The sequence below is a fragment of the Haemaphysalis longicornis genome, unplaced genomic scaffold, assembly GCF_048455015.1.
Source record: "Haemaphysalis longicornis isolate Haplotype H1 unplaced genomic scaffold, Haemaphysalis longicornis Haplotype H1 scaffold_1, whole genome shotgun sequence".
In the NCBI taxonomy this organism is placed as follows: Eukaryota; Metazoa; Arthropoda; class Arachnida; order Ixodida; family Ixodidae; genus Haemaphysalis; species Haemaphysalis longicornis.
The window spans coordinates 234,377,853-234,520,900 of NW_027526203.1; the positions used below are offsets into that span (position 1 = coordinate 234,377,853).

Genomic DNA, 143,048 nt, shown 5'->3' on the forward strand with positions numbered 1-143,048 from the left:
TGTCAGTGCTCCTTTAAATTTGGCAGAAGTGTGCTCCGGAAGAAATAGGCTCAGCGTGCCTATCCAGCATTCGCGTTTTTCATAAACTATACAGAGCGATTAGAAAAAACTGGTTGATTCCTCTGTCATAGGAACCGGCAAAACACGAAAGTGAAATGTGCAGCGAAATCTGCAGCTGAGCATGATTTGTGGGTCGGCGGCTGTCTTGTGGGTGTGCTTGGCGAGCGACGTCCTGCTGGTGGATCGCTTTGGCAAAGGGGTACTGGCGTCATTTCCGTGACGGATATGGCGTCAGTGAAATCTTGGTGTATCACGGCATAAAACACTTTCGTGTTAAAATATAAAACCCGAAAACGAACAACCCTAAGTAAAACGTACTTTGTAGCACTAAAGATTGCTTCCCCACATGTGTGCACGGGTGCACCCTTTACAGGCCGCTAGCTTCGTTGTGCTGGTGTCATTTCCGTGACGGATATGACGCAAGTGAAACCTTTGTAAACCCCAGAATAAAACACGCGCACGTGAGCGTGTCTCACGTGAGGAGAGCCTGGCGTCGGCCAGCTCGACCTGGCCAGTTCGACCTGGCGTCGGCCAGCCAGAACACTCTGCCCAGCGTTCGTGGCGTGATCTCTGGCGTGCTGGTCCTTGCTAGTTCGCGTGCGTTCGCGCCTGAAGTGGGGAGCACAGAGTTCGCGCTACAGACTCCGACTTCGTGGAGCCGGTTGCCGCGGGTTGGAGCACGTGCTAGCGCGGTCCACTTTGGGAGAAATGTGAAAGCCTGCGGACTTCTTAAAACGATCAGGGCCTGCCAGTCATGGGGTGCTTTCAGCGGCATTAACCGGGTCTCCGACGAAGGGAGAGAAAGTGCATGGTGCGCCATTTTTTGTGTGTGTTGCACTTTCTCAGTTGTCGGGTATTAGCAGCTCGCTTGTTTGCCTGATTCAGAAGCCGACGCCGTGTAAATTCGAAGCAAATGGAAGCGATGGAAGCAGTCTCGCTCCTCGCGTTTCGCGCGGCACCTTGCGAAGCAGACGCTGCTTTCCCCGGAGTGGTAACAACAAAACAACCGAACTGTAAAGCAAGCGCTGAGCGTGTTTATCCTATTTGAAGCCTTATATTGCGATAAACACTTACGCACACGCAAAACAGGCGTGGGCAATAATGAAACGTCAGCCGAAAGCTATCAGTGAGAACAAAGCCGAGTGAAGCAGAGGCTATGAGCAGACAGGAGCAGACGACAAATGTTAGAGGAGTCGACGTCACGTAAACGTAAGGTCTCTTCGATTTGGCCTGCACTTTCTGCATCAGTTCAGGATGAGTTCAGCCAGTTCAGCGCAGGCGCCGCCACTGCAGAACCGGTCCTGCACTTTTGTCGTCTGCTTCTGCACCTCCTCCCTGGGAGGTGCAGGGAAAGCGTGAACTCATCCTGCACTCTCTGCACCGTCGGTAAATCGAAGAGAAAAGTGCAGGCGCCGCGCGCTGCACTCGAAAATCGAAGAGACGAGTGCTGCACTACCTGAATGAGTGCAGCGAGTTCAGCAAAATCGAAGACACCTGTAATTCACATACGCAGTGCCTATTCTGTGGACCAGTCCACAGGATAGTGTTCAGCTTTATTCTGTGGACCAGTCCACAGGATAGTGTTCAGCTTTATTCTGTGGACCAGACCACAGAATAATGTTCAGCTTTATCCTGTGGACCATTTGAGGCGGCGCTTGGCGGTGCTGTTCGGCGCGGTCGTGTCGTCGTGTCGTGCAACATTTTTTTTTTTTTTAGATACTTATTTCAGTTTCGTAACTGCGCCGACTGTGCCTTCCCGGGTGGGCGCTCTGGTCGCGAGTTGGAGGGACTTTAGGCGGCTGCGTTGACGGCGTGCGCCGGTCCGCTGAGCTCTAAGTTGCGGTGTGTAGTTGCGTGTCTGCTCTACAAGTTTCTTCTTTTCGCTTGCGTTTGTCTTTACCCTTGTGCGAGAACTTTGCCTCTTCAGTGCATTCGGTTGTACGACCGCGGACGAAAACGTTTCGTGACTCCGTAAACACGCTGTTTTCTTTCATGTGCTGTCTTGGCGCCCCGACCTACCTCACAGCCGGCTGTACGAGCGGATAATAATAATAGGAATCTTTATTTACAGGAACTGTACATATAATTTCCCAGCCCACTTAAGCAGCTGACGCTTGTGAGATGGCTGAGCACATGCATAGTGCATGGGGCACATGCTTATGTCTTTTACAAAATGAACGAGGAGGAAATCGCTTGCTAAAAAGCTTTTAATAAAACCAAGCAGCCTAATGAAGAAAAACCGAAAAAGTCTTAATGCTATCACCGTCGGCAGGCGCGCATGCGTGTTCTGCCCCTTTCGTTTACCGCCGGTGCAACTACACGGTGCTCCTATGCGGTTCGGCCACAGCTCCCATGCTCCAGTTACTTCTGTCGGCACCTACTTCTTTTTTAGGGGCCGAGCCGCTTAGGGGCTGGGGCTGGCATCTCCCGTCGTCGTAATCGTCCTCTCATGTCACGGTGCTACAACACCCGGACACTCGTTTACGCCTCGCGCTAGAGCGCTTCGTAACGCGTAATTAATATGCAGTTCCCGGAGCTTACGTGGTTACCAATTTTAGAAGAATTGTCTTCTTTCGATGTGTATGATAGTTTTTGACCACCAAAGTTCGGTGAGCGGGTTTTAAACCGACACTGATGTGTTTTAAACCAGCGTCGTAGTCATTCACGTGCCTGTTTGTTCTATATGCAATAAAGAAAAAAAAAGCATAGTAGAAAAAAGAAAAACACAGAGACTCTCCCTTACGCCTCGAGCTAGAACGCTTCGTGCTTCGAAGACAAGAGACTTTTACAGCAAAGCTGTATACCTCTATCCCCCCCTCCCCGACGGTTTCAACTCCGTTAATCAGAACAGCATTCCCCTTTACGCACAGCAAGCGATGCAGGTAGCGTAATGTCGTCGTCAGGCATTTAGTACACAGCATAACAGAACACACGAAATCAACAAAGACTTCCGAAGCGGCGAGCCCTACGTTCCACACCACGACGACCACGATGCGGCGAAATGCGGCCGAGTTCACGTTCACAAAAATTAGGCGGGCAAAGAAACGTCTTCAACTCCCGATGACATGATGCCGACCGTTTTAACGCCACAGGACGCTCAGTTTGTGCCGTATTTGTCTCACGCGAACTTTGTAATATGTAGTCGCAATGTTTATTATAGAACAACAAGCTTGGCGTGGCTTCAGTTGACTTCGGGGCAGGCTTGCTAAAAAAATGTTGCAGTACGTTCAAAATCGGCATCAAAAATATGTGTTACTAGGTTCATAGCCTAGGTTTTTTGTAAACCAGATCACAAACCTGTGGACAAACCACGCAGAAAACGCTAAGTTAAGTTGGCCGCACAACCGCGCGCTGAAGAAGCAAGGTTCTCGCACTCGAAAAGAAGAAACTTGTAGAGCAGACACGCATGCACTACACACCGCAACTTAGAGCTCAGCGGACCGGCGCACACCGTCAACGCTGCCGCCGACACCGCGCTACACGCGACCGGAGCGCCCGCCCTGGAAGGCGCAGTTACGAAACTGAAATAAGTATCTAAAAAAAAAAAAAAATGTTGCACGACACGGCCGCGCCTAACAGCACCGCCAAGCGCCGCCTCAAATGGTCCACAGGATAAAGCTGAACATTATTCTGTGGTCTGGTCCACAGAATAAAGCTGAACACTATCCTGTGGACTGGTCCACACAATAAAGCTGAACACTATCCTGTGGACTGGTCCACAGAATAGGCACTGCGGAAAGACATACGTCCATGTGCAAGCGCGTTTCGCATCGCCGCCTGTGGTTGTACCCATGTTGTACCAGTAGTCGCGCCCAGGTCGCGCCTGTTCTGTGGTCGCGCTCCCCGCCAATTGGTCTGTGCTGACTATTTTTCTTCCCGCCTCAGCATTTAGCGCACGTTTTCCTACTGTTTTGGTTTATTTTGGTTAATACTTTGCATTGGTCGCCCGCGACTCGAGACGCTCCACGTGACTCACGCAGTGCTGCTATTGGCGCTATGTCCAGCGTCTCACAACGACTTATCTCGTCGGGTGTTGACATAGGTGTGTAGGTGAGTAAGCCGATGTGTTTTCGTGCTGTTTGCACCGGCGCAACGTATACTAGGTAATTACAGAATTGTGTGTTGCTCGAGTTAGTGATGTAGCTTCTTTCGCCGCGCTGCTTTCGTAATGTCACGCATCTTTTGTCATGTTGAGATTGTGTTCTTCGCAAGTTCTGGATGCACGGGTACTGCACTTAGCTCTGCCGGCTATCTTGAGGACATCAAGCTGTTGGCAGTCTTCAAACAATAGATAGGCTGCGGCAAAAAATAGCCAACAATTGTTACGCATTGCCATCGGAGCCCGTCACTCCGCGCTTCACTTAGCCTAGAACTGCCGCAAGTTTTCTTCGGGTCGCTCCAAGTTGGTGTAATCCTTCTGTCATCTATATCTTTAGGGGACTTCGCGGATGCCGACGACTTGTTGGACAGCGAAAAAGGAATTATGGAAGAGGAGAACTGCGTCATTGGTTGTTGGAGGCGAGGCAAAGTACTGGATCGGGGTACCTTTGGCTGCATAACGCTATGGCACAACACGGTAAATTCCCATTTTGAACACAATGCACCTGGTGATCAGTCTGGTGCTGTGTTTTTTTCGGACGTTGTCGCGCCAGCAACTTTCCAATCTTGCAAGCTTCCAGAAGAAACCTCAGTAATGCATAAGTTGAGTATTGTTTGCTTTTTAAAGCAATAATTGCAATCGCTGTGTCGTCACCGCTTAAAAGCGTCAGAACATTATACACCTTTTTGCATGCATGAATTGTAATTTAGTGTGAAGGAAAATTTGACATCCACCTCAATGCAGCCATACGGCTGCAAAGGAAAGCTGTACAGCTTCCTGAGAAACTTCGCAGTTGAAGAAAAGTTAATCCGGGCCCCCTAAATCTGGTCAATTGTAATTAGTTCAGCAAGGCTTGGGAGTGGGCTAGTTGGTGTTTTAACATCTTGTCTGCTGCCTCACCTTGTCTGTTTTTGTGTAATTCACCCTGTTCTATGTTTTCGTGTCAGGCAGCGCACCTCTACACTTCAAGGTAGAGTTTGCTTAACATAGTGAATTTTTTACCAAGTGACAGGACGACTGCTGGTAAATGGCCGGTAAACGCTGTGGCAGGGCAAATTCGTATCAGCATTTGTGGCAACATAGGCACACTGACTCGCATTTAATTCTAGACTCTGCTCCTATTTATCACTAACAGAGTTTTTTAGGTGAAAGTACTGCGCCACCCACCTGCGATTCTGTCTCTGTGTGTGCAGTGTTGCCCAATGTCTCCTTCACTCTGCATATATATATTTGCGTGTGTGTCCCATCCTTCCCGATGTGAACCTTTTGCGATCATAACTTTGCCAACTATGCAACCGTAGTGCTAAACAGGGGCTATTTTGCTAACGAAGAAAACAATATGAAAACAACCTAAGAAGGGAGCAATACAACACAAACACTGATGCACAACTGAGCACAGCTTATAGTGGCAGTAAAATATGCGGGAAAATGTGAATATAGAATAGGAATAACATTTTATCACCAAAAATATAAAACCGGAGCTTCAGAATCATGTCAAATGCTGTGTGTCAGTACAGTGAAATTAACACGTTGTCACAATCTTTTACCTAATAAGCAGCCTTGATGGTTTACTAGTGCAAGCATTTCCCTTCTTGTTAATTGCAAAAGCGTCATACACCTACTCCAATATGGGTACCACGTGAGGAGTGCGCATTGTCGAAGAGTGGAGTGCCGCTTCAGGAAGAGCAGTGGGCTGGCAACACGCTACCTGTAATTTTTTTCAGCGTGGTATTCTGTCAGTTCTGTGTGCCGCAAAAGAAAGTAACACCTGTGCATGGTCAACTGATGGGATGTCTATTTTCAGTCTTCCCACATGCCCTAGTCTTCAGGTGATGCTATGGCGATGTGTGGTATTGTTCGAAGCGTTCCCCAGGGTGTATAGCCTTGGCTTTGGAACAAACCACTTTGCCTCTCATGAAGTGTCCTGTCTTGGATAAGACTGGTAGCACTGCCATTTCATAGTGGCCAATTTTCTGTAATGGCGGCCACTATTTAGGTGGAAAACATTTTGATTCGATTTATAAATAACCAGGGTAGCTATGTCTTGGTGTTAAACAAAATAGACCATAAAATTGGACTTTTAGGCTAAGTTTGAGTGTAAACAAAGGAGCGGTTTGTCCCCCAGAAAATTTTAGACGCTCAATTATTGTTGCAACACCCTATAGCTGTATGGCTATTGCAAGCCACCACGTTCAGCTGACTTGAATTGTCTAGCGAAATTCACTGCCAATACATTGGTCATTTACCACCATGCTTTGCTTCCAATTTCCAAATGCCACTGGACATGTTTGGAAGCGGAACTGGGTTCATTGTGTGAAAGCGTATAACGAAATGCTGCCATCACTGAACACCTAGGCTCGTGCTCTTTGCCTGAAGAGCAGCTTGGACTAGCAGGTATTGTGGCACTTGCAGTGTGCCGCTTGGTCTGCAAGCCAAGTATGTGGAGGCATAGTTCCCAGCTTCTCCTCCGCTTTCCAAAGAGTGGGCAGCGGCCTGGTGTGAGGGGCTAGCCAGGCTGGTTCTGAATGATGGTTACTCCAAACTACCATTAGTCGGTTTCATTTTTGTTTTTGTTGTTGTTGTTGAGGCAGAGCAAAGGAAGTTGCACCCTATGGGATTAGCCATTTCTCTTGCCAGCCCAGCAAAGGAGACTATGCTGTCCACTGCCATCACATTTTTCAGTGTTTTCGTTATTTTGGTTTGGCAGTATAGCTTGTAGTAACTGCTACGTGCGCCTCCAGCTCAAGCTTCACTTTCTTGTTTTCGTGTTCCTTTGTGAGGTTTTCTTCATTCATCGTTGGTTTTTTTTAAGCGTTTGTTTTTGGGGAGTCTAGGCTGACAGTGAGCGAGACAACAGGTGAGCATGGCAACAGCATGTGCCTGTTACATGAGAAATAGCAGCCTGTGAGAGCAGCGAGTGAGGCACAACTTGCTTTATGCATAGCCTAGCAGTTTCAGTGGCGACTGTTTCTTTTTAGGTGACACAGGAGACGATAGCACTGAAAAACTGCCTGCGGGGCATGGCAGAGATGACAGACAAGCTCCAGGAGCGCTGGGTTCAAGAAGTCGAGATCCTCAAGAAATTGGACCACCCTAATGTTGTCAAAGGGCTTCCCGTACCTGAACCACTGCTGATGCTTGCCTCTGGTCTGCCCTTTCTCGCTATGGAGTACTGCAATGGTGGGAACCTTCGCAAGGCAAGTACCACAAGGAGGGGTGGCTAGGAGGTTGTGTTCTGAGGCCATGGGGCTGTTTTTCTTTTTTTATATATATATATATATATACAGAAGTGAAAAACAAATACCCTTGTGTGTGAGATTTCAGTGCATGGGAAAGAGTTCTAGGTTGCTAAATGGATCATTAGCCCTCCAGTATGGATTGCCTCAATTTAGCCCGGGTGTAGCCTTTGGTACGTAAAGTCTCGATTCGAACCTTTTGCAACCAACTTTCCATTAACTAGAGAAGTGAGATGCCTCACTTGCGTCACTCCCTTAGAATTGCAAGATCTTTTACCTGGATTTGTAACAGACCCAATGTGTTGTTCCTTACTGCAACACCGGTGAGATGTTAGGAGCTAGCGATCGCTTGCCACTGAATCTGGAACGTAATTTTTAATGGATGTATCATATGGGATGTAATTTATTAATAAAGACTTATAGCAGAGCGGAGAACCGGTCCTGGCGCGGTACCCGGTACACCTGCACATGCGCACAACCAGTTTGTCCGCCTCTGCACATGCGCAGTAGCACCGGTCGCCTAACGGGTACCGTACAAAGCCGGTTCTCCGCTCTGCTATAACTCTCTAATGCAGGGCTGCGCTTTTTTCCCCATCACATTCCACTGCAAGCACTCAGCAGAAATTGCACAATTTCTTATTGCAAAAACCATGTAGATGTATTTTGTTCTGTACCACAACCATTTCATACCACAACCATTTCTGTGCCATAACCATTTCATATTCGCAGGTGCTGCAGCGGCCTGAGAACTCGTGTGGCCTTGCCGAGAAAGACGTGCGGCGTGTGCTGAGTGACGTTGCAGCAGGGCTGCAGTACCTGCATCAGAACCACATTATTCACAGGGACCTGAAGCCTGAAAACATAGTCCTCAAAGATGTCGATGGAAAGGTGAGTGGGCAGGATATGTTGAATAGCCACTTTTTAATTGGCATGGCCCGACATCTTTGCTTCAGAAGAAAGTGTTGCATAACACTCTCCCCATTTTACATATTTTGTGCTCATATTCTGCAAATATGGCCGGAGCAGTTTTTTTTTTCTCTCCAGGTGCATGGCTTCATTGTCCCTTAATGACATTTTTAACCACTGTTTTCTTGTCTTCATGCTGGAGCAAGCATGTTGTTTTGGTGTGTTTTTCTAGTAGCGCATGGAAAGGCATCAGTGTTACCTTTGGAGATCAAAAGCACCAATTAATAATTTTGTTGTTTTATCACTCAGTGCCTGTTAGCTGCACATACATTTGTTTATGCAGCATAGATGCCAGACATATTTATCCAATTTCCTAATCCCTCACACCATTTGTGGAAATAGGTATAAGAATAATAACACCAGCTTAGCTCTGCAACATTATTGGCCAGCTTACTATTGCCTTGTTAAAGGAGCCATGAAGAGAAAATACAACTTCGTTTAATTTGAAAGAACGAGGATTCAGTATCTCACTCAGCTTCATTACAGGCACAAAAGTTGTTTTTTTAACGAAAAAAACGCAAGAAGTATTTAAAAACTTTCAAATTTTGCGCCACAGTGACGTGTTATGAGCAAGAATGACGTCATACGGGCCAACAATAAAATATAATTTTCAGTGCGTTAACTGCACGTTAGCATTCAAGTGATGCGGTCAAATGGAACTAGAGGCCCCATTACAGACGTCCAGTCTTGTGTGGTCGCGATAGGTCAGTTAGGAGGCCGCCAATCGCACAAACAAGGTTCCGTGACGTCATAGAAAAGTTGCGGGAAATTGGCTAGGGGGTCGCGACTGCTTCAAACGTTTTCTTTAATATCTCCGTTATTTGTTCGAAGATTGCGATGATATTGGTATCATTGTTATCGGGACTAAGCACTCTTTCTAATAACCCCAACTTGTATTTTGTCTTCATGGCTCCTTTAAGCCTGTGTGTTCTGATGTTCTATTTTCTTGACGTAAAGTTTTGCTATGTTGAGTGACTTTTGAAAGAACGTGGCTATTTAAATTAGAAGAACATGTACCAAATGGCCAATTTCATTTTGGTTCCTAAAACAGATCATCTACAAGATCATCGACCTTGGCTATGCAAAAGAATTTGACCAGAGCAGTTTGTGCAACTCATTTGTTGGGACTCTACAGTACCTTGTGAGTGTTTCTCTCAACACTTTGGTGGCTCTTTATGCCACACCTTTATCGAATGACTGTTCGAAGCCACAATATCCACTGTGGAGTTGCTCCGTTTTCTTGCATTAAAAAATTTACAACGCACTGCCAGATGAGCTCCTGTGCATTTTTGAAGAATGGTTCTGAACTGGGCTGTTTGAGCCGAGTGGTGCAACCATAGAGGGTCGAATTTTTTCGCCAAATGCGACCCCCCAGATTCGATTTTTGTTATTTCTGATTTACATTATTCGGATGAATCTATTTCGAGAAAAAATTATCGTAATTTTTTTAGGGTGACCATAAACTGGCAAAAAAATTGTTCCTGTTGTTGCATACATGTGGTTTATTCATGAGTAACACAAGAAAAATTCTAAATAAAAACGAGAGAGTAACAAGCCGGCATTTTTTGAGTGAATCGAAATCAGATAGACATCAGTTTCACGGGCAAAAAAAGCGGGAAGCACCCGGAGGACGATACCGAAACCAGCCGCTGCACGCGGGTGCGCGGCCGGATGCGCGAGCAATAGACGGCGCACCGCTCCTAAAAAAAAAAAAAAAAAAAATCGAGAAAAGAGCCTCGTCAGTTTCGCAGGCGCCCTTGTTCTGTGGCAGCGAGAGGAACCGGGGTGCCCGGTGGGCGATACCCAGCGCTCCCCTCGTTACCAGATGCACAAGCAATAGCCGGCGCGCCGCTGAAGTAAATCATAAAAAAAAAATAAAAAAGAGCCATCGGTGCTAGAAAATAATTTGACGTATTTCCGCAGTGTGGCAGCACATGCCAAGCAAGACAAGTTGGTGAAAAGGCACGCTTTTTAAACATACAAGCGGTGACGTACATATATGTTATTGACCATTTTGAAGGTGTTTTGAGAGGACGTATATGTATGTCCATGACCCTGAAAGGGTTACAAAGAACAAAATTAAAGCAGTTACACTCGACATGAAAGCTGTCTACTTGCTGAGCAGTGATTTGCCAGAAGGGTTGTGGTACCCTCTCTTGACTAGTCTCAGTATCAGCCTGGCACTGATACTCAAAGTAGTCAAAAGAGGGCGCCACGGCCCCTGAAAAGGCCTATAAAGAGACGCTGGATTGAATTTTTATTAATTTTGGGTAATTAATGCAATAATTAGGGATGTTTTCTTTATTTTATGTTATTGTGTACTTACTTCCGGCCTAGCAACGGCAGCCTCTGTGCAACGGCGCAGTGCAAAGATCACCCCCAACACTTCTCATATGAGTAACGTGTGCCTCTGTGGTGCACTGGGATAGACATCGACTTCGTAATGGGAGGGACCCAGGTTCGATCCTGACGAGGAAGCCTTTGTCGGGATTGAAGCCTCTGTTTGGGTGCGTGATGCCGTGACTGCGGTGGCTAGATACTGTGACCCTGGATGAGCTACAAGCCCGGGCCCCTAAAGAGCTCCGCACTTAAAAGAAATACCTTTTAGGCGAGGTCCAGTGCAGGTAACTGACGGGCTACTCTTACTAGGGCGGGGCTTTTGCAAGCATGGCATTGAGGAACCGGTTGAAAGGAACTTTTTCTGAATGTGAATTGATCCGTGTGACACAGGCGCTCTCTCTTGCTAGGCACCCGAGCTATTTGAGAAGAAGCCCTACACGAGGGCTGTGGACCTCTGGAGCCTGGGCATCCTTGCCTATGAAGTCATCACGGGGCAAAGACCATTTTCCCCAACAGCGTCTCCTGCCCAGTGGTAGGTTGCCTCCGACTGACGGGAAACTTACGAGGAGCATGCAGTGCATGTGTGCACGTGCTTGTTGGGCAGGTTGCACAATTCGTCGCAACAAGTGAAAAGGAATCTGCGTTGTTTCTGTCCTTTTTCTTTGCTGAAGTTAGTGTCAGTGGTAATTACAGCTGTGTGTGGTGTTGTCAGATTACTGGGTCGAATTGTGGCTCAGCTGGAAACAAAAACTTTGCAGTTAGTTTTTTACTGGGCCTGCAGTGGAACCAGTCCAAGACGAAAGTGTTCTGAACTGGTTCTGAACATTTTCTGTTTGGTCATTCTCATCCTTGGTGACGGTTTTTTTAAACCACCCGTTCACTTGCACCTGGCAGTGCAGCTGGAGCTGTTACTCGCAGCGGTGGCTTAGTTGATAAGGTACTGCGCTATTAGGTTCAATTTGCGACCGCACCACCTGTTTTTCCGAATGTGTGTAACAGCACAAAGATCCCTAGGTGGTCCAGATCCATGCCTCATGGTGTACGCAGGATTTCATTTTGAACGGGAAGGGGGGGGGGGGAGAGAGAGAGAGGGGGGAGATACCCTTAAATCCAGAAGCCCTAGGATTTAAGGGTATCACAGAGGAAGTTAACTTCAAGGCTGTCGAGGGGACGAAAAGATTAGAATGCTGGTGGACGAAAAGCAGAGAGGGGAATATTGCCTAGGACAGTTACCACCTGTAATAGAAAAAAAAAAGTATTTTGTGCCTAATAAGTTTTTTGTGCCTGCCCTAAGCAGCGCTAGTATTGAACCAAATGTGTAAAACATAGGTATATTAGTCCTTTTTGGTAAGATGACATGTCATCACCCCGATACAAAGGGGAAACCAATAGAAATCATCATCATCATCAGAGAGAGAGACTCCAAAAGAAAAGGAGGGAAAGGAAAAAAGTAAAAAGCAACAAGAGGGAAAAGAAGCCTAAACAAGGAATCAACCAAAACTTCAGAAAGTAACGTCAAGACACCGTGAGCATGCCTTACATGATCTTCCAGTTTGGTCCATTTTTGTTTTTAACAGATGGGGAAAGTTTATTCTTTCTCTTTCTGCTTTGGGGGGTATTGCAAAATGGTGGATTGTCATGGTGAGGAAAGACCTCAAAGCCATGTAAACTTGGTGCATAGCCTGCGACAGAAAAATTATCATTGGCAGTTGTTATTTAATGAGGGGCTGAGCTTGTGGCCTTGTCCGCCACCTCCCCCCACCCTCCCTCATGAGCTGAAATTTTCTTTCGAGTAGGGGGCGTTGCTTTGGTGCTTAATTGTTCTTTTTGTTTTTGTTTTTTCTCACATCCTGGGCTCTTTTTTGTTGTGGACCCTGCCCCTCAACACCACCCTTCCACATCTTTGAGACCTAAAAGCCACCATGGTATTTTTAATTTTAATGATTACAGACATTTTACTTATTCGCTCAGAACCTGTTCGGACAGAAAAATACTTTAGGCTGTGCGCAGAAATTTTCTATATACTTCCAGTGCTGGATTTGCAAGCATATAGGGCTTGCACAGCATTGAGCTGAGTACTTCTGCATTGCTGTAAGTTTGATATAGAGAGAGTAGGCATATACATGTGTGCTTAACGTTTCACAAGAAATTTGTACAGGCTGGCCCAGGGGTGTGCGCTGTTGTGCCCTCCCTCTTAATGGCTCGTGTGCGAAATGAAAGAAGCACTATCGCAGAATGCGTTGTGGGGCTGTTTGCTGCTCGCTGTTACACTGAACTTATTGGCGGTGAGATGTTTGAGTGGCGCCCCCTGGCTCTGACGTCGGCTTAGGGACTCGCGCCGCTGTCATCTGCTACACTCCGCTTGTGAGGGGAAGCAGTGCCTGTGCTGAAAATAGCCCGCTTTAATGCTTTAGTGCATTAAAAAGCGTGTTGCTAGTAGTTCAGTTATTTTTGCCAGCTTCCGACACATCTGAATAATTTCAAGCTGCATCCGCCACAAGTTTGCAACACACGAGGAGAGAGAGAGAGAGAACAACTCTCGTTAGAGCATCGGTCAGAAGATCATGTGTAACACGTCCTTACTGGCTTATTCGCGAGGTTCAGCGCTCAGAGCTCCTCGATAAGTATTCAGAATGCGTAGGCTTCCCTGTAGTATTTTTGAGATGCTCTTATGAAGACTCCAATGCTACGTACCAAGCTACGTCCAAGCAGCGGGCCCCTACACGCGGATCGCACAGCAGAAAATAAAGCAGCTGTCTTCTATTTCTTTCATTGCCGTTCACTTGTATCAAACGAATGGTTTTTTTTTTTTTGTGCCCAATGCAATAATTTTTCTGAGCCATTACAAATGTCTTATTAGTAGGTTTGGTTATGTTTGGGAGGCTCACAAAGATCGTGTGGATATTTTCTTCAGGCTGTATTTTGACTGGTGTTCGTGTAGGGCAGTAATGTGGCGGTCTTTTGAGTTTGTTGAGGTTAGGAGGGGGTGCAGGTGGCACTGAGGTGGTTTTTTGAGGAGGGATAATGCCTGTCGTGAACGGTAGATCAAAAAAGGAATCGTAGACCTGGAAACTAATCGCGTCTCCAAGGGTGTACCATATTTACTCGCGTAATGATCGCACTTTTTTTTCCCAAAAATATGATGCAAATTTATGGGTGCGTTCTTACGCGAGGTAAATTTTTCGCCAAAAAGTTTCAGCGCAGAAAACGCAAGCAAGGTGCAGTCCAGAATTTTTACGATAGGTCTTATGAACATAATAAATAAAAACATAGTAAAAACTCCACAGGCCACCGCCAGCCGCGTTGCAAAGGGACGCAAAATGCGGTGTTTTTATGAATTGCGGAACGCGCGGGAACGAGTTTGCCACGAGGTGAGAAAAGGTCGTAGCGGCTGCTGCTGTCACAGTGCGGGACATCAAAACAAGACACGGCTGCTGATGCAGCAAGCTGAGCGCATTTTTTTCTTTGTCTTGTGAGTACATTATGTGCATTTAGTGAGAGTTTCTTCCACACCAATGATGAACTCATGCTTGCCGATATCGCTATATCGGCAAGTCTGCGGCAGTAGCATAACATAGCCATGTCCGCGTTGAAAGAGGAGGAACCGTAGGTAAGCACGACCACCGTCAGATTGAATTGGCATGTGCGATCATTGCGCGGGAAATAAAAAAAAGTCGTATTTTGACGACGAACTTCAGGGGTGCGATCATTACCCGAGTGCGATCATTATGCGAGTAAAATCGGTTTGTAGCCAATGCTCTGCAGGACATACCTAAATTAGTGCGAGCTTCTGCTTCTACTGCCTTGGGTGACTGCAAGGACAGCCATCTGCAGCCACTTCTTCTTAGCCTAACAATGTTTTCGTTGTTGTGGCAGGAAGAATGAGTAGTGAGTTCGTTTTTGCTCCATTTACACATTGCACATTCTGAGCGGTCACTGTTTCCAACTTAATAGCGGTTAGAAAAACAGACCCCCCCCCCTTTTTTTTTGTAGGCGACCAAGACTCAAAACCTTGATAAAAAATGAGCTACTTTTGTACAAATTTTCTAAAAGTTCTTCTTGAAACGCACTTAAAATTACTACATATATTTTCTTCAAGTTTCAAATTTGGCTTAAAAGGGCACCGAGGTGAGGTGTACTGAAAGTGGTCTTGCCTGCCCGAAAGCACTACCTAATTATTTTCATTGCCAGCTCAGCAAGGTAGGTACTTTGTGATTGGCTTCCCTCAGCTGACACTTTGTGCAGGTTTTTTTTTAGACTCCTGCTCTGCTCTTGTCAGTTATGAAATAATCCTTTTTGCTGCAATTGACAGGAAGCTTCTCATCAGTAGGAGCAATAGGCAATGCAGAATGCCTGAAAGAGATATGGAAACTGAAAAAAACATAGGACTGTACCGCAAGATGCATCTGCTGAGCTGATTACTTGCTGATAGCCGTTGCAGCAAGCTCCCCGCTTTGTGCCAGGGGCAGTGCCTGTTTGAGGCTGCAAGCACGTTCGCTCTAAATCACAGTTCAAGACTGAACAATAAAACTTTATTTTTGACAGTGAGCCAGCGATAATGGAGCGGGAGAAAGGTGGCGGTTCGCATGCCTTGTGGTGAGGCTGCGTTTTGGGGAAAAATTCGCGTATTACCTACTCGCCAACTTCACTCTTCAGATTTGTCAGTTATTAGTGCAGGTTATATGCACGGACATATGTGCATATTATTCCTCAGATATTTTGTGTACAAATTTTGCAAATGTACTTGCAAGAGGGTGCAACACCATTTGTTTCTGACTCGCGAGTTGAATCTATAGTATTCCTCGAATATTTGGTGCATTCTGCAAACATACTTGCAAAAGTGTAAAACAAAATTCATTTTTAAGCTTATGCATTAATATTTTATGCACTATAAAAATTATCGAGTTCCACTGGCAGAGGTTAGCTTCAATTTTAATGCTAGCTTAGCACAACCAAACCGCAGATGGCATCCGAATCCTTCTTGCTCTGCCATAGCATATAATCCTCTGCCACGAGCAATTTCATTCACAACCAAAATATTGTCGTCTTAAGTTGAAGCATTGATTTGAAGCACAGTTCACCGAAACCACGAGCATGAGAACACTGAACGGAAGTACCGTCTGCCACTTGGAAAACGCCCACTGTGCAATCGGCTATTATGCGCAACACCCCCCACTCAGCAAGGAGATCGTATAATGATGCCCACAGCTGGTTGGCCAGACACGCAAACCAATTGATGGGTATTTTTAGCTGTGAACTATAGGACCTGACCTCGGGCTCTGACAACACTACAGCTACCTCTGAGGTTTGCACAAACTATCGTGAGACCGAGTCCCAGCATGTAAAAGGCGTGGCACAAAATTGGTGTAGCAGAAAAAAAAAGAAAACTTAAGCACTTAGCTTCTGTAATAGCCACAATGCTATGGTGGATCTAGTGTTGCTAATCCAAGTAGTTTTGTCTGACCCCTTCCCCACAATCCCTTTACACCCAAAGTAAAATGTAAATTCTGGAGACTACACGCTTCCCTCTCTCTCCCTCTTTTTCTGGATACCTCTAAAAAAGCACTGACAACACCAATTCTGTGGTTTTCTTTTTTTTTTTTTTTAATTTTGTGGGCCCCTGCTAGCTCATTAACTCTTTTGTTACCGTGCCTATTCAAAATCGTTCAATTTGTTTGATACCGTGGGAACCCCTTTTCATAGTTTTCTAGGCATTTCTGGAACAAGTAAAGCTATTTGGGGTTAACTCAGAAAATGCCCTTTAAAAATCAGTTCTGTTTTCAATTTTACAACAAAAATGTGATTTTCGACACGCGTTTGCACCACCTGAGTGTGTAAAAAGAGCGTGGTCATCGCACGTCTGCTACCAAAGAAGAAGGTGTGCTGTTCGTAATTACTGAGCATCACCGTTTGTTTTTTGTTATCAGGGCACGAATTGTGAATCGGAAGATTATTTTCAATCATCAGGTTTGCACTCTGACAGTAATAATCCCTAAAATCGGCTGAAAATATCAAGCAGTGCCTGTTTGCAAAGTCACTTTATGATTTTAGGCAGTTTTATTGCCTTTAAGCGAGTTGTTCTACTTACCACAGGATCATTTGTAAACAGTTTACAACAGTTGTGGTTTCGTTTCTGCATCGCGAAATTCATATATGGCGCTACTACGCAGTTACCCAACTTCAAGTCTATCTGCCATGGCACCTTCAGCACCAACTACTGATCCTCGAAAAAAGCGTGCCGCTCTTGATTTCATCCCACCCTAACCCAATTTCTGTGATAAGAACTTCCGATGCAAGTCAAAAGATAACACCCAGGGGCCAGATATCAGTTCCGATAAAGAGAGCGCTTCAAACCGGCCTTGAACACCGCCAGCTGTTCGTCAGCCAGTGTTCCTTCTATATGAAGGTATATCCGGAGGTCTAGTGTTACTCCTTAGTAGAACTGTGTATTTGGACGTAGTCTCCAACAGGTTTGGTATTGTTTCTTTTCGAAAATGTTAGGCGGCGCTGCAATGCAAGAGGCTCGTTATGCTAAACTCTTTCATTGCACAACAGCTACTCGGTGAAAGCTTGCAGAGCACGATTCTAGCGCATTGCACCTCATTCCTGCAAGCAGGGCTACAATAGTGAGTGAGACAAGGATAATAAAACGCAAGCGCATGTTTTGAGCTATAACCGACAGTGAACGTCAACACGCATCAACCACAGAGTTTCGTTTTCAACTCCATGCAGATTTTTCTATATTGTGTGCTTGTCTTGAATACTGTGCTGTCCGTAAATGCAAATTCAGTCATTGACAAGATGTTCTAACATCAGGTGGGGACAAATTGGTGCCTTTGATGATGCCAAACTGCCATATTTCTTCCAGGTAACCACCCAAAATTGCGCATTTTGAAATGGAGGTTGGGCTTCACCGCATGGCACTGGCACCACACGTGCTAATTTTTTTTTATATCTGACAAACTGTTCTGCGCAAGTCAACTATTTTTCTAGGACCTGTTTTTGAAATGTTTCCCTACAAAATGCATATTCGAATTTTTTTTTTGCTATCGGTTGTTTGTTATACACAATTCCTTTTTTATCATTTTCAATGAAAACTTGACAAAAAAAATTGATTTTGTTTTTGATTTTTTTTTTTTGCTACTGTAATGTATGAAAACATTTTCAAAACTGATGTTGTTGGAAAGGTCTTTAAATCATCTGCATTTTACATTGCTGCAATTAGTGCCTAACCAAATGTTTAGCAGAAAAAAAATGTTTTCTTAGACCCCTAAAAATGGTTTAATTTCCTGGGGTAATGAAAGAGCTAACTAGTAGTTCATGAATTAAGACTGCTCAGCACATAAGATAATGAATTACAGCACCTTTCATGATATCAGTCAGGGTTTCGGCTGCTGAGATCCCGCGAGCTGGTAAGGGGGGTTTGAGGGCCTACTGTGCAACACTTTTTCCTGCCCAAGCAAGAAGCCACCCTCGTCGTTGAATTCAAAAGCATCCAAGGCCACCTTTAATGTCCACTAATACCCCTCTTCCCACCTTGCCCGATCAACGGTTAGTCCCACCGCATTCAGCAGGTCTGAAACTGACCCAGGGGTTTCGGAGGTGCGAAAGGGACCAAGAGACGCTACAAGCCCCGTTAAAGGATTACTTTGTTTACTTTGCAATAGTTTACTTTACAAAAGTTTACTTTGAAACCAAACGCCGTGCATAGGCTTTTAGTTTCGTTCCCAATGGATATGCAGGTCGCCGAGGGAAGGGGCAGACTCGAGTTTGGCTGGCTGGAGGCTTCTCTGTCACATTCCTCCTGAGACCAGTTTTACATCGCAGAGCGGCTGAGCCGGCTTTCCTTGGCGCTTCAAAACTGTGGCAATAATATCAATTTAAAATTGGTTCGAAGTGACGTTTGAAGCATATAATTACAAGGAGGCATCTCGGCATCTTCATGAGGCTAACCATATCAATTTTTAGAAATTGAACTTTGGTGTCTTTTTTTTATTAAGAAAGCTAGAAGGGGCTAGCCCATTTGGGTTGGCTTTTGCACTTGATGCCAAAGTTGTGCAAAAAAGCCTGATGTGTAAATCGTGCGAAACAAGTGCATGCCAACTGGTGTATGTTGGCTGAAATGGAACGCTACTTGTGTCAAAAATGTATAAGCCAGAAAGAAATTTCCTGTCAATGTAGTGGCATGAGTGAGGAACTCAGTTGTCACTTGTTGGCTTGCAGTAAGGTCATACCCCCCACTAGCGTGCCTGGCCTCTTTTCGGTGTCTGGATGGACAAGTAAAATGTACTGCCTGTATTTACAGAATTTTGAGGAACCAACATTTCTTCATGGCAATGTGTGCCAAATTTTTCCTTGTATTGTGGGACACTAGTTGCACAGATCACTGCGTTTGTACTAGGCTGCAGTGTGTGGCACACAAATAAAATAAAAACTTACCTGAAGGCACACATTTTAAGGAGAAAGCTATGCCCTCTTGCCCACGAATGTTTAATTTTGTTCCAGGATTCCTCTGGTGCACAACAAGAAGAGTGGCGATATCCGGGGGGATATACTTCCCTCTGGGGAGCGCTGTTACTGGCAGACTCTACCTCCCGAAAACTGCTTGACCAGGTGAGGAGCTGTCGGTGGCTACACTGTAGCGCTACAGCTTAAAAGAAGAAAGAAATGAGGCAACACTGCCATTAAGTTGTTTGAACTTGTGATGAAAGAAGCCCGTTACCGAGGGCAGGGGTGAGACAGCTGCGCATATTGCGCAGATTTGATACAAATTTGTTTTCCTGCGCCAGGCTGCTCCAAAAGCTTGAAAATTGGTAAAATTGCGCCAAACTACTCCAAAACAGTCTGAGAGCGAACGATTTTAACGCTCCCATCAGTTTCAGTGGGGAAAAATGATTACTGATCGCATAATTTTCCATTACCCCCAAGGTGATGCTGTTTGTAAAAATTAATTGATTGATCATTCAATAAAAACCCCGCATAAAATGGTCCCCGAAAAAGTTTTTTCGGAAGTCTTAATGTCGGGTTGCACATGTTATATTCTGTACGTTTTTAAAGCTTTCCCATCGAAAGTCATTGCAAAGTCCTGTATAAAAATACTACTGTTTATTGAGGCGACAAAACTTGTTCAAGTTAATGACAAAACGGCAATTTTCTGAGTGCCGTATCTCCGGAACGACATTACGTACGTATGCGGGGAGCCGCCATCTTGGTATGGTGAAGTTCGGAAAACATGGCCAGCAAGCGAAGCAGTTGCTTGTAGTTCAGGCTAGTTCACTCTAGTTCAGGCAGACCGCTCTTTGCAGATTTCTACTGTGCTTTTGGTTATGGGGGTGGCTAGGTTTACATTTAGTTGTTTGATCTGTTACGCGAAGTTGCGCCACTCAAAAGGGAGAGTTCATAAAAAACAACGCGGTGCCCGCGAATTCGCCGCGTTTCGTGTGAGGCGCGGTGCGCGCTTGAAGTGAAATTTCGGACTATTGCGTTGTTATAAAACGACGAGTTATTGCTGCCTTGGACAGCGAGCTTGCGAGCGGCGGGAATGGGACGTTCGACACTTCAAAAGGGGCGGCGCAGGCTACATCGCCGCAAAATGTTCAAACAGTGTCCGATAGCGGGACGGGCTATTATTGCACGCTAGTAATCATGGTTCATCTATCTGAAGTTAAATTTAATGCCAAAAGGGAGATGGCTAAACATATGAATGTTACTCAAATTACGATCGATCGTAGTGAACGTGCACCTTAGTGTATGAAATGGGAAAGCTGGTGGGGTGCGACGACTGTCACCTCGCTTTGCGCAACTTTTGCCGTGACTCTACACTTGTCCTTAAAGCCGAGTCTGGGATTGCAAAAATAATAATTTCGGCATTCCCATGATAATAAAAATGCCTTACGATTGCTTAGTTTTTCAATTCGATATTTTCAACGGAACTCCATGCTATCTATACATAGAGCCTAAGAATTTAAAAATGGTTTGGAAAAAGATAGTGCATTTGGTACTTCATGATACTCTGGTAGAAAAACTTTATTAAGAGGCTGTTTCAGTGTTATATACGTTCAAAACCGATTAAAAAGTGCTTTCCCCCCCCCGAGTTGCCAAAAATTTGATTTTTTGGGCACCTAATGTGACATAATAAATGTCGTTAACTGCTCCAAACCAAGGATCTTCTGCTCCAAAATTGAGATTTCGCTGCTCCAAAAGCCGCTCCCAAACTTGATTCAGCTGTCTCACCCCTGCGAGGGCCGTACTATAAAATGTAGATGGTTGCACATAAACTTTCATCTGGAGTGGCCATTCTTGATTCAGAAGTTGAGCGTCGGTAAATGGGCCCCTTGGTGCATGCTGGGGGGTTGCTACTGTGAAATGTAATACCTGTTTGTAGGGGGCCGGGTCAAGTGTCATTATGGCTTAAAGATTGTTCTGTGTGAATTTCTTACAGTATGTGGGCAACACAGGGCTTAAGTTAAGACTCTTCGTCGTCGATTGATGCCGTTGTTCACTATTTCTCACTAAAGGTCATGAAGTACCATATTTGCACGATTATAGCCTTCGCTGCTTTGTCTAAAAATGGGTGGTCCAATTTACCTACATGTGGGTTGCAGTTATACTCAAAACTATGGTATTGATGGCAGCACTGCCATCGACACCATCCACACATACTGCCATCGAGCCTAGCATAGGTCGGCAAACTCACTCACGAGTGCACTCACACCCCCCCACTCACCACTCATGAGTGAGTGGTGAGTGAGCCTCGCCATCGTTGTGGGCTGGTGAGTGCGAGTGCCACTCGTGGCAAGCCCCACTCGCCACTCGTGAGTGCGAGCACTACTCGTGGCGAGCCCCACTCAACACTCGCGAGTGCGAGTTCCACTCGCGGTCAGCCCCACTCACCACTCGCGAGTGCGAGTTCCACTCGCGGTGAGCCCGCTCGCCACTCGCGAGTGTGAGTTCCACTCGCGGCGAGCCCCACTCACCACTCGCGAGTGCGAGTTCCACTCGCGGTGAGCCCCACTCACCACTCGTGAGTGCGAGTGCACTCACCACTCACGAGTGCGAGTGCACTCACTACTCGCAAGTAGTGAGCCCAGCTCGCCACTCGCGAGCGGCGGGTGCACTCGTGCGATGTGCGGTGCTTACCGCTGTGAGCGCCGACTCTTGAGCTTCTACTCGTGTTGGGTATTCTTCGCAGGAGCCGCTCACTGTGGTGGTCCACCACAGCGAGCGGCTCTTGCGAAGAATAGCTCGAGGGTCGGCGCTCACAGCGGTAAGCACCGCACATCGCGCGAGTGCAACCGCCGCTCGTGAGTGGCGAGCGGGGCTCACTACTTGCGAGTGGTGAGTGCACTCGCACTCGTGAGTGGTGAGAGCATTCGCACTCGTGAGTGGTGAGTGGGGCTCACCGCGAGTGGAACTCGCAATCGCGAGTGGTGAGCGTGAGCGCAAGCGAGTGCGAGTGGTGGCGACGAGTGGTGAGCGTGGGCGCGAGTGAGTGCGAGTGGTGAGGACGGAGTGGTGAGCGTGAGCGCGAGTGAGTGCGAGCAGTCAGAGCGGAGTGGCGAGCGTGAGAGCAAGTGAGTGCGAGTGGTGACGACGAGTTGTGAGCGTGAGCACGAGTGAGAGCGGAGTGGCGAGCGTGAGTGTGAGTGAGAGTGAGTGGTGAGGGCGGAGTGGCGAGCGTGAGTGCGAGTGAGTGCTTTAGTATAAATAATTTTTTTGAGTGAGCGTGAGTGAGTGGCATCCAGTTTTGCCGAGCTATGGAGCCTAGGTAGGGCACACCTAAAAATATCGTCAGCCACTGCACTCTGTATTGGTGTATGACCAGTAAAGCTGAGGGGACAGTATTTTGAATGGTACGAAGTCATTTATTGTCTTGATCGGTGGTCGTCGTGATGAAGGAAAGACACACAACTTTATTATCTTGATTGGTGGGTCTTCTTTTTCTTTTTTGTCGTGATGGTGGTGACAATGGCCTTCCGGTCGCTATGGTACACACTGATTGGCGCGGGTATAGCCTTGGAAACATTCATAGCCAGGTTCAAACCTGCTTGCTGCCTGCCAGCAATGATTCCATTCTCGTCTCTGTTCCTGCCGTCACTCTTTATGGGCACGTTGCTGCTACCACCTGCACCATATTTATTCTTCCGTCTACCCCTCCCCCAACTGCCCAGCCTGCGGAGCAGTGGAAACACTGGACCATCTCCTTTGGAACTGTCCCCACGACCCCTATCCCCCCTTACCAGACGGTGGGCACTGGGCTGAGGCGCTGGGCAGCTCCGACCTGTCTACCCAACGGGTGGTCACGGCGAGGGCTGTTGCGGTCACCGGTACGCCGGTCACCACGCCCCCCAAAGGGGCCTTAAAGGCTCAATAAAATGTTTGTCCTCCTCCTCCTCAGACTGTACGCAGCCTCCCCGTTAAGACGGGAGAGAAATGGAATTCAAAATAGAAAATGGCAACTTGTCGAGTTCAAGCAAGCACAGAGCCAGATAAAAGCAAGCACGCATGCAAACGAACAAACACACACACACAAACACCTCGTCCTTCAAAGACCTTGTGGAGCATCGGGTGTTTTTGTTTGTGTTCATGCAAAATCCACTGAACCCTAACAATAAACAGCTTTGCTGTAATACATTCGATCCATGTTTGGCCAGTTTTTGCGTTTCACATTTTTTTTCCCATTCTTCCCGTTGGAGCTGTCGTCTGTGCTGTCAGAATAGACAGGAAACCATGACTTCCTTACAAGACATCATTTAACTGGCAGGTGCTCCTCCCAGAGGAAAATGAAAAGAACTTGGTTGTGTACCTGCATGCATGGCATCTGCACAGTGCTGGATGTGACTGAGGATGGCTTCCAGTGGTCCATGTGCTCAGTGAGCATTCACCAAACTCGGACTGCGAGTATCCTAAAATTGTCACGTCGTGTTCACATGGGGTCATGTGCGTGCTGATTTGCATTCTACAAGATGCTTTTTTAAAACTTATTTATATCACAAAAACCCTAAAGCCTCCTGGGAAGGGTATTACATAGGGTAAGGGGGTTGCTTCGGTGTCACAAAAAATACAAACATAACAAAACATAAAACATAAAATGACAAAAATAAATTACATAGTGTTAGTGTAAACTAGGGATCAAAACATGTGTTCACCTTTTGTTGAAACGTGTGTGTGGTAGATTGGCATCAAGTAATTTCTCCGATTTCCGGGTGCTGAAATAGCTGCGCGTTAGAATTGTGCAAGTACGGTATTACATTGAATGCACTTTTTTTTTTTTTTAACTGGGGCAGATACTGTCACAAACAGAAAATATAATGCTGCACAAATTTGGCAATTTTTTTTTCGTGTGCTTAAAATGGCTGTATATCATATAATAATAGAAAAGTGCGACCAGCACACTTCATACATCTATGCTAGCCACGCTGTAATTTTACTCTGTGTGCACATTTATGTTCGCATTTTCCTGTTTGCGCTTTATTTGTTGCTGACTGTACTTGGAACGCTACCTGTACAGTGCCGCTGCAGCTCGCATTTTATTATTTTTTTAGAAGGTCCGCACTGGTTTTTGCTAAAGGGACAGCCATTGTGCCCGCCCATCATCATAGTAGTTCTTGGGAAATAAATTACAGTTGCTGCTGTTACTGCTGTCCACTGTAGTATTACAGGAGAACAAAGCCGTTGTCGTCCTCTTGTTCGGCAGAGATAGCAGGCTTCGAGAAATGTGTACTTGTTTCCTTGGCGCAGTGTTCTCCGAGGGGATCTGGAGAAGTGGCTCCAGGTGCTGCTGGAGACGGTGCCGAAGCAGAGGAGTGGTGCGGACGGCCTCACTGTGTTTGACATCCTGGAGAAGGTGTTGGCACGGCCGGTGCGTTCTGTTTTTTAGTGTGGGAAATTTTAATGAGAGAACACTGTCTGCTCGATGGCGCAGCTGTTGAAGACTTAAGTGTACGCTGAAGCTTGAATTGAATTAGCCTTAATGGGGTGAACGTGTGCTTTTGAAACCAGTGTTCAGAATGCCACTGGGCCCGTGCAGAATGTTGCAACTAATCCATGTTTCACTTTCTTGCACCTCTCATAACTACGCGTGTGCGAATGGTGGTTTTTGCCTTCGAAGAGACTTCAAAGTGAGTAATGGTTTTGTTTGAATGATTTCAAAGGGAATAATTTAAATAGTTGCAAAAACAAAAAAGTAACCAGCAGCCTCAACAAGCATTGCAACGAGAACTGAATGGGCCATTTATTTTAATGCAACCAACGTGACAGTTGAACCACGACACACGCAGAGCAATTCTCAGAACCACAGAGGATTGCTTTGCATTTGGTACACCAAGCAGGATTTTTTAGCTGTATTGGGTTCCAATATACACAACACCGTTAATATCGTCAGCTGGAGCTGCTGCCACATAGAGATGTGACCATGCTCAGGCAAGCCAGAAAAGAAGCTATCAGTTTCGAGTTTCTTTAGTTTTTCAATGCACCAACCACAATTCAGGTTACTTTTATGTTGCGCTCACATGGGTGTCGAGATAAACTGTTCCACACCTGGCACGCCGAAACCAAAACTCTGGCATTCAGCCTTCCTCTATTAGCCATGTGCAATTTTATTATTATTATTATTATTATTATTATTATTTGCTTCTGTGTGATTCATTCCAAGGGTGTCAAAGATGTAAAGCTAAGGAATCTGTGTGTTAGCTCTTATAATATTTGCTTGTATGCATGTTTGCATAATACAGAAAAATGCTGCTGAAATATCTTTATGTCATCTGCCAGTCAGCAGGCATGCCACATGCCGCCTATTATCGCCTACCATGCTTCCCTCTTCCCTTTACTGAATCTGACTTTTAAACTTTTAAGGGGGGAGCTAGCAAAGAAGATAAAATAGAGCTGCCTGAGTGAAACTTCAACCATAAAAAAAGATCACGGCAGTGCCCTGAAAAGATGGTTTCTGTTTCTGGATAATGCATGGCTGCGGTAGCCAAGCATCTGTCGTGGCATGCCTGTATGATTTGGTTTATGTTACAGTTACGGACTGAGACCCTGAGTGGGTAAAATAGTAAGAAACTGGCTTAGACTTACTTTGCACAGGGAATGCACTCTATACATGCGTCGTTTTGCATAGGGTAAAATCAACCCAATTTTCACTGTTCTTCACTGCCTAGCAGAAATTTTCGACTACAGAGACCTCCAGTCGAAGCAAGTATCGAATGACGTACAGTAATCCCTCGTTAACTTGAACTCGGATATTTTGAAATATTGGTTGTCGTAACTTTTTTCCGCCGTGTCTCCCGTAGGCGCCATGTATTTGCCGCCCTTTAACTCGAAACTCCTCTTATCTCGAAATTTTCAACAGATTTTAGCACTTTGAGTTAACGGGGGATTACTGTATTATTATTCAATCAAATATTTGAAGAAAAAAAAGTGAATGTTCACACATTTCTATTCACAATCGAATTGTACGTGCCGTGGAAATGAGTGCAGCATACTTTTCGCAGCGAGCTTTTCACTTCCAGTGCATGTGCGGCCTGTGTAGTGCGTGCACTGGCTACATTGGTGCCTGTTAGCTTCAAAGTATATGCTGTGCTTTGACAGCTGTTACTTTCATTTGGTAGCAGGCAGCGAGTTAGTTTAGTGCACTTTCAGAAGTAGCGGATAACGGCCCGCGCATTTTGTGTGAATGGTCAAATTTTGCTTGGACTCCCCAGAACAAGGTGCTTCAGCTCACTTTTTTTCTTTATTCTTTATTCAAAAAAACCTTACAGGCCCCAGGACAGGGCATTGAGTAAGGGGGGAAATCGGGAAAGTACAGGACAGATAACATACAGTTTATTATAACATACTCAGTCAAGCTTCACCTCAGGGGGTTGGGTACGTTTGAGCGAAATTTCTCCTCTGTGCATTGCTAGTTCAAGCCTATAACAGTGGAATAGCTACGGGGCGTGATTAAATTTATGGAGTTTAAAAATATCTAGAGAAGTGTTTGTTGTGGTGCTTATTGTTTTTCTATTTCCTCTGTCAAAATCTGGCAGTGAAATCCAGCTTTTGGGGTGTGCTCAGTGATTTCACTCCTGCGCCAAATTGCACCAAACAAGAATTCTTGCTCCGTTCTGATAAAAATCTAAATTGCATCAGATTGCTACCAATTTACTGTTGTGGTTCTAGAGGGCATCATTTTGCGCTGCCTAGAATGGGGTCTGGAGGCAGTGAGGAAGAGGGGGATGCTAATGGAGGACATCTAGTGGCACCGTGGGTCGGTCGGAGAGATAGTAGAGATAGTGTGTAGTGGCATGTGGGGCCACTAGATAGCTTATTTACTGGCTCTAGTGGCATGCAAATAGCGTCAATCCGGGACGCTGTCACTGATAGCCACCAGAAGACTCGTATTTTGTCTGCATGCCGACTGTAATGAAGGCAATTTTCATTTATTTACATTTCCCCCTTGAGTTGTGCTTCAGTGTGCGCGTATTTCAAAGGTGGAATTCGTTGGGGCGAGACCGCAGCGCACCGTAAGCACCGTCGATTTGCACGCTAATACTGGAAAGGACTTCTTGTGGTTGGGATCTTGTTCGTGAAAGTACATGTAATTGTGGCACAGAAAAGTCAAACCACCGCTAACATTTACATTGCCCTAACTGTGCCCAAGGTGTGCGCAATATGTCCGTGCGCAATCGCAGACTGGCGCTGATTTTCGTCGATCAAACTCGGGTCTTCCTGTTAGTTTTTTTTTTTTTTTATGTAGCTTTATTGTGAAAAAGCTGTTTTCATCTGAGATGCTGCCACGTTCGAACTGTATACAAAAGCGCTGAGCGGCAATGCGTTATGCTCAATCAGCTTTGCCGTTGCCTTTGATGCTTGTGTTACGCGACTGATTTTAAGCAACCTGCTCTGCATATGAAGATCACCGAATGTTTTGTTTTGACGTACGTGGCAAACTTTTTGCAGTCGTGTCTTATTGCGGCACAGGTGCAGAAAGTGCACGCACAAAGTGTTCGTGATGCTGTCAGCTTTGCGTGCACAAGAGGCGGGCTACCTTCCTTTTCGCCACTCCCCCGGCTTCGCGCCATGATAAAGCGCTGACATGTAGGTTGGCCGGTGCTTGTGGGGTACTGTTGGGTATTGGCAGGCTGTGCAGCCGCCGAATGTTTTAGTAATATCACGGGAGCGCCGACAGGTGGGTGCATCAGCGCCTTATCACAGCGGGGAGCGGCGAAATGAGCGAGAGTAGTCCACAAGCGCAGAACAATCCCGCCAGTGCACCTGTCGTCTGCTAGGCTGCTCCCGCCAGCATGACACAGTTCCTTTCCACCGGTAATGAGCCGACTGTATGCATTGCCGTGAACAAGGCGCACTTGCTGTCGCCACCTGGAAAGGGATTGTGTCGTGCTTGTGGTAATAACCTAGCGGACAACAGTTGCACTGGTGGGATCGCTCTGCGCTTGTGGACTACTCTCGCTCATTTCACCGCTTCCCTCCATGATGTGCTGCTGATCCACCGACCTGTCAACGCTCCCGGGATTATTAAAAAATTCACCGGCTGTACTTAGGTTATAATGCATTTGTAGCCGTACGGCTGCATTTCAGGGGTATGTAAAAATTTCCCTCACAGGTTATAATGTAGCAGACACATCCCACAGAACCTTTTTTTTATTAAACAGCTGCTCGATTGGAGTTCTTGTTTGTAGGATGGTTAGTGTCTGTTTCGTTCCCTTACTTTTTAATTTTCAGTATGTGTATAATGCATTTCCCCCTTACTTCTTCTTTTAAGCAATGTAAGCCTATAATTTTTCACCCATATATAACTTCCAAAATAGTGTTATGTTCCTGTTTGCTACGTATATACAAATAAAATAAAATAAATGTATCTAACAATATTAAAAGGGCCTCAGAATGGCTCTAAGGCGCCACATAATGAAAATAAGGCGCCACATAATGAAAAAAGTTCCAAACAAAATTTATCAGGACTTATTATGGGGAGGTGTTTGGGTTTCCATTTCTTGCGGTACTTAAACAACCTCAAAAACTGATATTAGTTGCTCCAAATTGCTCCAAAATTGACTTTTCAGTCCTCCAAAGAGCTCCAAAATAATTTTTTCGAGCTCTGAAAATTGCTCCACATTGTGCATGAGTAGCAGCACTGTGTGCTGGAACTTCACTCATTGGGTATTGAGGGCCCTAGTATCGCGGCCCAACTGATATCTCAGCACTTGAGCCACAAAGTTGCTCTGCTGACTGGCACTAGAGGCATTTTTTTTACCCCTTGCACTGGCTGCACTAGCGGAGGCAGTGCAGCGTATGTTCATTTTTTTAGTAACTTGGAGCTACAGTAGCACTCTGCACTGGTCTGCACAACACTGCACTCATCTGTTCCAAAAAAAAAAAAACTTATATTATTTGCAGACAGTGCACATCTTCTGCACAGCAAGCCTGTCGGTGGTGTCGGTCGCTCCGGACGGTGGTGGTGAGGCTGTCATGGAGGGCATCACGCGGGCCCTGCAGTGCGCCACCGGTGTGGAGCCTGCCGACCAGCTGGTGCTCACAGAAGGCGGACGCTTGGCCAACGTCAAGTACATCGAGGACCACTATGCACAGTTTCAGGTGGGGGGTCGAGCTTGCTCACAGTGCTAGCAGAAGCCACCAGCCTAACACTAGCGGCGCTGTCTGGGCAGCGCACTTTTACGCGTTTCACTGGGAAACGCTGCTCGTCTTATTCGTCGCACGGTGGGCGTGCTCGGTGTACTGTTTTTACGCAAATGTAGGCCTCGAATGTAATCCTAGAATCTAAGTTGACCCACGACTTGTATCCCGCCTTAAAAAAAAAATGGGGAAAGAGAGAAACAAGGGTACTGGCTTAGAATTGAGCAAATAGAGTATGCATTCGAATAGTGGTTCTAGCTGCAAATTCTTTTTTGTGTAGTGGCTATTTCTTTACTTTTATGCTATTCCGTTGAAATGGGTTGAGATGGTGCTTTATGGTAGAGCAACCATTCTTCTTTTTTGTCTAGTTTTATAGTGTTGCCGTAGCCATACCTGCCAGGTTTCCCGAATTTTCCGGGAGACTCCCGAATTTTCATGGTTTGTACGATTGTACGACCGAAACAAAAATCTCCCGAAAATGCACCCGTCTTTGGCCAAATCTTTTTCCCAGTCTTGCCACAATGTGCCGGAGGTATACCTGAACCCGACACCAATCGGCATCGTTATCAGTGAAGTGCTGAAAAAGTGTAGTTGGCCATGCACAGACGGTGAACTTGTTCGTCCCATTGTTAGTTTACTGTTGATAGAAGCGCAGCGCCATCGCCGCTTTCATTTACGCACGAGCACGGCCGTTCTGGACGGCAGTTCTGAAGATTTAGCAAGTCTCCAGTGGTGTAGCTTGTTGTTAGTTGAGACGAAAGAACAAAACAGTTCAGTTCCTTGTGCTTTGTATTGCGCTTGCAGTACTATTTCCAGGACTTTCTGAAAGGGGCAGCGGCAGCCACGTCGAACACTTAAGTGGTGTAGCTTGTTGGTAGTTTGGACAAAGAAGCAGTTCATTTCCTGTTATGTTGTAAGTAAATAAAAAAAAGTCTGTAAGGTTACCCATTCTGTTGTTGCTGCAACCCCCCCCCCCCCCCCCCCCCCCCCCCCCCCCCCCCGGTCAGATCTTCCTAATGCCATCCCGGCAAACCTGGCAGGTATGCGTAGCAAAATTTACTCAATTGAAACATTACCTATTGCATGCGTCAGAAAAGCTCACATTATTTTCCACACAGATTACTTACTTCTGCTAGCACTTCAGATTGCATCTGAGAAAACTCTCCTGCATGTCTGGATAATAAATGAAAGTTCGATTTATGTTTTGGAGTGTGGAGTAATGCTACACTTTTAGAACTTTGAATCCCGTGCTTGTTTGATGCAGTTAAAGGAGCCATGAAGAGAAAACACAAGTTTGGTTCATTCAAAAGATTGTCTCGTTAGAATCATACTGACACCACTTTTAACGTAAACTTCGCTCAAATAAGCTACATAATTAGGAAAAATGGGAATGGTCATGCGACCCACCAGCTTATTTCCCGCAACAGAACCTATGATGTCACATGAGCTAAGCTCTGCGATTGGCGGAGGCTGGCAGAAGCAGACGCAAATTAGGTAGAGCTTACAAACTAGACGAACGAGCGATTTGCGCTTAAATTTAGGGCACATTCTTTACAAAGCAATAAGAATGATGGGACAAACAGTGGAAGTTACGAAAGCACATGTAAACATAGAAGTACTGATGCGTTCTGCTGTTCGTACTGCGCACAGCATGCTTGGTTTAGCTGCACAGCACTACGGGGCTTGGGGTTGTCTCAGACGACACTGGCCGATTGACGCAAGCAACGGTGTCTTACGTGACCCCATTTGTCGAGCGAGCACTGTTTCAGGGAACGAATATTTCCCCCAGAACAAAAACAAGCCAGGTTTAAATGCGGGCAAAAACAAACCAAACGCTTGCCACGGTATGGTGGCGCCATCTAGGTTACGGAACGTAAAGAAACGCGGGAACAAACCAACACCGCTGTACAGGGTGGAGACAACCTTTGAACGGTCCCGTGCCGCCGCAATTGGGCCAACGGGCTCAACGCGTTATTCTTTTCGTTTCCCACGAGACCTAGCAACGCGAAACAGACAATATGATTCAAACTTCTTCAGTAAACCGCGTTGCGGCGATAATTTTAGCGCGGTTTTGACACAGTGACTTGCTTCGACGGCGAGCGAGGAACCGAAAATGGCGGTGCCAGCGTATACGTGTCTCTACCCTGTACGGCGGATGCGTGAATGAAGGTACTGTAGGCTGCAGAGCGGTCGGTTCCTGTGATGTCATTTGGGACCACGAAAACGCACGATTGAGCGGGAAAATCAAAATTTTAACCTAAATTGTTTAATTTCTCAGTGAATAAAGCACCGTTTGTATCCGGACAAGCGCTGGGGGCACTATAAAACACGAAATCTTTCGAATAAAACCAACTTGCATTTTCTCTTCATGGCTCCTTTAAGGATGAACTTGGAATACGAGGCAAAAATAGCTGAAGGTGCTGAGGTACTGACCATTGTAACATGCTTATTAAAGTGATACAGTTAAACCTCGTTATAACGAAATTGAAGGGGCGCCGCGATTTGCTCGTTATAGCCAATATTTCGTTATAGCCGTAGCCGACATTTACTGCAAATATTATGCATTGTAGTTACCTAAAACCATCCTAAAACAAAAAGCGGGCGAAATAGCATCTTGCCGCACGGCGGTAGTCAGTAAAATAAACACATTCCGGAGGTAAAAAGGAAAAGTCACGAACCCACTTTATTGGAGTTCAAAACTCGTATTTCAAACAGACTTGGCTACGAAGAAGTCCGTAATTGGACGTTGATGCACCTTCCTGATGCGAGCGATGGCTCGCTCAGCAGCGGCCGCTATGTTCACGCCATCTTCGCCGCCCTTGTGCGCGCCGAAGTAGCGGCGCAGCACATCCACCGCATCTATATAGTGCCTCCGACAAAGTCCTTAGCGCTTCCTTTCACGCCACGTGCAACAGCGCTGACGATGGACTCTCGGTTGCTCCCGATGGTGGACAGCGTACTCGTCCACACGTCAAAGTCTCTCGCCACCTTACCACAGAGTGCACCTTACCTTCCTTCGCGCCCGATGCGACGGCTTTTATCATAGCCGTCTTCTGTTCAAGCGTGATAGTCTTTCGCTTTCGCTTCCCGCCTGTCGCACTCGCGTTGTTGGAATCACGCGGGCAGTACGACGATAAAGACTGCCAAAACCCACGCACACACAACTACGCAGCGACGTCGGCGATACGAACAGGGGAGGAGGGGGGAGGAGAAGGCGACGCAACTGCGCGCGCCGTGTGCATTGGGGCTCTTCTCGGACTCACCGCGGATAGTCCGCAGGTAGTCCGAGGATTCCCCGAAGCCATAGGGATAGATGGGAAAATCGAACGTCGGACTGCTTCTCAGGGAGCCCGCGGTGAGTCCAAGACTGTAAATCGAAGGGCCCCATTGCCTGCATGCCGTGCGCAGCGAGAGGAGGGTGGGAATGGCTTCGCGGGCGCAGCATCCGCACGGCGCGCCAGCCAGCTTCGCGCGCGTGGCGGGAGTTTTGAACTGCTAATACAGTTGTCGCGTCGCGCACTGTCTCAAATCCGCGTTGCGCACTGTTGTAAAATTAGCTCAAAATTTGATTTCTCGACGAAATTTGTTCGTTGTATCCCGTAACGGGCAAATTTTACCTCGTTAAAAAGAGGTTTTAAATACATTGGCTTCTATGGGGACTTTCAAGGGGAATTACGATTTGCTCGTTATATCCATTATTTCGTTATAGCCCGTCTCGTTATAACGAGGTTTAACTGTAGTTGCAATAATTTAGGTATCGAGATTTCAGCACAAATTAAAAATCCCCAGGAGGTTAATATTATTCTGCAGTCCTCGACTATGGTGCACCTTATAGCCTAGGTGTAGCTGCAAAGTATAACACATAACCCCCCCCCAATTTTTTTTCTTGAAAGTTGCAATAATGCTTACCAGAAAACTTATCCTCTTGTCTTCAGCATTGAGTGCATCGTATAAAGAAATTTGCTTCATTTTCACCTGGTGTTGGTGCCTTTTCAGAGGCCTAAATTGTGGAACATGCCTGTAATGACCCAAAATGTTAAAACATTTGATAATGAACACATGCGTCATGGCAGTTGTAAATGTAAAATATTGCTTTTTTAGTACATCACACATGAGCATTTCCCACAACCCATGCTTTGACTTCTCAAGCAACAAGAACATGGCACATATTTATGGCATTAAAATAGCTCCGCCTCGCACATGCAATTGAAGGCATCATTGACAACGTAAAGGTTTGAAAGATGTGCATTGATGCGATGTGAAATAATAGGTGTGTCCTTGGCTATCCACGAGGAACATACATTCGTTCAGAGGGGTCTGGCAGTTATAGCTAGCACCGTAAAGACGGACTAAATACGCATTAGACTTCAAAAGAACGAAAAGACAACATACAGGTTTGCTTAATTTGAAGGCTGCCGTGGTAGACTAACAAGTTGGAATGCAAACTGTAATCAGTTAAGCTAAATAGTAAAAAAAGTTTGCAGCTGATTAATCGATTTGATAATGCAAAAATTCAGTACAGCTGCATCATCATCCCATTACCTTGCGATGACATAGATACTACATGTTGAAGTTTTGATGACATTACGTCAATATTTTGAGGATCTTGCGTTATTATTGCAGTGATATCACTACAGTTAAACCTCGATATAACGAAGTTGTGCTTGCGGGCGAAACTTTCGTTAAATCGAGAATTTCGTAAAATCGAGGTTTTGATTTTACAGTTAATTTAACCAGTTATTGAGGTTTCAAAACCTTGCCCGTCACTCAGAAACAACTGCTATGTAGTTACCTCTCCACTTAAACCGAAATTTGTACTAAAACTGGCCGCGAAAATTGTGTGAATTAAGAGCTTCAACACTTACTTAGGCAATGGAATTCGGATAGCCGACAGAAGTTCGTGTCGTCGTAAAACCTGTGCTTTTTCCGCAACGCCTCATTAAATATGATAGCAGACTAGGTTTCCACTTTGTCTTTTTTTCTTTCGGTCACTACTAAACGCCGCTGTTAGTCAATTGAACCCGCGTCCATGCCCCGTGAACTTCACCCCGGCGAGGTGCTGGTTCGAAGTTACGCCTCTTTTCGTCCGTTCAGTGGTAGGCTTAGGCGCGGCGTTGAGGGGTGCGGCGGGCCAACAGCGGAAGGGTGCTATAAAGCTTTCGAAAGACTTTTTTCATGCACAAAGGCTCTGCAGTATGGGCGCGTGATGCAACCACGACACTCGAGATAAAGCCATGATTGAGAGTTGAGCGGAGTACACATGGACCGCTTCACTTTGTGGAGCAGCGCTTACGTGCTCCCACTAAAGCGGAAAGCTTACATTAAATATCTTCTGGCCAAATTTGATTAAGCAATTACTTTTATGCCCGCTGAGCCCTAAAGAAACCGATTTCTCCGCATCGCAGCTGTCTAATGAACACGTTTTGACCTTGTTCGGAGAGCAATTTATTGCTACCAGCACTCGATGTTCAAGCCGTAGTGAAAAAGTCCGTGAGCAGTGCTTGGTGTTTCTTGACCAGGGTGGGCTTTACGTGACGCTCGTATGCTGACAGTGCTAACAAGGCTTGCTCTTCAACATTCGTGTGCGCCTGCGTGCCTCCGCAGAATGTCGATGGCATCCATCACTTCAATGGCCTTCGGTTTCACCGACACTTCCTCAGGCTCTTGTTCGGAACACTTTTCTTTCCCTTGGAGTTCTCATGCTGCTTATAAGACTCATCTAATGATGGACGAACAAAATATTAATGTGGTTATCAGCGAGCACAACCTAGAGCAGCAGCACCGTGAGCAAGGATGCGTAGAAAAAGACTTGAAGTAGGCTTCGGCCTTCGGCAGCCTAAGCATAGAGGGCGCTGGCGTAGGCAACGATGGAGACGTCAAAATGGTGGCCGCACTATTAAACCGTCCATGACCGCTAGCGGTTTTTGAGCAGCTTCTTTCATTGCGTTTAATTGTTGTCAACCGCATAATTCACCGCTTTTCTTTCATTTTAGCCTTTTAAGAGTTAATGTGAGTACTGAATGTTTTCAATGTAGGCTCTGAGAGGCAAAATAAAACGTGCCTCGACCGGAATTTCGTTCTTCCTTTCTCGCCATGACTTCGTTAAATCGAAAGTGCCGCACGAAATTACTTGGTAAAATCGAGATAAACATACATGGATTTAGCAAAATTTTGATAGAAAACTTGAAAAAATTCGTTATATCGCGAATTTCGTTAAATCGAGGTTCGTTATATCAAGGTTCAACTGTATTTGCAATGATATATGGCACCAAATTTAATCACAAACTGAACTTGAATCGGTTGTTGAAGACCTGCTTCAAAAAAGCGCTACTTGAGCCGTCATATTCCAGTGCCTAGTGGGCAACGTGATTCCGTGGTGCTCACGCGCCAGCCTATCCGTAACACTCATTGCGGCGGGCGCACCTGCGGTGGTGCCACAACTGAGCAGTCGGTCAATGTTTCTGTAACTGCGGTGTTCCCACCATCTTGCTCAAGCTGTGCATGCCCTCCCCATAGCCATAGTGACGGCACCGGTCACATGGTCGCCTCTGCGATTCAGCCACAACAGTCGCAGTCAGGTGGGAGTCCACCGTCAACAGCAGAGCTGACAATAGGGATTGAAGTGCTGCGCCAAACTGCGCCAAGACAGATACGCTGTAACATGCTGCGCCAAATGGCACTTTGTTGGGAAATCTGCACCACAGCTGCGCCGAAATCGCTTTTGAGAATGCCAAGAAAAAACTAGTGCCCATGGAGACATGCATGCTGGGCGAGCCCTAAAAGCATGGAACTCAATTGGTATTTTGTGCATTCACAGTGCATTAACAGTGTGAGTGCATATAGTTGCCATATTCTGTAAGTGTCACCACGGACTACTGCAAAGTTCTGCAGAGTGCAAGATTGGGAGAGTTGGTAATTTACGACGATGACTACGGCATAGTGAAAACAAGGATGAAAGAAAAGGCACACAAAACGAAGGCTGACGTTTAATTGCGTTTTATTGCAGAAACATGCCATATTTATACACTCGCAGAATCATTCACCTTGGTAACTAAGCACTCGAAAAAGTCTAAACATGAACGAAGTGATTTCCCCTGCTGTCACTCCAAACTTGCCAAGATTTTGCAAGATTGCTAATTTTCGTCAGCCACGTTTCGCCCGTTCAAGTATTCATGTTTCTACGTGGGCAAGGCTTACCGTTGCACCGCTTTAGTATTTTCATGGCCTCAGCGGTTTCTCTCGTCTCCATGGCACTTTGCATTGGTCAAAGTTCATTTGCAACCGCGAATGTGCATGTCCAAATGCCCTCTTGCGCTGCAGCGCACTTGTAACTATGCTCCCAGAGCTTTGTGTTCAGACATCTGCCGCCTGGTAAACACACTTCCTGCCACATCACAAGAGAATCTCGTAGGTTACAGAGGTTGTGCATGCCACAAGTTTTGTTCTGTGCTCAACGACACACTTGCAGATTTCAATTTTCAAACGATACGTCTTTTTGCAAAGCGTTGCCAGTTTCTGTGGGCTGAAAAACAACTTATGTTGGCGGAATCAATATTTTCTTTAGCTGGTAGGGTAAAGGATTGAGGTATAGACCATTTAGCAGGGCAACATGTGCTCGTAAATTTAGTGAAACCCAATTAATACGTTTTTCACCGCACCGCGAAAAAAAAAAAAAAAACATAACAGCCGGGAAAAGCGTAAGAGTGAGGAAAGCCACAAAAATGGGCCGCCGTCTAACTGGCGTGTTTAAAGAACCCCCTATCTGATTGATTGTAGGGTTTAACGCGCTGACACAACGCAGGCGATGAGGTGCGCCGTAGTGGAGGGCTCCAGATTAATTTTGACCATCTGGGGATCCTTAACGTGCGCTGAAATCTCGTACACACGGGTGTTTTTGCTTTTCGCCTCCATCAGAAAAGTGGCCGCCGCGGCCGGGAATTGAACCCGCGTCCTCGTGCTCAGCAGTGCAACGCCTTAGCCACTGAGCCACCACGGCGGGTAAATCACACCCTATCTAGAGCTTCAATGTTGCAAACTTGGTTTCTGCCCGTTCCACCAAATGTAGCGGTCTTTTTTTGCATTTTATGTGCACATTTAGTGTTTCCAAGAGCAATTAAGACGTGCGTCAAGTCAAGTTAGTTGTCTTAAAATCACTGTACTACTCACTCGCCGTCACCCTACACGTAAATGTCGACAGCAAAATTGGGCGTCGTGAAATCACCGTACCACTTGCTCGCCGTTCTGACCGTCTCGCTGCGCGAACACGGGCGTCGTGATATGCAAAATGAACGAAAGCAGTGCCCCTTTGACAAAAACGATTTAGTTCTGCAATGGGAGCCTAACGCTTCAAAAAATCAAGTATAGAAGCTTACCGTTTCTTTCACCCGCTCGTAAGCACCACTCGCTTCTCAATAACCTGAAAGGCCGCATTGCTTTCAGCGTCACCTTGAGGTGCGACGTATCTGCGAAGGAGGTCCATAGCCGCGACGGCTTCTCCAAAGCTTGTAGTGTCTGGCAAATCCCTAGACACTACAAGCTTTGGAGAAACTGGCGCAAGTGATGGTATGGGTGGTGTAGAAAGTGATGAGAGTAGCAAGGAAGGAACAGCAGACGATGCGCAGAGACCGACCTTAACGCTACCGCAGTGCCACCGCCTGGTCAGCGGCAGCACTAGCCTGCGCTGCGGTACTGGAAGGCCGCGCTCTTTGCCAACAGACCTAATCTAAAAATGCTGCACAGCACCATTGCAACAGTGCGGCGGCGCAAACATCACGCTTTTCCGGTGTTCTGATGGTGATAGCAGTTTCTACGGATGGCCATCTAGTGACGGCGTCTCCAACTCTCTTGTGGCTTCTTGTAGCCAGTTCGGTTACAAAGCCTGGCCAAGACTGATCAAAAGCCAAAATGGCTGTGCCCAAGCGGCTTCGGAGTGTCAGGTTGCGACGCATCATACGGGAACGGGCCCACAGTTGCGCCGTTACAGCGGGGTTCGCAATACATTATATCCTACGGGAGCTATGCCGGGACCGATGATAAACAACGCAACAGCCAGGGAAACGCAACAGTGAGGAATGTAACAGCGGGGTTCTACCGTACTGTGCTTAGAGTTATTGTTTGTGTAGTATGTTCTATAGTATTTGCTGGTAACCTCCTCTGCGCAAATGATGTTTGCAACTCAAAGTAACATACAGTTTACGCCCGTTACAACGGACCCTCTTAATCCGGAAAAAAACGTCCGCTGTAGCCGAAGTATGCAGTATCTGGAAAAGGCCTAGCGCATGCAGTCAAGTGTGTAAAGACGCATGATAAGCTGAGCAAATAAAGCAAGAATATAACTAGAAGCAATTATTAACCAGCTACAAAAATCAGTGGTCGCCATCAGAATTAGTTTTAAATCCCTTCGTGACGAGGCAGAATTCCCCGAAACTGTTCATCAAACAAATCGCATCACTGCCTGACTGACGTTCCCCCAAGGCAGCTGCCACTTAATTTTTTTATTTTAGTCTGGTCATTGAAACAGCCGATACGAGAAAATCTGATGGACAGCTGTGAAATCGAAATTTGGACCAATCGGACTGCACACGGCCACCGGCAGATTGCACACAATGGATGGGAACCAACTTGAGGAATTTCTTACCTTTTCCACCGAATGGAACGGGAACAATGCATGCGTGGGGATAATAAATTAATAAAACTTGTTGTTGGGCTAGTTGGTTCATGTTTTCAAGTGGAAATTTGAGCGCAAAAATTTGACAAAGACACAGAAAGACCAGACGTGACTAGCGCTAGGATAATAAAGACCGAAATTCACCGAACCCGAGTTCTTTATTACATAAAAGAACTATCACGGGGGCAGACTTGACTCCGGGTTCATCACTTCGCGTATTCGATAGCGCTATTGTTCAGTCTCGCCGTAGTCTCGTTTATCGGCAGCGGCCTTGTACTTGACGGTCTCACGGATCGGCTGCTTCGGCAGGCCTGTACTTGTGGCGATGTCGGCCTTTTCCGCCTGTTCAACAGCGTTAGTTATGCTTAATTTATCCGCCAGTGAAATCAGTTACCCTGCCACTCATGCTGCTGGTTGCATATACAAAAACCACTGGCACGGGCTTGGCTTGGCTGCGCCAATGACCCGGCTGCCAACAATGTTGCCAGACGTAACAGTTTTCTTGCCCAACTTGCCAAGCATATCGGGTGCCGGCCTCGCGGAAGTCCGCTCTAAACATTCAGTCGAAACAATTTTCGCCTAAAATTTAGTCTGTTGTAGCCGATAGTCTGCTCTAGCCGGGTCCGTTATGAGCGGAGTGGACTCCATTTAACTCTTTCGCTACCGCCGGAAAATTGACTAATTTTAGGGGTCCAAGAAAACATTTTTTTCCTGCTAAAAAATTGGTTAGGCACTAATTGCAGGAATACAAAATGCAGATTATTTAACGGGCTTTCCAGTAACACCAGTTTTTCAAAGGTTTTTATATATCATAGTTGTAAAAAAAATATCAAAATCAAAATTTTTGTCAAGTTGTCGAAAAAAGTGATAAAAAAGGAGTTGTGTTTATCAAACCACGGGTAGTAGAAAAAAATTAGAGTATACATTTTGTAGGGAAACATTTCAAAAACACACCCTAGAAAAAATGTCAACTTGCGCGGAACAGTTTGTCAGATATAAAAAAAAAATGTTAGCATGCACGGTGCTCGTGTCATGCGGTGAAGCCCAACCTCCAATTCAAAATGTGCAATTTCGGGTGGTTTCCTGGAATAAACCTGGCGGTTTGTCATTATCAGAGGCACCAATTTGTCCCCACATAACGTAAAAATATCATGTCAATGGCTGACTTTTCATTTACAGCGAGCACAATAGTTTGGGACTAGCATGCGATGCGGAAAAAAACATGCATGAAGTTAAAAACAGAACGCCGTGGCTGATGCTTGTTGTCGTTCACGTTCAGTTATCTCTCAAAACATAAAGCTGAGCTTTATTATCATCTTCTTACTCGCAATGGTAGCCTTGCTCGCAAAAATGAGGTACGATGAGCTAGAATCGTGCCCTGCGATCTTTGGCCGAGTAGCAGTTGCGCAATGAAAAAGATCAGCACAACGAGCCTCCTCTATTGCAACGCCACCTAACATTTTGCAAATGAAACAGTACAAAAACTTCTCGGAGACTCCGTCCGAATAGACAGTTCAACTATGCAGCAACATTAGACACCCGGATATACCCTCGCATGGAAACGAAACTGGAAGGCGAACAGCTGGCAGTGTAAGGCCGGTTTGAAGCGCTGTCCTCGGCGGAACAGATATCTGGCGACTGGGTGTGATCTTTTGACTTGCATCTGAAGTTCTTATCGCGTTAGGGTGGGGGAAATCAGTAGCGCCGTGCTTTGTTCGAGGATCAGTCGCGGACGCTCCAGGCGCCATGGCAGGTAGCCTTGAAGTTGGGTAACTGCGTAGTAGCGCTAAATATGAATTTCGCGATGCAGAAACGAAACCGAAACTGTTGTAAACTGTTTGCGAATGGTCCTGGGGTAAGTAGAACTACCACAGTACTTAGAACAATGTGCGCAAAGGCAATAAAACTGCCTAAAATCATAAAGTAGCTTTGCAACCAGGCACTGCTTGACATTTTCAGATGACTTCTGGGATTATTACTGTCAGAGCGCGAACCGGACGATTGAAAATCGTTTGCGAGTTCCCCATTCACGCCCTGATAGCAAAAAACAAACGCTGGTGCAGAGTAATTACGAGTTGCACGCATTCTTCGTTGGTAGCAGTGACGCGCGATGACCACGCCCCTTTTCCACACCCAGGTGATTCAAAAGCGTGTCAAAAATCCCGTTTCCGTAGCAAAAATGAAAACAAAACTGATTTTGAAAGGCCATTTTCTGATCTAACTCCGAACAGCTTTACTTGTTCGAGAAACGCGTGGAACGCTATGAAAAGGCGCTCCCAAAAGTATCGATCAAATTGATCGATTTTGATAGGCACGGTAGCGAAAGAGTTAAACTGCATGGGGACCAAACAAACCAACAGAAATGGTCTGTTGTAACCGAAAGTCTGTTGTTGCTGGATCCGCTGTAACGAGCGTAGACTGTATTAAGATGTTTTTTTATCTGCTCACAGACCTGCTCCGAAATGGGAAGTGCCACTTCCATCATTGCGCTGTAAAACTCGAATAAAGGAACCTTCAACTTTGTCGCACTTTTCCCAGTAATGTCATCGTTGCCAACCTACTATTGGCGATCGCTGGTAAACTCAGTCGCAGAAAAACAAACAAAAAAAAGATTGTGGGCTTGTAAAGCACTGTAATTGAGTTTGGAATTCAGAATAGGGCTTTATTTGTTCGTGACAAGACAGTGAATGCCTGGAGCATAAAAATGTATTCAAAGGCAAGAATAATTGCTCCGTAATGAGTTGCCCCAGGCCCCTGCAGCTGCGGCTTTTGCTCGTGTGGCTTTGGGCGACGCTTGTGTAGCTGATTGCCTGAGCAGGGCGAAAGGGGGGAACTGTCTTCGCTGTTCCCCTCGAGTTTGGCTTGGTGGCTGACCTCCCCTGGGGCCGTCGTCCTTGCAGCAGGCGGGAGCAGTGATGCTCTACCTGATCGACAAGTCGGACCACGCGGACCGGGAGCAGGAGTCGCTGTGGCTGGCGCAGCTGCAGGGCTGCGCGGGCCGACTGTCGGACAGCCGCACCTACCTGAAGAGCCTGGAGATCAGGCGGGAGTGGGCAGTGGCCGGCTACGTTGCGCGCCAATCGGTGTCCACCTTCCAGAATGTCCCACGGGCCTTCCGCAGCTTCCAGTGAGCGTGCTCCCCCTTTGTCACCGGGACTGTGGAAAACTGGGGGGGGGGGGGGGAGAAATGCGCTGCCAGTCAGTGAGCAGCATTGGGAACTGGTGTATCAGGCTTTCAGATATGTAGGTAGACCCATCCAGTACTTCCAGCTCAATCACCATGGAAGCGTAACCTGGTTTTTTCAGGGAGGTGGGTTACCTTACTGTACTCGAGTTAGGTTTTTTTTTGCCGTAGCACAAAGAATCTACCTTTTATGGTGTTCTTTGTGCTTGTTTAGTGGTGAAGGGTTCATTTTTTTTTTCTTGCTGAGAAATTGAAATATAAAGCAGGAGGTTTTCTTCTCGTTGCACTTGCGTTTGTGGGTGGTACAGCAAGATGTCACAAATTGTGAGCCTGACTTTGTTGCTTTACAACTTTAGTCATAAAAGCTATGGACCAGAGGTTTATTTATCTATTGCAATGTCTGCACCAGAGGAACTGAAGTTGGGATTCGGTCCATAAACAAGGAACGGGGAGGGAGGAAAAGTAATGCAAGATTCAATTCCTTCGGGTAAAGCTATTTTAGCTGATAACAGTGTTAGAACACACATAAGCAATAAAAACGGTAAAGTGCATACTCAGAAGTAGCCTTAGTATACAATGTTGGCTAGTACAGAGCAAAAAGTTGATGATTGACGGTAGATGCAGGCAGGCCGGGTAGTTCATTCCATTCTTTGCTAGTGCGAGGAATGAAAGACTTAGGATGTGTTCTAGTTTGGCTTGTTCATATTCCAACATTATCAATTCCAGATGACATAGTATTCAAAATTCAAGCCGTGCAGGTTGTCTTACAAGTTGTAATAATATGAGCCATGCAAGTTACCTCTTGCATGTCTCACACATTTGCAAAGAGCGTATTGATATTTCTTTATTGGAGCTTTCTCCGCAAACCTGCTATCCCGATTTGGCACGTCACCAACTGTAGAGTGGAAAATGGTCTGTGGTGGCGATTCCTGGCTCTGTCATTTTTGAATTTATGAAAGAGCTGGTGCCACTTAGAGTGGCAGTAGTAGTGATGTAAACAATACTGCTCTTCGTTTTTGGTGTCAGCTGGCTTTCCCATACTCCAGTGGGCATACAGGCCTGCTGGTAGCAAACACCTGCCCAATGTAATAAGTGGCACTACTTGTCTGAGAGTCGAGCGGATACGGCAATAAACGATGACTTCTTTCACTTTGGAGGACAGAGCAAAAAAGCCAATTGAGGAAGAAAGAAAGAAAAAGGAACGAAACTGTGTACGCTGTATTTAGTTTGAAGGGGCTTGGCTGTTACATATGCCTGCCAAAGGAATAGTGTCGGCCAAACAAGCCGCCTCATCATTTTGGGTCAGGCTTAAGTGCACTGGGCGAGTGTAGGTAGGGCAATGGGAAAAAGCAGTGCAAAATTTGGTACAGCTATGTTCAGAAGCACATTAAAGCAATTATATTTGTATATTTAAAAATATTCTGTTTGAGTTGTCGTCAGTTTTAATCACTCGTATGCCCTCTTCACATGAGCCCTTTCAATTGCAGTTGAGTCTTTCGCAATCGGACTCAATGTGGATCGGGTACTGCTTCACGGCCAGCTGTAGTTGCGATCGAACGTAGTCCAGCTTGACTCCAACCTGGTTCCCCAGATGCGATTTAGGTCTTAAAGCGCTATTGGAAAGGAGTGGTGATAATCTCGCCTCTTCTGAGCAAAGCTATAGAAGGTGACAACTCCAAATAATTCCACAAATTTCCTCACTATTTGGCCAAAGTGGGTGTGTAATATATTAGATGGCTAAATATGCAGTGTAGACTGCTTATAACATATGTCATGGGAGCTGCGAAAATCCGCACTATAACTGGTACTGCACTCATCCAACCACATTGCAACCTACCTTTCAATCATTCCTTGTTTATCATCGCTCAAACTTGTGCCACTTAAAAACAAAGGCATGGCCTTTATCTCGTCTTTTTTTTTTTTTTTTTTTTTCCCACATCAGATGCTGCTGCACGGTCTTACAAACAGCGAGCGTGGCTGTAACGTACTTTGTGTTTGTGTTTTGAGGGAGCAGGTTTGCGTTTCTTAATGCCTAGAAGAAGGGATGTTGCAGGGAGGAAAAAAACCCCCTTATGTGTGCACTCGTGATGCCGAAGGCGGTATCTTACCAGCACAAGGAACAGGTAGTAGAAACCTCCGGCGTCATGGCTCACTATTTCCAGGTGTTCGAAAAGGGAAAGAGTGATTGCTTCTCTGCACAACTTTCTAAGTTCTAATCGAATAACTTACCGTGCTCGCGGGGACTCGCTATCTTCAGAGGTGTGCCAAGAGCAAGGGTAGTTGGGGTTATCACGTATTTTTAGATTGAGAGCAGGGAGTGCATGATGCGGGAGGATGGCCGTTTTTCTTTTTCGACCCTAAAACGATGCCCCAGCGGCAATAGTCAATCAGCGGACCTGCCGAAAAACCGCACTATAAACAGTATTGTGCTTTGGGCGACCGTGTTTTAAGCGGTATGCTTATGCATTGAGTTCTATATGAGGCAAACCGATGGTCACAGAAACCCACGTTATATCCGGCCCCGTACTATAAGCGGTTATGTTATAAAGGGTCTATGCTGTACCTGTTTTTACAGAATTGTATTTGTACACTCTCGGTGGCCACGGTCAACCACCCTTGTGAGCAAAAATGCCGTCGCCATGCCTGCCAGAGGCTGCATAGAGTACAGCAGTTGGTGCCAGTGCATAATGCAGTACTATCACTGTAGTGGTGAATAACAAGGAGAAATACAGTGGAAGCCAGCTGACCCCGCTACAATGCATGGCCTTGGCACGTCTGCGAATTTGGCTGATACCGGTTGCAGCTGCACTCGGTTGCCCGACGCTGGCTGCCAAAATATGTTTTTGCCACCATCTAGCTTTTTAAAGTGCAATTTCTCAATCCGGATTAAAACTGGCTGTGTAGGAGCAGCGGCATGTCAAGCACGTTCTGGAAGTCAATACCATCTTGCTTCAATTTGGATTGAAAGTGCCCATGGGCAGGTGTTATTATTCGATTCACAGTCAAGTATTCCCATACTTCTAAAATGAAAATCCATCAGGGTAAGCACGCAAAACTAGAATAAAAAAAGTTCACTGTGCCGTTTTGTAAGCTGAAGTCTTCATCATGAGTGCACTCTAAACATTTGAGTTACAGGTGTAGCCCCTCCAAAACAGGAAGTGCGTTTCTTACATGTGAAAATATGGTGTAGTTATGCAGGTAATATAGGGGAGTTTTTATTCATTTATTTTTTTTCTGTCAGCAAAAAACATTAAAGAAGGCTAACATGACCAGAAATGTGGTAACCACCAAAGTGGGTCACTGGTATGGACTTCGTTGTCGTTCAACAGGGCATACTTGAGCTCGGAGATTCCTGCACTGCAGAAGGCTTTGTCGGCTGTTCACGTGGACGTCAACAAGCTCACAGCTAAAATGAAAGTTGTCCACGAAAGGCAAGTTTGTTTTTCATTGTAACTTCATTGCCATGCAGCAAAGTTTGCTTGCACCTCAAAGTTAACCGAACATGTTAGGGGTCACAGTTTCATTGCGGTAATTTCTTTAAAAACTTGTCTCACACGAATAACTGTCGTGGTCACCTCAAGTTCACCTAATCAGGTCTGCTGTACATATGATGAGTCCTAGCAAGATGTGGCATTGGCTTGGTAGATTGAATGTGCTTGTAATAGTAAAGCAGGGCAGGCGAGGACAAGGGGTACAACAGTAGATTGGAGTCTTCGTCGCTGTGTGCATGGTCTTTAGCGCTGCTTTGCTCTCCTGATTCTAGCTAGTGTAGTTGGGTCTCGTCAATGTGGCTGATCCCTGAGTGGTCTGAATCAAACTATACCTCTGCACTACAGTGCACCTGGTAGCCCAGGCGTAGCTTCAGTGCATGAACTTTGTTGTAAACTAAGTCCAACACTACACTGCTCCCATCAGCGGTTGCATAAATAAGTGCACTTACAGTTTTTCAGCAAAACTGACACTGTTGCCACTGGTGCACAAATTCATCCTCAATATGGTTTCACAAAAAGCATCGAAAGGATCAGCTTACGGTGGCGACCATTGATGCTACAGGAAATATGGGTCACTTGGCATGGGAAAACAATACCTTCTCAAATCCACTTCCAACTTCAGCCCTAGGATTGTTAGGCTGAAGCAAAATTGGAACACCAAGCTTGGTACACAGCAGTAACTGACATCAGATTGTAGGCGAAAAGCAAAAATGCCCGTGTGTTTGATATTTCGGCGCACTTTAAAGATCCCCAGGGGGTCAGAATTAATCCGGAGCCCTCCACTACGATGTGCCTCGTCGTCAGCATTGCGTCGGCGCATTAAACCTCATAATCAATCAATCAATCGACATCAGATTGTAGAACAAGTGAAGTTTTTAGCAATCTTAGCACTGCGCAAGCTTTCTCAGAAATCCACTGTCCTAAATTGGTTGTCTGTGCTTGACTGAATAATTCAGTAAGCCTGTTGTACTCGGCAGTGATTAATTGAAATTATGATTGGCTCCTTCTACACTTTAATAGTATTCACTGTAACCTGCATCATTTGCTGCAGTGGTTTTTCATATTGCTATTTTTATCTGCAGAACAAATGAAAATTTAGCCATGATCATTGCCTTCTGCTTCTGATGCTAGAGTTTTACTGTGAACTGTGAATGGAGGCATTCAGTGGGAGGCCTTACTGTAGGGCTTTCTTAGCTTTGTACAGTGTTTCCTTAATTACAGCATAACGTGGATTTTAGTAAACAGGGGCTTTGTGCAATACAGAACATCATTTTCTCATATATTAGGGCTTTTGATTACCATCACTTCCTTTGCCATGTCCAGTGAAGGGACACTAAAAGGAACATGTGTTATTTACTTTAGTCAAAAGACTGACCATCCTGTAGCTTTTCCTGTGTCTACTCAGCAGTGAGTTTCCTTAATTAGTCTAGAAAACTGGCCCATTAAAAGAGATGTTTCCCTCTTATCATTTCATGGCATTTTTCCGATGAAAATGGCCAAACGAGAAGTTATTCAAGCAGCTGTGTAGTATAGCAGTACATAACTGAATATCTGATGAACAGAAACTGCAATAATTTTAGGCACATTTGCCGAGCTAGTCGTATCTGTCTGCACTTGCACGTCAGTGGGCCAGTAATATCGTTGTTGCTTGTGACAGTAGAGCTTCTTTATGAAAATTGTACTGAGGTTTTGTGACCTTGGTGAAGCTGAGTAGAGCATGAAATTATTTTGAGAGCTTGTGCTGCCTAATTGTTCCCAGTGTCAAGTCAGGCTAGTTTGTAGGAATTCATCAAAATGCACACACATACGCATGCTACAGAATGTCTTCATTAAGTTTGAAAAAATGAAATAATGTCGTTGCAAGGTTTTCTTTTTTTGTTTGTTTGGAGTTTGATACCATGTCCTGGGGGTTTGTTTACCGGTTGTACATGTCGCTTTCAAGGTAATTTTTGTTGTGTTTCCTTTAGCTACACTCAAGATGTGGTGTGCCTCCAGGAGTGGGACAGCTACTTGCAGTCTAGCAGAGGTATGTACTATATCAGTCACATTGGTGCTGGCTTTGCGGCAGAATGAGTGTTTGTGTTGTTTAAAGAGACGATCTCTGACCAATCTTTTTTTTTTTTACGCAGGTGTGAAACAGCTGTGCATATTGCGCAGATTTGATACAAATTTGTTTTCCTGCACCAGGCTGCTCCGAAAGCTTGAAAATTGCAAAAATTGCGCCAAACTGCTCCAAAACAGTCTGGGAGCCAATGATTTTAACACTCCCGTCAGTTTCAGTGGGGAAAAATGCTTACTGACGGCATAATTTTCCAGCACCCCCAAGGTGATGCTGTTTGTGAAGGTTTAATTGATTGATCTGATTCAATAAAAAAAACCTGCATAAAATTGTCCCCAAGATAGCTTTTTCGAAAGTCACAATGTCGGGTTGCAAATGTTATATTCTGTGCGTTTTTAAAGTTTTCCAAATACTTATGTGTACTGAGGCGTCAAACTACTACTTGTGCAAGTTGATGAAAAAACGGCAATTTTCGGAGCGCCGTATCTCCGTAACGACATTACTGGGCGCCGCCATCTTGTTGTGGTGAAGATTGGAAAACATGGCCACCGGGCGAAACAGTTGCTTGTGGTTCAGGCAGAGCGCTCACGCCTCGCCGATTTCTACCTTGGTTTTGGTTGTGGGGGTGGCTGGGTTTACATTTAGTCGTTTGATCTGTTGCGGGAAGTTGTGCGACTCGAAAGACGGGAGTTCATCAAAAACAACGTGGTGCCCACGAATTCGCCGTGTTTCTGCCTCAAGTGTGGGGCGCGGTGCACACTTGAATTGAAATTTCGGACTCATTGCGGTGTCATAAAATGCTGAGTTATTGCTGCCTTTTCACCGCGACCTTGCGAGCAGCAGGAATGGGACGATCGACACCACAGAAGTGGTGGCGCAGGCTACATCGCAGCAAAATGTTCAAGCAGTGTCCGATAGCGGGACGGGCTATTATAAAGCCATGATTGCGCTATGCGCTATGCTTGGAGGTTTGAAGTTCTCTCAGCCTCCAAAAGCTGTGGTGTAGCAGCACCACTTGGTGGGCGCCATTGTACCGCGAACAGCGGCGCTTCTCGAGGGTACACAGCGACGTAAGCAAGCAAGCATGGAATGATGAGAGCTGTATTCACAGCGTTCGAACAAGCAAAATGGAGCCTGCAAGCTTGTGGCCACGAGATGGCATTGAAGGGACATAAGGCAAATAGCAAGTTGGGCTCAGACAAAAGTTCAACTGCCCCGAAGCCCCCTCACTGTTTATTCGGCGGCGAAAGATGCTTTAAAGGAGCCATGAAGAGAAAACACAAGTTTGGTTCATTCAAAAGATTGCCTCGTTAGAATCATACTGATACCACTGGTAACGTAAACTCCGCTCAAATAAGCTACATAATTAGGAAAAAAAGGAATGGCCATGCGACCCACTAGCTCATTTTCCGCAACAGAACCTATGATGTCACATGTGACAGCTCTGGGATTGGCGGAGGCCGGCAAAAGCAAACGCAAATTAGGCAGAGCTTATAAGCTTGCCGAACGAGCTATTTGCGCCTAAATGTAATGCATATCCATTTTACAGCAGCAAGAATTGTGCGGAAACATCAAAAGTTACGAAAATACACGTAAACATAGAAGTACCGATGAGCACTGCTGTTGGTACTGGGCGCACTATGCTTGTTTTAGCTGCACAGCAGTCCGGCGCTTCGGAGTTGTCTTACACGACACTGGCCGATTGCCGTAAGCGACGTTGCCTTACGTGACTCTGTTTGTCAAGCATTCCCAGGTTTCACGAAGCGATTACTCTCTACCGTAACAAAAACAAGCCAGGTGTAAATACGGTCAAAAACAAAGCAACGGCGCAGGGCTGCGTATGCTAGCGCCATCTGGGAGGCTTCACGGAAGCAAGGCTGCAGAGCCGAATGGCGCAGTGGAAGTATGTTTGTATACGCGCCGTTATGACTTCATTGCAGACGTCACCAAAACACACGATTTGGCGGGAGAATCAATATTTTAACCTAAATTTATTAATTTCTCAGTGAATACGGCATCATTTGCCGCCGCGCAAGCGCTGGGGACGCTGTAAAACACGAAATCTTTCGAATAAAACAAACTTGTATTTTGTCTTCATGGCTCCTTTAATTGCTGAGAAATTACCTTTTGAAAAACACATCTAATTCCTCGCGCCATTTCATGATGTTTCGCGTGACATCAGCAGTTGCCAGAAGCGAGTGAGACAGTGGTGTGGTGTAGCAGGAAAACTGAAACCTACCGAGCAAACCACCGTGGCCGCAGGAGCCACTGGTCGTGCACTCGGCGCATACGACAAAACAACTTTCCCGCCCCACACTTCGGTTACGTGCCACTCTTTGTGCGTCAGTCTTGGTGCCACACGGGACGCAAGATGGTGGTTAAACAATGTGAATGTGCCACACGGCCTTTTACTTTACCTACAAACTGTCTAGCGGACCGCGCAACCGCAGTGAGAACGACAACAGGGCGCTCTGTTGATTTGCATTCTTATTATGGATAATTGGGTTGTAGTCGCTTCAGTGCACTCAGCTTGACAACGTAGCGCCATCGGTTAGTTTAACTTGTAACAGCACCCAATGCCTAGTGTGAAAACGGGCCTAGGTACTTCAGTGTATGAGCATCTGAATGGCGGTACGTGTGCATTTGCGCTCTATCACTATGCAGGCGTGCGTGTGCACTTTCATCCGAAAACGTTTGCTGCGCTTGCGTGTGTGCAACGCTAAGTTTTTGCGACCCACTATGTCGGCACCGCGACGCGAGTTTTGGTAGAATGTTTCGTCGATTTTCCATAGTGATATGGTTACGGTTATTGCGCCATCTGTTGAATGATTTGTGAGGCGAGTTGCTTATTATCCCATCTGCTAGAAATGTGCCTAGAGCTTTACTTCCAAACCACCAAACACCTTGGGGCGCAGCGTAGTGGAAGGAAGCATAGCAGCACACAACACCCTGAACCAAAAGACCCGGTTTGACGCAAATGTTTTATTCAACTTCAAGACAATCAACAAATGGTTTCTAAAAATCGCATCGTTATGGAAGGCACTTTGAGGCCGAAGCGCAAAATTAGCAGGCGATCGATTGCCTCCTGCCCGTCGTAAGGGTAACACTCGCATCTTGCAATTTATGGGGGCGAACTAATCACTTCACTCTGGCGCAAACCGAGAAGGTTTTTTAATAAAACTCGCGCGCACTCTACACACCCGGTGCGGGGTTGAATCGTCGCTAGTGATAATTCCAACATAGTAAGCACAGTACACCCGCTGGAGCACGCCGTTGTATTTTATCGTGAAGTGATCACGACCACAACTTGCGCAAGCTTCGGCTGCTGCCGGCCTGGCTGCAAAACTTCGTTCGGGCAGACAGCACTACATGAGGGAGCAAAAAACTTTCTCCGTCGAAGCCAATTACTGTACACAGAATAGAGGAACCATAGAAGGCCGATGCGTTACTTGCCACCATGATGTAAACAAGGACGTTCATCATAAGCGCGCAAAAGAACACGGACACAGAAGACAAGGACAAGCGCTACTTCTAACTGAACTTTTTTGAACCAGGGTGAAAAATATACCAGTAAAAAGATAAGAGATACAGAAAAGGGTACAATTATACAATCCTGCGGCATTCACTGCAGTGAATGCCGCAGGTGTGATCCGTACTTCCAAATTCAGTCGCATTGTTTCATGATTCTGATCAATGCACGCGTGAGATAGTGGTGGCAGCGGAAGTGTAACTAAGCGATTTCAAATGTGTCAGTACGGCGTCGATAGCTTTGTCGGAAAAGGAGGCAGCGTTCTTGAAAAAGTACTGGTCATGGTAGTAACTGACACGTGTGCGACAGCACCAAGTGTTTCGGCCCTCTAATCTAATCTTTTATATATACAGTCTACACCCGTTACAACGGACCCTCTGAATCCGGAAAAAAACGTCCACTGTAGCCGAAGTATGCAGTATCCGACGAGGGGGTGGGGTATGAGCCCTAAAGTGGGTACTTTGATCGACATTGCATATGCATAGTGCAGACGCTTTGGTCTTTCTAAACGCCTGCAACACCTCTGCACAGTGTTCGCGCGAGGGCAAAGAATCGCGTAAACACCGTTTCCAAAGCTTAGCCCCGGCACTTGCAGAAGGCCTAGCACATGCGGTCAAGAGTGTAAAGACGCATGATAAGCTGAGCAAATAAAGCAAGAATATAACTAGGCGCAATTATTAACCAGCTATAAAACATCAGTCGTGGCCATCGACATTAGCTAGGCTCTTTTAAATCCCCTCACGACGAGGCAGGTTTTCCCGAAACCGTTCGTCAAACAAATCGGATTGCTGCCTGACGTTCCCTCAAGGCAGCTTCCACATTTTTAGCGATTTTAGTCTGGTCATTGAAACAGCTGTAATGAAATATTCTGATAACGGTCAGCTGTAAAATCGAAAGTTAGACCAGTTGGACTGCGCACGGTTACCAGCAGATTGCACACAATGGATGGGAAACAACCCGCCTACTTGAGGCATTTCTTTCCTTTTTCACCGAACGGAATGGGAACGATGCATGCGTGGGAATAATAAAAGCCGAACTTCACTGAACCCGAGTTTTTTATTACATAAAAAAACTGACGAGGGCAGACTCTCCTCCGAGTGCACCACTTCAAGTGTTCGATAGCCCTGTTTTCAATCTCACCGGAGTCGCGTTTATCGGCAGCAGCCTTGTTCTTGACGGTAGAGCGGACTGTCTGCTTAGACAGGCCTGTACTTCTGGCGATGTTGGCCTGTTTTTTCCCATGTTCAACAGCGTTAATTACGCTTAATTTATCCGACAGTGAAATCAGCTACCCTGCCGCTCATACCGCTGGTCGCACAAAAAAAAAAAGCCACTGGCACTGGCTTGGCTGGGCTGCGCCAATGACTCGGCTGCCAGCAATGTTGCCAGACATAATAGTTTTCTTGCAAAAATAAACAAAGAAAATGCACATCAGGTGCCAGCTTCGCGGAAGTCCACTATAAACTTTCAGTCGAAACAATTTTCGCCTAAAATTTAGTCTGTTGTGCCCGATAGTCTGCTCTAGCCGGGTCCGGTGTGAGCGGAGCGGACTCCATTTAAAATGCATGGGGACCAGACAAACCAACAGAAATGGTTTGTTGTAACCGAAAGTCTGTTGTTGCCGGATCCGCTGTAACAAGCGTAGATGGTAATTATAACCTTTTCTGTATCTCATGTTTTTACTGGTACATATTTCACCCTGGTTCAATAAAATTCGGTTGGAAGTAGCGCTTGTCCTTGTATTCTGTGTCCGTTTTTTTTTTTTTTTTTTTTTTGCGTGCGTTTATGATGAAAGTTATAAAATACCAACTAGCCCAAATACAAGCCCTTCTTCAAGTATACAAGGAGATGTGCAAGCCCCCTAGCGTAAGTGCGAACAATGCAAATAGCGTACGCTAACTCATTGTGTACGGCTGCGTATGCTAAAGCTCAAATTTACAGCTCGACTGATGGGCTTTACGCAGCGCAGCCTTGGCGTTCATAGAGTTTGAGGTAACGGGCATATGACTACACCGAACTTGCAATAACCATCGCCACCAAAGCCATGGCTTGGCAGCTTGCGAATGTCGGCACGGCTTGAAGTACACCTGTACATTTGTAATTGTTTATGACTTATAAAAGTTAACATGCAAAGAAAGATTTTGTGTTTCTTTGACAGGGTTCGTGCGGGTCCTTGAAATCCTTGAAAACCCTTGAATTCAGAAGTAGCATTTTCAAGGGCCTTGAAAGTCCTTGAATTTTTACAGGTCCTTGAAAACCCTTGATTTTGGAGCGAAATTAAGATGACCACACTGCGTACGAAGAAATGTATTCCTTCTCCACAAATTTTTGCCACGTTTTTACGAGGAAACCTTTGCGTTTCAATTCTTGAACAGAATACACTTATCAGATAATTTTAAACGCCTGGCCGCGCTGAAATCAGTTTCGGTTTTTAAGGGCCTGGCTGTGCTGAGATGAGTTTCGGTTTTAAAGGATCTAGCCGGATGCATATTCAATCCATCCCTTCGTGTTTCTTTTGGGAGTTGCATTGTTCTCTCTCGTAGCTCGAACGTTCGGTGTGGTTTGTGTGGCGTGTAATGTGTGCTGTTGAAATTACTGCACGCAGTAACTGAGTTAGAATAATGCCTGGTAAATCCAAGTTTCAATGCTCGTGGCTGAACGACAGTTATAGCCATTAGCTTGCATTGGACCGGCGAGTCCACATCGGGCGCAATGCTAGCCTTGCGCAAAAACGTTTGACATCGCTGCTATGGGAGAGTCGGCGCTGAAAAGTTATGCGAAAAGCTCCAATCATGACGTGAGGCAGCAGTCAGTAGCACCATGAAGAACTTTTTGGTGCCCTCGCAAAGCGAGCACTCTGTGGACCCAACGCCTTCACAGAGAAGCGGGCGAAATGGCACTGCGGTGCACCGGCAGCAGGGTGCAAAGTGCCAAGCAAAGCGACGGGGAGCAGCGCGTGTCGCTTTGCGCCCTGCTGTCGGTGCACTGCAGTGCCATTTCGCCCGCTTTCTCGCCCCTCAAAGTGACAGCCCCAAACCCTGGAACACATGCACTTGCATGGTGCTGCCCCGTCATTTCAAAGCGACGGCCCGTCGTTTTAGAGAATTGGGCCTGCTAATGTACTTTTACTGTGCGAAGTGAGAAACCTCTTATGCAATAAATAATACATCTTGATGCATTGAAACTTGTGTTTTGTGGAAGTAAGGCCCTCAACATGGTCCTTGAAAATAGGCTGGCTGGGCCTTGAAAGTCCTTGAAAACCCTTGAATTTTTTTCTTTGATACCAGCATGAACCCTGTTTGAGAGCTTGTGTGCGCGCTTCTCGTTCTGTTCGTCACGTGACTCTTGAATGCATGCTCGGTGCGTGATTATCACCACTTCTTGTTGGCCACCTTTCAAGCAGACAGAAGGAAGGAATTTCTCCATTGGTCTTGCTTGTCTGTACACAGCCTCATCTTATGCCGTGAAATCTGGCATTTGTCATCTCTTCACCAGGTCGACCTCCAGCTGACATTGACACTGGCAGTTTGCTCAAAAGGTGGTGTGTTTGTGACGACCTGCTCAGCGAGGTTGACAAGCAGGTGAGTTGCTGCGCCGTTCCAAAAACAAACGGTACCTTTGGCCGTGTGACATAAAGGAAGGTCTTAATTTTAAGTTGAATAACGCCAAGAATCCAAGCTTGTATAGCTTTGAGTATGAAGTGGCCGTTAGCAGCACAGCTAAAGCTTGTTATGCTTCATGTTTGGCATCACTCACTGCATTCTTTGAATGCCTTTTGTTGAATCATTTCTCTTGAGGATGCACGCACACAGTTGCTGCATAAAGCTGTTTATACTTTTTTTATCTCAAATGTGTACAGTGGAACCCCGCTGGTACGTCCCCCGGACTTACGACGACCCGCTTCTTATGCCGGATCACTGTGGTCCCAGCAAACGCCCCATAGAAACAATGCATTAAAAACCCTGATGATATGACGCTCAGGTGCACGCGGTCCGCTTCATACGAGGGACCCGGGCTGGGATAAACCGGCGTTTTCCCCATATTTTACACCGCTTCGCTGCCTCGTCCCGACCTTTATTCTTAACCCCCGTTTGACGCTGCTTCATGTGCAAAGGTCCGCATGCAGGCGAGACCACTTGCTGAACAGACGCGTGCAAGCAGGCGGGTACTCGTGAGCGGGAGTTGACCATCGATGGCCTCACGCGGCCGTAGTACGCCAATGCGCCAACCACGAGAAGTCGTAGTTCAGGGTTCAGGTGGCTGGCGGTCCGTGAATTTGAAGCTCCCATTGAGCCGCTAACGAATGCGAAAACACTACGACGCAAAGCCACTTCGATGACTCAAGACCCGCTTTCCTCGCCGCTCGATCCAAGTTTCTTCCTTTCACGATGCTCTTTCCCCCTCTCTGCTCCCTGCTTATCAGTGATTTTCAAAGTGACGTTGTCACTCCGCTGGTTTCTTTGCTAGGGTGCCTACATTCACGTGCGTCCGCTGCAATGGCAAATACACGTTGTGGTACCGGGGTTCTTGCACCCGGCCGCGGTTCCCCAGAAAGACACTGAGCCCCCTCGATCACACCTTTACTGGGAGTCCCGCTCCGCCAAGGTCCACTGCTCAGCCGATCCGGCTGCACACACGTAGCCCAGCCGAGTCCGCCATGTTCCATCCTATCTCATCTCGCGCCACATCTTCATACTCCGCCGGAACATGTCCATCGCGCGGGATTGTCCACCGCCACTATTGCCGGATTACCACACTCTCCCCCCCCTCCGAAGAAAAGGCCGACGCGCAGTCCTCGAGCCAACCGACAGTTAAAGAGTAACTCGAAGCATCCGCATCGGAGCCCCAAGATGACGTCACAGTCCACGAAAGAGATGTCTACAGCAATCTTGGAACTCGGGACATCCTCCGGGACAGCAGCCACAGGATCAAATCAGCCCAGGAACAGCCATGGACGCCGCTGGATCGCTGGCGCCACTGGAGGAATCCCATGAACCGATGACGGTCTGTTCAACAGTACCAGAGGTAGCAGATAGGGCCCCCCGGCGAGAGGTACGCAGCGCCGGAGTGGAACCGAGAGCACCACCGAAACGTCCGGTTCAAGACCCACAGCACACACGCCAAGGTAGCACAGTGGAGAGTAGAGAGCAGGCACGGCCCGGAGCAAGAGCCGTGGAGCCAAGAAGGTAGCCCCAAGGCCAGGGAGTCAGGAACTCAGAATGCCACCGGGTCATGCACCACGCACATGTGGATGTGGCAGTGGGGAAAGTCCTCCACACGGGTCGGCGGTGAATGCGGGCACAGCCGGAGCGAATGCCAAAATGGATTCTGGACGCGAAAGAAGCAAAAATTAACGCCCGGAAAGAACACAATTCCAGCAGGGGGAAAAATAAAAAAAATAAAGAAGCGCATCACGTGGTACTGATCAATCATCAAATTAAGGGCCAAGAATAGGTAATCCGAAACAAAAAAAAAAAGCCTAAAAAGGATACTCTAGATACATCCCATAGAAAGTTAACATGACGGGTGCGCAGACGCCATTGAGAAACAAGAGGCGTTGCGGCCAAAAGCAGATCAGTCCACGTGGTACTGTTTAAGGTCTGCTATATTAACCGGGCCTGCATGTTCACCTGTACTGCTGTGGCGTAAAAGATACGTTATGGAAGACAGCTTCTCGCTTACGGTAAAAGGGCCCTCCCATTTAGGGGCTAGTGACGCGGCAAACTTGCGTGAGGCATCGCTCAGTGGATGAGTGCGCCGGAGAACCATGTCGCCAACCGCAAACTGAACATCTCGACGACACCGGTTGTACTGCTCCGCCTGCTGGAGACGAGAAACGTCAAGCTGCTCCCGGGCAGCCTGTATCGCGTCGCGCAGGCGCTGGCGGACGGCCACAGCATGGGGCAACAGACCGGAACCCGCCTCCGTTTCTGGAAGTGTCCTGTCAAGAGGAAATGTCATTTCCCGACCGTAGTTCAAATAAGCCGGCGTAAACCCGGTTGAGCGATTCACCGTGGTGCGAGTGGCAAATGCAATCTCAGGCAGCTTAGCATCCCAATCCTTGTGTTGCTCCGTATGAGCAATTAGCATCGCCTTGAGATTGCGATTCACACGCTCAGTTATGTTTGCCTGAGGGTGATAGGTGGTCGTACGATTGTGTTTCACGCCTACAGCTTGGCAGTTGTCCTCAAACAATTTGCTCGTAAAATACGTAGCATTATCCGTTATGAGCTGTGCGGGGAACCCAAAGCACGAAAACACTTCCATTAGGCACCTCCATACATTCGGTGTATTGACGGTACGTAGCGGGAACAGCTCTACCCACTTCGTGAAATGGTCCGTCACCACAAACAAATAACAATTCCCACGCGGGCTGCGGGGGTAAGGGCCCATGATATCGCAAGCAACGATTTGCCAGGGGCTCTTACTCTCAACAGACTGCATCAATCCGGGCGGGCAACCGACGCGGGGTTTCGCTGTCTGACACACGTGACAGCTCCTGAAGTACCGCAGCACATCCTGCCTCATTCCCGGCCACGTGACAGTCCGGCATGACTTCTCATAAGTTTTGCTGCCAGAGCTGTGTCCAGCCAGAGCTGAATCATGAAAGTAACGGATGAAAGCCCTCCGAAGCGTACGCGGTACAACAGCGCGGAATGGGGAATTAGCTTCGTCATCGTCCTGCGGGATATAGCGTAGCAGGAGACCGTCTTCCGCCAACACATATGTATCAAACTCACCGCTGTTGCTGGTGGGAGCTGCGCCCTGTGCCCCGACGTGCTCAATGATCTTACGGCAGAGTCCGTCGGCACGTTGCGCCGCGAGAAGATCTGCCCTGCTCACCAGCGTACCCCAGCGTGCGTCAGCATCCACTGCAGCCACCAGCGCCGGCGCTTCCGCGTCTGAAGATGGCGGCAGGGGCGCGCGCGATAGCGCGTCAGCGACTTGGTTCTGCGAACCCTTCCTGTGCTGGGTAGTAAAATCGTAGCGCTGAAGCGCAAGCACCCAGCGCGCAAGACGACCAGCAGGGTTCTGCAAACGCTGCAGCCACGTTAATGCCATGTGGTCTGTCTGAATGGTGAAAGAGGCACCGTCAAGATACATGTCAAATTTCTTTAGTGCAAACACAATTGCTAGACACTCACGTTCTGTGACCGTGTAATTGCGCTCAGCCGGAGTGAGCGTATGGCTAGCAAATGCGACCGGACGGAGAACGCCCTCAAACTCCTGCATCAGCACTGCGCCCAGTCCATAGTCGCTAGCATCGGTCTGCAAGACAAATTGTTTGTTAAGGTCCGGTATTCTTAACGCCGCTGTTGCTGCGATTGCGCGAGACAGTGCTTCAAAAGCTTGCTGTTCAGCCTCTTCCCATTGCCATTTCACGCCTTTCCGTAGTAGCTGGTTTAGCGGACGTGATAGCTCCGCACAATGAGGGATGAAGCTGCGGTAAAAGGCTATCATGCCCAAGAAGCGCTGCAAGCTCTTAACGTCACGCGGGCACGGATACTCTGTAATTGCTTTCAGTTTGGCATCGTTAGGACGAAGCTCTCCCTTGTCCACGACAAAGCCGAGCAAGTCAACTTTGCTTGTCGCGAGTTGGACCTTCTTAGGATTGATGGTGAGACCGGCGCGTTTCATGCGGTCAAGCACATCTCTGAGATGCACGAGATGCCCCTCAAAGGTGCGCGAAAAGACGACGACGTCATCCATATAGGCCATCGCGTACTTATGGCGTACATCGTCAAGGACGATGTCCATTAATCTTTGAAACGAGCTCGGGGAGTTCTTCAGCCCAAACGGCATGCGCACAAACTCGAAAAGACCCCTGTAGCATGTGAAAGCTGTTTTAGGAATATCATCAGGGTGCATTTCAATTTGCAAAAAGCCGCGTGAGCAATCTAGAGTGGTAAACACGCGGGCACCACCAAGTGAGGAAATGATGGATTCTACGGCAGGAAAAGGATATGCGTCTCTTACAGTTACGTCGTTGAGACGACGGTAGTCCACGCAGAGACGCACACTGCCGTCCTTTTTTGGCGCCAACACGACTGGAGATGCATGGGCACTCTGCGACGGCCGCACAACCCCCGTGTTCAGCATCTCGTCAAGGGCGACATCCAGTTTCGCCTTCTTCTGGATGCTGAGCGGCCGTGGATTGCAGCTCCAAGGAGGGGGGCGTCTCCCGTGTCAATGCGATGTTGAAGGACTGTTGTCCGCCCAGGGGCCTCCGTGAACATTTCAGCAAACGGCTCCAGCACATAGGCGAGCTGCTCCCTCTCATAGTCACTGCAAGGACACTCCTCAAGCAACTGCCTGATTCGCTCAGGCAACACGGATTTCGTTGCGACTGCGGCTGACCTACCCGCCGTGGTGGCTCAGTGGCTAAGGCGTTGCGCTGCTGAGCACGAGGTCGCGGGTTCGATTCCCGGCCGCGGCGGCCGCTTTTCTGATGGAGGCGAAAAGCAAAAACGCCCGTGTGTTCGAGATTTCGGCGCACGTTAAAGATCCCCAGGTGGTCAAAATTAATCCGGAGCCCTCCACTACGGCGCGCCTCATCGCCTGCGTTGCGTCGGCGCGTTAAACCCTACAATCAGTCAGACTGCGGCTGACCTTGGCACGGTACAGATATGCGTTGACACCAGAAAAGGTATCAATTCTGCGTCATTGCCCAATCTGTAACTACCTCCCGCCAAGTCAAGCAGTAGGCCCTCGCGAATAATGAAATCCCGGCCCAAAATCATGGGTACTGCCAAGCCAGGGCAGTACGTAAAGCGCTGCCGACACCTTCTGCTTGCGTAAGAAATGTGCAAGCGCACAGCACCACGTGCTTGAACAACAGCACCATTGGCCACTTGCAAACGGGTGCTACATTGGCGCAACTTAACACCACGTGCTCGGCAAAGTTCAAAGACAGTATCACCAATGAGCGACAAACTGCCGCCGGTATCAACCAATGCAGAAACATCCGTTTCAAGAACGTGAACAGAAAGATGTGGTGCTATGGGCTGTGTGCGTGCTTCAACACGGCAAGCAGTGGGTAATAGGAACCAGTCCTCGCCACCAGCCAATTCTGGGCCACTCAGTGATGGGTTAGTCACCATCATTGCCTCGGGCTGCATTCCTTCATCTCGATGGCTATTTGTATTTCGGCGACCAGCCATCACACGCGGACACTCACGACGGATGTGTCCTGGCTGTCCACATTGGTAACAGCCGCCAGCTTGATTTCCATTGGGCGTGTAGCCCCGCGACCCTCCTGTCTCGACGACCGGACGAGAAGGACCTCTGGAGTTCAGAGGATTTCGTTGCCGACCCCCAAGGGAGAGACTCGGGTCGGGGAGCGGTGAGCCTGCCAGTAAAGAGTGCCTGTTTTCCCAACGCAGGAACCCTGGCTCTAACCGCTGCGGGGAGTTCCCGCCGTGGGCTGCACCATCTAGTGGTCTTCCGCGCTCCAACTGCCTGTCGCCAAGGGCAGAAGGACCTCGTGCGCGGGGGGAATTCAAGCCCGCCGCTGCCGTACGCGGCTGTGGACTTCGCTGTGGCGAAGTCTCATAGGTGTCTCTCCATGCGCAAGCTGGCTCAAGTGCCTCCCCTACTGGCGGAGGGGGTATATAACTCAGCTCTGATATCAGAGCGTCCTCGATTGCTCGAGCTGATCGCGCCATCTCCTCCAAACTGGAGTAATCACGACCGTGCAGGAAAGGTCGGAAGCGCAGATGGCAACGCCGCACGACGTGCTTTACCATTTCCGCGTCAGACGCACCCGGGATAGCTCGCTTGAAGAGCTCCTGGATAGCTCGAATGTATTCGAGCAAGCCTTCGCGCGGGTGCTGCGTACGTGCCTCCAGCTCACGGCGGATGCGGTAGTCGTAGTCGGGAGGCAAGAACTCCTCGCGGAAGCGTGCCTCGAAGTCAGCCCAGGACGCGAACGGGGTCTGGAGGCGCCACCAACGACCAGCCGATGCCTCCAGGGCAACCGGCAGGACACGGGTCAACACGAACTCGTCCGAAGCACCCGACGCCGTCTTGTAAACATTGAGATCGCTCAGGAAGTCCGCCACGGTCTTGCGGTCATCGTAGCCCGTGAACCGTGGCACCGAAATGCTCGGCTGGAACGATGACCCATGCTCGGACCCACCGCCTTCTAGCCCGAGACCCGCCAGCCGGTTCGTGAGGTTCTCGCAGAGGTCCATGATCGGGCGGAGCACGCCGACGAGCCCAGTGGCGTCCGCATCCCTTGCGGGCTCACGCGAAGCAACCAAGGGGCGCCGACGGGTAGAAGCTCCACGGGCAGGCATGTCCCTGGGAAGAAATGCTCTCGCGAGCCGCGAAGCGAACACGGGAAGAAAAAATGGTTATAAACAACAGAAGCCACTACAAAGGCGCCTCAAATCACGAGGAGGGCTACCGAAAAATCCCGAGAGCCACTCAAAAACGCCAACGTAATTCGCCCCGCAAAATGCCCACCGCGGAACACCAAAACAAGGAAGAAGACCACAATGTCCTTCCCAGGAACCACAACCGGCCCCACGTTCAGGGCGCCAAATGTGGTACCGGGGTTCTTGCACCCGGCCGCGGTTCCCCAGAAAGACACTGAGCCCCCTCGATTACACCTTTACTGGGAGTCCCGCTCCGCCAAGGTCCACTGCTCAGCCGATCCGGCTGCACACACGTAGCCCAGCCGAGTCCGCCATGTTCCATCCTATCTCATCTCACGCCACATCTTCATACTCCGCCGGAACATGTCCATCGCGCGGGATTGTCCACCACCACTATTGCCGGATTACCACAACGTAAATGTTGGCACCGCCATTTTAGGTCACTCGCTGGCTGCTGCAGCAGTCGCTGTAGCAAGACCGCGCTATAATTTTGCCGCAACAGGGTTTACTCGCGAAGATTGAATCATCTTATCTGTTTTTCGCGTTGCTGGGTCTTGTGGGAAACGAAAACATCCATGTGTTGAGCATTTTGACCCAACAGCGACGGCACGGGACCGTTCAAAGGGACCGTTCATAGTGGAATTCCGTTTTTTTCATCTCCGCCTTGTACTATCATTCGTTTTGCTTAGCCTTGGCAGTTTCACGCTCTGTTTTTCCCTTCTCAATTTGCTCGACCACGTCAGCCTCATCCCGCGCGCGCAAGGCGCCCGGCTGACGGGCCCTAAGTAGCGCCAGCTGGCATTGGTGTCGCGTAGCGCACGGAGCTTGGCTGGCGAGCTACCTCGGACGCCGTGGAGGGAGGAAGGCACAGCATAGGCTTTTCTTTTTTTAAACTTGGGATTTCAGACAAACATTCGCAAATCACGCGAGAACGCGCTAAATATAGTAGTCTAAAAAGTTCTTAGCTCACCTGTCATGTAAGACCGCTTACAAGGCCGGAATTCACCCTAACCCCGGTCGTACGACACCCCGGTCATACGACGCTTTCTCGCGGTCCCTTGAAAGTCGTATTATCAGGGTTCCACTGTAGTTGAAACCGAGTTCACTCTTGCCAGAGCGCTTCTTTTGTGGGCATGCTTGCATGCTTTGATGATGCATCCTTGCAATGTGCCTCGCTTTCCCTGTTACAGCGCAAGAAGGTTGAGCACTACTTCAACAAGTTTAACTCGCTGTGCAGCATACTTGAGGACAGCCAGAGGACGCCCTACAGCCAGTGTACACCGCTTGAGATTATCGACGATATGTGAGCTTGCATTTTTAGTGGGAAAATTCTCCTTTCACGCCGCCCTGTTCTTTCATGCCGTGACAAGCAAAAAATTGTTTCCTCTTCCAGTATGGCCAGATTGCTGGAACTTTGCGAGAGGGGCAAGCAGAAAAAAGGTAAGGGGACTGAAATGATATCTGGGGCTAAAAATAGTCAGCATGCCTTTTCATTCTTTTGAAGGATAAGGCTGCGCAGTGCTGAGATCATCGCTGAGAGTGCTTGTGAGGAATTTAATGACACACTGACTTTTGAGTGCAAGGGCTTGTTATAAATGTGCACCTAGTGATATGTGAGAGGGCAAGGTTGAGAGGGGGCTGAACAGGGCTCTTTGAGGACATATACCAAGAATGTATGGGCGCGATAATTTTTCATAACAAAAATGAGAAGTTCCTTGATGGGGAGGGAGAGTGTTAAACAAAGAGATACCATCTCTCCAAAATTATGTGCAGCTTGTCTAGAGTGGGTATTTAGGAGGTCATATTTAGAGAAGTGAGGGAAATGAATAAATAGAAAATGTGTGAATCTAGAAAAGACCTCTGCAATAAATGTTTTAGGAGTAATATTAAAAAAATGCTGTTAAAGATGATGAAATTGAGAGTAGTGTCAAACAGCCAAAGAGAGAGCCTCCCCTTTAGCCAAGGTAATTAGGTACAAGAACAGGTGGTTGAATGTCTTGTGCAAGTTGCCAGTGCTGATCCCAACTTGGGGAAAGGAATCGGGTGCAGAGTCTAGCATTAGTGTGGGCTGGGGTGCATTCGGCAAGCTCTCTCGAGTAGCTGTTGCCAGAATGAAATTGTTAGGCGCAGGCGTTAAAACAATGCTTGCATCGTGCTGACCCCCTACTGGCAGTCTATGGTGGTGTACGCAACTAGGATAATGTTATACTTCATTATTGATCATGCACTCACATATTGAAGTGCTGTTTTATGACTGCTGGGCCAGTAAGCACTGATCCAAACAATATATGTAGAACGTAAACATTTGGTGCTAGTAATCTGCAGTTCGTGGGCATGATATGCGCACAGAATAAAATGAAGACAAGGGCACTTTGTGCATTGATGTTGTCCTTAGTGTGCACGTATTTTTATACACACATCTTGCATCTGTTGAGTTTAAAGAAGTTTGGTTTCAAGATTGCTTAGAAAAAATCCGGCAATAAAAACACCACTCTGATACTTAGAATGTTAAACGGGTCCTGAAGCACCCTACCTCAGTGCTTAGGTACACAGTCCCACAGAGCAGTATGGGTAATGCCGCTTGTGTAAAGATTTTATTCCCTTAGCTCTTCTGGAAGTTGAAGCCCGTATGGTTAGTGGGGTTCATTGTAAGCAAAAGCAGAGGTGCTTGCTGAAGTCCAGTTTATTGAATATGCACGAAGGTGTTTCCAGGCCTTGTTCACTCCTCTTTGTGTGGAGAAGGCACCTGAAAAGGAGGCAAATTGTTCTCAGCTAGCTGAACAAGCTGGACTCGATTGACGTCTCTTCTTTCTTTTCCCCACGGTGAATTTATTTTCAATTGTGTTAACGACTCCCAAAGTTGCAAGGGGGCACTGCACCATCTCTGGGGTCCTGGCACATGCCTCGGCTCATGGGCCGTGAAGAATCCTAGCTTTTGTGCTGTAAACAGGTTTGCCGCCTTCACTCGCTCTCTGTCCACGAGTCGTGTGTGTGGGTCCTGCGATCGCATTTGGGAAACAGGGATTGCATTGTTGTCACAGCTGCAGGGGCCATTCTTTGTGTTGCAGACTACGAAAGTGTGTCCAGAACGTGCACGGAAATGTGCCGGGTTCTCCAGGAGCTTGACCAGGAGGAAGAGCGTGTCCTGAAGCACGTCACCCCCTACATGAGGTATCCTGTTACTGAGCAGAGTTACATGCCATAAAAGCGATGTACTTTCCTGCAAAAATGTGCAGAGGTGCTGCTGGCATTGGTAGCACCGCAGGTTGCAACATTAATCGTTAACAGCATACCCTGCTTGCTCGCGCTTATGTGGACGTTTGGCATCTCAAGATGTCGCTATAACTGTAGACGTGTCACAAGACCTAAATCTTTTTAGCCAGCTCAGGTCTTAGTAAAGTGCTCTAAAAATCATATAACTGTCAACGTTTGTATGAGTAATTAGTGTTGAATTCTTCATTTTCAAATCTTTTCCAATAAAAAATTGTATGTAATGCTCGTCTTAACATTCAAGTGCAGGCACGGCTGCCTGCTCCTTTCCCTAGAGGTGTTCCAACATTCTTCCAAACAGCATGCTCGTTTGATCTCAAATTTCGCATTGTGTGGGCTATTTATTTTAAAAATCGTTGTCAGCAATAGAATTTACCACTGCTTCTTTACCAGGCGAACGAAAGCTAGCCTTCGTGTCAACTAGGTTCGCCGTGCTTTCTTCATGTCGCGTAAAATTGAAACTCATGACACAGATGCTCTTGTGGGAGTGAAACCTTGCATATTAAAATGCCATTAGTCTTACCATTTTAGTGTACAAAGATAAGTTTTCATGTACAAGTAAAAGCAGTTTGCATTGCGATTTAGTGTCCTGGCTGCCAGCATTTATCTTGGCGACTGGCCAGCTTAAGTCAGTGGACAGTGGAGCTAAAAATCCATTTAGTATAAATGTTTCCCGACATTGCCAGCAAGACCACTTCACCTTAGGGTGTTTTAGGTGGTGCTGTTCTGCTCAGAAAATTTCGGTTGTCATTCATTTTAAATGTTTTTTTTTTTTTTTTTTCATGCTTTTCTTTTGGTAATTTTGATTTGGTATCTTTTAGTTCAACTTAGATGCGGTGCACAGCTTATTGCCACATCTAATCAATGTTCTGCACCATGCAAGAAGTGTCGCGTCTGTGCCTAGCAAGGGACAGAAGCTGCCCCAGTGCTACTGTCTGTTAGTTATGCTTGCAGTCGGGCACTTGGCTAGAAGAGTCATGTCTAGATGTATTGTGACCTGTCAGACAGCATCCTTTCTTTAAGAACATTGGGAGGAACTAGCACTTCTTCGTCACAATCGTGTAAAAGTTTGTCTTGCAGAAAATGACCTGCCCAGTGAAATTCCCGTTTTGTCATAGGCATATTTTCTGGAAAAAAATTCATTCGAATAATCTTGTCATGTACTGTATGTATTTCGGTACTTATTAAATTGAAGAATGTGTAACTCAAAGCGGTTGCTTCAGAGCATGTTTTCTTTAATGCTATGTCTTTAAGATTGTACACAACTGAAAGCAAGTTGCATGTGGTTCAGGGGCATCATTTCCTACACTGGGGCACTCTTCCACAAAGCCCCTACTCTTCAGAAAACATGGGTATTTCATGGAATCACTGAAAACAGCATTTTTCTTTCGGGCGTCGGTGGTGATGTGAGGAGTTGGTGTTCTCCCGAAGAACATGCCTTCTTCTTTCTTCAGCACTCGGCATGCACTGTTACGTTGGCTTTCTGACCCAGTGCTCGTGCCGCACAAAATATCCAGGCGCGCATAAATGTGCATACAAACTGTATAAGTGACTTCTGCTTTGGCCACATGGGGTACGTGAATGTCCCCTCCTGTGGGAGCTCCCCAGCTTTTGCCTGTCCACGAAATGTCCCAAGCAGAAATTAGTAATTGTGGAGCACAGCTGTACACATAGTGCGCTGGTCTCTGCCGAGCTGCATCCCTGGCTCTGTGCAGCATCCAGGGCTACGTATTATGGGCAGCTGTGTGGCAGATTAGCCATTGGAGAGCTGCGGCAGTGTGTGCACGTGTAGCTTTGAAAGCGACCTGTGCATACAATTGGCATATGCTACTGAAGCTCTAAAAATGACTGATGCCCCTGCTGACTTCAGCAGAGGCCATAGGTACCAACACAGCACGACCGCACTGCCGTGAGAATATATTTGGCCTGCTCATTTTGGCTGTGCATACCCACTCAAAGTGCGCACAGGTCCTTAAAACGCTCGAACACCAGTGAAGTGGTGAAGTGAAAAGACCTGGATTTTTTTTTTTTTCTCTCTCTCTCTTTTTTGATATTCTTTGAATTCTGTGGCCAGTATAGTAGAGGCCCAACTGTGTGACCTACTTTTTATGGCCGACCAGCGTGGTCCCAGCACACTCCCCATTAAAAAGAGCATTTGAAATTTGATGCTGATGCAAGGAGCGGAAATCTCCGTAGCAGACAAGTGAGAAGCCAGCCCTGGTTTCCTTCTCAGATGTGGCATGGCTTTCTTTGTCGCCTCCTACTATCGTTCATTTTGCTTTCCTTTCCATTGCCCTGCAATTTGTTTGCCTTTGGTTGGGAATCTGCATGCATGTTGTCCTCTCAGTTACGCACGATGTGGCAGGCTCCCCAGCCTTCATTGTGTTCTGCCTTTTCTCCACCGGCTTATCTCTTGCGTGGCCTGTCTGGAGCGGCACAAGCAAGTGCGTGCTTCCACCGCTTTCACCACTCGGGCCGTGTCACGCGCCGGCTTTTTGGTCTGCATTTTGTTCTCTTTGTCACTCGCAGTCCTAGTTCCTAGTGAGTAGAGCATAAAATCTCTCTCTCTCTCTCTCTCTCTCTCTCTCTCTCTCTCTCTCTCTCTCTCTCTCTCTCTCTCTCTCTCACGCACGCGCACACACACACACACACAAACACACACACACACACACACACACACAAAACGAACAACTTGGGTATGAATTAAAAAAGACCACTGGTGACACTCCTGTGAATGAGAATTGGTCTGTAACAGTGGGAGCCAGTGCCATATGGAGGATGTCGTTTAAAGGGGGAGGGGGGCTTATGAAGTAAAGGAGGGAGAGAAAAGAGAAAGAAATTTTAAAAGTAACGAAAGGTAAATAAAATCTCTAAGTCATAACAAAATAGTCGTAATGTGTAATGTGATGATGGACAAAGGTAGTGGACTCTTACATTCCACACACCCCCCCCCCCATTTGGTACCAAAATAATTGGGGATGGGGGAGGGGGGGGAGGTCGTGCCGGCGCTCAGAAATATTCAGCATGACATGGCTCGTTTAAAGCTCTCTGAGTATGTATGTATTGTGGATTTCAGTAAATTTGTCTACTTGCAAAGGGAGGAGTTGTTGCAAAGAGATTTGGGCTCAACGTCAGTTTTTGAAAGGTCATTATTTAGGTTTATCATGTGAGCAGAACAGTACTAAGAAGTTGCTACATATGCTGCTCTGCACGTTTGAAGAAAAGGCCTGGAGTTCTTGGAATGTCCTGGCATTTTTGTCTCCTTTGAACCCTACCACTACACGCACGATGAAAGGTGTCTCTGGGCGTCTCTTCACCGTTGATTTGGGTCTGTCGACAACTTTCTGCCTTGCAGAAGCATGCTTGGGGCCTATCACGAGCTGTGCAAGTTGAACTGGTGCATCCACAAGCTGTCCGAGCAAATAGTGTCCATCAGCCGAGCCCTGTCCGTTGAGCAAGAACAGCGCCAGCAGTCCATCTGGAACCTCCTTCGATTGGAAACTGTAAGCTGGCTCGTTATTGCATTGCACTTAACACCAAGGCAGGGTTTGTACGAAGTTTGGCTGTTGCACTCGTTTCTTTGAAGGAAGTTAGTACGAGCGATGCCATGCAGGTTTAATTTTTTTAACAAAGCAAGCTCAGTTTTCCCAAAGTGCTAATTTATATTATGCAAAGGGGTAACAGAAGCATGTTGAAAAAAAAAAAAAGTGCTTCTCAACAGCTTTTAAAGGGACACTGAAGTGAATTTGTCAAGCTCCCGTTTTTGCTTGCACTGCGTAGACTGGCTCAAATTAGCACACTTTTCATCGTTTATCCGGTTGACAAATCGGTAATTATTTTACAAAGCGCGAAAGAAGAAAAACTACCATGCGCGGTTTGCGGCGGCCGCACCTACTAAGCTGTGACGTTGGGAGGAGGGGGCACCGTGATTGGACGATGCCCAAGGTTAGCAACCAAACAAGTTTCGGTTTCGGTTTCGGTTCTGTAAAACAACATGTTTGACATCCGATGGCGTCGTTGGATGGGCATTCTCAATATCCCAGTAATCATAGTACCGCGCTTCTGCCATGTTGTCGGCTGTAAAATGCATTAGATAAGCCTCCCAGGGCGGCTTGGAATCGTAGCATTCACTAGCCGAGGCCTACGCAGTGCATGAACTCCCCCCGCAGACGCACAAATGCATGCGCTTTTCCCCCATATTTGGAGCTTGCCTCACTCATGCCTGTATCGTAAAAAGCGTGTTCGCACCAGGCCAAGGGTCTGTTGATTCTGGCCTGTGCCCACTGCCCGCAAGCAGTTGGTGGTTATGGCAACAGCACGCCAACGAGAACTCGCTAGCGCGCCAGTGCCAAGCTGCGCGAGTTCTGCGGACTAGTTCGTGGAGCAGTGAACGTTGCGGCCCAAAAAAAGGTGAACTCAGTATAGAAAACATCGGCGAAAAACAAAAAAGTTACCTTGTAAAAAAAAAAAAAAAAAAAGCTTGTCCCCGCGGGGATTCGAACTTGTGACGGGCAAAACATTTGCGATGATATACCTAGCGCTCCAGACCATACGGCCACGGGCGAGAGCGCTGCAGACACTGGAAATATAAGGTATATAATGTATAACCAGTTTACACTTTTATTTAGTTTTATTATTTTAAGCAGCTTAGGTGACTATTTGTTGTATTGCGCTCGTGCAGTACGCGTCCCCCGAGTTTCCACAATAGCTCACGTCTAGCAATTGCATTTCTTAGACGGAAAAGCGTTCGCAGATGCGTAGTCGTGCTGCTGACTGCTGTGCTTGTTCGCCCAGCGCAAAAAAGTGCTTCCCGCACCCTAGTTTACGCTGTACGGTAAAAATATCAGTTGATTTTATTTCCTTAGTACCTATACTGACTTCGCTGACTCTTCTAACCCTTCAAGAGGCCTTATATTTTCCTACTGGCGTACCAGTCAGCGAAGCGTCGCATGTACGCTTGTGCAGCGCTTGTGTGAAGCGACCTTGACTTGGAGCTAGATACAGAGTACAAACTAACGAAGTAAAGAAAGGCACATTCTTCCATTCACAAACGTGTTGTGGCTTAGTTTCAACTGATCGAGCGAATTGCCATGACCCGTCGGCGGCCGGCGGACTAAATGTTGTGCCGACTGACACGGTCGCGGAAGGTCGGCGAGCCGTGCAGAAGCGCAGCCAATTGCCAGCTCCTCTCCTGCTGACGTCACACGAAAACGCCAAAGAAAATGGGCGAGAGTGCAGAGAGGAGGACAGCATTTTCGAATTGATTTTTCTACTAAATAAATTCGCGTAAACGCGCTCAGAGTGGTCGAAACAGGGCCTAGGGACTCCGGACTACAATTTGCGCTCGTAATCCCGCATTGTTTACAAATCACTTCAGTGTCCCTTTAATCAGTGCAGATAGCCATTGTTATGAATCCAGAAAGCTTTATTGCAAATTAACGCCTTTTCGTAGCAACTTCTTGCCACTGTCATCAAAGGCTGCAGCTATCGCACAGCCTTGTGTCTGGACGTGTTTTATTAAAAAACAAAACAGTGGCATAACGTATTCATTGCTATTGATGCTAAAATTTCGAATTCACAATGAAAGGGGTCCCGTGCACCCTCCCACACACAGCACAGTTGGCTTAATCTCTTCTGGCAGTAATGTTGCTAATGCTGTCAGTATTCATGAAGCTGTTTCTTCCCCTTTCTCCCGAGCCATTTGTAATGCTGTGGAAGGTAACAGCGTGCAGGCTCGGGCAGTGAAAGACTTCTTGTTAAACGCACCAATGAACTGCATGGTGGAGACATTTGTTGTGTGTGCGATGAAGAAACACAAACCAGCATAAGCCAAACTTAGCACGTGGGTGGAATTTCGCCGTTCCTGCACATCGCTCCAGTGCCATATTGATGCGGCCGTAGCAGTCTGTGCATCCATCAGCACAGCCAGTGCTTTCTCAAATGCGTTTGAGCATGCAAAGGAAAAATGGAGGCCCTTCCAGTAGCAGTTTGTGTCTTTGTAAATATGTCGTGTAACTCTTGTCCTTTCGTCCCCATGGGAATGCACAGTAAAAAAGCAGCGAGAACTCGGTTTCACCGAACTCTTTGGTACACACACTGCTCAATGAGATATTTGGACGGACCTACAAAACAGCTGCAGATCACAGCAGCAATTCCTTCCCACAAGGCGCCTTGCTACGAGGTGTAAGGTAAATTTTCTAAAGAAAGGAACATGATGCACCTGGTGGCATGTAAGGGTGGTGCAGGCAACACTAATTAACCGAATGTCTCTATGGATAGCAGATGGTGGAAGAATGATGTTTGTTTGTTACTGGAAGGGCACAAAAAAAAACTGGCCAATAACAGGGCTCCTGCTGTGTGGTGCGTAAAGGCGGCACGAAGAATAGTGGGGATTCAAAGTAAGCGCAGGAAGAGGTGGCAAATTTCACAGGGTAATTATGAGCTTTCCGCTGGTAGTACTGACCACTTTCATGACTTGCTTCAGATCCCCTTCAAGCAGGCTGTGTACATGGTGGTACGACGATAATTGGAACACTTGTAAAAAATTTTCCTGAGCGAACCGCCACTCTGTTCGCGCTCAAACTTCGCACGAAGGTCGCATTTTGTGGTCTATTTTGTTTGACACCAGGAACAACAACGGTACTTCTGTTTATTCTGAAAATAAATAAAAACTATTTTCGCCCATGGGAAAATGGAGGCCGATTTGAACGTGCAAGCCAGTGCAAGCTGATATTGGAACGGCGGTGCCACCTGGGGTATGCAGAGCGAAACAGACAATGGGGATTCACGCTCCTTCCATGGCAGGAAGGAGCCAAGTGAGGTAACAGGAAACAAATTATTGGCAACGATGAACCGTGGGAATATTTATTGTGAGTGGTACCAGTTGTTATGCAACTATCTGTGACCATTGTAAACTAGGGACGAGCGATTTTCTGATCGTGTACTACCTCATTTGGCCCCCATTGTCCGTTTTGCTTTGCATACCGCAGGTGGTGCTGTTGTTCCAAGCTCAGCTTGCACTGGCTCGCACGTTCAAATCAGCCCCCATTTTTCCATAGGCGAAAACCGTTTTTATTTATTTTCAGAATAAACAGGCAAGTACCGTCATTGTTCCTGGTGTCAAACAAAATAGACCACAAAATGCGACCTTCGTGCGAAGTTTGATCGCGAACAGAGCGGCGGTTCTCTGTATTTCTAACTGTGTACTGAGCAGTGAAAGTAAAACCTGCTCTAATGTAAGGACTAATCATGCATTGCTGAACTAACCAGATGGTTGGTAGGGTGCTCGCATTATGGGCATGCAACTTAGATAAGAGGGCCAGAGCACTACATTGCTGCTTCATTTTGCTTAGTCTCTTCTCAGAATGTGAGACAAAAGCACTTTTTCTGTTTTTTTAAGCTGAGGAGCGCATGCCCTGCGGAAAATGTCTCTGTGTTGGGACCTGTCGTGTCAGCACGATGTGTTTGTTCTCTGCAGAGTAACATGTATTGCTGGCTGTGTTTTGATGGGGCAGAATGCAAGGGCATTCATGTTCTGAGGCCACAGTGTATACTCGTGTGGGATTTTTGATGCAGAACCCTACGCTGCAGCATCGCTTGTTGGGCTGTCACGTCCTACATGCTGTTTTATTGGTTTGCGCAGTGCTGACCGTCGTGCACTTATGGTTCGTCAGAGTTCTCTTGGTAATATAGTAGTTGCCTGTTCTTGCACGTTGTATCAAATGGTAAGACTGGATTTCTGTTTTTCTTCCTGGTGTCACGGCAGGTATCAGCTCTGAAGCAATTGTGTTCAGCCTGAGAGCTGTGGTTGCTTTCGTTATGCGTATGCACATACGGTGGTTCACCTGCAGGCACGTTCGCTGGCAGCTGTACCAGCCACCGAGGACCAAATGCCGCCCGCTGCTGGTGATCCCATCTCCTGGCAGCTTTTGCGCCAACAGATGGATGAACAGCTGATGGAGAGCAGAGCGCAGTGCGAGGAAGCAGATGCCGTGTTCCAGCTGTAAGTCCCTTTCAGGCCTGCCCTTGCTCCCGAGCGTGTCTATGCGTGGATTGTCTGGTGAGCTCGTGCAACGGCCATCAGAGGTGCTCATTGTATAGTGTTGTGAAACTCCCTATAGGTCCTATGTATCAAACGCTTACTCCCTCCTTTGGGGGTGTCACCTGGTTTAGCCTGCAATTTGTCAACAGAAAGTCAAAGTGGTAACCTAAGGGCCAATTCTCTAAGGAAACGGCACGCGTCACTTGCCCGTCATTTTGAAACGGCGACCTTGGGGGCGCACGTGATGGACCATATGCAAAATGTCGTCGCGCCTTGCGTCATCCGGAAAAGTACCGCGAAGCAGTCGCTCATGGCCCGTGACCTACTTATTATGCCGTTTTATACGGTTTGAAAGACAAAAGGCCGTAATTGATTACGGCAAGTGTCAATCAACCGCACGCCAAAAGGCAGCCAGAAACAATGCGGGGAAAAGTGCGTCGTTTCAAACGGCGCTCGCTTAACGGCGAAAGCGTCCGTGGCTCCTGCGGGGTTGCACAGGCGGTTCCGTTTGCGCCTTGTCGTCTGCTAATTGTTTTTACCTCTGTTTTTTGTTTGCGCTGTTTGCGCCAAATAGTTCGGCGACGTACCTTAGCATGATTTCAATGAACATTTTCACGCCGTCGCCAATGGATGTACCCATCTGTCAACTCCAACGCCCCAACAGTTAACTACACGGGTGCACGGAACAAACATATCAGGCACATTTTTCCGCCAGGCGCACTTGGGTTGCACCAGTGCGCCAGTCTGCGGTAAATTGAACGCTGCCGTAAACTGAGCATAAATCAGTGTATCTCGACATGGCGGTGCATCTGCCTCTTCGTTAGCAGCGCAGCAATCTCCGCAAGCTCCGAGACAGCAAATGCGACGGCTAAGGCGACAACACACGCCGCGCGACGCGTTCGCCCTGAGCGACAAGGAATTTGTGCGCAAATTTCGCCTTTCAAAGACCGCGGTGCGAACTCTCTGTGGCAAGTTGCGGCTCCGTCTCAGACCTCAACGGGCAACGTTCCCTAAAAGTCTTTATAGGGACAACGCTAGGGAACATAGCGTGCTCTTTGATTGGCTAGTTCCTCTCCTCCGTTCTCCCTGACACCTTGGAAGGCCGGGGTCTTGCACGAATTTGACGTCAAAATGACGTCACATGCGAAACGACGGCGTCGTTTTGGAGAATTAGGCCCCAGTTGCTTGCAGCTGCTTCCGCAAGCCGTAGAGGGAATTTCACAATCAGATGTTTTCTGGTTTGAAAAGCAAGTATTACTGGATAAGTTTCTGCGAAGTTTCATTTCCATCCCATAAATGCCATGCCGACACGCAGTTTCTCTTCACTGTCTAAAAGGGGGATGCATACAGGGCTCAGATTCTGAAGCGGAGTTTTGCAGCTGGTGTATATAGGACTCTGATCACAACAACATGTAGCAGTGTCGTGTAGCCCCTCCAAGGGAGGAGCATTGAAAAAGTGCTGTCTTTGAAAAGCGGTCATCACACAGTGTGCTCGGCACTCACCATTTCGTTCATCTTCTCACATGCCTCTCGTTCATGACACAAGTTGAAAAGCAGGCCTTCCCCTCCTTCCTGAACATTTTCTCACCCCAAATTACTGTATTGTACTGCTGCAGGCATATTTCTCTCTACCGTTGATCCCCGCTACAACAAAAGCTGTTTCAGTGAGTTTTCTGTTGTAATAAAGTGTTCCTATTTACCTGCCCATCACGTTAAGAGAATCCACAGAAATTTTGTACTCAACAATCAACTTTCTCTGCACAGTTTCTCTTCAGCTGAATTTTCATGAAGGAAAACAAATTTCCCGTTTATTTGGAAACTAGAGCTCCAGAAACCATACATTTGTAACATTGCGAGTGTGTGCACAAAGTCGTCACAGTAATATTGTCACTTTTTTACATGAAACGGCTCCCGGTACTATATTGTCTGCACGTTGTCACTGCCTCTGCTATCACCATTGCTTCGTGGCAACACATCTAAATGCTACACGTAGTGAATGCTGTGAGAGGGCTCTGGGGTCAATCAGCGTTCTGCTCGAATCGTTTTCATCCCTGCCACAACACGATGTTGCATGGGAAAACTGGCCTGGACGGCAGACTGCCAAATTTTCTAGGTACTGTAGCATCATAGTAATGCTGTCCCGAGTTTATGCGAGGGTAGTTTGACTTGGAAGCATGGTGGGGCTCATATCAATGAATGAATTTATTCATAAGGGAGAGGTTGAACGCCTCGTGGGGGGGAAGGGGAGGGAAAATAAACCAGTGAGCGGATGGGGTTCAATCACAACACGTCCCACCGATTCTAAAACGGCAGCTCGAAATTTCGCCTCCGGCTTTATTTCGCCTCAGGCACTCAAATTCTTCAACAAGCAGCCCCGACGTCCCCCGTAGAAATCATCTGGGCTCCTGTGCACGCTGGCCTGGAGAGGAATGAAGTTGCCCACAGTATGGCTAGAGAACTCGCCATCCGAGCCGGGGCTAGCTCATTCCACTACCGTGGCGCCAGATCCGCTAGAGACCGGATGGTCACGTACAATGAAATTACCACCCATTACTGCCTCTCTCGCCGTGTCTACCTTCCCGGCACACGCACAACTCACCATCCATCAAGAACACACATGGCATCTTTTACAAACAAACAGATTTCCCAATCCCGCTAAATTACACCTAATTCAGCCAGCACTATACCCTTCACCTGACTGTACTGCCTGCCAGTATGCCCGAGAGATCCCTATCCAAAAACAGCCATGTGTGAGCAGTGGGGGGAGGCGTTGTGCTGCCCAGACCAGGAGGCTCCAGCTTCACTGGTCGCCCGGGCGGCCACCATCGTCACCTAACTCTGCTCCAAAATAAATGTGTTTCTTCTTCTTCTTCCACCCCGCACACAGACCACTTGATTTAGGTCATTTTCACTATACGTCCAGCAAATTTCCACAGGGCCATTAAAGTTTCTTTCACATTGCTCGAAAGTGTTATCCATTCTTGAAGGGACGCGACGTGAGGAGGTAGACACCTACAGCGTTCCTCGGAGAGTCGAGCACAGTCCCAGAGAAAGTGGTGCATGGTGGGTCGGTCGGCACTGCGCAGGGGCCAGGGAGGGGTAGGAGGGTGAGCAGGCATGGAGGAACTTTACGAAACCATAAAAAGTGCACACTACACTGATATATCTTTAGTAGCAGGTAGGACTAGACAATGCCAAGTAGGTACTGATTTTTGCCTTCGAAGCAAATATGAAGCACGAATAATGATATTCTTCAAATAATTTTGAAGCAAATAATTCAGATAGCTGCAAAACTGAAAAAGCAACTATACTCGGTGACAACTTAAGAACGGCACCGGAAGTTGCCGCTGTGCCTTATCACCGTAGCCGGATGTTTCTCCGCGCGGCGCAAGTAGGGCGTTACTGGGAATATTTTGAACATGGCGTGAGCCGTTCCCGTGATTTTTTGGACTTAATATGCTTATAAACGACTCCAGCGACGACAAACAAACTGCGTGAGACATGGCAGACGATATCGCGCATTCATAGCAAACCCCTTTCAAAACGTGCGCGCACTGACGTCACGGGTCCGGCGCTTTGGCGGAGTGATACGCTACATGAGGTGGTGCCGTTCTTGAGTTGTAACCGAGTATAGTAGCCATTACAAACACTGCAGTGAAAACACAACTGGCCCTTTAGTGTGCTAAAAATTTGTTCGAGTGAAAGGGCTTCGTGATTACAGCTACTCATGGCAGCACGGAAACCAAAGCAAAAAGGAGAGTCGACATACTTAACTCAGCCCAAGCAACGTAGAAACATCAATTGCAGCAGCTGCAGTTGCGCAAGCAGCAAGGATGAATTTACAGATGCAGGCCAATGGAGAGTTTTAGAATAAGGGAACCCAACGTTTGGGAAAGATGGGGGGACCCCATGGAGCAAGGATTATTGAGGAGGTGCAACAGGGCTTGCTCCGGCGGCGCAATAAAGTCACGGCGGCGTGGACGGCACCGACGTGCCTTCTGTCACGAGGCGCCAAAGGGAAAACGCGCGGTCGCGCTTTCCGAAAAGGCTCGCCGATGCAAGGACAGTCAGTGCATAGCCGGCTGCCGTCATGGGCAGACGACGCCGACGAATCCCTTACGCGACCGGACTTCCATTGGAGTCAGTTTGCGGCGGAAGAAATCTTCGCGTTTCAAACATCGTCGTCGTTAGACAAAGGGGCTTCAATTTTTTTAGAACGCAAAACCTACAATAAAAAAAAACATGTGGTTGAGAATTTAAGTATGATTAGTTCCAGTGAATGGCGGTTCTTGTCCTCTATGCCATTGGTTCATATTTAGACTGTCCTAACTTTCCCGCCCTGCCTGTGCAACATGAAAAACTGCGTGCAAATCTGAGAAGCCCGCGAGAGACGAGAGCGGCGAGAGTGAACCACTCGTGGCGAAAAGGCGTCGTCGGCAGACGTCGTCTGCTCCGGGATTCCTTCTAGTGCTTTGTTACAAGCGCGGTACGGCTTGTAACTAGGGCAGTATTTATTAATAACTGCTGCTAAAATGTCCAGCACTTCTATTTATCGAGTTCACAGAAAGAAATCTGGCAATTTTCACAATATATTGGATGATAATACGATTTTTGTACGTCGCGTCTGTAGAAGAACATGTAAACTATGGCAACGCGCTTGACGCGTCATCTGTTGTGCTGCTCCGCAAGCTGCACTTCCTCCTCGCCAGACAGTGACATTAATGCGCCGCACGCCTGCGCTGTGCCAGCCCAGCAGATTCCCCTCCTCAAATACTTCTTTCTCCATGGGGGACCCAAACGCAGCCTGCTCTCATGTGATGAGTTCCTCCAAAGACTCGTGGCCAGCTTTTGCTCTCATTTGTAGCGCTGTTGCGTCGAAAAAAACTTCCAGAAAGCGAAGCTACCCCCCGCATGGGCAGGGCTTGACTCTTGCACCAAGGGAAAGCAACACGTCTAAGATGGAAGTGTCAAGGCACTCGGATCAATGGGATCTCGTTGTGGCCTTTCCGTGTGGAGAACTTTGGGCTTAGCATCATAGCAGATATTTGATCGTCACTTTCACTTCAGCACAGATAGCAATACCTAGACCAATTTTTCCCCATGCTGTCATCTCCTTTACGCATGTGTAACTTGTTTCTGCCATGAGTTCCATTCTGGTGGGCAGCAACAAGCTGTAGCTGCAGCTGCCTATGGCAGTTTGTATGCACAGGCAGCGCCATGCTGCCACCACTCGCCACGTCGCGTGCCGTGTGGGTAGGTGCAGGTGTGTTTTAGCACCGAAAAAATGCTGCATGCTTCCCAGCCTTATCCATTTCTTACAAACCGTGCACTAAGTCTACCAATTCAGCTAACCTCTCGTGATAGCTTGCAATTTTGACTGGAAAAAGGACCAGCAGCCTTTGCTTCAGTCTACGTATAGCAGGTGCGAGGAAGGGAATACCAGTCTAGGCCGCAGCAAAGGGGCAAGGAGGGGGCAGAGTGCATCATACAGCGTTGCCCTGGTGGGAAGGCAAAACAGAAAATAAGAGAGGGGGAGAAAGGGTGCACTCTAGCTGCTTGTCTCCTGGTTGCAGTGCAGCAAACACCACCCTCCCCAGGAGGCTTGTCCGTGCGGGTTACCCAAGTTACAGTGTACTACAAGAGAGAGGTGTGTGGTTCGGGGCCGATTAGGGGGCTCTCTTTTGCGATGAAAATTTCTGCTGAGGAACTCCTGTTGTAAGCAGTGCCCCTGGCGGCTGCTGCTTACCAGTTGGTTTCAGAAGTTTTGTTTGTTAAATTAATCCTTATTAACCCTAAATGGTCGTATTTCTTTATTTCATGATATATAAAGTTTTATTAAACCCGTCAAATAACTGTTTAGATTGATTTAGAAACTTATAGGTGACGCTGGCTGCAACAGGAGTTCTCTGGGGAATGCCTGCGCTCCGTACAATTTTTCCATCGCAAAAGGGACCCGCGCTCTCCATTGGTTTTTCCCCCGCACGACACACCTTACCTTCTAGTACACTGTACCCAAGTCACTCATGCTGGCAACACCTTCCCTTCGGCCGTCACTGTCTAGTCAAAATTGTCCTTTTGGATGAATACGTTTGGATGAATCGAGGCTTCAGTGTAATTTACACCAACAGATTTCGTTGAATCAGAATGAAATATACATGGTTTTCAGTGGGCATTAGGCTGCTCGTACCTTGTTACTTCTTTATATCGAGGATCTCATTATATTGAAATTCATCATGTAGAGGTTGCTGACATCACTTAACGGGATTTTCCAAGTTGCCCAACTGTATCCAAAAGCTGGTCATGGCACGTGCGCTTGACTTCGATTATGTTTAGTGACTCGGCCCCATCATGTGAAAAAGATGCAGGGCAGATACCGCGAAAAGAAAAAAGAAAAGCGGGCTTAGATTTCCGGAGAGAGCGCACACCACATGTGTCTCATTTATCGTGGGAGAAAAGAAGCCCAGTCTCCACTTTTGAAAATTTCCAGTACTGGAATTCTGGCGAAAACGAATATGAGATAATATGTAATTCAATAAAATAAAAAAAAAGTTATTCGCACATGCCAGCCCGGGACACAAAAGTTCCAGCAGCTGCACTCTAGGTACTACTTGGTCTGTGCAGTGCACGTAGCGAGGATGTTGTTGTGCAACCCGTCACTGAATGCCAAGTACTGAGCAGTAAGTACCAAGCGGAAGAAGGAAAAGCCTGTGCGGAGTGGTTACTTGGAAGTAAAACTTCTGCATTTTCTCTCAGAATAATTGGTTGTTTGCCAAATTTACAACTGCAAAGTTTCTACGACAGTGAATTTTTCGGGCATGCCATAAATTTTGTTGTAGTGGGGTTCAACTTTGTACACAAGTGACCCTGAATCCTTTGTACACCGTTTTTTGCTTTAGGTATTGCTGGTCGGTTTTGTGGCCCGATGGTTTTACTCTGTAGCTCACAAACTGGGTACGCTCAAACTGGTGCAGTGCATGCTACGTGCGCGAGTTACTAATTGTGCTTTCCCTGCTGCAGGGTTGATGCAAACATTGCCAGGCTGGAGGAAGAATGCAGCGAATTACTGAAGAGGATGACCATGAAATGAGAAAGTGCCTCTTGGCTAAGCTTAAAAAGTATCGTCCGCTTCGTCTGTATTGTTGGCCATACTTGCCTTTGCAGCCCTTTTGACCAATTGCAACAAGCTACCACTGTTGACGGCAAGCCGGCCGACCAAAGTAGTTTCAAAGAGTAGTTCTTTTGATCTTCGTGCTGGCGGCGCATGTTTGAGCAGTAGGTGGCATTCCGAGGGCTGTTGTGAAAGGTTTGTTAGGACACGTCTTTTTTGCTGTTTTGTTGTTGCCATTCACTGTGATTGTGAGCCTGTGATTTTCCTGGCAGTTTTCTACGTGGCACTTCCCTTTACCAAATTTCCAAAGACCAACAGCAAGAAAATTTCACTTGGGAACTTCTGACTTAAATTAGTGGTGCAAGAGTGTCTACCAACTGAGCAAACAAGGAAATGGCAGAGCAAAAAATATTGTGTCTCATGCTGAAGCCTCTGCAGTTTTATTTGAAAATCTCTGCAGTATTGCATTTTTTTTTTTTCGTGCACTGAATACCTCATGCACCACTTTGACGCTGAAACGAAAATTCTGGTAATATTTTGTAAAAAAAAAAAAAAAAACAGTGCTGCAGAAACTCTGTTAACTAAATTGTTTTGGGAATTAATGCTTTAATATCTCATTGTGCATAGTTTGGGTATGATAACAGTAAACAGTCTGCCTGAACAGCGCACTGGACTGCCTTGTTTTCTGTGCGGCAGTGGTGACACCCCAGATTCGACAACTACCCGCCACGGTGGCTCAGTGGCTAAGGCGTTGCGCTGCTGAGCACGAGGTCGCGGGTTCGATTCCGGGCCGCGGCAGCCGCTTTTGTGATGGAGGCGAAAAGCAAGAACGCCCGTGTGTACGAGATTTCGGCGTGCATTAAAGATCCCCAGGTGGTCAAAATTAATCCGGAGCCCTCCACTACGGCGCGCCTCATCGCCAGCGTTGCGTCGGCGCGTTAAACGGCGCGTTAAACCCTACAATAAATCAAATCAGGTTCGACAACTAAGTCTGGTTGCGAATAACAGCCCCCTCCCCCCCCCCCCCCCCCCCCCCCCTTTTTTTTTTTTTCGTTTCGGAAAAGTAGATCTTTGCTAGTCTTTGTAGCAGTGTGCTCACATATACTTGAAATGTCATGTTTTGTACTTTTACTTTGCAACTGTGCACTCCTTTTTACTTGTGTTATTGGGAGACCTATTCTTAAAAGGCTTAAAACTTTTGTTGCACTCGATGTTGAGCTTGCTGTGATGGGTAGTGCGCTGAAAGAGCGCATCTTGCCCATGCTTACTGCCTGTAAAATATCATTTTTGTGTTTGTGGGGCCCTGCCTCCTGGATGGGTATCTTTTGTACGTATGCATGAGTCGTTGCACAGACAGGCCAGCCCATTTCACAGGGCTTACTTCCTTGTATCCCAAGTGTCTTTTGAAGGGTGTGCAATAAGATTTTAGTTGTAGAGCCATGCGGGTGAACTTTATCCCTTTTTTTGTGTTCAGCTGCCCAGGGGCAAGGGCAGTCATGGTGTATTACTCAGAGCGGGTCAACACTGCAATTGCCAGCGCCTTTTAATAGTTGGCTGCAGCTTGTGGCGCACTTAAAAGCTGCTCCACTCTCTGTGGCTTTTATTACCACTTCCCGCTCATTTGTGTGCGCGAATGTTCTTGGCTCTGAGTGGATGCCACATTGCCTGCACATCTTGGGTGGGACCTTGTTTTGTGCACAACTGCCAGCCATTTGTGGATGTAAAGCAGTATTTTTGTCGGACAAGTTGTGTACGCCTTTGGATAGCCCCAGGTGAAAGGCATGCCAACAGTTCGGAGAACTTTTTTTATGGATTTAACAGCGTTCACCTGAATGTTGGCCCATTTCTTGTGCAGCAATTGTTGTGCACGATCTTGTTACTACAACGATTGCTAGTTTATTGTTACACTTGTAAATATGGGTTCAGATGCAGTCGGCTGCACAAAGTTTTTTTTTTTTTTTTAATGTGGTTGTGCACACGTTTTTATTTTGTTTTTACAAAATGCTGTTGCCTTTGCTCGTTCTTTACTCAATGTAAAGTTGCTCTGACTGCACCATTAAAATGCGCTTTGGCAAGAACGTGTCCTCGTTGCATACTTTATACCTACCCTTGTTTTACGGTAAGTGCACCCTACTGTTGTATGCCTTGTACAACTATAAGCTGGCTTATAGTTTCAGATCCCTTCTATATTTCGATTCTCGATGTGCAGCAAGGCGAACAAGGTTCATGGTTTCAAAGTGAAGTTGCCATAGCTCTTTCTTTTTTGATTGAATAAAAAATTATTAGGGCTGAACGTTAGGTGCCTGCTTCAGTTCCTTCAGAGTACCCTTCTACACTGCACCCTTTGCCGCATTATACTGAAACTTCGAGAAAATAATTTAGTAGTAATCATTTGTTCATACTCTTATGGTAATGCTGGAGTCTTGGTAACACTGTTTTCTTTTGTTTTTCCTCCACTGATTGCTGCTGGTGTGGTTCTATAATGGGTGTGTTTGTTGCCCTAATTTCTCTTTGTGACTATGGTGCCATTCATGTTCTCATCAGTCCATGGGGAGTGTAATTTTTTTAAGAACATTTGTTTTAATTGGCTTAGATGCATCTGAAAAAGCCATAACACCTTAAAGTGTTGTCAAAGAGCAATCTAGGCATTTATTGTTTTCTATTTATTGAACTCAATAAAATTTCTGGAAACGCAACGTTTTTTCTAATAAAAACATACATTTTTGAAAGGAGCCCTGCTGCACATTTGAATCCCGAAATAGGCACACTTCAGAATTTTTACAAAGGCTTTCTATTAAGTACTACACTCCTATTCTACCCAATAGTGCATCCTGTGCACCTATCTTCTTAGTTTGGCTGAACCACCACAAACTCGGTCAGCATCAGTATTATCTCAAAATGAACGTTGCCTTCCCCCGAGCATCTGCTGTATGATGAAAAAAAAAAAAAAATGTAATTCAATAGTTCACTTTTAGGTCACTTTGTTTCTTAATTTATTTGTACTTTATGTAGGGCCAAGTCAAATATCTCTTATGAAAGCAGGATGTCCAGTTCTCATAGCCTCACTAATATATCTAACCGTCGCAAACATGGTGTTTGGTGGATCCAGCTTATTTTGGCGGGCACATATTCCTGTACGCCACACAATTCTTTTTTTTTTTTTTTTCTTCCCCTGTCCAAGCAAGATGTTGCCCCTGAAATTGGCTTCAAAACTGCCCAAGGGCAACTTTCCTGATCACCTATAGCCCCCCAGCCTCAACCAAAGGGTTATTCCTGCCACTGAGAGCTGGTCTGAAACTGGCCAAGAGCAGGTCAAAGGGACAAAAGACGTCACAAGCCCCGCCAAAGTTTGTTTTGTGTCGCTATTTTTTGCTGGGCACCTGTGCCAGCCTGCCAGTTTCAGTTCCCTCTACAATAGGGAAGGGAAGTTTGACTCTGTCCATGTGGCTGCTGGCATTTTGGGAGCGTGGCGATCAGTATCGATTCAGAGCTGATCCCAGGAAGCATTTGACAGCTGTAATTGCAAAAAGGTATCTTGGCATCTTCATGCAACAAATTATTGGCTCTTAGAAATCGAACTTCAGTGTTAAGGCTGCAGGTTTTTTTCGCCACAATTTCAGCGAGAATGGCTCTCTGTGCAGTCACGCCATTTGCCGAGCTTGGTCTTGGTGGTCTGTTGGAAGTGTACCTGTTTACTATGGGAGTACGGGGCATCCAATGAAAATGTAGCCACTTGCAAATTCCCCTTGGTAGGACACAAGTCAAATTTTGTTGCTTGTGCACCAAAGCAACACCTAGATTACACTGGAAAGCTCTGTATAATGTGTAATTTGTTAGTCTGGTGTTCACGCCCACTGATCTCTCATGCACTGCTGCAGTGGCCAAGACATTGCGAAGCTGTGCACGAGGACAAAGGTTTGATTCGGACTCTGGCGGCTATTTTTCTGATAGAGGCAAAAAACGAGAACGCCTGTGTGTCAACGTTTCGGCACACGTTAAAGATTCCCGGGTGGTCAAGATTACTCCGGAGCCCGCAACTACAACGTGCCTCATTGCCCAGGTGTAGCTTCGGCGTGCAAACCCCCCCCAAACTTGAAATATTGAATTTCTTTCTCAAAAACTTTTTTAAATGCAGCAGTGCAGCGTTTATTCGTTCTTTTCGTATTTACACATACACAGCATGTACTGTTGCACACCCATCGGGCAAGTGTTGACATAGCAGTGCACAAGCTTGCTCGCAACCTCGGATCAGATCTCGTAATTCCTGAATTTCCTCAGGAGTTCGTCAGCAGGTTCCCGGCTTCTCCAATTTGACAGAGCGTCGCCCGGTTCCTTGACGTCTGCAATGCAAACCGTATGAGCGACCCAACTCGAGCAAGTGCGCAGCTCTTCTACAAAAAAGGGCATCGCAGTAGTACTGCAGCATTTGTGGCACAGTACAGAGGCACTTGCGAAGGTGTGCTCTTCGGCCGCATGCAGCCAATAATGTGTGCCACTGGACCCACCTGGCATGCCAGTCAGCTCGCCACATGTGTGGGCACTTGGCAAGTAGCACTCCCACGGACCTCTGCAGCTTATTGGTCTCAACTAGGCACCTTGCTCCTTGCCCCTCAATCCCCCACCTGCCCCCAAATATCACGGTGGTACAGTGGCCAAGGTGCCCGTGCTGTTTAGCATGAGGATGTGAATTCGATGTCAGCTGCCATGTTTCTGGTTAAGGAGAAAAATGGATGAAGATGCCCCAAGCCGAGATTCTGGTGCACGCTGAAGACCCTCAGGTGATCCAAACTACAGTAGAACCTCATTACAAGAGACACTGTTACACGAGACACTTGGTTATAAGAGACATTTGAATGAAGACGGTTTGGTTGATTTTGCTGTTTGCCATGTTAGCAGCATTGCATACAAGAGACCTTGGTTACCAGAGACACATTTCCTGGGTCCCTTGAGACACCTCGCCACTATGGCCCACCCCATAGCCAAAGTGTAGCTTCGATGCTTGAAGTCCCGATCAGAACACTTGTACTTTGCTTTTCAGTTACACATTAGTTCACTGATGTCTGCACTTTATCCAACAGGAAAAAAAAAAAAAAAAACGGTGCTTCATTTTTTTTATTTTAGCTACATCTCTGTGCTACTAGCAACCGACGTGGTCCATATCTACTTAAAAACGATCATAAAATCTAGGTTTTGTCTGCTCCCAATTGCTAACAGTCTGTCCATGCACACATTGGAACAAGAATAGGCAGTTTAGAATCTACCAAGTGTTCACAAGGGTACCAAGCTATTCACTATTAACCTGCCTCTCTTGGTATTTATTTATTGGTGCAAATTTTGTCACATTACTCTGGTGCAACTTTCCTAGCACCCCTTTAAGTTGCTGCTTCTCAAAATGCTAATCTCTCAGAATTAGAGGAGTGCACGCACTACAACCAGCACTGGACCTCAAGAGAAAACTACACGACCCCTCTTTTGGAAAGTTTTTTTTTTCTTCAAATTATTTCGTGAATTGTTCCGCTATTCCACACTTGCACTTGTTTCTTTGCCATATATTCTAGATTCCATGAACTTCCACTTTACAACTGGAATTAAATGATGCAATGCAAAAAAGTTTTTATCACAGAACTGCCTTTCTATACCCACTAATTATCGATGATGTTCTCAAACTATTCACTAGCATTATACACGTGGAAAATTTTGGTGCCTGCCTGCATGAGTTTCATTCCTACCCTAGATCTTATCTTCCACTGATGACTGCAAGCCTTGCCTTGCGAGCCCCCCCAGTGCTAAGAGGGATTTGCCAAAAAGCTGTCGGCATAACTTCAGTGTAGCCAGTTTGTTGTGTTTTCATGCTCCAATCGTTTTCAAACTGCATCTAAAATTTGATGATATCCACCACTAGACACAATCTAAACAAAAGCAGGCTCACCAACTTGTACTGCAGAAAAGAAAAAGCCAGCAAAAATGTTTTTAACAAAAATGAGCTGCAGTAAAGTTAGTGCAAGGTACTAAACGATAGCTGCCAGGCATTTTGCTTGGCTAATGTTGGGTGCACCCCAATCAGTCCTCTGCGATAATATTCATGTAATATTTTCACTTTAGCTGTTGTTAAAATCCAGATTGCACCCCATAATACTAGTTTGCAGCTGTTAGGGAGCAACTCTCACAAGGCGTGTCGTCAACTACAATAAAACACGCTGCTAGACTTCTTTGAGACCTGCTTGTACAAAACTAGAGATTCATTAATTAAAAACAGAACTGTGTCACTCTGCATATTACAAGTGTAGGTCAGCAAAAGGTTCCACTTACGTCCATGCACGGGTGCCTGGTACCCACGCTCCATCAACATTGGCTCCTTGGTCTTCTTGGTAATCCAATGTAAAGACTGATTGGAAATAAAATGTGAAAAACAGTAAACATTGGAGGCTTTAAACAGAAATAACCTAAATGGTGACAAGACTGCCCACAATTTACCTCCTAGCCTCTTTCTTTTTCTCCTTGACCCACAAAGTACACAAGAACCACATTGGCAAAACAAACTTGGTCAAGCTAGAACCCTCAGTCAGCACTGGCTAGCCAAGGAGGCCCCCCTGTTTCCTTGCCTCACTAAAGATCCTTCCCAAAATGGGAGAGGTCTGCGCTGAGACAAAGCTTGCACCACCTCGGCATATACCCCCAACGTGATCTCTAAGTGGATGAACCCAAGCTGCTCCTTTATACTCGGATGCCCCCCCTGGGACAGCAACAACACACCCAACTTGTTTCATTTGATTTGGGCATGCTCAACCTCCTCAGATGGTCACGCACAACTCCTCGCAAGCCCCACGGTTCCGACGTCGGTTTTGGAACGTGTTCGTAACGAGCAAATTATGGACTTCGCTCTAAGACAAATAGTCTATCCAAAATAGTGCAATGGCTGACTGACTACCCTTCCAGTCATAAAGAAACACCGTTGTGCTTCCTTCTCACCACACAAATCACCATGTGCCTCCAACAACCTGGCTGCAGACTCCCTTGGTACAAAGCAGTGAAGAAAAATTTGGCATATACTGCCATGGGGAAATGCGGGTTCCCCAACATGCTGAGAAAACGGGTATATCTGACCAGCTGCAGTCCCTCCAATCACTGTAAAGAGGCCAGGCATGCTAGTGGCTGGTATGACCTTACTACATACCAACAGGTGATAACTCTTGACTCCTCACTCATGCCACTACGTGGACAGGAAACTCTGGCTAATAAATTTTACACAAGTAGCATTCTACTTTAGCAAACATACACCAGAGTTAGCACACAGTTGTTTCGCTCAAGGCTCACAAATGTTGAGCTTTCTTGCACAGCTTCAGTGTTATGCAAAGAGGCCAACTCAAGAAAGGCATGCCGTGCAGCAAAGCCTGTAAGTTTGAACGTCGTGTGGCAGAGCCAATGTTTGTTTCTCTATTATTCGTAAGTATCAAATATTTCAAATGGTAAAACTGCACTGTCAATCAAATCAAGTCAAATAGCAAAGACTCTTCGCAATGTTTTTCGCAAGCACGTCAATACTTGTCTCAAAAATGGAACAAGGCGATGTGTGTGCGGTGATAAAACTTTTTTTTTTTTTTTATAAAGTGAGCACGCATCAACTCAAGAATGCTCTAAAGCCGAGTTCAGGTAACCACAGTAGAAAAAATTAACAGCATTGTTACGCAGGACTGCCAATGAGAGTGCACAACTGCCAATACTGCCGGAGCCGCAACTGAAACAGTGCACAAACAATTTCACGTAGAAAAATAATTGTGTGCATGATGGGTGCCATGACTGTTGACTGTGGACCGTAAGCGCACGCAAAAAAAACATTCCATGTAGGCCTGCAATGCTTAATTGTGATCCACGAGACACTGTAACAGTTTCCTGGCCTATGTCAAGCTACTGCAGTAGCTTTTAGCTGGGGAACCGTCCAGTGTTTCGGGAAATAGAAATTGAATTGAATGGTGCGTCGACTTGTGACCCTGGATGAAACACGAATTCACCACAAAACCCCCTAAACAAAGCAGCAGTCAAAGTTGTGGAAAGCAACAGGTGAAAACGCTCCAAAGAGAGCAAAGATCACTTCGTCGGCTGGGAAGGCGATGGTTACTGCTTTTCTGGGACAGACCAACGAATAACCCTTACTGACTACTCACAGAATGGCAAACAATAATAGGCGAGTGTTGTTTGAAAGAGGATCTGGGGGAACAAAAAAGGTACTCAGACTGGGGCATAAGTTCTCTTTCACCAAGACAATACACGGCCCCAAAAATAGACCGTAGCAATTAAAAAAATTGCATTAATCTAGATTTGCCTTTATCAGATTTATTTTCATTTGCAAACCTGAAAATCTGGCTGGGTGAGAGAAAATTTTCATCTGGTGAAGCTGTCATCATTGCTGATGATTTGTGTTTTACAGCACATTATAATTCCTCATTTGCTGATGGGATTGAAAAATTGAAAGGTCAGTGGACCAAGTTTGTAAAAATTGAATAAACTTCCATTACAAACTGTTGCTTAAATTGCATTTTGCCACACTCATCAAACAAGTGTCATATTTTGAGCTGGTTTATATCTAGCTGGCTTTGTTAGATGCCTACAAGTTGGCGGTACATTCTCTTCTGAAAAACAGCACACACATTGACAATGCTTTAAGAAAAGCACAGTGGCGTTGTTCTTCTGTTCGTCTTTGTTTTGTCCAGTGCCTGTTTTTGCACTCTTTTCAGACATAAAACAAAAAATGTTGGAATTTTTGTGAAACATAATCCTGGAAGAACTTACATCACTTATCAAAATGACGTCAAACACATCTGCGGTGTGTGAATAAATGATGAAACTCTTGTTCCTGACACTAGGTGAATGTTGCCAGCGATCGTAATCCAAGAGTTGCCACCAGTGCATACCGTGACATTCAGGTTCAGGTACTGCTGAAACGGCATGCTGAGGCCAGACTTCCTCCACTTGTCGTATTTCTTCCGTTTATCAGGGTTTAGCAGGACATCCCGGGCTTCCTGAATTTTTCGGAACTGCTGAGCTGGTTAGTGAAAGAAACAGTTCACCAGACACACAAATATACGCTTATTGAATGAAGCGGGCCAAGCAACCCTGCTCTCCCATGTGTCTGAAATGCGGAGCACAGCTGACAGCCCTTGGGCAGTGTGATCACTGCAGCTGACTTAATGAACTGGCCACCACATTAACCAGCTGTGTATAGCACACAAGCTTCAACAGGTCTACGCTGCTTCACCTTGGTTGTTGTTTTCACTTTGTATTATTCTCCTCTATAATCCGACAGTTCACTAGCCCTTTCAGGGTCAATGACGTACATGTACGTCCCTTGCAAACACCTTCAAAATTGCCAACGACGTACATGTACATCATCGATTGTATGTTTAAAAAGCGTGCCTTTATCAATGATTTCTCTCGCTTGGCATGTGCTGCCACACTGCGGAAATATCGTGAAATTTTTTTCTTACACCGATGGCTCTTTCGTTTTTTTATGCTTCACTACTGCGGTGTACTGGCTATCGTTTGCACATCCGGCCACGCGCGTGCGCAGTGGCTAGTTTTTGTTTCACCATCCGGGAGATTCCAGCTTCTTGCACCCGCAAAAATGATGGCTATGTTGTTTTGATTTACTAAAAGGGTTCTGGCTTTTTATTGTCTCATTTAATGCTCACCAGGGAGCGATTACGCATGTTTCTATGAAGGTGCTGACTTACACAAACGATGCCGCCGTGGTTGCGTTTCCTGTTTCGAGGACTCACAAAGACCAATTCCATCAGATAAGATGAAGGATTATGGGTTTCTGCACGCAGCTAGTATTGGTTTCATCATTCGGGCACTTTATGGTCACATACATACATACATACATACATACATACATACATACATACATACATACATACATACATACGCAAGCACACACATACATACATAAATTTTATTTCATCTTCAAGACAAACAGATACATAAAGTGACCGTTACCCATAATGTGTCACCTTATGGTCACCCTAAAAAAACTACAATTTTTTCTCGAAATGGATTCGCCCAAAGAATTTAAATCAGCAATAAAAAAAAATCGACCCAGGGGGGTTGATATGGCAAAAAAATTTGACCCTCAAAGGGCTAGCAATACCCTCCAACCCTCCCCTACACAGGCACAGAATTTTTTCCAGTAATTCCCTTGGACAAATATTGTGGCACTGACCTTGCGACCTATGTGAGGACAGATACTTCCTCTATGAAGTTCCCTTTTATTTTTATTTTTTTAACGGAGCATGCAAATACAATTAGCTATAAATGTGGATGAATGATTCATCACACGCTAACTTCAAATTCCATGCAGCTTCTTTTATAGCTGCCTGAATTCAGCTGCTAATGTGACAGTTAAATGACGACACAGCTCTGCTCAATGGTTTACCGAAACCATTCTGTGAAAAAGGTACATTTTCACATGGTGGATGCAGGTGCTAAGAGGTCATCACTAGAGGCTGGAGTTTTAGGCAACAAAAATGTGCATTTTAGGCCCCTAAAATAGGCAAGCAAAACAGCGTTCTAGGCCCTCAACATCACAAATATAAGCAGGATACATTTTTACATGAGTGCTAATAATGTCTAACGAAAACGTGTGTGGCCTGTATCTATAAGCGGAAAACCAAAAATGCTATCATTATGGCGCAAACGCGTCAACAGTTGAACATGTTTGTTCAAATTTCCCATAAAACACCTAAACAAATCAAGATAAATTGTCTTAATTCAACAGGTACACTGCTCACACTTATGTTCAATGGCCATGGTCGCTTGCTCTAGCGTCACACATAACGAAACAGGCCTGAAAACGAATACTTGAAGGCTGGGGATATTGAATAATAAAGCGCTACTTTGTGTCTGCTTGACTCGAATAAATTAAGACATGACAAAAACAGACACAAATATTAAACACAAGGGAGACGATTTACTAGAACTTAACATGGTCTCACATGAAGACTGTTAGGGACAACTCTGGCAATTTCCTAAGACACTATCTGAATTGTACAAGCAAGGCGTCCCAACACTGCCGAACACACTCCCACACATTTCATGAGCATTTTTCAAAAGGTGCCTGGCAGCCTAACAAATTTTTGATGGAAAAGCACATTTTAGAGCCCGTCAGCATTGCGAATTTTAGGGTGTAAAGAAATGCAGCTGCGTAGTGATGTTTCACCGTTGGCTCTTCAATACTACTAACGAAGGCGTGTTCAATGCTCAACCGTTGTGTTGAAAATTGAGTTGGATTGGAGTATGGTTCTAGAAACGTGGATGCGACCACACATGTTGAAGAAATCCGTTTTGGGAGCAGGCGGAGTGTAGCCTTACAACCACTGTGAAAATTGCGAAAGAAATAGCAAACTACACCATCTCCAAGATTTTTGTTCAAAACTGTGCCTCTTGTCACTGAAAATGAGTGTACCATTGTATTTGTACTAGCAGTTGTTTTCCGGGAGTTGGTTGAACTAGAGGACTAGGTCGAACCCTATAGAGTTCTGAACAGTCAATGCTGCCCAATAACGTGGATAGCAATTGCAAATTGCACCCAAAAGTGAAACTTGAGCCCAAACAGTGTTCACATAGGTGCTGATATTGAAAATAGGCATTGAAAATTGGTGACTCCAGGCTTTTAGGCAAAAATGCCGAAATAGGCATTTTTAGGCACTATAAAAACACCATAGAAGCCCTTGTTAATCTCCAATTCCAATTCCAATTTGCCTAAAATCCGGTCTCTAGTCATGACATTCAATTGCACCACACATAAAAACAGGAAAGAAGCAAGAGTTCAGGGGCAAAAGCAATCGTAATGCACACCCAATAGCTAATTAACCGTAAATACTTGCAGTGCAGAGGCCAATTTATTCAGCTCATTTATACACATTTTTTTTAAGACAGCAAGGCCGGCAATATGGATATAACGCATCTTTTCGTCTCTTAATTTTAGGTAGAGGCTATATGTAGGCACTTTGAGCATTTTTTTTGTGAGTGATGCAACAGGCGATAGCAGTGCGTTAATTCAATGGGCACATTGACTGATACAGTACCACCGGAGACAGCGACACGATGTAGCAATTCTACACAATCAGTAATGACAGTGGTGAAATTAGTCAAGACAGTTGAGCGGCACTCCATGCATACATTGCATTTACACACACACAGGTCGCTCAACTGTACAGAAACAGAGCAAGCACATTTTACCTGCTGCTGGGTTGTCTGGGTTTTTGTCTGGATGAAGCTTTAAAGCTTTCACCTTGTACTCATAAAGTATTTGGTCGTCCTGCAAGCACAACATAATACAAATTTTTAGAACTGTGGTTAGATTTTCAATGCATGCGTCTAAAATATCAAGTAGAAACTACAAAAATATGACCAACAAATTAACATGTAGACAAAGAAACTGTCTGTCATTGGCATGGTTAGCTTGCAATTGCTCATATAATGCGATAACATCCTAAATTTAACTCCTACGCGCTATTTCAAGCTAGGCGTTATCTGTAAGTCTTTTTTTTTTTTTTTTTTCAAGCAACTTGTCAAACCTTGGTTCCCATGCGACAACGTCGAACCAAATACGCAGACGAATATGAATACGAAGAATGATCCTGGGAACGTGTCTTTGCGACATGAGTTAGATATGGTCAGTTTCGTGCCAACTTATTTAGAGGCACGACAATGAGCATTAAAAAGAGCAACACGGGAGAACGGCAGTTTCCAAGCCACTTGTTGATTCTCTCTGACCTTGCACGCTTATCGATTGCAGAAGCTTTCTCGCTTGTCTGCACGCTGCACCAGATTGGACGCAATCTAGCGCTGATAGATACGCTTCCGTTGAAGACTGGCCGATTAAGATATAAGCGCAATTCTTCAAGTAGGTGAAATGTGAAGCAACGTACCGACGACAGTTCATCGCAGCCAAGCACCTCGTAGTAATCCTCCTGCGTTTTACCACCACCCTTCAGAACGTTTTCTAAGAAAGCCTCCATTAACAGATTTTTCGCCTTTTTGCTATATATGCAACAGGTATTTGACAACTGAGAAAAGGACAGTACAACTAACAGTTCAAACAACTTCGCACACTGCAGTGGTTTAGTAGAGCGCCATATGCCAAAGCACAGAACAGGGAGGCAAGCAAATGAACTGCCTCAGCCTAGGGACGTAGGGATTTGAGCTAGGGGGCTAGGGACATAAGCGGCGATTTTATAGTCCACTCCACGTGACCACACACCGACACCGACGATAACCACCGTGCCGACGAAATCGCTCTCCGCCAAACCCGTCCCTGCTCTGTCTCCGCCCGTCTGCCAGCAGATTCTGTAGTGTACAACAGCTGCAGCAACTCGTGAGGGAGCTGCATAGGACACCGACGAATCCACCTGAGCATCTTTCGGTAGGTACATCTGTGATAACAGTTCAGTGCGTGCATCTGTATGTTTGACATCTTCAGGGCGCGACGGTTGAATCGGGCTCGTTTGAAAGCAGTGCATGATTACAGTACGAAGTACCTCGGTCTCACGAGCTGACCGCGATTGTTCCGTTTTCTAAGTGACTGCAGGACTGCAGCCTTCACAGACTTCAGGCAGAACGTCAACTCGGTGCCCGGAGCTGTTCACGCGCGCTTACGGAGACATGGCGAGCAAGGTCCCACTTGTGGCCCTTTCGTCGGGATACAAGATCCCTGCCGTAGGCCTCGGAACTTGGAAGGTATACTTTCTTCAACATAGGCATGAATGAACAACAACATCGCGTATGCCGTGATCGCTTAAACAAAATATTCGACAGTGCTTTTCTTTAAAAAAAAAAAACCGCGAAGTTTTGACCTAGCTTCTTTTCTGCATGCACCATCCGAAAAACAGGAATGCTTCCAACCTCCAAATAAGTGGCAATCTCGGAATACTAGCCACCTGTCGTGCGAAAACTGGCCCATGCTGCTATTCACGAATTCCCGCTCGAGCTCCTAACGTCTTTACATTTCGGTGTTTGGAAAAGTTGAGGACAAGTGTGCTCGAGAATTTAAAGGGGCCATGCAGACAATGCAAGTTTGGTTGATTCAAAAGTTTGCCTCGTTAGAATAACACTGACACCACTTCTGACGCAAACTTAACTAATGTAAGCTGTATAATTAGGAAAGAAGAGAATGGCCATGCGACCCACTAGCTCATTTCCTGCACTAAAACCTATGATGGCAGCAGTGCGAATGGCTGAGGCCGGCGAAAGAAAACGCAAGTTAGGCAGGGCTCATAAGCTTGCAGAACGAGCTCTTGCACTTAAATTTAATGCATAATCATTTTATAGCAGTAAGAATGGTGGGGTAAACAATAGAAGTTGCAAAAGTACACGTAAACATAGAAACGTAAGTGTGTACTGCGGTTGGTACTGCGCACACTATGGTTATAGCTGCACAGCAGTCCAGCACTTTGGGGTTGTATCACACGACACTGTCCGATTGGTGTAAGCGACATTGTCTTCCATGACCCTGTTTGTCAAGCATACCCAATGTTTCACGAAACGATTACTACCAGCCGTAACGGAAACAATCCAGGTGCAAATACGGTCAGAAACATAGTGGATGCAGACAGCTATTCTGAGCGGTATGGTGGCACCATCTAGTAGGACTGATGGTAAATTAGGCATTTCACAGTTGGCTGCCGATTAAACAGCGCACTAACGTTTGCTTGAGCACCTGCTCTGGATACGTCATCGCAGACGTCGTGAAACACACGATTTAGCGAGAGAATCAAAATGTTGGATTAAATTGTTTAATTCCTCAGTGAATAAAGCATCGTTTGCTGCCGGACAAGTGCTGGGGGCACTATAAAACACCTAATCTTTTGAATAAAACAAATTGTATTTTGTTTGCATGGCCCCTTTAAGCAAGATCTGACGCTTCAAAAATGCTGCCTTTTTGCATAGTTTGTTGTTCACATGTTAGCGCTGTTCGAAGCTTCCAACCATACCAACTAGCTCGACTTTCATTACTGCGAAAATAACATGCCAGAATTCGTTTGGATTTCAGCGAAGTATTTAAATCAAGCCAACAGAAAAAAAGTTTTTCTTTGGCCTTATTCAGTTCTTTAATAATGTGTTCAGTCCCGCATGGCTGTGCCGTTCCCATGCTTTTGGGTTGTTTTTATTTTCGCAGTGTCTAGAGTTACGTCTGACGGAACCCAAAATCGAAAACTAGAGTTACGTCCGACGGAACTTTAAGCCAGTTTCTAGAGTTACGTTCGACGTAACCCAAAATTGAAAACTAGGGTTACGTCCGACGGAACTTTAGGCCCGTTTCTAGAGTTACGTCTGACGGAATCCAAAATTGAAAACTAGAGTTACGTCCGACGGAACTTTAAGCTGGTTTCTAGAGTTACGTCTGACGGAACCCCAAATTGAAAACTAAAGTTACGTCCGACGGAACTTTAGGCCAATGTTTTGAGTTACGTCTGGCATAACGTAAAGCACAAAAAATTTACAGCTCTTGAAGACTCTTGAACCAATTTACATGGTTCAAGAGTAATTAATAGGGTTGGGTGTCAGTTAATATTTCAACCCGATTAATTGGCATCGATTAATTCGATTATGCATGGATTATTCGGTTGTGTGGTTTTTTTTAGAAAAAAATGACCAAAAATAATTTAGTAGTACATATCAGATCAATATGCTCATACACTTGTTCAGACACATTCCGGATGAGGTAAGTACGTCATCATCACGGCGCATGATGCGGACGCGACGCTTATCAGCTCGTTCGTCACTCACATTTTTTCTAGAAATAGGAACATCAGCGCCTGCCATAAGTGCCGATGGCGCCAATTAATCGCGCTTTTCTTACTACAGAAATAGTTTATACAACGGCAAAACGGTATGTATAATTGCCCACTGGTCGTTTTTTGTACCGTGTATATTTGTAGTTTTTATTTGAAATTTTGCCCTGTGGCATGAAGATACACGAGTTGAGATGTTGTCGATGAAATATTATTGAGTAGCTATTTTCCGGTCTGTTTTCGGTTTTAATCACTGCCATCTTTTCGCATACTGGCATCGTTTTCTGTCTTGACGTAAGGCGGGTTATTTGAACACGAATAGATACTCGGCATGCTTGTGTATAATTTCAACATGACATTTTTCTTTCTGTTGCTCAGAAGCTTGAACTGGTTAAAACAATTAATCGTGACTAAAGCATTAAATCGGAAGTTTGATTGTTCAGTTACCTACCACTAATAATAAATAATTGCTTAGTGATAATAAAGCGAATGCCCTGGTACTCCTTTATTTCTTCACAGAATAAAAAATGTCGATACATTTTAGTTAACTGATCTGGCTGATTAATGAAAAACGTATTTTATCAAAGTCGCTACTATTATGGGCAGAGTGGGTGGTTTTTACGGCCGTTTGTGATATGGAGCAAACAGTCACTTTATATTCAGATGCCAGCAAAATGATATTGAAGTGAAAAGCTGAAATTTTCTCTTGAAGGAAATGGTTCGCCGCAGGACACGCGCGGACGTAACTTTAGTTTTCAATTTGGGGTTCCGTCAGACGTAACTCTCGAGGCATTAAAAACACCCAAGCTTAATTTTTGCATGTACATTTTACGGAGATTACATAGGTGGGCATGCCGTAGATGGGAAACCACTCAGTAAACTTTATAAATGTGCGGAGATAATTGTTCTGATCTCTCGGTTTGTTATTTACTTGAAGCACATTTTTCAAGGAAGCTGCTACAAGGCTGTCTGCCGCGGCTGGTGCTAGCACGCGGGGGGCTGAAGAAGTCTGAAGCGCAGACACCCTTCTCTGATTAGCGGGCGCCGACTGCCGGGTGTGGCGTCCTCTGCTCTTTTGTGATGGTTCCGTGTCGCTTACGGTCCTTCGGCCGATATGCTCAGGCGCCGTTAAGACACGGCCACGGAAAGACTTGCTTAGTATTGCACATGGTGAGCAGCTGCAGGCAAGTTTCTTGGTGCAGCGGCATGGCGGGAGCCCTGCTGGAGAACACCCACGCCCCAATCAAAATTTCCTGAGGAGGTAAAGGGGGGATGAGGGGGGCCCTGGCCCCCCTGACTACTGGCCTGGGTGGCATTCTGCATTAAAGAAAAAAAAGTGTCGCCCCTAGTAAAGATTGTGATGTTCGTTGACCCGAAGTCCGGTGCCGATCAGGAACCCAATCGCCCGGGCTCCAGTTGATCTGGCAGGAGGCTCGCGGGGCGATGGGGTTGAAGGTCTCGGATAGATGGCGGTCGAATTGACGAACTCGAGGCGTTTGGATTTGATGAAGGGAAACGAAGACGTTCTATACAACTATTTACATTAGAATGAATCCTTAAGGAAAAACTTCGAAGTTCAAGTTAGACAGTAGCTCCAAGTGCGTACAAGTCACTCGAGCTTTCCATCTCCGTCTAACTATCCTGTGCTCGGAGCGTACACAGACCGCTCAAGCGACGACGACGGCCGGGGCTCTGTTCCCGCCGCAGGACACGCGCGGACGTAACTTTAGTTTTCAATTTGGGGTTCCGTCAGACGTAACTCTAGAAACCAGCTTAAAGTTCCGTCGGACGTAACTCTAGTTTTCAATTTTGGGTTCCGTCGGACGTAACTCTAGAAACGGGCCTAAAGTTCCGTCGGACATAACCCTAGTTTTAAATTTTGGGTTACGTCGGACGTAACTCTAGAAACTGGTTTAAAGTTACGTCGGACGTAACCCTAGTTTTCAATTCTGAGTTCCGTCGGACGTAATTTTAGAAACTGGCTTAAAGTTCCGTCGGACGTAACTCTAGTTTTCGATTTTGGGTTCCGTCGGACGTAACTCTAGACACTGCGTTTTATTTTTAGCTGTTCTATAAAGGCGTTTATTCTGGTTAAGCAGTGATTTTAAGTGTAGAATGGTTCTAATGTGTGGTAGTTGGTTCATTTCTGGCGAAATGTACCAACTAGCTTGCACACCGATCCGCCCCCTTCTAGATATATCAGACACACACCATGCCCCCCAGTATCTATTGTATGTTTCAAGCGCTGTTTCCTCACTTACCACATATTCGTGGGAGCTCGTCGGGGCCTTGGGCAATGTTTAGCCAAGTTTTTGCAAGGTAGCGGAGGTCCTCTTTGCTTTGCTTTCTTCTTGCCCTTCGCTCTCATCCACCATTTGGTGCGCGGGGCCTGCAGGGTGCACCAGCCCCCGGCGTAACAAGTTTGGGGTATGTCGATGCCTTTTCACGGGGAACCAACTGTGCACTGGTGTTGGCGTGTGACAGACTTGTCTCACTATATCTTGTGTGCGGACAACGCCCTGTTATGCAACCTGAGAAACCTAGCATTTGAGCAATGCTATTGAGTTTTATAAGTGTGAGAGGGCACCTTCAAAGGTGTATATGCGCCACCAGAATCGGAGTTGAAACTGGAATACTGGAGGGCCAGTTGGAACATGCACGCCCACTTAAATCGGGTTTATGCATTTCTTATTTCAGCTAAGAATGTTTATAAAATCTTTTATTATGCACACAAATCTTCAGAGGAGTTTTTTTGCAGAATCTGCACTGCTGAAATCAAACGAGCAGCGGGCAGAACATGTTAAGTGCACTCTTAGGAAGTCCGTAGTAGGCATTGCTGATTGCATAGAACTATATACACACACGCGGACTACATGGTGGGCATGTCTTCTTTCTTTTTTTGCAATGTACCCCTTCTGGCATTTTTTAACTTGAAAAATGTGCTCACACACCTTTGTAATTCCCCTCAATTCAAAATGTTTTTTTGTGTACACGTGCTTTCTGCATCTGGCTCTTTGCAAGAATGCTGAAATTTCTCTTAGAGTTGGCAAATGAAAAGGGGATTGGGAACAATTAGGATTTTGCTGCAGTTATTCGACGACTGCTGATATCCGACCCAATACTAGCAAGCTAGAATGATCAGGTTTTAATTGTTACGAGCAGCCAGGCTCACCTTGGAAAAAGGAAGAAAGCCTTTCTTCACGTAGTGCACATTTGTGCGCTGGTGGTTATACATCTTCTTGTGACACCGTTTTTCAGCTAGAGGGAATTTCATGGGGGATCGTGGGAGGCATAGGGAGCATGTTAGTTTCATGTTGAGCCTGGTCCACTATGGGAGCAGAAAAGAGTGAAGAGGTGAGGGTCTAGGTAGAGGGTGGTAAGGAGGCTCTCATTTCCCCTGTAAACAGGGGTCTGGGCTACCTTGAAAATACAGGAGCCCTAATGTTTAGTACTACAGACTTCAGAATCCAGTGCTGGTTCCGCCTTTGAGCCAACCTGTCAACTTCTCCCCCCATTTTTTTCTTCATCCTCAACCTTGCAGTCTCAGCCGGGCCAGGTGTACGAGGCTGTCAAGACAGCCATCGATGCGGGATACAGGCACATTGATTGCGCTTTTGCCTACCAAAATGAAGAGGAGGTGGGCAGGGCCATTGAAGACAAGGTCAAGGATGGTACTGTGGAAAGGAAGGACCTCTGGATCACTGGGAAGGTACGTCGTGTGCGATCCAAACTTCGAATTCATAGTTCGCTTTCTTTATCCATTTAAATCGATTTGTTCCTTTTTGGTCTCGTGAGAGATCTACGTTGAGCGGCTCTCCCCAGTTACTCTTTTTTACAGTTCTCTGCATATATGTTAGCATGCAAAAATGTTTTCTCTCTCTCTTTTTTTTTTTTTTTTTGCACTATGAACCTTTTTTGTAAGATGCATGAGGAGCAAAGTACTAGTTTATCCAGTTTGTGACTTTCATTAGTTTCCAAGCAGGCTGTAGAAACTGATGGCTAAGGTTAGCATGAAGATGATGACTAAATGAGCCTTTATCCGAACATTTCAGTGTTGGAACACCTACCATAGCAGAAGCAAAGTCTTTGAGTGCTGCGAGTTGTCTCTGAAGAAACTGCGCTTAGAATACTTCGACCTCTTCCTTATGCATTGGCCATTTGGATACCAGGTAAGATCGACATTTGCAAAAAAAAAAAAAAATTGTGAAAAGTTTCACTTGATTTCACTTGATTTTGGAGACAGTTTTCTGTTTTTACAACCTTGAACTAAGGGTGGTGTTACGATTGAGCCCTCCGCTGGGCTTCGTTTCAATACTCCTCGGCTGTGTGACGAAGCCTCCACTACGTGCACCTCTCAGGCAGGCCCTCCCTGTCGGTCACCTCTCTCCCCTCTCTCGGACTCGGCGTGCGCCACTACTACCGACTGCTCACGAACTCTGGAAAGAGTGTTGTGTGTGTCTGTGACGTTCGTGGCGTGTGCACAATCTAGAGGGAATGCTTGTTTTGACTGTTGACGCTTTTGGGTATAAATACGACCCCTGCAAGCGCTATAACCCATTCCTGTTTGAGCAGTGAATCAATGCGTTCACTCTGCTCGAGTCCTGTACTGTAACCTCGCCAGTCGGGGCATTGTTCTTTGGCTTCGGCTCATCTCTCGCTATGAAGTAAACAGTTACATTAGCCTACAGCTTCTGGACTTCTTCACGGCTGCAACAGATGACAAGCGACAAGCGTCAGATGACAAGCAACGATAAAATGTACACACCGATCGGTTGCTGGAACTCAAGTGCCTTTATTAAGGGGGGACACTGGTCTTAAAACAACTTCTTTTAATTTTCAAGTAACCTTTGTGAAACTTATTGGTCTTGGTGATTTTCTCCCACTGATTTCAGATATGCCGTTATTTTCTCAGTTGGTCAATTAGTTCCAAAGATAATTAGCAATAATTAGACATTTTTAGTCAAACAATAGAAAAAACAGTGTTGGGCATGAAGCTGTAATCGTTATATTTTCCAAGACTATGAACCCTGGTGAGTGCAATAATTGAAGCAGTTTTTTGAAGCACTGCTTAGAACTAATTTTACAGCTCATTACACTTTGGTAGCACCAGTGGCAAGGAGCCATTTTGAGTGCCCATTTCAAACACCGAAGTTTATTGAGCTGTAAAATGAGTTCCACGCGATGCATCAAAAAACTGCTTCGATTATTGCACTCACCAGGGTTCATAGTATTGAAAAATATAAAGATTAAAGTTTTAGGCCCAACACTGTTTTGTCTATTGTTTGACTAAAAATGGCTAATTATCGCTAATTATCTTGGGAACTAATTGACCAACTGAGAAAATAACGGCATATCTGAAATCAGTGGGAGAAAATCACCAAGTCCGATATGTTTCACAAAGTTTACTTGAAAATTAAAAGAAGTTGTTTTAAGACCAGTGTCCCCCCTTAAGCAAAGAGAAATGGTGACCCCTTCCCCCCGTCCCCGATGGCGCGGTGGCGCAGGCGTAGAACACGATAAGTCACGCGTTATACATCCGGCGGCTCAGGTGACACGAAATGCCCGAGCAAGCGTGGGAAAGGCACCTTCAGCGAGCCGTGAAGTGCGCGTCCACTACAGCCGTAACTGGTGGAGCACCTTACTAGGCTGACTCCGTTTCCTGAGACGGGAAGAAGAAAGATCGCAAAGGCTCGCTGATAATTCTGAACTTTTTAGGCTGGTAATGCACACCCTACAGCCTCTTCCAAAAGGCTTGTTCAACAAGCGCAATCAGACAATCATAAATCATGTTGGTTCAAGCAAGAGAAACTGTATCCAGACTTTGGCTGACCATATACGGGCTCTGACCTCCGCACACAGTTGACATCACAAACTAAGCTATGCCGCTTCATAATTTCCCCTCTGCCAACTTTGTGGCTTCAACTATAAGAATTGTCATGAGAACTTTTAGGTGATGCCTGAAGGCTGTGTTCTTGTTCTTGCTTTGCAATGGTCTGCAGGAAGGCGGCGACATTTTCCCTAAAGACGAGGCTGGCAACTTCCTTTTCAGTGACGTGGACTTCCTCGAAACATGGGCGGTGAGTTTATGAGCTTCAGCCAACAGTCGGGTGTGCTGGCCGCACATAGGTGTCGTACTTTCTCCCCCTTCTGCTTCCGTGCACAGGCCATGGAAGAATGTGTGGGAAAGGGACTGGCCCGGAGCATTGGTGTCTGCAACTTTAACAAGGACCAGCTTGTGCGGCTTCTGGAGGCGGCCAAAATCAAGCCGGCAATGCTGCAGGTGGGTGATGCAAAGTCTACGGTTTTTGTGGCTGGCGGCTGCTTCAGTTGGCAATTGTTTGCTTCTCTTCAAAAAAGAAAAAAAGAAAGAAACCTAAAAATTAGCCAAATGGCTACAGGAATCAGCTTTGTACTTGTAGGGAAATCAGGTGCTGAATTTCTTTGCCTTCTGCAGCAGGAAAAATTGCTGCAGACAAAAGCCAGAAACTTTTTCCTTCACTCAGTGCTGGCCTGAGGCAGGTAGTATGGAGAGAAAAAAAGGCTGACATTAGTATTTTTGTGGCTACACATTGTTGGAAGCATCAGTAGGGATTCATGCTTTGGTGTGAGCGACAGTAGCACTTTACTGACATGCCGAGTTGGATGAGGCATACAGTTTCTTGCAATTGTAAGTGGGCAAAATTTAAGGTGCTGCAATTGTGTGCCGGTGTAGGTAATTGTGGGTACTGTCATAATGGGATTGTAAATGGGGTGGGAGCTGGTCTTGACAGAGTGGGCTGTTTGTTAATTGACTTTTGGCCTGCGTTGAGTTAGCTGTGGCATTGGGACCATGCTGTTAGCCCTGCCCTGTAATTCAAGGCCACAGGTTTTAGTGCCCAGCATCACAATGGGCAGTACCTAGGAGAAGCGGTCGCTGAATTAGCCATCTGCATATCTGTAGCTGCCACCAGACAGTGTGAAACATGCAATAGGAGAGAAGGGAAAATGTAACGAGGACTTCTTTGCCAGCAACAGGGCCCTGTGATTGGGGAGCACAAAATAGAAACAAATGTGTGAGCTGGGTGAACTACATTGTGCGAACCAGGTTAGTAAGGAAAAAAGTAACAGGCGGTTTCGCTGCACCAACTGCGGACTCGTGGAAAAGCAGCATCTGCTCCTGCTTCTAAAGCACTGTCCGATACCCCATCGCGGGTGCTTGCTTCTCTGTGGGTATATATAAAACACTTTGCTAGGCTTCAGAGTATGCACACAGATTTCTTGTGGTTGACCCTCCTAGTGCTTGGGCTCTATGTAGTTGGTTGGTTGATTGATTGATTGATTGATTGATTGAACTTGTTGACTCACTGAAATGATTGCGTTGATTAGCTGTTTAAAAAAGCATAACACAGCCACTGCCCTAACGTTAAGCAGCCTGCCAAGTAACGCGATACTCTTTGTATGCCAAGTTGCAAGTACCATTGAACAATGTTGGACCTCAAAACATAACTTCCGGCGGCCTAATGCCAGGTTGACACATACCAACATCTCCCTCCCTTCTGCTGTGCTGTTCAGCTGGCTCCTTAGCAGTGGTGACACCATTGCTAAGGCTTTATCTTACGTCCGCGAAGTCCAGGGTGGTAAGGTAGATGTGCTTTCACAATAAAACAGATTATGCAAAATTAGGTGGAACACTAACTTGCAAGGACTTCATCTTGATCTGTGAAATAAGCGTGGCTTCAGTAAGCATGCAGTTTTTTTTTACTCGGGGAAACGTTCAATTGTATGCCTTTGCGTGTGTGTGCACATGTGTCTGTGTCACCCCTTTCCCTCTTTCAAAAATGTACGTCAAACTTTTGTGTCTTTTCAGGTCGAATGCCACCCCTACTTGAACCAGAGCGAGCTAATTGACTTCTGCAACAAGCACGACATCAAAGTTACCGGCTATAGTCCTCTTGGTTCCCCCGACCGCCCATGGTAACTTGCAAGAATCGTATACGAGTTGACTTGCCACAGTGCATAAAAAGCACCAGCGAAACAGGGCGCAGGACACGAGAAGGAGGAGCACAAACATGCAGTGGCGTGTTTGTGCTCCTCCTTCTCGTGTCCTGCGCCCTGTTTCGCTGGTGCTTTTTATGCATAGTATGAACCAACTCGCCCCGCATTTTGCACTCTTGACTTACCACAGATGCCAGCCATAGACTGTCATCTTCTGTTTTTAATATGTGCAGGGAAACGTGAGGTTTGTGTCGAAGTGTTGACACGGGAGCCTGCCAGTGTGTGTTCAGAGTTAGTTCAAGCATCCAATATTGCTATTTCATTCACAAGCTACTTCATTAGGCAGCTTTATGATGGCTTCATTGTGGCTTTTGTAGAAAAAGAGATTGTGGAGATGTGTTTGCGTATTCCGGGGAGTGTAAAAAAAAGAGGTTGCAGTAGTAGTTAAAGAGAAGGAAGAACTAGCAGCTCCTCGGAATGATCAGTGGCCTCCTGTCTCTCTGCTCCTCACCCAACCCTTTTTTACAACTGTATTATGCAGCTTTATTCTGGCTTTATTATGCGGCCAAGTGGCTTTATTATGGCCTTTAAGTGACTTCAGCACCTACCGCGGTGGCCTGGGGGCAAAGGCTTTTTGCAGCTGAGTAGAACCCCCAATTTCAAATGGCAGCCATGACGGCTGCATTTGTAATGAAGGCAGAAAGCCATGCCATTACTCCCTTGTGTATGACATTTCAACGCACCCTCGAGGTGCCCAGGTGGTGTAAATTCATCTGTGGCTTTCTAGTTTCAAAAATCATTAACTTAACACAGCTTTGCTCAACTGGGCATTTGGAGACCCTTTGGGGTAGATGCTTTGTTAAGGTCTACGAAGCCCTATTCCACTGCAGCGAATACCCCTCTTATACTTTTGCCAGACTGAAATCTTTACAAAAAGTATGTTTGCCACAAGGCACGTCGGGCTCGTTTTCCTGTAGAACAGTCACCATTGTGTTGGCTTTACCTCGTGGCACTCAAGCTGCGTTGCAAAGCCAAATTCCCGTAAGGTTGGCATAAAAAAAAAAAATTGGCCGCGTATCTGCTCCTTTCGTTGCAAATGCCGTCAAAAGACGATAGTCTTTATCGGCTTTTGCGAAGTAAATGCCTCCCTTCGCTTTCCCGCTCACCTCTCATGTTGTTCCTCTTGCGTCGCGCACCTCCCAAGGTAAAGACGCCAAAGGTTTGCTTAAATCATTTTAAATTTCCCGCGTTCCACTGCTCCAAACCAGGTGTCTCGATGCGAACGCTGCCGTACGGTGAAGACGCGCGTGAATCCAGGCGCCCTACTTCAACGTTTATAGAACCGCGTTTCCCTACTCCACGTGCGTTGCAAGCAGAACGTGGAGCCTACCTAGTGGAACCTTGCGTAACTGTTGCCGGTTGATTTCTTAAAATGGCGCCAGAAGCTATAGTGGCGCGGGCGACAGCAGGCGACGGCGGAGTGAATTCTTTTTCTGCAGTTGATGAAGTATTTAATTTCGCAAAAGTCAAGCATGTTTGATTTTTTTATAAGGGAACACTGCAAATATCACTTCTGTATTGATTTGTTGTCTCATATTTGCGTAATGTCTTGTTCTTCTTCAACAATGTTGACAAGTATGAACATTACACTGGACATAGACGGGTAGATATAGCTGTGACTATATAAGACTATTGCGCAGGCATTGTTTTGCTTTGGCCGGGTGGCTGAATCGAGTCACAGACAGACAGACGGACAGACAGGCATACAGACAGACCAAAATTTCTGGGTTTAAGCAGCCCAAGAAAGACTATCGTCTTTAAAAAAAGTAGTACTATAAGTAACATTAATTCTCATGGGGGAGCAGACCAACTTCGCTGGAATCTTCACTGTGCCACTACTGCTGCAAAGCATGTTGGGAGTAGTGGTTTTGAGTGGATATAGAAAGCAACTGTGGTTTAAATAAAGTACAAATATCGCGAGCATGTACCCTTGGTGGCTCGAACAGTTCTCTGCCTGCGCCTAGCAGAATGAATGACCGGGACAACTGCCAGTATCATGCCCTTTTCAACAACTGTGCGCATGCAAATGAAGCTGCCTAGCGTTGCGGGGCTGAAGTCCACATCCATGTTTGAGAACCACTGATCTAAACAATTGGCGCAGTCATGGAAGGTTGGGGCCAGTACTACACCAGAGTGGCCAATCCTGCTCTGGTGAGGGAGTGCATTACCAGTAATAGTTGCTGGGATCAGGCCGCACCCCAATTCTACCAACGCGCAATTTTTTTTTTATTATTTTTTTTATCGGGTGGGGATTGCGCGGCACCGGGATTTGTTAGGTGGGGTCTCTGGTCTTAAAACAGCTTCTTTTAATTTTCAAGTAAACTTTGTAAACTGCTGAATACTCAAGTAAACTGGTGAACGCAATAATCGAAGCAGTTTTTTGATGCATCGCTTGAAACTAATTTTACAGCTCATTAAACTTCGGTGTTTGAAATGGGCATTCAAAATAGTAGTTCCTTGCCACTGGTGCCACCAAAGTTTAATGAGCCGTAAAATTAGTTTCAAGTGATGCATCGAAAAAACTGCTTTGATTATTGCATTCACCATGGTTCATAGTATTGGAAAATATAAAGATTACAGTTTTATGACCAACACTGTTTTGTCTATTGTTTGACCAGAAATGGCTAATTATCTCTAATTATCTTAGGAACTAATCTACCAACTGAAAAAATAATGGCATATTCGAAATAAATGGGAAGAAAGCAGCAAGACTGACAATTTTTGCAAAGTTTACTTGAAAATAAAAGAAGTTGTTTTAAGACCAGTGTCCCCCCTTAAGGGACAAGAAGAGGGTAAGTGGATCAGGGAACAAACGCGTGTTAAGGACATATTAGTAGAGATTAAGAAGAAGAAATGGACATGGGCAGGGCATGTAATCCGAAGGCAAGATAACCGCTGGTCATTAAGGGTAACAGAGTGGATCCCTAGAGAAGGCAAGCGTGGCAGGGGGTGGCAGAAAGTTAGATGGGCAGATGAGATCAAGACGTTTGCGGGAATAGATTGGTCACAGTTAGCACATGACCGGGATAATTGGAGATCTATGGAAGAGGCCTTTGCCCTGCAGTGGGTGTAGACAGGATGATGGTGATGGTGGGGATCTAAAACAAAGTTTTGGGACACTGCCCATTCTGCCCCCTCTCTTTGTTCTGCGTGCATTTCAACAGATTGCTGCAGGTGGCCAATAGAACTGCAGTTGCAGGTGGTCTAGTTGGAATGCTCAGCTTTGTGGAGCTTATGTCTGGCTTTTGTTTTGGTTATTGATCTGCACTAGCGACAGAATGAAAGGTGCTCAGTCACACACTCAACACCACAGCAGAAATTAACAACCGATTTAAGGCAAACCTGGATGATTTTAACTCTACATCTTGTTGAATTCCATAGCCGGATTTATATGCAGTGGTTGCAGCAAGATGTCTTTTCCCTTCACAAAAATGTGAAGATTATTAGCACGGTGGAACACCTTAGAAAAACTGTGCTTACATTCACTGGGCATTAGGTATGTGCACTGCGTTCATACTAGCAGGGTTTTAATTATGTAGGAAATTAATCTAAAAAGCTGAGAATTGACAGCTTGGTAAAACAAAGATGCTATGATGTGCACCAAGTTTCGTTCAATTGGGTAGTAATTTGTCATGGCTGGGTGATTTTTGACTTTCGTGAAAATGATCAGTTACCCCATTATTATTTTTTTTTTTTGTCCAGAATTTCTGATAACTAGATATTTTTCAAATACAAAGAAATGTAGTTGTAAGATCGTGGGTGCTTGCTATTGCACAATGCTTTGATGCTTTAACTCCCTCCTTCTCCCCCTCTCTCTTTCTCTCTCTCAGCTTTCCACTTTCAGTACAAAGTACTTTTTACGAAAAAAAATCAAAGCTCCTAAAGGGGTTGTGAAGAGATCTTGAAAAAAATCGTGTCGTGTGGGTATTTAGTATTGTGGGACCTTTGTAAACAAACTATGCACAGCTGTCTCATTGCACGATATCGGAAAATAGGTTAAAAAAAAATGTCGTTACAGTTTCATCGAGCCTATCCTCTTCAATTCATGAAGTGACGTCATGTTAAGAAGCCAATCATAGCTCCCCTTGTCTGTCCATGTCGACGTAGAGCGGGCTCGCAAAAGGTCAGCTACAGCTACATCGGCGCCATGATGAAGTTCGCCCACAACTGTACGGGCGACGTCTGATCTCTGATACGACTGATCAGCATGGCCGAACTCCTAGTCAGCAATGCGGGCGAGTGGTGCAGGCAGAAGTAACCATGTTTAAAGTAAACTATGTATTTGTAAACTGTTCACTGTTTTGCACTAGTCGAAACTATCATTGTGCTAGCCGGTATTTTTGCTCAATCTTGCCGACTGTCTCACATAGCCTTTAATAGGAGTTACACAAGCGTGAACTTCCTGAACTGACGAGATAAATGACCGAAAGCTTAGGATGGGAATTTACAACGTGAAGACGTTTATCGAAAGAGCTTTGAGTAGTCAGAAATTTAAACCAACCCATCTTTCACTCTTCAAACGCAAAAATAACGAACCAGAAGCAGTGGTACGCGTGTCACCAAGTCCCACCATCATGCAGTTCAATTGCTTTCCTGCAATAAACAATGCTGTTAACATTGTTTTGTCAATTGGGTATTCCCCCATCTTGCTTACTGCAGAAGCGTTCAACAGTTAAAGCTCCGGGTAGATAAAAATTTGTGAAAGCAAACAGGAGTGCTGGGCTACAAGTACGGAGCTGCTTTAAGGCCGCAGTTTTGTGCCACGCACGCTGTTTACATCTGGGGTGAAGTGGGTAAAGTGTCCGGCTTCAATGCAGGCTGACCCGAATGCAGGCTGACCCTTCAAGTTCGAATCGCTCCTTTCTTTCTTTCTTTCTTTCTTTCTTTTCTTTCTTTTTCGCTTGAGCAGCTTTGTGCCGTTTGATACGAAAAAAGGTAAGATTCCGAATAGAATTTGGCAAAATAAAGTGAACTTCAGCTGGGAAACTGTGTACAAACAGCCAGTAGGCCCGAGTTCTGCTGCGGAAGTTGCCAAACAACTGAAGCAGTCACGCTGCCGGTCACGTGGATAGGAGCAGTTTATAGCAACAAATATGGGATGCATTATTTTTAAAATATCAGGTTTACAGCTTTCCAAAATAATGTACACGTTTAACTCAAATGTTCCTAACATGATGACGTCACTGCTAGTTATGCTGCCGACTGACCATATTGCATAGTCGCTTGAGATGCGCCTCAAAACAAGCATTTCAAAGGCGTCTCCTAAATTCCAGAAGCTATTAAATGTGAAAATATTTTGGATTTATGTTCTTTTATGTTCTTGAAAGGTTCTTCAAGCAGATAAAATTAAGCAAAGGCAAATGCATTTTCTCTTCACAACCCCTTTAAGAGAAAGATGGTTAAAATGCGAAGCTTCCTCTGATGAAACCTGATGAAAGTTTAAAGTTCGAACTGCCTCAACCGTGTTGGAATGGGTCCATTCCGGTCACAGGAAGCTTTTTTTTTTTTAAGGCACTTGATGTGTTTTTGTGGAAACCCACTGTGTAAGTAGGCTTTTCTGCATTGCGTTTTGGGCGCAATGATGGATGGCACCAGTGAGGCGAACGGCGCCATCAGTGAGGCTTAGAAAGATTTAGTTATCATCGTCGTACTGTTGTGTAAAGTTGGCTTTCCTGCAGTGCATTTTGCTCAGCCGTCGACACCATCAATAAGGCATAGAAAGCTTCACTTTAAAAAAAAATGGAGCTGAATTAAAGAAAGCTTATATGATAAAAACTACTGAAACAGTGTTTCAAGAAGTGTAAGTGTGAGCTGTGTAAATTTTTTCTTAATATAATGGCTGCTTTTCCTTATGAGCCTTGGCACACATTAACGACCCCAGGTGTAGCTTCAGTGCGGCGGCCGTTTAGCTTTAAAGGCATTACTGTCAGTGTGACCAAGACATTCTGAAGGATGGTTGTGTTCATAACCTGCAGCGCACTCTCTCTCTCTCTCTCTCTCTCTCTCTCTCTCTCTCTCTCTCTCTCTCTCTCAATGGGAATGGAAGATACAATGTTCTGTTTATTATATGTGTGTGCATGTGTATCTGCTCTTGATGGTGTGTTCATTGTACCTTGAGAGCAGACTGATTGCCATCTTGGCGTAACCATTGCTGGCTTTTTCAGCAGTTAAACCTGTATGCTCCTTTTGCAGGGCCAAGCCTGGAGACCCACTCCTCATGGAAGAGCCTGCAATTAAGGCCATTGCTGAAGCCCATGGCAAGACTCCAGCCCAGGTACTACATATCTGTTATCGGTGGCCTCGATTATTTGAGAAACATGCCGAGCACAGGACTGGATCTTGGATTCTTGGTTGAAAATATTTGTGGATGACCAGAAAAGTGCCCGTATGTGTGCCAAGATATACAAATGCCATTTCAGAAGCAATGCCTCATATTTATTTTCGTGGAAACTACATGAGATGCAGACAGCATAGTAGCATGACGCAATAAAGCAAGATTTCAGCTACATATCGTTATATTTCCACAAAGTCGGAAGAGCCAGTGATAAACAAGAGCCTAGATGCTACAGTTGTAAAAATGTGAACAGCTGTGATGGCAGCACCTGAGTCTGGAAAATGTGGCACACACAGTCCGTCATTCATAGCACCGAAGCAAAGAGATGGAAGTCAGAAGGCACTCAGCCTAGGCTGTACTGTGGATGTGGCCAGACAGTCCAGCCAAACTTTACAGTATGCTTTGTGTTCTTAAAACTGGTACGTAGCCTGGTGTTTTGCTGCTAGCAAAATTTTGTCTGGAAATTCACTCATTGAGCTTAGTCAGTGTCTTCATGTAGCGTCTCAATTGAAAGTTATTGTAGCATTGAAGACAGGAATCAAATCACACCCTGGCTGTCCCAAAAGATTGCAGGCACATCACCTTGTTAGCAGATAGCTGTGGGGAGAATTGGCATGTTGCCACTTCATGCACTGCCTTTTGGATAAGGAGGAGAAATAGGGAAGTAATGCTTAAAAATATGACAGTGGATAGAAGTTCTGTTATTATCACGAGCTGCAACACCATAAGCAATTCTGAAAAAAAAGCACATATTTATGGTAAAAATTTGGCTTGTACTGGCATATTCTTTGCTTTCACACCATCAATTTTCACTTTGTACGTCAAAAGTTTCTAAAAACGAAAATGAACAGAATACTAACTTGCTCATGATCAAACTTTTTATTTCTTTTGCCGCACACCACAAAAGGACCACCTATAACTTCTATATTAGCATTACTTATGGACCTTGTCGTAGAACTGTGGGTTTGCAGAAACAGTAGAGCACATTTTACTGTGGTACCTGGTCTCTTCACAAGCAAGTTTCTTTTCCAGCAAATAAAAAGGGGTAGTTTCGTAGCCCTGGTACAATTATGTTGGAAGTTTGCTTGAAAACCTGGCCTTTAAAATCGCCACAACGTCAATTCCTAGACTCTGTTCCCTATTTAGATGCCATTGGTGCCACCGAAAAACGTAAAAGCAAAACTGTGAGTACTGCAAAATGCCTAACATTCTGCGGCTTTTGTCTTTTGGCCCTTTTGTATTTCTGACCCCATTCAGTACAGTAGTAGCGTGCAGGTGGTTACATGTAGCAGCAAGTCACTTGGCCTTGTATAAAAGGCTCTCTTCAATTCTTTTCCCAACCGTTGACTTTAAAATGACTGAACAAGGGAAACGAAATGCTGGGCACTAAGGATTAAAGTCCCTAGATTAGCTCCCTGTCTCCTGCATTACTTCTGTTGAGCCTGCACTTTTGAAGCTAAGAGTATTCAACGGAAGACTGAATTTTCAGAGTAAAAGGCTGTCATCCCTGGCTGTACCTTTTAGTTGTGCCCTGGTAGCATTGCCTCTGCTTTTCTTGCATTTTGTGTAGCAAAAAATATCGGGACAAACACCAAGGTATTTGAGATGCAGGCTCACCATTTCCAGATGTGCGTTTTTTCAAGCACAAACGCAAAAAAAGTCCCGTTGTCAGTGCAGTTTAGTTGATGATTAGGTGGGGCCAGTTTGTAAAACATGTTTTCAGGTCATTCATGGCACTAGGGGGCATCATTTGCACTTAAGTTGCTAGAGCGACTCAAGAGCAAGTTGGAAATTGTAATGAATAATGCTCATGAACATTTTGCCACTTGTGCTAGTATGTTCATCAAGTCAACTGAAGACAAAGTGAGCGGAACCTGTGGTCTGCTATACCTGTACTCTAGTGTGCAATTGGCAGAAATGTAGCCATCCAAGCTACCTAGGTTTAAGCTGTTAGCTTTGAGTAATGTGATGGAGAAAGCTACCGTTGTGTCTAAGCTGCCATTACTTTTCCAACTGCACACACATTTGTTGGCTGTTCATCTGCAGTTGATTTTAAATAACATTTTTTTTCCTTTCCAGGTTTTAATTCGCTATCAAATTGAAAGAGGAGTGATTGTGATTCCAAAGAGTGTGACGAAAGACAGGATCATCTCCAACCTCGATGTATGTACATATTGTGACAATCGTAGCACAATTCATTATTTTAGATGCCCCCTATTCATAAACAGCATGAAGCTTCCGCTCAGTACATTATTGGTTTAAATCCAACTAAAGCCTGTTGCACTGAACACACTACAACTCTTGTTGTTGAGGTCTAGAAGGGAACAAAATTGTGACAAGTGAAGTTAACTTTTTCACCTTGCTAAAAATGACAGAACAAAAGGTACTCTGAGTCTTGGCCGGTGCAAAATCTGCTCAATGTATGGTCATCAATTTCACACAGGTTCTTACACAGTACCTTCTCAATAGAAATAAGCACAATGTCTTATATTTCAGCCCGCTTTAGTTAATTTTAAAAGACAACAATCTTGCTTAATTAAGTTTTGCAATTGCTTTTAAACATCAGTCATTACGCACAAGTTGCCACTGGAATGTCACTTGGCAAAGTTGCAAGAAATGCGCCCTTGTAATGCCGCGCGTTTTCTTTTTTTTTTTTGTCCGCTTTACTGTGCCTTTGTTTTCCTTAAGGATGATACATTTGTTATTACGATGGGCCATTCTATCAACCCTGCAAGTTTAGATTTTGTCTTCATTGTACCTTTAAGCCATGCAAAGTTTTGCTACCATATTTTGTAAACGACCTTGTCCCCCCCCCTTCCAAAAAAAATTATCACTGCTGCACTGTACCAAAAAAGAGGGAGCACCATCTTGTTTCTCTACTCGTGCAAGAATAATGCATTTATCTTATACATGCAACATGCTTTTGATTTTCAACGTCTTCTCCTTGGTAATGGCCTGCATTTGTTTCAATAGACAAGCATTTCATAGACTACAGCAGTCTGACAGCGCAGCCAGTGAACACGAAAGAAACAACTTTGCCTCAAGAGAGGAGGTGCGAGATATTGATTGATTATGGGGTTTAACGTGCCAAAGCTGCACAGGCTATGAGGCATGCCATAGTGGAGGGCTCCAGATTAATTTTGATCACGTGGGGACCTTTAATGTGCCCCGAAATCTCGAACACACGGGCGTTTCGCTTTTCCCCTCCGTCAGAAAGCAGCCACCGTAGCTAGGATTCGAACTTGTGTCCTTTGGCTCAGCAGCACAATGCACAAGGAAAGGCATCGACAAAACTGAAAGAATGGTAAAATGGCCTTGGTGTCTGCACCATACTTTGGCTGAGAAACCAACTGAGTTCTGGTAGCGTCGAGAAAAGGACTATTTGGTACAGTAAAACCTCGTTACAAGAGACACTGTAACAAGAGACACTTGGTTATAAGAGACATTTCAATGGGAACGGTTTCGTTGGTTTTCCTATGTTCCCCATGTTAGCAACATTGCCTACAAGAGACCTTGGTTACAAGAGACATTTCCTGGGTCCCTTGAGTGTCTCTTGTAACGAGGTTTTACTGTATATGTTCATAAAAAATATGTTCATATTTTTATGTTTGTATGTTCATGCCTTAGGGCACTAAAGTCTAAAGTCTGCTTATGTGGTTTAATGCAAAGACGTTATGGCTTTCTCTAGCGTTGTACACTTCTTGGGCTTCTACCCGGTTGGTGTACTTGCACAGTCGACTGTGCTTGCCGACACAGAAATTGGTGGCACATCCCTTGTCGAGCAGCTTTCCATTTCGACACTGTGTGGGTCACTCCACTCCATCAGCTCAGACAAATACCAGAAAAATGACTTTGTATTCTGCACCGCACTGTTATTTGAACTGTCTGAAGTTTTGTTGTGGATCGGTATGCATCAAGTGTACAATGTACTGCATCTTAGTATTTTTGTTGTTGTTTTTCCTGTCTGAAGGTGTTTGACTTCAAGCTCACCCCAAAGGACATGGAGGTCATCAATGGGTTTAACAGGAACCACCGGTTCCTTGTTTTGTCTTGGTGAGCTTCCTTCTTTCTCTTTTTTCTCTCTCCTTTTTTTACCCTCTCTTGAGCGCTACTATCAATGCTGTAAACATGTTTACCAGGGCCGTAGCCAGAAATTTTTTTCGGAGGGGGTTATGGGTTTCGGGAAGGGGGTAGTTTTGCCGAAAGCAACAGTAAGTATTGCTTACGCGCTGCCTGGAAAAGATTTCGGGAGGGGTTCGAACCCCCAAACCCCCCCTCTGGGTACGGCCCTGATGTTTACTAAACTGCCAGTTCCAGATATTAGGGGCATTGTATGGAACAGCTACTTTGGGAAGGTGCTGCTGACTGAAAGTGTTTGACGATGGTCGAACCATGCTAGTGCCACAAACACAGCATCAGTTAGATTCTTATACCCCTTCAGTCCCTCATTTAAGCCTCAATATTTCTCAGTGAACACCTTTCCTGGCACTGTTCTACTTCAGGGAAATGATAATTTCCAACTTATTTGAGAACCAAAACTGGCAAAATCTCTCTCTCTCTCTCTCTCTGACAAAATGCATCTCAATCTGCATTGTAACGTGGTTAAAAATGGCTCTATTTTGGGCGCAAGTAGTTTGGCCAATAGGCAACATGACTGTGCCGTAAAAGTGGGGGATCTCTTCTAAGCAGTCTTAGAGGGCATGCTGCAGTGGTGCATCTTTAGTAGAAGACTGGTACCTGGCACGTCCTGGCACAGCATAGTTGTCCAAGAAGTGCTGCTGTCAAAGAATTCAGTTTTCTTTCAAGCTTAGCTTCGTGTGTGGAAAATACGCAACAACAAATTTTTCATGACGGCAAATTTTTTATTTTTTTTAATGTACGCCACAACTTTTGTTGTAGCATAGTGCCCAAAGTGTGCTGCCGTGCAGCGTCAGTACCAAGGTCACAATTAAGTAGGTTATTCCATACAAGTTCTTTTATTCCAGTGTGATTCTGGGAAGCAATCAAGTGTTGTTTCATCCATTATTGTTTTGAAAAATTCAAGTGAAGAAAAACTATCATTGTAGTTCTTTGTGAGCTGCTGGGTTTGCAAAGTAGTTGTGTTTTGTATCAACTAGCTGTGGCTGAAAGTGAATTGTGAGAGGCAGCAGCATGTTTTCTTTTTTGTGCGTGTACGCTCCTTGTGGGGAGCTGGATATGCACCAGTTTCCTTTTCAGTGGTGCTATGATTGAAGGGAGAATGAGTTACAGCCTGCTTTCAAAATTTTATTGCACAAGCTGTTGCATACCATGACAGCACATTTAGTTTCTTTATCGAGAAAACAAAAGTTAATTGTAGTGTGATGTTCATGCACTAATACCCATGCCACACGTTCACGAAAAATGACATTAATGCTGAATGCCTTAGTTTTAATGCCATTAATTCACTGCTACACGCAAAAATCTAATGCCATTCGCTCTAATGTCATTTTAGGTTTAAGGAGTTCCGCACAACTCATTTACCTTCGCGAACGCCTTAAATCTGCCTACTCTCGAACGCGATGAGCACCAAATGAAGCCAACGAAACTCTCAGCACCGGAGTGTTGACGCGGAAATGTAGCTGAACTTCGAAATAAGACGATTTTTTGTGCACAATTGGTGGCGAAGTTTTGAAGAAGACAAAGTTCACTAGAACAGAGGCAAAAGTAAGAACATCGCGTTACTCTTCGAGTTAAATTTTTCGGATTTGGCTACCGCTGGCTGGCGACGGCATGCTGAAACCACTTTTAGAAACTGCTCACACCATTTTTAAGAAAACATTATTTCTCATAATTTTTTTTTTTTCACAAAAAAAACAGTTTTAACCCTTGTAAGGCGTTTTTCTCTACGTTAAAGACTTCTAAAATATGAGTGAATTTCACTTTTTGGTCATGATCACCATCATGCCTAACACATTTAATGCCTTTGCATTTTCGAGTGTAGCACGGCCCGCCCAATTAATGACATTTGTTATTTTAAGGCCTTAAACACTTAATGTCATTTTTCGTGTACGTGTGGCACGGGTATAACTTGTGGCATGAATGCCTTTAATGGTTGTTAGGTTTCTCAAGAAAATATGCTAATTAAAACTGGGTGCTGTACATATGACTGTTAAAAAACTTATTCATTTTTGCTCATTGCATTTTAACAAAATTGGTCCATTGTTCCTTTTTTTTTATCTAAACAAAGCTATATAATTACAGTGGATAAGTGATGAATTGCAAACACAACCATTTTTATCAGCCCTGTTCAAATTTCTCTTAACGGAGTGATGATACAGAATTGCCAACCTGAAGTAACTATGTAAATAGCTACTGTGCATGTAGAGAGATCTCTAAAAAGGTTCAATTGTAACCGTGTCACATAATGTACATATTTTAAATCAGCTTTAATCTTTGCACCCTTGAGAAAGCTAAGAAAGCCCTTTTGACAATAGCCTCCACGTGACGTGCTGGGAGCTTGGTAACCAAACTGTTGGCATCAGGCCATGCACACTATGCGGTGTGTCACTAGCAGCGTATGGTATACCACATGTGCACGAAACGACTACTTAGGCATACAGCAAGGGGTGCACCAATGGTGGTGGTTTCAAAGCGTGCAGCGCCACCAGGTCACCCCACTGAGAAGGCTTTCGGGTTGTTATCATGGCGAATGTTTGATGGCCACCAAGCACCGGTGGCACTAACGTCAGGCGTCATATGCACCCCCAACTGAAAGAGTCATGTCACAAGGGTTGTCTCGTCGGGGTGGTCACCCAGGTTCTGGTTTCGTTAAAACCAGGAACTTCCACGAGCAGAACAGGCTGCGTATAATTATTTATGCTGCGGCCATCTAGTGTGCCATTGTATAGGGCCAATAGGTACCAATTTCAGCGAAAAGAACGCAGCACAAACGTACCCCTTTAAAAGGCGATATTCTGCAATGGCAGTATTTGCATGTGACTGTGTGCAGGTATGTTGTCAGCGACATCATGAAACTGCGCTTGGTATCGTGATAGTCATTCAGTCATGCTAGCAGGGGTACATGCCACACGGTCGCTGCTGTACACGACACACATTGGTCATTTAAAGTGTTAGTTGTTGCGTGGAACTTCTTCGCACGTCTGCTTTTTGCATATTGTGACAGTATAGGTCTCCACATCATTCAAGCACTTGCAGTGAGGTCTCCTGTTCCGTTTTCACTCTTGGCCAGAATAGAAATCCAAAAAGCCAGAGCGTCAGTCGGTCATGTGCTGCATGGGAGAGGGGGGGTGATAGCGTATCCTCAGTCAAGCCACACACACACGGTGCAAGGCAGATAAAAGCACTAGTTGTACCAAGAAGGTCCCAACAGCTCGCCATGCCTCCAAGAGCGTGCGTGTTGTAGCCAAGGCACAAATATTCAAATGTGGAATTGCGCCAGCACCTCATTTGGCACCATGCATGCACACGCATGGTGGTCATGAAGTTGTTAACAGTGGGATAGAACCACAAACGTAGCTGATGCACAAGCTAAATTCAGCACACTCGTATTGCCCATGTTACACGTCGAAGAACTGACAGCCACAGATTTTGTGTCGCTCATCATTATTGTCTCCCCCTTCTGTCTTTCTTCTTTGCAGGATTGGTGGCCACAAGTACTACCCATTCCATGCTTCACCATGAGAAACAGTGCCTGTATCCAAAGCTGTGCCTTATAGCTTTGCTGGGATATGCATCCGTGTTGTTCTTTTGCTCATAATAAACCAGGTTCTGGCTTCTAACACCGGCCTTGCTTTCTTTGCTAATACAGCTTGTAGCTTGCTGTATGAACTGTACTGATTTTGACCATTTCTGCGTGTATATGCAGGTACTTGTGATGGGGGTCAAAAAGACCTCTCATTTCGAGAAAAACAGCCATATCAAACCCATTTACATCGAAATATTTTTTATATCGAACTATTTCTGGACCAAGATTTACAATGAGAATATATAGCAAAAACTGCACTTATATCACCAAGGACAACTGAGATATCGAACGTCAAATGCCGCAGAAGTGCCCCACCAAGTTGGCTTTCCTTCGGGGATCCCGGAGGAGAAATTCGGCTGGCACACCCCTCAAAGTGCTTTAGCCCGGCCACTTATGGGAAGCTAGCGGCTCTTTCTCCTCCCTCACCTCCTTCTTCCTATTGTGACTGCGCCACCGTGTCGTCTAGGGCGAACCGTCTAGCAAAAAAAAAATCCCTGCCCGCTGACCATGCTTTTTGTGTGTGTGTGTGTTTGCGCCATTCAGCCTTTGTGAGCTGTTTCAGGAGTGTGGCTGTGGGGCCAAGCAGTAGTGTCCCTAAATAAATGCTTATTTAATGGCTCTAGCTAGCGCGAAGCATCCAAATTTGCCTTTTGCCGTGAAGCTGGCAATCATAAAAGAGACAAACTTGGTGAGAAGTCGGACATCACTGTCAGGCATGAGATTCCAGAGAACACCTTGTCGAAGTAGGTTCTGGGTAGATGTTACTAAAAAAAACTGCCTGAAGTTGCTTCAAATCTGCCGGCTTGTGCGCGCCGGTGATGACTTAAAATCCTGAGAAGTGCTACAGTGCTGCCACTCCTGCGCCAAATGAGGTATCCTGCGCCATCCTGATAAAAACACGATTTTGCAAGCAAGTGCGCCAAAATTTGCATGTGTCGCGCCAATCGCGTGCAGCCTGTTACAAGCACTACTTCGCAGTGGTCTCTAGACATGTACTATATCTAAATCGCGTTGATAACTTGAACTCCCTCGCACCCGTAATCGTGTTTTCCGTGGTGAGTTTGGTTGGCGCCGTCACTGTACCGCCGATACAGTGTTTTCGTCTAGCAAGTCATTGCAGCGCTGGCGTACCGCGGTTAAAAACTTTCCTTCTTGTTGTAGTCTCCAATAATTCCTGCTATAAACAATAGGTAGTTTTAGGTGGCGTTTATTGCCGGCCCTCTCCGCTCCGAGAGCCAGCGGGAGCGCCGTTTCGCGGCATGCGTGACGCGGTCGGCTGCAAGCTCTCGCTTCGTTTGTTGGGCTCGCGGAGGGGACCGCCGCAAGTGAAGCGGGCCGTGAAAAACAGCCAGTCTCTCTAAAGCACGAACCTCATGGAGCGTTTTCTGCTTGCGAAAACGCGCCGCGTAAGCACCCGGACTCTGCGCGCGGCGTGGCAACATGGCGGCGGCTTCGGCCGCGAAGTGGTGTGGGGATCTCGAGCGCTCTCTTTTAAGCGCTCACTAAAACACCGCTCAAGGCGCGCACGAAGTTGCTTGTGTGGTAAAGGAGCTTATAATGTGGGCGAAATCGTTACTATAAAACATCATCCGCGTCGCTAGTGAAAACGTCCATGCCGGGGTAGTAAGCCTAAAAACCGCCGACGGAGCCAGCCGGCCGTGACCGGGCTGTCTCGAGCGCTTCAAAACCGCCGCCATGAGGCACGCGCCTCCCCATTGGCGCAAGTCGCCAGGCTCCTCCCACTGCCGCCCGCGACGCGCGTCATTTTCTGAGCGTGGTAGAAACTGCCGCGTGCAAGCGTGAAAAAATCGCACGCGCAACGCCGACGCTCACGAATCGCATGCAAAAGTGCTCCATGCGCATTTCTCGTGCACATTTCCAGCTAGCTTGGAAATGCGCACGGGGACTGATAGCAAGCGCCTGCATCTAATAAAATGAAAAAGTCAAACACGAGGGCTTGCCTCAACAATTAATAAACTAGAAAAGAGGCGCGTTGTTTTTTTGCTAGGCAGGTTTGTTGAAGCATTTCAATATTCATTATCGTGTTGCATGTTGTCTTTTATCCACACCAGAAAGGAACTAAATACCGTGCAAATTATGTTTTGTTGCATTTTTGCTATTGCGTGGATACTTGGGGATTTAATTGCATCAAACTTCTGGCGACTGTTTCGAAATAAGTGGGAAAAAAAATCCTATTGCCCCAGGAATGACAGGTCGGGCTATAAAGAGCCAAATATGGCTACTTTTTCTTGTGGTTGTAGAACTTTTCTTTATTGGCTATTTCGCTATTCTTGGGCTATTGGGAGAGCTGACTGTGAAAGCTATTTTTAATGCATGTTCGAGCCTGCCAACTATGAAGCGTTTTCAGTGACTCCTTGAAAAAGTCTTCGCCTAGTAAGGACAAGAAGGCCGTTATTCTTCAGCTGTGCCGTCCATTTGTGATCGCACGTGTGAAAAGCACCTTGAAGCGCATTCCATGACGACCTACACATCAATTACTGGACGATACTGGTCAATCTTTAGTGTTGAGAGATGCTTTGGACACATCTAGCAGTTGATGCTTAGTTGCTCCAAGGTGCTCCAAAACTGGCATTTAGGTGCTCCAAATTGCTCCAAAATTAATAATTTGCTGATACAAAAATTGCTCCAAATCACCGTTCATCAGTGGCACCACTGAGTGCAACGAAGCCACCAGTGTTGTTGCCGAAGTGTGGAGCAAGCTATCGAAATTTCCAGATGCCGCTACAGCAGGCAAGTTTGCGAGTGTGGATGATGGCGTCGGCGTGTCGCGACCACGAGAGAGTTTGTAAGACTACATACATTGCCGACATCGTACCGAGCGCGAGTGAAAGCGGGTGCAACGAGGAAATCAACGTCGATCCTTTGCCCACAACCTCCAATGTGATTGGTGCACTTGCACTAGTACGGCACTTCTTCGCAAATGTGCAATATTGTGACCTCAGCTGCCCCAACCCTTTAGACAATGTGGACAAGTGCGTACTGTCTCGGGCAGCGAGGTTGTTCAAGCAGAAGGTACAGGACTATTTCGTGTGAAAGTAAGGCAGTTTCACCGATAAAGTGTTTTTACAAAGGATATGTGCTTCTATAATGTCCAACTCCTTAGCTTGATTATATCGAGTTATCCCCTACATCGAACTGATGGGTGTTTTTTGTGAGTTCTATGTAACTGGGTTTGACTGTATGACCAAGCTGCTGTGTATGCAAGGCTCCTCAAGCTTCATGTGGCTTCCTCGTTAGCTTATCAATAAATAATTGGTCAGGTTTAGGAGAAGGTGGAGTAAGTTTCTGCAAAGGAAAATTTCGCATTCACTTGAATGCAGCCATGTACAAAGGAAAGCTGTATATCTTTCCTTTGTTGTAGTTTTCTTCAGGTATGCATAAAAAGAACCAGCGAAACAGGGCGCAGGGCACGAGGAGGAGGAGCACAAACACGCCACTGGACTAACAACTGATTTATTTCGGGAAAAAAAACGACATTTATAGGTTGATTCCCGTGCACACACACACTTTGGACGACGCGAAAAAGTGTAGTCACGTAGATAAAAACTGATATCCTTTATCTGTTAAGGCCACCGAGGGGTTGCTGGCACAAGTCTCCTTATTTTTTTCCTTTTAGAAATGCCTCGAGTAGCTCGCGCTCACGTTTCGATTTACCCCGACCTATAGTGCTGGCGAGGTAAAACCAGAGGTGAAACATCGCACCAGACGCATATGTATTCTGGAGGTCGTGTCCATGGGTTCGGATCCCACTCGGCGGGCATTTTTTCTCCACTTTCTGTCTTTCCAAATTCCTTATCAGTTTCAATGACCTACCACATCCTCCCCTTTGCTTTCCGAGGTTTTCTTGACTGCCAACCCTTATTTCTGTCTTAATTCAACGAGCCCCTCATTTCACTACATGCATAGCAAGGGCCTCTGTTCTGGCAGTCTTGGTGCCATAGGAAGCTTAACAGGGTTCAACACTGGTCGACCACTCTCGACATGTCATAGACACTCGAGTCACGGCCCCGGGGGTTAAAAAGAAGGTCCTCTTCACCCCGAGTAGTCAGAGTGGCGCTGGCTACCACCCCCAAGCGCAGGAAACAAAAATACCTTAACATAAATACCCCAGAAACTGGATGGGAAAATAGCCCCGCCAGTAGCGTAGTGGTCATCGCACCAGACGCGTATTCTGGAGGTCATGGGTTCGGATCCCACCCGGTGGGCATTTTTTCTCCACTTTCTTTCTTTCTTTGCAAATTCTTTATCAGTTTCAATGACCTACCACATTCTCCCCTTTGCTTTCCGAGGTTTCCTGCACTGCCCAGGAGACGCTGCGCAAGCGGCTTCCGGACAGTACTTCCGGGTAGTGCAAAGTTGCGGGGGTCCCATATGATGCCGTGTTGACAGAAGCAAAATGAGCTCGATACTCCCGATTGTTTTGCGACATGATCTCCAGCCCATTCCCGACGCATCCGATCTCTTTCGGCGATCAACTTGGCATTAGGGGAAAAAGCTTTGCAGCGCTAAATACGTTTACAGCGTCGACGCAAGCGCTGGAACGTTGACGGCGCTCTGCTACTCGCAGGTTCACCGACCGATGGTCGTATGAAGTGAGATTTGAAGGGAGAGCTAGCTTCTTGTTTAAACTAACACACTTGGTGACAAGGACTTTTTAACAACAGCTGATCAAAAAAGAAGCGTAACACAAAAGCCAGCGAGTCTGGCGGACCGCAGGCTCGCGCGCCTCCTGCGGTGCGCCGTGCTTTTGCGCACTTATGCGTGCACTTCCATTAAACACTGCTGATTTGCGTCGCCGTTACGAATACGTGGTGCAGCGCTAGCTTGCGTGGCTCAGTGACAAAATGCAGCGAGTGTCAAAAGCGTGAAATCTGTTTTGTGATTCCGAAAGTAGTGGCCGTAAAATAAAGTGGTCGGGCGAACTGACTGATCGTACCTGTTTCTTTGTTTGCTCTCACTTTATTACGCTCTTGCATCATACATTCCCAGTTCGCACTTAATAGACTAGAATAAGGGTGAGCAACGTTTTGAGGTGTAGGGCCGTGTTGCATGAAGCCCACACTGCGGAGGGTTGGACGGTAAATCGGGTGGGGCTTTGAAGGCAAAGAGAAAAAATTCTGCGAATTGGCAATAATATTTGACAATAAATTTGACAAAGAGCAGTTGAATGCCCTCAGTTGAATTCCCACGTGCCCACTTTTCAAACTCATCTTTGCGGGCCGGCGTGCGGAAGAGTGACCCTTCTTCTCCACACGACTTGTAGTCATAACCTGGGAGAAAACACCACCTTGGCGTTTTAGGGGCAAAGCCCCTATGAAACTCGGACGGTCGGGGTCTAGATCTCCTAGTCGACGTCGTCGCTTCAAATAGTCACGGTACGAAAACAACAGGACACTCGTTTTCTAACGCCTCGCGCTAGAACGTAACGCATACTAAAAGAACACACCAGACCACTTGTTTTCCAACGCCTCGCGCTAGAACGTTTCATCTCCATTGGCGAAAACGCGTACTAAAAGAACTCATTGGGACACTCGTTTTCCAACGCCTCGCGCTAGAATGCGTCGGATTTCAGACACGAGAGTTACAGCAAAGCCGTATACCGGTACCCCCCACGGTGTCATCTCCGTGGGAAAAAACACCAAGCCGCCAAGAATGTACTTATAAACTGCATGCTTCGCCCCTCCTAAGGTTTCACGTTAGTGGAGATGGCCCGAGATTGTTTATTTTTCTTCGCCGTTACCGGCATTGTTCAGGGCATGTCAAGGGCTAGCGACAGCCATTCACACCACATAGTTTGAAGAATTACGCAATAAAAACGGAGCGGTACTGCAAAGACCGCGAACCTTGCACGGCGCCGCCGTGGCCCACGAGGCGACAGCACTGACAGCTCTGACTACGGCGCCCTAAGGCCCCTAAAATAACTAAAGTAGCGCCATTCTGTGATCTTGCCGCCTTTCGCCCTCACCCGCGCTCCGTCACTTCTCCGTGATTCGCCATTTTCTTTTTCGCGCCGGCCAGCGCCGCCCGCCATTGGACAATAGGAAATTCACATGGTAGCTCTGCTGTTTTTTTCTGCCTCCTTCGCGGCCGGGTTGCCCCTTTGACAACGCCGCCGGTGTGGCGCCATGTTTGGCCGTGCAGCTTCAGAGCCGGCTTTATCGTAGGCGCCAGCTGGTATCAAAGTAAGAGTTAGCTGCTCGTTTCGAGCAAAGGTCGCGTCGGTGTCACTTTATGTTGCTTCGCGGTGCCGATGTGTTGTGCCTTCGGCTGCGAAAAGGGTCAGGGATAGCAAAAGAGTTCGTTATTCTGACCAGAAAACGCGACGCAGAAAGGAGAAAATTTTTGCTGCATAGGTTTGGACGGGCAGACTTCGAGCCGACGCTGCCATCACGCCTTTGCGAGGTAATTTTTGAATGTTTGTGTGACAAGTGTGTGGTGCCCCCTGACCCTAATCTTCGTTGGCCGCTAAGTTCAGTGGCCCCACCAGGCTTGGTGGGAAACTGTGCACGGCTGGCGAATAGACACCGACGAGCACGGCAGCTCTCGTCAGTCACCGTCACCACTAGCACGCTGCGGGTCGTCACTCGGCTGGAGGGTACCGCGACCCTCCCACGTTCACGAACGCTTCTGGTCAAGAGGTGAGTCAAGAGGTCCAACGCGTCAAGAGGTCCAATAGTCACGTGACAGCCGAGTCAAGAGGTACACCGAGTCAAAAGGTTCAATTTGCGTCAATAGGTACAACGCGTCAAAAGGTTCAACGCGTCAAGAGGTCCAATTTGTGTCGAAAGGTACAACGCGTCAAGAGGTCCAACGCAGCAAAAGGTCCAATGCGTCAAGAGGTCCAACGCGTCAAGAGGTCCAACGAGCCTTGTTTTTATCTTCTCCATTTATAATTTACCTCTCACTCGTTCTTAATACATTAACTCCTTCAGTTCACTTTATAAAATGGCTGGATCCAATAAAATGTCCTAGTAATATTTGGTTTAAGTTATGCGGGTTTACATTGCGATAAATGGCTGCTTGTGATGGTTACTGATTGTTCTAGCTATTTTGATGATTCTGTACTATACGACTATACTATATGGTTGTTGGCGAAAAGTGTACAGATGGTTTCCAGATTACATGGTTATATTGCTAATAACGGTTCATGGTGATGGTTACTGACTGCTTGGGTGACATATTATGGTCTTTTAGAATTTAGGGTCTGTGTTCCAGCATACGCGCGCGTTCTATGACACATATTATACTAATTCTATAGAAATTCACTTCAGCATCTTACGTTCAGCCTTCCATTTTAGTATCTCAGTACTCTTAATCGCCAATACTTCTTTGCGTAACTTTGACCAGTCCTGGGATATCGCGTGTTTTGTTTTTTTAAATCGTGACTAGCGATCGGGGCCCCTCTAAAAGGTTGCCGATGCTGCCGTCCCCAAACCGAATTAATCTTCTTTTAACGCGTAGCACGGATTACGCATTTATTCGTCCCTGTAAAGTAAAATAATTCAGCTTCCAGCTAGTAAGTTCCCAACGCCGACACACCCTGTGAATCGCTACTCTTTAAGCGCTATACTAATTATTTTACTCAAGAAAAGCTAATGAGGAATTTTTATTGAAACAGAAATGCACAGTTACAGGAACCATTTATTAAACAGTTGAATGATATTAAAATGGAATGACATGTTGTCCGCAACTATCAAATAAACACATGCGTTGAAGAAGTGCCCTACGAAGTAACGTGCAGGGTCGAGCGTCGTCGACTAAAATGTAGCGGTGTTTGCCCGGTGAGCATCTGGTTTTCAGCGTTATTATATCCCGAACCATCGAATTGGATCGGAAACATTGTCTATCAAAGAAACGTTTGATACACAAAAGTATCGACTAAAAGTATCTTCATATTAAATAAGGTCGCCCGGAGCGGCGCACAATAAACAGAGGAAACCTCGGCTCAGCTCTAAAAAGCTAAAATAGCCCTGCGCGGATAGGCGCTGGTAAAAAAAAAAGGCAAGGCATGCTCGCGGCAATATAGACACAACCTATACACAATTATATTGCCGCGAACCATGTATGGGTTTGTTTATTTATTGTTTGTTTTTACTGCCCGGCCACGCCCGGGTCTGTTATCTGCGTTCCAAGCGAAGCGCGTCTTCCATTCTTTATTTTTTATGCCGCACGGGCTAACTTATTCAGATAAGCAGACTGTTACGCCCTAACGTCACTAGCCCAGAATAATCTTCTTTGATCTACAATGTTCTGGATGTAAATCGACGGTTCCAGAAACACTCGCGCCGAAAGATAAAAGCCTGCAGAGCAGACGCGGCGGCATTCGAATCCTCGACGCTCGCTTGCGCACGTCACTTTGTTGACTGCTGCTTCGCCGCCTGTGTATTCTTTGAGTTGTTAGGGGAGCACAAGTTCGCTCCAATAAATGTGTTTTCCTTGAAGACAACTGCATCGTCTTTGACTTCGTGACAATATACATAGAAAACTTATATACGCAGACGCGTTATCATTTCAACTGATACACAATTATATACATACAAAACTTATATACACAGATGCATTATAACTTCAACTTTTCGAAATTACACCGCGACTAGAAGCCCAAACGTGGCAATCTTATCGAGACAGTTGATGTTGTCCTGGAAGGTTGGGGCATTTGCCGAGATATAGGAGGAGAAAAGGGCCATCTCCTCACGCAACTTCTCATTCCTTTCTCGGACTTGCCGCAATGGCGCCTTTGCCACAGCAAGGGGGTCCCTCAAAAGGGCTTGAATCCGGTTTTGTGACGCGAACTGCGCGACTTGGAGGGGCTGAATGAATTCAGCTAGGGCTGGGTGGTGAGCACTGAGCCGACTGTGGAGGCCATTATGCCACCCCTCTACCATGCTGGTGGTGCGGGGACCTTGGGCCCCAAACTGCCCCCAGACTTCCTGCACAACTTGATTTGATAGCCAAAACCCGTCCACATAGTTTGCAAACTGATGCAGCCGTGCAGAATGTAGTGGTGCCAGCGGTGGTCGCGCTGTGATGAGGTCCGCCTCGAATTCCAGGCGGAAGCTGTCTGGGATGAACGGCAGGTGCCGCACCCTCCGCAGCCCCTCGTTGACCGAAGGGTCGCTGTCGCAGAGGCCCCGAAGTCCGAGCTCATCTCGCTTCGTGTTTATAGCCTTTACAAAGTGGAAAGCACAGCCCTTGATCTGAAAAAAAAAAAAAAAAAGAAGACCAGTTCACGTTTATGCTCTAAATTTAATGGGGCTAAATTTAAAACGGTAGTTTTCCCTTTTCGAGCATCCATTGAAAAACGGTCAAAGTGTACTAGTTTCACCAATAAACGGGAGGCAGAAAGCGCGACAAGCATGATTGAAACAACGAAAAAAATTCCCCCGCACCTCCCCGAAGGGAATCGTGCAGAAATGCGAATGCACTGGGTGCACCGATGAGTGTGTTGCGAGTAATGGCGTAATTAATGACGAGAGTGTGAACGTAATCATTTATTCATCAGCACCTGTTTGTGTTATCGTTGTACCTGACGGCCACAATCACTGCCTTGTGATCGCTAAAGTGCACGGTCAAAGGGTCTTTGAGAAGCATACGCGCGTCACAGTTTCGCGTAAGGACCAGATCAATGCAACTCCCGTGAATGGTAGTGGGGCACGTGTCGAAGCCGGCAGAGAGACAATGCATAGAGTGCCTGGTCTGCATGTACGGGTGCCCCAAAAATAATACGGAGTTCAGGAGCGGTGGCCGGAGCGCGCAAAACTGCATGCCAGCGCGATCTATGCGTAGATGCGCCGCAGATAGCGAGAGTGCGTGGGCACATCCGGCTAGCCCCTCTCGATGTTCTTACGCACGCGTCTTATCGCCGGCTCTATCGAAGCCGCGCTGGTGCCACCCCTGCTCGCCAAGGGCGCTTTCGGAGTTTCATGAAGGCCTGTTTACGCAGAACCAGCGAAGAAAGCTTCGTCTTCAGCGGGGTCCGCTTTCTGCTTCGTCATGAATGCCACTGATTTCACTATGGGCGCCGGCCGTGCGTCGCGATCCGCTTGATTTTGAATCATGTGGCTAGAATAATGCCTGCCTCAAGCTAACGCATAAAAATGAGCAAAAAGCAAAAGTGTCATGTGCGTACTGGCTCCATTGCTTCGATGGTTCTAATCAGCACTCAAGAGAATTCAGAAACTGAGCGGAGAGGAGGCCAGTTGCTTCAAACCAAATTGCAATTGTTTAATAAAAATAAAATAAAGTTCAATAAGCTACAAGAAAAGGGAATATAGTGAACTTAGCGAGGGCTTTCATACAATATCCTGCACTCATTAAAAATTGATTCAAAGTTGCTGACAATGAAACAAATAGTTGAAGCAGAATACCTTGAAAAGAAAAAGGCTGCTTCTGAATTTGCTTCAATGGTAACCATCATTGATTCATTTCTCCGACCATTTTTGCAAAATATGCCAATCCTTCTCAAGCCGGGACACACTTCATTTTCAAGTGAATTTGTGTAGGTTTGTGTCTCCGGGGTAATAAAGTATATTTGTGTTGAAGTAACTGGACTCCAATGGTATCACTTCTCATTTTACTTGATCGCCCATTTGTATCGTTAACGCAATGCAGCCAGTACACGCATGCATTTTTTTTTTTTTTTTGCTTTTTGCGCGTTTTTATGCGTTAGCTTGAGGCAGGCATTATTCTAGCCACATGATTCAAAATCAAGCGGATCGCGAAGCACGGCCGGCACCCATAGTGAAATCGGTATCATTCATGACGAAGCAGAAAGCGGACCTTACCGCCGAAGACGAAGCTTTCTTCGCTGGTTCTGCGTAACCAGGCCTTCATGAAGCTCCGAAAGCGCCCCTGGCGAGCACGGGTGGCACCAGCGCGGCTTCGATTGAGCCGGCGATAAGACGGGCGTAAGAACATCGAGAGGGGCCAGCCGGGGGCCGAATTCTCTAAAACGACGGGGCGTCGCTTTGAAACGACGCGGTAGCGCCATGCAAATGCATGTGTTCTGGGGTTGGGGCCGTCGCTTTGGGGCGGCGGGCTGCAGAAAAACGCCGTGGCAAGGGCGCGAAGTGACACCCACTGCCCCCCCGTCGCTTCACTTGTCGCTTCGCGCCCTTGCCACGGCGCTTTTCTGCGGTGATTGCCCCAGCCCGCCGCCCCAAAGCGACGGCCCCAACCCCAGAACACATGCATTTGCATGGCGCTACCGCGTCGTTTCAAAGCGACGCCTGTTTTTTAGAGAATTCGGCCCCGGATGTGCCCACGCACTCTCGCTATCTGCGGCGCATCTACACATAGATCGCGCTGGCATGCAGTTTTGCGTGCTCAGGCCACCGCTCCCGTGCTCCGTATTATTTTTGGGGCACCTGTACTCGACCAGCCACTCGCCACTCTTCTTGCGCACGTCAACATTGAAGTCGCCAACCAAGACTATGGTGTCAGAGGGTTTGGAGCGCACGCGCACACTTTCCATAGAAGCGTCCAGCTGCGCGGCAACGGCGTCTCGAGCGAGGTTGGGCGCGAGGTACACGGTCACCACAAAGACTCCGTCTCCGGTGTAGGCAAGGGTGTACAAGTCCTTGTACGGAGACGTGTCTTGAATGGGAGACGTGGCAACGGCGTGCGATATCAAGTTCCCATACACGTTAGACACGAGACTAACACCGCAGTACTTGCCCCCCCCCCCCCCCCTTCGCTTCGCTCTTCGCTTTGCAGACTTGTCTTCTTCTTCTCCAACCGATGATGATGACGTGGAAGCAACTGCAGTGACGTCACCGCCAGGGAGAGGCGTAATGCTCACGTTGCATTGTGTGAACCCCCGACTAAGAAATGCATTCGCATTTACGACGACGACGACGACGAAGGCAGAACTACGAGGCGCGCGCTCACGTGCGCTCGCGCTGGAGGAATGCAGGCGCACGCCGGCCAACGGAGCAAGACAACCCCCGGCTAATAATTGCATTCGCATTTAAAAAATATACTAAGAGTCTTCAGTAGGGAGTGCACATCGCGGAACTGTTATAAAGCGAACACGATTGTCGGCGCACTTTCGCAGTTTTACTGCGCACAGCATGTGCAGGACGGAAATTTCCTTGCCGACACGACAGTACCAAATTAAGCACTTTCCGTAGAAATAATAACTGCGATGAAATCGGTTAGTTTCGAGAAGAAAAAAAAAAAACGACGATCGCTTGTTCGCGGCTAACAGTGTCACGTCCTGTACAGTTCCTGCACATAGATACAATGTGCATAATTTGAAATACTGACCAGAACTAAGCAGCGCACTAGGCACCTAAAAAGCCACTCAGGTAGTCACCCGAAGAAATAAAAAGGAAAAGAACAGTAGATAAAAAATGGAAGGGGGAAGGTAAACAAAATACGACATTTTCACTTCAAATTATCGGCAGTCGAATCGTGCAATGGAATCATGTGGCACTTCGCTGCCCTGCGTCCGCTTTAATATGTTCTTACACCGTGGCTTTAAGGCATATTGACGCGTCTGTTGACCGCTTTGTGGCCAGCTGCTACTTTAACCAATAACCACTAACTATTAACCAATAACTCTCTGACTTGGCTTTAAGGCACTGCCAAAATTTAGGTTGAGTTTGAAGCCAAAAAAAAGCTTCTGCTTATATAATACTGTCTTGAATCTACGTACAGATACAATGGGGTTTTTTCTACGCTTAAAAAGGAAGGACCTACCTTTGGTGTACTAGAAGACGTGCCAAACACGCTCTTTGTTCCCATGATTACTGCTGCCAGTGCCTCGTAATCGAAAATTCACGTGGTAGTGGTCGCAAGGGCCCCAGGGACCCAAACCTTCGCATCATGGCATCTTTCAAACATGTCAACAGCACCTCGTACGCACGTACAGCCGTGAGCTGAAGTAAACGGACCACGGGACCGGTGGCCAAAACTAATCGCTGCGCCGTCTGGTTGCGCGGCGCCTGTTGTCGAGACCGCGCACAGCACAGGCGCGGCCTTGCAGTACAGCACACATGCCGCTATCACTCGCTACTTCGCGATTGTCTCACGCTCCGATAAATTGACGCCAGGGGAGACGCGCTGCGCTTTTACTTAGGCTCCCTACTTTTACTGCCTGCGGGTCACACACCTTCAGTGGAAATGGCGCGCTGGCGCAATCGGCGGCAACGCGGCTCCGCTGGCAGAGTTGGCGCGCTTGTGATTATCTCGGGCTTCAAGCTTTTTTTTTTTTTTTTTTTGCAACCCCCCCCCCCCCCGCCCGTCATATACTGAAATGAAGCAGAAAAAAATCACTCGACAGTCGAAGAAAATAAAACACAACACCATCTTTGTCGGTTTTGAGGATAGATGCGAAATCACAGCCTCCCGAGAACATCAGCGAACTGGGAAAATTATTGATGCTAACCTTACATGCCAAGGTTTTGACAAATACTGCTGTGTTTAGGTATGTACTGCATTGCTTTATGAAACTTCGTTTGCCGCATGCGGCATATGTGCCATTTCGCAATTGCTCGGGAAAATCCAGCTTCGCAATTTTTCAAGTTCGAGGCACCGACACATACATTTTATGTTCAAAAACTATATTGCGATATGAGATACCATTGAACCACGCCTTCAGTTCCCAGCGACTATCGAACTGCATGCAAACTACATTTTTCGATTAGATTTATTTGCACTTGAAAACGTTACTGACAGTTCTTGCGCACTTCTGTGCCATGAGTTGAAATTGAAGGATTTGATCCAAAGAGGGTCGTTCAGTCGACGATTGAAGATAAAAAGATTACTAGCTTATGGTCGACGGCATGCGGCAAACAAACGACGGTATACTTCAAAACAGCCAAGTTTATTTACACGTAATATTTTACAAAGCATTGCACAGTGCTGTCGTTCATAGATGGGGGTCCGCAGACAAAAAGAGGAACGTGGGAGAAGAGGAACTCCGTGGGTCCCTCCGCGATACTCCCAACTTCCTTTTTAAATGCGGAGCATTTCTTGGGCTCGCCTGGTCCTGCGTCGTTGATGGCGGCGCCGTCCACACGCTCACTGCGCATGCGCAACTCTCCTCCTTACACCCACAGCTCCGCGATACCACACTATAAAAAAAAGAAATAGTTAGCGGCGCCCGGTTTCGATCCCACGACTCTCTGGCCGCAACGGGAGGTACGCGGTGCTCTTCCCACTACGCTACAAATCCGGGACAGGAGCAAGTGCTACGAACGCGCCTTATGTCCTTGACTCATTCAAACTACGTCAAGAAGCTACTGATACAACGAAGGCACGCGAAGCTGAACGTCAACGGAAACGACGAACTGAAAACTTTAGAGGGGGGTGCTGAATTTCCTGTGGGAAAGCTGTGGCGGGAAGCGCCACGCGCCTTGCAGCTCAACAAGCCCCGTCCGCAGCGCCTCTGATGCTGATTGTGGCAGGATGCCCCTAGGGATTGGCCAACCAAAGAATCCATCACGAGATAGGTTCGCGTTCAACCACCGTCGTCATCTTCCCGTAGGGGAACCGCCGAAGAAGAAGAAGAACGAGAAGACAAAGCTGCGAAGAGGAGGACGTGTACATTGCTCTCAGCCGGTGCACCAATGTAAACAACCTTTATCTCGCCAAAGCTGACGGAGACTACCGATTCTACCACAGAGACAACATCGACAAGAACATGATGGACGACTCGAGAACCACCGCCTATTCACCGTAACACAGCACTTGCGTGCCTTTGCCACCGGTGTGGACCCGGACGCGGAATTCCCTCTGGCGCTAGTAAAAACCAGATCACTCAACATAACGGCAACACAATGGAACCACACGGAACCGCCACGATGCTTCGCATCCTCATCAGGGTTCCCCACGGGAAGATGGTGTAATTTTTTTTTCCCAAACCCTGCCACAAACTAAAAAAAGTGGATTTGCCGCATGACATGTTAGAATAACGCCTCCGCACAGCACAAATTTTAAAGCTGGCTTTTTGCACAACGTTTAAATTATGCAGAAAAGCCACACTCAAAGGGCGTGCATAGAGATATGTGTATGAGCGACTTTAGCTGCAAGGGTTAATTGTGCGACAATAGGACACGTATCAACATATTTAATCGTGGGGTCCCTCACCACTTTTGCAAGCCCAGAAGGAGTCTTTGGCACGCTACCGGCCGAGTACCACTGGCATAAAAAATCAGAGGTCGGGCAAATCCCAAGTCCTGCGGGCAGCCCTTTCCTTCACCACGCCATAATCTTTATTTAATTACAAAAGTCCAGCCTCCCAAAGAGACGTCTCAACCGAGAGTGAGGAGGACCTATCAATTAGCCAATACTATAGGCCGCTGAGCGGCCACAAAGACAGTCAATTGTTGTTGTGTACACAAATAGCTATGGGACCCAACTCTGTCACTCTCATGCAGAAACTCGATACTCGAAAAACACGAACAACACGAAACACGAACTCGAACAAACAAAAAGACAGCGGATATCAACTGAGAAACTTCATCACTTAACAAAAAAGAAACCTCCTGCTTTTTGAATAAAAAAAGGCTACGAGACCAACGCAGCCACAGCACGCTATGTGTGGCAGCGTAGCACCATTGCCACTTATCAGGTGAGTCGCATCGTTTTCAATGATAGGGCGGTGCCCGGCAGTGTTCCTCTAACTGCGCGGCGTGATTCCCCTGGCGTCAATTTATCGGAGCGTGAGAGAATCGCGAAGCAGCGAGGTATAGCGGCATGTGTGCTGTACTGCTAGGCCGCGCCTGCGCTGTGCGCGGTCTCGACAACAGGTGCCGCGCAACCAGACGGCGCAGCGATTAGTTTTGGCTAGGGTGCCTCGATGCGCACCCGCGCGCATCGAGGCACCCTAGTTTTGGCCACCGCTCCCGTGGTCCGTTTACTTCAGCTCACGGCTGTACGTACAGGACTGGCTGCGCTTCGCCGTTGACAACCGCATGAAGGGTGTAGAGCTGGCCCGGGTTGTGAAACTCATTTGGGTTGTACTTGAAGTTTCCTTCTCCGAGCACATACTCGGCGTTTTCCAGCGCATCCAAGTCTTTGTCGGCGAAGAATATAAGCATCCGCCGCCCTTCAGTGTTGTCTTGAAACCGGAGGAAGGGGCTCATGTCATGGGTGATCTGCAACTCTGGCAGAATCGCGTCCACCGACTCACCATTTATTCCTGATGGCCTCATGGATTTCGGAACTCAGCTCGCTAAATCTGTCCTTGACAAATACCACTGCTTGATCAAATAACACGCGCGGGCGCTTCCGGCTTTGTCGGATGTCCGTACGTACCTCCATCATGTAGCGATTGGCAAGTACTTTGGCCTCTGGGGCGTCGTTTTCCGGCTGGCATCTGTGGGGTGTGGCTGGGTAGTCCGGGTCTGTCGTCATTTCTCCGTTCTCAAGAGTGAGATGTGCCACGGGAATCTTTTCGCCAGATTCTTTCTTTTTACTCAGCCGGTGGCAGCTGAGGCATCTGTAGTACTTCACTGCTGGGTTTCTAGGGTTGACTTCCTTGAAAGAAAACTCCAAGACGGCGCTGTTCCATCTGATACTGTATAACCGGCCACTTGGAACGGTGGTTAGATGGTACGAACGAAGGCAATCCAAAGTTTCGCGACATAACATCGGAGGGTATACAGTCACTCGGCAGGGAACAAGCAGTGTTTGTGACCGGCGTGGTGACCAGCATTAGGCCTTTACTGCCTTTACCGAGTCCAGGATTCCTGCTCAAGCGCCTCTAGTTTATTAGCACTTTCCAGCAACGGTGGCGCCGCCGCGCGCCTTTTTCCCGAAGCTGTTTGTAGATGATCGGCGTCCCGGGGGAAGGCAGCCGGAGCGTTCGGAAACGTGGGGATTGAGAACGCAAAACCAAAAAGCAATCGAATGTGTACCGCAGTATAGAAATCGCTCAATGCTGGGAAAAGCCAGCGTTCATACCTTTCCTAGAGATAAAAAAGCCCTAAAGGTTTGGATAACTAGCTCCGCGTTGGAAAAGGTGTCAGCAACACAATGAGGTTTGCAGTATAGTCACTTCACGAAAGCTGACTTCTTCTGGAGCAATATCCGTAAGTTTAGTTCGCTCTCTCGTTATTGGTGTGTTTTCGTGCAAGTTGAGTGTGTCGTTTATTAATCAATGGTCTGCAGCCACTGAAAGTGAAGCCAAGAACCAACAGGAGAACGTCATTGTTCTTTCATTAACGTGCTGGTTTCTTTTAATAAATGCTGCATTCCTGTTGCATTTTGTGCTTTGTTGGGTTGTTTGTGCTTCGTTCTCTTTTAGATGCGACGGCATCTCATTCACTCGCCTTGTCCCTCCATATGGCGTTGTCGTTGTCCGTCCACACCCCTCCCCCATTCTCCTCGCCGCGCGAGCTGCGCTCTCCGCCGCTCACCCCCTCTCCTCTCCGATAGCGAACACTCTCTCGCGAGGGGCATTGGATTGGATTCTATTGGCTTGGCTTGGCTTGGATTTGGATTGGATTAAAGTGGATTGTGTTGGATTGTGTTGCGTCATAGCCGCGCAACGTTGCGTCATAGCCGCGGCAGGGGGTTCACGGCACGTTTCACGCGATGGGAGAATCAATCTAACAGAAACAACAACGGAACCCCCTATGCATCGCATCTACACAGGGGTTCCCGCGAGGGGAGGTGGGAGGGATTTTTTAGCATTATGTGTGATTACTGTTTTGAATTTGCTGCTTTTTTCCTTTCTCAAACCCCCCACAGGAATGGACGATGTAGGTATTTGTAATAACTAAATAAACTTGTTACTGCGGCATCGCCGTTTCCGACAGCACGCTGAAAGCACAGCACAGCTGATGTAACAGGCCCTGCCGTAGAGGTGTCAGCGTTTGATATTTAGTTCCGGTATTTTTATTATTACCTGTAACCTGCATAAACGCCGTTGGATCTTTCCTTGTAAAAACAGCCCACAAAAATTATAATTTGCTCGCATTATTCGCACTTAACCCGACACAATTGCGCAAGTGGCAATACCAAAACGCTGTGCTCGGTTGCTCGGAAAGCTTGGTTGTCTGTTCTTGGTTCTTTTACTTTATCAGTAAGCTTGCGGTGATTTGTTAGAGCTTGGACCTCTCGACTCGTTGGACCTTTTGACTCGCCTCAACCGCGTCAAGAGGTCCATGGTGAGTGAATAGGTACAGCGAGACAAGAGATCCAACGAGCCTAAAGGTCCACGGTGAGCCAAGAGGTCCAAAGAGACAACAGGTCAAACGAGTCAAAAGATCCAATATTGGACCTTTTGACGCGTGGGACCTCTTGACTCAGAATCGTTCACGAATGCGGGCCAAATCGTGACACTGGCGACGAGGGAAGAAGCCCGCGGACCGACCGAAGCCACCGAGAGCGCCGAGACACCGCCCCCCCCCCCCCCCCCCCCCCAAGGCCCACGCCTGCCACCATTACCGACATGCCGCTGTACGGGAGGCTCGAGCCGTTCGAGGGTGAAGGGTCCGCCTGGCCAGTATACGAGGAACAAGTCGGCGTGTTTTTTCGGGCGAACGACACACCCGAGGCAAAACAGCGCGACATTTTCCTGGCCAGCCACGGGACCCGCGTCTTCACTCTCCTGCTCGACCTCCTCAAGCAGGCCACGCCGCATGACAAGTCGCTGGGTGAGCTGCTCGCGACGCTACTCTCGCACTTCAGCCCGGCCCCGTCCACGTTAATGGAGCGCTTCCGCTTCAACAACCGGAGCCAACGAGACGGAAATCGAGACTCTCGGGCAGTTCGTCGCAGCGCTGCGAGGGTTAGCGAGCGGCTGCGCCTTCGGGGACCAGCTCGACTCGTTGCTCCGGGACTGTTTCGTCTGCGGCATTAACGACCCCGCCATGCAGACGCGACTCCTGGAGCTTCCTGACCCCTCGCTGGACGACGCCGTGAAGGCAGCGCTGAGGATGGATGCTGCGGCCAAGGATGCAGGCGAGATAGCACGTGCGGCCGGCTCACCGTCGACAGAAGCGGCAGTGAACATGATGGCGACACGGCATGCAGGTGCAGTCGTTGCGGTGGTGACCCCCCCCCTCACAGTGCCAGTTCGCGAAAGCGGAATGCTTTGCGTGTGGGAGAACTGGGTACATTGCTCGGGCGTGCCTAGGGGGGACGGCGAACGGGCAGAAGCAGCAACCTGGGTCGAGCACATGTTCCACGCAAGCCCACGGCCAAGGGAGCCGGCGCAAGGGTAAGAGCTAGGCGGAGACGTGCGGCAGCAGCTCCGGGTTCCTCAACGGCAAGGCTTGACGTCGTGGCCGAAGACCCGCAGATTTTTACATGTGGCACACGGGCATAGTTCAGTCGTCTGTGCCACCGTATATGCTGACCGTCGAAGCCTGCGGGCAACCCATCTCCATGGAGCTGGACACAGGGGCAAGTGTGTCGGTCATGACCGGGAAAGTTTTCAAGCGCACCTTCCCTGGCGTATTCATCGAGGCTTCGGGCGTATTGCTGCGCAGCTACTCCGGACAGCTGGCACAGGTCGAGGGTCAAGCCCAGGTGTTCGCCTTGGCGACAGGGAGGCAACCCTGTCCCTTTACCTGACCAAGGGGCCGTCACCGACGCTGCTACTAGTCGGAACTGGATCCAGTCGGGCGTGCGGTTGCCGGAAGCAGTACGTGCGTTGGAAGACGTCCCAGGCCTCCTGACCAAGTTTAAGGCCCTGCTCCAGCCCGGCTGGGCACATTCACCGTGCCGGCACGGTGGCGAGCATCCATATTCCCGAAGGGAGCCCGGCCTCGGTTTTTCAAGCCGCGCCCGCTGCCGTTCGCCCTGAAGGATCCCTGTGTCATTTGCGTCCCGTCGGCTTCATGCTGCAGAGCAGCGGTACAGCCAGCTGGACAAGGGAGGCCTGGCCCTCATGTTAGGGGTCGAGCGCTTCCACCAGTACCGGTGGGGCCATAAGTTCGAGGCGGTCACGGACCACAAGCCGCTGCTGGGGCCTGACAAGGCGGTCCCAGTGCAGGCATCACCTCGAGTGGTGCGCTGGGCCTTGAGGCTAGCGACCTACAGCTACCGGCTGGTCTACCGTCCGGGAAAGGGCCTAGCACCTGCTGGTGCCCTGAGCCGACTGCCCCTGCCAGAGGTGCCTGCTGCTGTTTCTGAACCTGCCGAAGTGTTCATGCTGGAGCACGCTTACCCGAAGGTGCTGTCCAGATCGGCGGTGTCGCAGGCGACCAGCAGGGATCAAGTCCTGTCACAGGTGGTCAAGGCAGTGTCCCGAGGGGAGGAGTTGGCGGAGCGGACTTACAGCCACAAGGCTGCCGAGTTGAGCCTGCAGCAGGGCTGCCTGCTGTGGGGTTCCGGGGTGGTGATTCCGCAGAGCCTGCGGTCCAGGGTCCTGCAGTTGCTGCACGTGGGTCATCCAGGCGAGGAGACGACCAAGATGGTGGCCCGGTCCCACGTTTGGTGGTCTGGCCTGGACCAGAACATTGCTCGCATGGTGCAGAGCTGCCAAGTCTGGCAGGAGAACCATCGAGCCTCGCGTCATGTGGAGATCACCCCCTGGCCGTTACCGTAGAGGCCCTGGTCCCGCCTACACGTGGATTTCGGGGGCCCCTTCAAGGGCCACTACTTCCTGGTGGTAGTGGACGCCTTCGATTCTCCAAGTGGGTGGAGGTCCTACCAGTCACCACTCCATCGGCAGGAGCAACCATTGCGGCGCTGCGGCAAGTCTTCGCAGCCGAGGGGTTGCCGGACGTCATCGGGTCCGACAATGGACCCGCTTTCGCCAGCGAGGAGTACCTGGCCTGGCTGACGAAGAATGGAATCCGTCGGATCATGGTTCCGCCGTACCACCCTGCGTCAAATGGTGCTGCCGAGCGGGTGGTGCAAACTGTGAAGGGCAAGCTCAAGAAGAGCAAGGCTGGGGATTTCCGGACACAGGTTGCCCGGGTCCTCTTCCAGTACCGGACCACACCCCACGACGTCATGGGCCGTGGCCCCCTGCGAGCTCCTGTTGGGCCGGATGGTGAAGACACCGTTGGACGTGTTGCACCAAAACCCCCGGTCCACAGCGCTCCTGAAGCAGCTGAAGCAGAAGCTGGCCGCTGACCGAGGTTGCCGTCCTGGGCCTTTGCCGGAGTCTGGGGCTCCGGTCTTCGCCAGGAACTTCAGGACTGGTACACCCTGGTCTGCCGGGCATGTGGTCTCTCCTGCCAGTGTGTCGTCACTGCTCGTCCGCATGTCAGACGGGACCACGTGGCACCGGCATGCTGACCACGTGAGGCCTCGCCTGGCAACCTCAGCCGCCCCTTCAGTGAGCCAGCAGGCCGGGGAGCCAACAACTACACCGGCCGCTGTCAGCGAAGCACCAGGGGCTGGTGCTACTCGCGCCACTGTGGCGCCACTTGCAAGTCCGGTGCCACCTACAAGGCCGACGGACGCTGCAGGCGGCACCCGATGCTGCCACACCTGCATCGACACCTGTGCTCAGGCGGAGTGCGAGACTGTGGAGACCGCCGGACCGTTTCTCGCCAGGGTAACAGGCATAGTTTTGTGTTTGTGTTGGACAAACAAACTTTGGGATAAGAGGTGTGACAAGCCTGTGGCGCCCCCCGACCCTAATCTTCGTTGGCCGCTCAGTTCGGTGGCCCCACCAGGCTCGGTGGGAAACATTGTGCACTGCTAGCGAATAGACACCGACAATAGGGCCGACGAGCACGGCAGCTCTCGCCAGTCACCGTCACCAGCTGCGGGTCGTCACTCGGCTGGAGGGTTTCGCGACCCTCCCACGTTCACGAATGCGGGCCAAATCGTGACACTGTTTGTCTATCTGTTAATTCTGCGCACGCTTGAGCAGTCACGAAGAAATGCGTATTCGCTCCGCAACCGTCGTCCACCCTTTGTTCTGAGTAGGCACTGAGTAGGCATTGAGTAGGCACTTATCCAAAGCAAACGTGGATTTGCTTTGGATAAGAGGCCGTGTATTTCTTATGAGCGCGCTTACTTCTCAGCATAATTATCAGCGACGTAGCATGTCCAGTCGGTTGTCGTAAAGTTGCCGTGACGCAAGAATTGTTCACCTGAGTTCGCGCTTGTCTTGATCGACGGCAACTTGCGTCTGACCATGTAGCGTGTGCGTTCCGAGTGCGTGTAAGCTCTTTGTGGCGTGAAGTCATGTTTTGTGTGTAAGCGACCCGTGTAGTATTATTGGCCCGTTATTATGACATTGGAGCAATTTTCTGCGTAATATGTGCTTGGTCAGTGCGGCTCACACTCCGGCTGTAGAGAGAGAAAAAAATTGCGGCTAGGTAAAAAATTTAAGGCCAGCTAATCTAGTGACCAACGCCGTTGACGCAAGTTTGATTCCCAATATCTGTTATCGCTTTGTTAAATCCCCGCATGTTTGAGTGGGCAAGTGAAATGCATATTCGCACCGCAACGGCTGTACGCCCTTTCTTCCGTGTATGCACAGAGTAATTACGTCTTAACGTTTGCTTTACACGTGATAAAATCTTGTGATAAAATCTCGCACGTTATTTCAAATACCCTGCTGTCTAGTTTAAATAGACCTTGTTTCACGACGCAGTGCCGTAACCAGTTTGGTAACTACTTTTTGCTGCGGTGTTGCCTGTTTACCTCCGGCCGACGTGTCGAAACGCCACAGGCACGCTTGATTGGCCGCGTAATTTTATCGCATGGGTGAAGCTCGGCCTCCGATGCGCTTTCTGCGTGACGCTGCTTCCGGTCACCGTTTGCTTGGCGCCCGATAAATCTTTCTCCTGATGTACCGATGGGTGATTGATTGTAGGGTTTAACGCGCCGACGCAACGTAGGCGATGTGGCGCGCCGTTGTGGAGGGCTCCGGATTAATTTTGACCACCTGGGGATCTTTAACGTGCGCCGAAATCTCGTACACACGGGCGTTTTTGCTTTCCGTCTCCATCAGAAAAGCGGAAATCGAATCCGCCGGGAATCGAACCCGCGTCCTCGTGCTCATCACTGCAATGCCGTAGCCACTGCGGCGGGTTGTACCGATGGGTGGCCGATAGCTCGGAAGCAGCGTTGTACGAAACGGCGTTCCAAGGAACGGCGTTCCTGGAACTACAGGTTTTCCCGCTCAATTTAATCCAATCGCCATCTAATTTAATCCAAACGCCATCGAATTTAATCCAAGTGCCAACCAATTTAATCCAGCTGTTGGAAGGTTGTTCAGAGGTGTTTTGTGCGGAATTAGGCGAGCTTTGCGGGCTTTGATGCGCGTTGGAGAGAGAGGGGGGAGGTTGTTAAAGGAGTACTGACACCAAATTTAGAGGCCTAAATAACGATATAATTGGCTTCAGTAGTTTGTACAGATTACCCACAGAAATTTTTGGAGCGATCCGAGGCTGGAAACGCATCAAAAATCGATTTTAATTGCCCTGGCCGCGAACTATTACAAATCGGCAGCACTAGCGAAATCGCTTAGGGTGTGACGTCAGGCTATCCGCGATTTTGCGGCCGATTCAGCATGACGTCATACAGTTGTTTCCGGAACCGGAAGCGATAGCCTGCGCTGTTGTTGTGGGCGGTCTCGCTTCGATAGGAGGTTTGGCTTGGCTGCGGTACCGCTGTGAGCAAGGCTTGCGAAGTGCGCACTTCACGTTTCCGCGCAGGTATTGCCATCTCTCGACCGGTCGGCGCACCGCCCGCCGCGCGCCGCGGGGGGCCGGTCAGCGTATACGCTTGCATCGCGGCAGATATCTGATCGCCGCTTTTAAAATAAGCCCTGATAACAATCCCAAGCACAATTTTTCACCACACTAACACCTACTTTCTCGCATGTGGAACTTCATTTTAACGATCAGATTGATTCAGAAGAGCAGCGACAAACGGTTGCTACCGTCTTGCTACCGTGGTCTGCGCCGGATCGAGCCGCTGAGTGTCCGAGCTGGCAGGCGCGGCCGGCGTGTGCGCGAACTGTTTCCGAAGGCAGGAAACGCTTCACGATTGCCTGCTTTATCCATTTTTTGCGATTAAACGCGCGGGATCTACAAATTCAGCTCAGCGATAGTCGTAGTTGACCATGGAGCAAAAACGGTGGGCGGAGCGACGCCGACGACGCATCGCATGCACGCATCGGGTCATGTGTCTCAAATTCACGCGTACGACTAGTCGTGGTGACAGTCGTAACGATCAGTCGCATGCGAATCGAGTGTACAAATCGTACATGCATGTCCAGCGCTTTAGTGTGAACCGCGTGCAATCCGTAGCAGACGATGCAGCGAACGTCCCTGACGTCACGGAGACCATGACGTCACGGTCCGACGTCACGGAGACCGTGACGTCAGGCAGTCCGCTTGCAGGCTCTCCTTCGAACGGCCATTTTCCCGCGCGGCGACCGAATTTGAAAGTGGTTGCAATAAACGTGCTATAATTAATTATATGTTGGTGGCTGACGCCTTTCGGTTCGATTTTCGTAATTACTGGGACCATAGGTATTCTTTACAGCATAAAAACTGAAAGCGAGAAATTTCGTGTCAGTACTCCTTTAAGAGCGGGGCTGGAAAGAGGAAAGCAGAGTGGGTCAACGGTCGGTTGAAAGGAGCGAAATAGTGAGAGGGAAATGGAGGTGTGGTTATTGCGACAGGACCCCGCAAGAGAGAAAGAGCGAAGACTACAAGAGGGTCGGGGGAAACAAGAGGGAATGGTTTAAGCCGGGCTGCGGTGGTGCCGGGCGACCTCAAAGGAGGCTTCCGGGAAGTTTGGGACCAAAAGGGGCGCGTTGTGGGGGTGCAATTGCAGGGTTACTGAACTGTGTGTAAGAGAGAAAACCCGTAAACAACAACAGCCTGTATAGTCCGAAGAATTCCGGGTGGGGAGGCCAGTGTTCCTAGAAGAATAGAAGGGGTATCTGCAGGTACATTCGATGGGGAGCTTTACCGTAGATTCAAGAACTTATTTTCTGTTTTCTTTCTTTTTCCTTTTTTTTTTTTCCTTTTTGTGTGTGTGTGTGTGCAAAGCAGATAGCAAGACAAGGTGCCGAAGGTCGAGGGAGGCGAGTGGTATGTCGAAATCGGCTAGGAGCAAGTCAGGAAAAAAAGAAAGAAAGAAATTGTATTCAGGTAACAGCTTTGGGGATGGGCAGGCAGGGTTGTTGCGAATCGAGATGCCCACTTT

The 143,048-nt window shown here is 46.9% G+C and overlaps 3 protein-coding genes across 8 annotated transcripts; 2 read left to right on the forward strand and 1 right to left on the reverse strand.

Annotated features, from left to right (window-relative positions):
* Window positions 1–3,903: 3,903 nt before the first annotated feature.
* On the forward strand, window positions 3,904–82,137 carry LOC144142766 (inhibitor of nuclear factor kappa-B kinase subunit alpha-like). Of its 4 annotated transcripts, none has more exons than XM_077674492.1 (19): window positions 3,904–4,110; window positions 4,497–4,636; window positions 7,138–7,356; window positions 8,125–8,283; window positions 9,413–9,502; window positions 11,109–11,233; window positions 19,207–19,314; window positions 24,442–24,562; window positions 29,095–29,292; window positions 41,899–42,125; window positions 45,512–45,613; window positions 47,641–47,699; window positions 54,757–54,842; window positions 62,831–62,943; window positions 63,034–63,080; window positions 64,709–64,811; window positions 68,266–68,413; window positions 72,761–72,912; window positions 79,969–82,137. In XM_077674492.1, exons 2-19 carry the CDS (start codon window positions 4,544–4,546, stop codon window positions 80,036–80,038), a joined length of 2,220 nt encoding a protein of 739 aa, XP_077530618.1. In that variant the 5' UTR covers window positions 3,904–4,110; window positions 4,497–4,543; the 3' UTR covers window positions 80,039–82,137. The 4 variants fall into 4 exon arrangements, with proteins under 4 accessions (XP_077530618.1, XP_077530627.1, XP_077530601.1 ...); XM_077674501.1 differs by lacking the exon at window positions 3,904–4,110 and adding an exon at window positions 4,115–4,163; XM_077674475.1 differs by lacking the exon at window positions 3,904–4,110 and adding an exon at window positions 4,152–4,286.
* Window positions 82,138–84,179: 2,042 nt separating this feature from the next.
* On the reverse strand, window positions 84,180–93,220 carry LOC144142796 (dnaJ homolog subfamily C member 12-like). 2 transcript variants are annotated; one of them, XM_077674533.1, is made up of 5 exons: window positions 92,986–93,220; window positions 92,294–92,372; window positions 88,969–89,099; window positions 86,369–86,444; window positions 84,180–84,399 (listed from the first exon to the last, which is right to left on the reverse strand). In XM_077674533.1, the coding sequence occupies exons 1-5, from the start codon at window positions 93,073–93,075 to the stop codon at window positions 84,308–84,310; spliced, it is 468 nt and encodes a 155-aa protein (XP_077530659.1). In that variant the 5' UTR covers window positions 93,076–93,220; the 3' UTR covers window positions 84,180–84,307. The 2 variants fall into 2 exon arrangements, with proteins under 2 accessions (XP_077530659.1, XP_077530670.1); XM_077674544.1 differs by lacking the exon at window positions 92,986–93,220 and adding an exon at window positions 92,632–92,797.
* An 88-nt stretch (window positions 93,221–93,308) lies between these two features.
* LOC144142786 (aldo-keto reductase 1B-like) lies at window positions 93,309–117,975 on the forward strand. Of its 2 annotated transcripts, none has more exons than XM_077674513.1 (11): window positions 93,309–93,479; window positions 93,636–93,793; window positions 99,389–99,556; window positions 99,900–100,016; window positions 101,847–101,924; window positions 102,011–102,127; window positions 103,694–103,800; window positions 110,074–110,155; window positions 112,295–112,378; window positions 114,186–114,268; window positions 117,835–117,975. In XM_077674513.1, exons 2-11 carry the CDS (start codon window positions 93,719–93,721, stop codon window positions 117,875–117,877), a joined length of 954 nt encoding a protein of 317 aa, XP_077530639.1. In that variant the 5' UTR covers window positions 93,309–93,479; window positions 93,636–93,718; the 3' UTR covers window positions 117,878–117,975. The 2 variants fall into 2 exon arrangements, with proteins under 2 accessions (XP_077530639.1, XP_077530645.1); XM_077674519.1 differs by having other exon boundaries at window positions 93,645–93,793.
* Window positions 117,976–143,048: the final 25,073 nt, after the last annotated feature.

Bases quoted from the DNA above. Each gene is read 5' to 3' on its own strand.
- LOC144142786 (XM_077674513.1), top strand. From the start codon at position 93,719: ATGGCGAGCAAGGTCCCACTTGTGGCCCTTTCGTCGGGATACAAGATC. The intron at 101,925-102,010 runs GTGAGTTTATGA...TTCCGTGCACAG, and splicing joins ACTTCCTCGAAACATGGGCG to GCCATGGAAGAATGTGTGGG. The intron at 112,379-114,185 runs GTATGTACATAT...TCCTGTCTGAAG, and splicing joins GGATCATCTCCAACCTCGAT to GTGTTTGACTTCAAGCTCAC.
- LOC144142796 (XM_077674533.1), bottom strand. From the start codon at position 93,075: ATGGAGGCTTTCTTAGAAAACGTTCTGAAGGGTGGTGGTAAAACGCAG. The intron at 92,373-92,985 runs GTACGTTGCTTC...TTGTGCTTGCAG, and splicing joins GCTGCGATGAACTGTCGTCG to GACGACCAAATACTTTATGA. The intron at 89,100-92,293 runs GTAAAATGTGCT...TTCACTAACCAG, and splicing joins CCCAGACAACCCAGCAGCAG to CTCAGCAGTTCCGAAAAATT.
- LOC144142766 (XM_077674475.1), top strand. From the start codon at position 4,229: ATGTCACGCATCTTTTGTCATGTTGAGATTGTGTTCTTCGCAAGTTCT. The intron at 29,293-41,898 runs GTGGGGGGTCGA...TCGTCCTTGCAG, and splicing joins ACCACTATGCACAGTTTCAG to CAGGCGGGAGCAGTGATGCT. The intron at 64,812-68,265 runs GTATCCTGTTAC...TCTGCCTTGCAG, and splicing joins CACGTCACCCCCTACATGAG to AAGCATGCTTGGGGCCTATC.